The 104831-nt window shown below is 45.2% G+C and overlaps 1 protein-coding gene, 1 long non-coding RNA gene and 1 pseudogene across 2 annotated transcripts; 1 reads left to right on the plus strand and 2 right to left on the minus strand.

Annotated features, from left to right (window-relative positions):
• Positions 1-300: 300 nt before the first annotated feature.
• On the minus strand, positions 301-53384 carry Vdr (vitamin D receptor). Its single transcript, XM_020171740.2, has 10 exons — positions 53305-53384; positions 33701-33781; positions 30769-30916; positions 19975-20105; positions 13698-13882; positions 13325-13433; positions 11665-11839; positions 5218-5369; positions 4902-5018; positions 301-3600 (listed from the first exon to the last, which is right to left on the minus strand). The coding sequence occupies exons 3-10, from the start codon at positions 30912-30914 to the stop codon at positions 3341-3343; spliced, it is 1275 nt and encodes a 424-aa protein (XP_020027329.1). The 5' UTR covers positions 30915-30916; positions 33701-33781; positions 53305-53384; the 3' UTR covers positions 301-3340.
• An 8845-nt stretch (positions 53385-62229) lies between these two features.
• LOC141425502 (uncharacterized) lies at positions 62230-88892 on the minus strand. Its single transcript, XR_012450507.1, has 3 exons — positions 88755-88892; positions 88072-88205; positions 62230-62564 (listed from the first exon to the last, which is right to left on the minus strand). It is a non-coding gene; the product is annotated as an uncharacterized lncRNA (long non-coding RNA).
• Positions 70849-71279, plus strand: LOC109691623 (ATP synthase F(0) complex subunit g, mitochondrial pseudogene; annotated as a pseudogene).
• Positions 88893-104831: the final 15939 nt, after the last annotated feature.

Genomic DNA, 104831 nt, shown 5'->3' on the forward strand with positions numbered 1-104831 from the left:
CACCTAGAGCACTCTTTGATTCAGCACCTCCAATGTCCCCATCTTGGAGGCCATTTAGGAATGGGAACCTCCCTTATATCCTCTTTAGAGAGTACTAGCAAGACTGTTATTTGTCAGATCCCTCAGCTCAGTAGGAAGCAGTATAATGTTGCATTTAATGAATGGCCTCTGGAGCTGGCTGCCAAGGTTCCAAATCCCACCTCTCTCAATGCCAGTGTCACTTGGGGCAAGTCATTTCCTCTGCCAAATGGGGGCAGTAACAGCCCATCTCCCATAGGGTCCTTACAAGGATAAAGCAAGTTACTTTTCATAAAGCGTTTATTTACAGCAGTGTTTGCCACAAAGTAAGTGCTATGTAAAGATGAGCCATTTTTATTACCATAAGCAAAGCTTTTTTTTTTTCATTGGTTTATTTGACAAGCTCCTAGCAAACTTTTTTTCTCTCTGGAAATCACCCAGGAGGCACTCTTAAAGCCTTCTGCTGCTGCTTGATGTCTTGCTTTCACCAAAATTGTAGTACATCCCCCCCCACTTCTCTGTTGGCCTCACTTACACTACCCTACTTGCTTTCAGTTAGCCAACAGGAGGATTTTCCTATCTCTGAGAATTTTGTTTCCCATTTTGGTGCATACTTCCCTTCATTTCCAATAACATATTCTAAAAGTTTTAGATTTATAATATACCTGCCTTCACGCTCCCATTCTAAAATAGACTAAATGATATCATTTGCTCCCATTAAGCCCCCCTGTAACCTCATTTGTCCCACTTTTCTTTTCCTCTCTGCTCCTAGACTTCTTTTTGAGTGTGGCCTGGCTGGTTGTGGGTCCCTGGGCTGAGTAACTGATGTTTTTTGGGGTCCAGCCTAGTTCACTGGAGAGGGCAGAGCCAGAGGGAGGGCTGGGAAGGAGGAGACGTTACAAAGACCAATGCACTTTACTGATAAAGCAACAGCATGGCAGGTGTGTGTGTGTGTGTGTGTGTGTGTGTGTGTGTGTGAGAGAGAGAGAGAGAGATTCACATTGAGACAGAAGCAATGTCTCCTTCCTTCTTCTGAGGGTTACAACTCAGGGAAGGAAAGAAAGGGTCCCTGTCTAACATCCAGGGCTTCCCCAGTGGACTGGGTCAGCTGCCAGGGGAATGGGAAATTGGGTCTGAGCTCAAGCAAGGTTTAATAAAAGGGACACTGGATGTGAGTCCAAATTCTACTTAGGTCCTGGTACTGCCTCTAACTAGTTACATGAGTTTGGGCAAGCCACACCCTCCTCTAAGTGTTAGTTTTCTTTAATAAGGCAGTTGAATTAGTTTAGCAATTTTCAAGTTTTCCTCCCACTGAATAGCAAGCCAGATCAATGTTATCTGCAGCCAAAATCAAAGATCTTTCTCTTGACCTTTCTATAATAACAGTAATCATTAACGTACAGTATTTTCACAATAACTTTTTCCCCCATAAATAGCTCTGAATTAGCAGTACCTGCTCCTCTCAACATTAGAACACAGTACAAATGGGTCTGATTCTGAAAACAACTCATAGCTAATATATTTGAAATGAAGTCATGTGTGTGCTATTCTGTAACATGGGATGTGGTGTCCAGATGGTTTTCCACCTGAAGAATTCTGGGAAGCATGGGGCCAAGTGGATACTGACAGCTCTTGCAGTGTTGAGTCTGGTTTCTCCTGTGGTTTTCAGGAAACAAAAGATGTAGATAGAGGGGCACATCTTCTGGGGGTTTGGGAGACCATGTTCCTGCTTGTTGTATGCACCCTATTGATGCTTTTAATGTGGCTGTGTTCCCCCAAATCAAGCAGTTATCTTGAGGACCCTCCCTAGGAGAACCTCTTCTGTGCATCCACACACACACCTGCAACCCACATTCAGCAAGAAGCTTAACTGGGATGAACAGCTGAGGGTCCCCTCTGAGCTGGGCTGCTACAGAGGAGGAAATGGAGTTTGAAGTTATGGATTCTCTTCCCTGCCAGCCTCATCAGCCCCTTTAGCTTTTGGGTAGTGTAGTGAGAATCAAAAGGGGACCAGCCCCACATCATTCCACCCCCCTCCCCACTCTGTCCAGCCCCCAGAGACCTCCACCCTCCTCCCCCACCCATTGAGGTACAGCCTGGTTCTATGTCTGAACAGAAGGCTTGGACCCACACCAAATTCTCCATCTTCCTTGCCAGATAGAGAAGATGTGGCCCCATAGGTAAGCAAGAGGGAGGCGCACTACTGCTCCGTATTGGAGAGGTAGGGACTGAGCTGACTTCTGGGCCACCCTTGGCGATCAGAGATGAAGTCTCCTGGGGGTGCCAAGGTAGGAGGGCCCACTCTCCTGGTGGGAGGAAAGGCACTGATAGGGCAAGAAGTGAGGACAGGGTGGGGATTTTCTGCAACCTGGGGGTATCTCAGCCCTGCCATGTGGACAGCTGGGAGGAGAACTTCCCTTCTACCCACCCCTTAGATTCAGGTGGAGAAGACTTGGGCTTCCTGGCAGGGATGGCCTGGGACCACCACCCACTGCCCTTCTGGGAGGCTGGCTTTATTTTTTCTCCATTGCCTGGACCCTGGGTTCCACCCTCCTGGGGCCTCTCATGCAGGCTGTGGGTCAGTGGCTCCAGCGATAGGGAGGAAGCCCATCGTACCAGAGCCACTACCCATGAGAGGATCACCGTGGCAAAGGGATGAAGATGGGACTAGGTCAGGGGGTGGGCAAGGAGGAAGTAATGACCCTAGTCATCTTGTGTTTGGTTATTCTTGGCAGTCAGTGTCCTAAGCAGACCAGGAGTGGGAAGGCAGAGGGAGAAGGCCCCATCATGGCACACTGCCCTGGGATAGAACAACACATTCTGGTGACACAAGAGATGGGGTAGAGCGGAGACTGGGGGCCAGTTATGTATCCTCGGTGGTCAGGGGAAGAGGAATCCCACCAGGCTCTGAACGGATGAGCCTGAAGTGGGGGGAGGTACAGGTATCTCTGTCCCTGAGAAATGGGCACATCTTTACTGTCCACCTTTCCTTGGCACCAGCAGATCCATTTAGGGAGTGATGGGGTATCCTGGGGTGAGGCCCTGTCTCCAGCCTCCAGCCTCTGTCCTCACTTGAGTTTGTCAAATAAACAACAACTTCTCATGACTGAGATCTCAAGGGGATATGGGCTAGCCCGTGGCCTGAAGGAAAGGGGGAACAGGTATTAGGCTGGACAGGAGAAAGGATGGACCAGGTAGAAAGGATGATGGCAGAGAACTCCAGAAGGGGTGGGAGGTACCTCTGGGCTACAGCCAGCTTAGGACCTGGGCACAGGGCTAGGGAAGAGCAGCCCCTCCCAGGTGTCACTGCAGGCTGCCTTAGTCAGGAGATCTCATTGCCAAACACCTCCAGCACAAGGGGTGTGAGCTTCATGCTGCTTTCAGGCTGGAAGGAGAGGCAGCGGTACTGCTTAGAGTGCTCCTCGTTGAGGCTCCGCAGGTCAGCCAGCTTCTGGATCATCTTAGCATAGAGCAGGTGGCTACCCGGGGGTGGGTGGCGGCAGCGGATGTAGGTCTGCAGTGTGTTAGACAGGCGGTCCTGGATGGCCTCAATCAGCTTTCGGTCCTGCACCCCAGGTCGGTCTGTGGCATAAAGGGCAGGAGGAGAAGACACAGGGGCTCTGAACTGTGTCCTTACTACTACTCTTACTACCACCCCAAACACACACCCCACCTCAATACCCGCAGGCCAGAGACCATTTGACTGCTGACCTAGGACATCACCATTCTGCCTACAACTCCTCAGCATCTTCCCACTGCACTTAGGACCAAGTCCTTTCATAGGCCCATCTGACCCTTTTCCCTCCTCACCTTGTTCCCTCTGTCTCTATATTCTTTCCTTGCCTCCATATCCTGATATGCCACTCTCTGGCCTCTGAGTTGTTTCCTCTGATTGGAACTCAGTAATTTGGCATTTGCATGACTGATTGGTCCTTTGGGTAAGAGCTCAAAAGCCTTTCCTGAAGGAAGCCATTCCTGCCATCCTCCACCTCCATGCCCCAGATTACCTCAGGCTCCCTCTGCTGCCATACCCTCCTACGGTATCACACACCCCCTTACTTTCAAAACTCTCATCGTGTTAGGAATTAGTTCCTAAATATCATTTGTTTAATGTCTCCCCTAAGCTTCATGGGGAAGAAGTCTGTGTCCTGCAGGCTGCTGAATCCCTATACCTAACACAGTACCTAGTACCTAGCAGGTGCCCAGTAAGTCATTGCTGATTGTATTAATGAGAGGATAAATGCCAGCCAAGCAGGGGGAGGGGAGCCCATGTCCATGCCTTAGGTCTTCATTGCAGGAAGGCAGTCCTGGGCAGAGACCATTAGCTTGTCCCCTGAACAAAGTCTGGGTTGAGGCAGGGCTGTCCTCCTTTGGGCTTCATCACCAATATGACATCCTCATGACCACAAGAACTTCCTCCTCAGCCTTTGCTCCTTCTTCCCATCCCAAACGAATAGAAGGGGTCAAGGGTCACAGTAGTCTGCCTCCAAAGTGGTCAGGTAAACCATCTGGGCAGAACCACCTGTCCTTCCCCAGGGCTTTGCACCCTGCCTTGAGGGACCTCAAGTGACAGGAAAGTTCAGACCAGTTCACACAAGAACATAGCCTGAGTACTGGGAATGCCCGAGGAACCCCCATTATCTGGTTCCTCAGAATCCCATGAACCACCTGCAATCTCTGTAAAGCAAAACCAAGGGCAGCGAGAGGCCCAGTGTCCATGCACCACATGGGCCGTGCAAACCCCACACAGCTGGCATTTCCTTATTTGTTTCTCTTTTGTTTACTTCTCCTGCCAGGTTGCCATGCTGGTTCTCAGCAAATCTGTGTTCTTCACACTCCCCCACCTCCCAGGCCCCTGAGTTCCTCACTGCCAGGCTCCATACCTGGGGAGACGATGCAGATAGCCATAAGCAGAACATGTTCCTCCTCATGTAAGTTCAACTTCTTCAGTCCCACCTGGAACTTGATGAGGGGCTCAATCAGCTCCGGGGTGTGCCCAGCTGTGGGAGAGAATAGCCAGGTGTTGTGGGTACAGCTGAGAAGCCACCCATCCTTCCCTTTCTAGCCCTGGCTGAGCCTGACCCTTGCTCTTCTTTCCCTGTTGCCCCCTTCTCTGTGTCTGATTGGGATTCAAGTCTCCAGGCTGGATGGAGTCTGAGTCTGGGAGCTGGAAGAGGTGGAGGTGGAGTCCAGACACACCTTTGGCCACATCGTTGATGTCATACTTGTAGTCCTGGGTGCCACAGTCCCAGGTCATATCATCCATGCTGAAGGACTGGTTGGAGCGTAACATGATAACCTCAATAGCGCTTGACTTCAGCAGCACAATCTGGTCGTCAGAGGTGAGATCCCTGTGGAGAGGGGATGGGAGTCAAGACTCTCAAATCACACAATCTGTTAGTGTTTTGACAGCTATACAGCTGCCAGGTGACCAGCATGTGGCTGGGTTCTCCATCAAGGAGTTCACAACCTGGTTGGAAAGGAAATGAATGTTCATCGAAGGAGAACAGCTCAACTCTGATTGTGTGCCAAGGTGAGAATTGAAGTAGCTCAGATTCTAAGACAAGGGAAACCCTGTGACTGAGCAGTCAGAGTTGTTAGGGACAGGAAGAGAGAACCCGAAGAAGCTCCCTGTGTTGCAGCATGAATAAGTGGTCTGCAAATGGTATGTCCAGAGTTGTCTTCAATACCTCCCATGATTCCTTATCCTCTCCCTCCTCCTGGCCACTGCTCTTCAGTAGTAAGCTCAGTCAACTCTGTCTCCAGGACTTTTCCCAAGCCCTTGGCCTCATTCCTGCTCTCACCAGAGCTGCTCCAGTTCAGAGCTCCCTCGTCCTGGAATGAAGTCTCTCAGGCCTCTCATTCATCTTTCCTATCGCTGCTACAGGTCAATGTCACTCTTGTGCCTAGAAATCCTCACAAACTCTTACACACCCCAGGTCAAACCCATATCCAACCTGTCTTTCCAGCCCTGCTTCTCATCACAAACTCTACCGATCCTCCATTCTAGCAGCACTGGACGATCTGCATCCAGATACTGGACGCTCTCACCATCATGTCTTTGACCATGGTTCACCTCCAGCCAGGAACACCCTTCCAATGCTCCAACTCATTTTTTCGATCCTGAATCCAATGTGTTCTCCCTCCAATAGTCTTCAGCAGAATAAAAGCCACTGCTTTATGACCCACTGTACATTCCTCGTGCTTTTGTTTTGCCTTTCTTCCTTTTCCCCTTCAGCTCTGTCCTTCATATGCTTGTCTCTGGCTCTTTGTATTTTTTTTTTTTTTTTGAGACAGGATCTCATGATGTAACTCAGGCTGGTCTAGAACTCAAGATTCTCCTGCCTCTGCATCTGGAGTATTGGGATTACAGGTGAGAGCCACTACTTCTGGTTCTTATTTGTGAGAAGGCCACTTCTTTTTGTCGTTTGTTGTTCATGCATAAAGCATATCTGTATTCATGCACATGAATCATTATGCCTTTTAAAAGACAAGACCAGAATCACCTCCCTTATAAATTTTTGCAGTTTACTTTTTTACCTGGCCCTTCTTCGTGCTGGATCTTTTTCCCTTGAGATTCTTTAGGGATGTACTCAGGGTCCTACTCAGCAGCTGGAGAGCTGTGGGCAAGCTGCTGTGCCTCAGTTACCTTGTTTGTACGGTGGGAATAATAACCACCCCCTCCCCAGGTTGGTGTCATGGTTGAACCAGACCCTGCCATGAAGTTCCCAGCACCACCCAGGCACAGTGCAAGTGCTTGTAATTGCTGTGGTTCCTTCAGGAAGTCACTCATTTCTTGTCAAGATCCTGTTTGGGCTGCTTTACCACTAACACGTGACCCAGATCACTGGCAGTGGGAGTCAGCTCCTTGCCTATGGCTGTTTCATGGTTTCTTTTGTCTGGGAGCTTAGACCACACCCTGCCTCAAACCCACTGCCTGCTGTGCCTCCAAGCCTAGGAGGTCTCTGGAGTCCAATGCATTTCTCAGAGATTACTTGTTCCAACACCAAGTAATCCAACACCACCTCTTAATTACCTTACTGTTGCCCATTCACTGATCATTAAGTTCTGAGTACAAGAGGATCAATAAACATGTGTGTTGATGTGTCTAGAAGCCAAGGACTATTCCACTATTCTGAGTCATGAGCTGGGCTTGTCTGAACAGTGGCAAGGGAAAAGTGGGGTTCATAGGTGAGTTTGCTTCCAACTTTTCTTCCTTGCTTGTTTAGTTCCTCCAGATATCCTGTGCATAGACCCTCATCCTCTCTGTGGGTGCACTTTGGTATAAAAACTAACTGATGGGAGACCTGTATCAGCTGGTGATAGATGATGGGGGATGACAAGGTTTGCACGGTTAGGATGGCAAGTAAAGGAGTTATATTAAAAACCCCCAAAGTGCTAGAGTTGGGAGGCCCCTCTTAGAGACTATATGGCCAATTTCTCCTCAACATGCTTGGCAGATGGCTCTTAAACAGCCTCTGCAGGATTCCGTTGGCTTCTGGACCCAGCTATGAGGTTGTTAGGCAGCTCATGCGTTCAAGGCTTCCTTTGAGCTACAATCCCTGTGATGATCTGTTCACTCATTACTTGTAGTTTTTGTACTCTAAGGCACACAGAGCCAGACTTCTCCGTTATCCACGAGCTCTCCCTTTACCCATGGCTAATGAGTTTTCTAAGACAGGCTGACAACATAGCATCTAAACATCTCATCATCCTCATCACTGTTCTCGAGATGCCTGAGCCACACCTAAAAAATAAAAACAAACATACCTCCATTTGGTTTTTAACTCATTATTTAAATAGAATATATTCATTATTAAATCTTGGGAAAATACAGAACAATATAAAAGCAAATAAAAATTGCTTAGACCCACAGTTAACATTTTGGTACATTTCCTTCCTAACTTTTTTCTATGCAAATATACATTGTAATATGCTATGATATATTATAATATGGCATATATTATATTATTATTTACTATACATATTGCAGTTATTATATATAACATAATATATTGTATATAATTTTTAAAAGCATATTGGAGTTCATACTAATTTTGTATCCCATTTCCTGTATCACTAAGAATTCTTTAGCCCAGTTCTTAGTGGGTTGCATGTTTCATCGTATCAGTATACTAAAAGTTGTTTAATCAGTCTCTCATTTACTTATTTTGGGACATTTTGGTTACTTCTTAATTTCTGCATTCTAGGTAATTTTGTGAGGAATACCTTTGTTCAATGCCTCACTCAGAATGGATGGCCATGGTGAGTAATCATCCCCTCGGTGCATGGTTAGAGAGACTTCAGAAACAGGATCACTGTTTACCGTGACCCAGACATGCCACTACTATGAAGCAAACCTACAATGACCCTACATTACAGCACAGCTGGGAAATGCAGGGACTTTCTAAGTGAGGTTCACAACCAGAACTGAGGCTGAACTGGGAATGGTGGTGGCTGGGAGTAGCTGTGGGCTAAGGGAGAAATCGGTAAGAGGGCAGTTCTGCTACCACCAGCACCAGCCTGGCCGTGTGCCTCCTCACATGTCACTTCACAGCTGTGGCCACTTCTGGGTACCCAAGCTATGCCCTGGAATTGTGCTGCTGTCTTGCCTTTCCCTCTCGAATGGGTAGAGGGCCACCCCTCCTCGCCTGTGTTCCCATGGTACTTGCAGCAGTTTCTAGCACACCTCTTATCTCTTTGCTACCATTGTTTACAGGTCTATCTCTTCCATCAGACTCTGAATCCCTAGAGGCCAGGCTGCATCCTAGTCAACTTCTCTCCCTCAGTTTATATAAAAAAGCTGCTTGCTGGCTGGATGAATAAATGAATGTGCAGGAAAGGCATAGGACAAAAGAAGCACCATGACCCCCAGGACTTTGACTCAGGAAGAGTCCCTGGAAATGGAAGTGGCAGTGAGACTGAAGGCATTTGGCCCTTAGAGCTGGGTTCCAGCTGGCATGGCTTGGTCCCTTGCACCTCACTTGGCAGTACGGCCTGGAGTGCTCAGGCCTCACATCTACCCATAGCTGTTCCTGATGATTTTAGAAGCCACTATGATGTTACTTCCTCCATTCATTTCTTTCACAGCACTAACAAGGAGGGAGGTTTGTGGGTAAGCCTGAGAGGATGAAGGATGGGAGGTAGGAGGAGGGAGCAGGGCCAAGGCTTCACTGCAAGTGCTGTTCACACCCAGAACAGCCCATCCCCACACCCCATGTTGGTTCCATGCCTGCTGGAGTGTCATCCCATCCCCCCTCCTGTCACCCACACTGATGTCTCATTCTGCCTTCCCCACACCTGCTGCTCTCGCCTACAGGCAGCAAGATCAAAACCACTAGGGACACAGCTACTGTTCTTCCACTTCTTGGGAAAACAGAACTCCTTAGTGTGGAAACTGGGAGAACCAGAGAGCTATTAGGCTGACTCCCATCCAGGTCAGCATCCCTTCCATCTGGTCACAGAGTGCCACATCAATGGATCCCCTCCACCATCCCCCAGAGCTCTTGCCAACGCCTGCTCCATTTTTATTAGAAAACAATCAAAGATGTCTCAGGTCATGCTGAAGAGAGAAAGAAGCCATTCCAAGAACATCCAGGATCAGTTTAATCCAGTTTGCATCAATGGACAGGCAGCTCTAGTACCTGCTTACATTACCTCATTTTGGCCTTGACTGCAGGGCTAGACAAGCAAGCCTGCAGTAATGAGGCTTGAAAGGAGGGGTTGGGGATTTAGCTCAGTGGAAGAGCGCTTGCCTGGCAAGTGTAAGGCCCTGAGTTCGGTCCCCAGCACCGAAAAAAAAAAAAAAAAAAAAAAAAAAAAAAAAAATGAGGCTTGAAAGGAAAGGATGGGGAAGATTTTAGTTCAGTGTTGGGAGAGAAACTGAGGGGCGGGTAAGGGATAGGGAACAAGGGCAGGGGAGAAAAAAATTGGAGGCTGGACTATGTGCAGTGTTGGGATGATTGGTTTAATGAGGAACTGTCTTTTTCGGACAGTTTTCCCATGTGTGCAACACTCACCACCATTTACATGTGAGAGAGGTTCAGGGACCACCTGTTCAACTCCCCACTAGAGCAAGGAAGGATGAATCTTGTGTAGATGAGGACTGGTCCTGAGAATTAGGATGGAAGCCATGTGCTATTATATAGACTTCGGCACCTTGGAGTGTTTTTTTCTCTAGCTATCTACATAAAACAAGATTTTGAAAGGCATGGAGTTTGCAAACAGTAACCCGAAGCTTGAAGGAGGGAGTTGGAACTTGTGCTCAATAGAATGTGTTGTCAGTTCCAAGGCAATGTGCTGGAGGGAAAAACCAGGCCAGCTGCACCCTGGGCTCACTGAAGACTTGGGTACTTGTTCCTGCCTGACTGAAAGTTTGATTCAGTAATAGGGTCTCAACACCGTGTGTTCACATTAATTCCAGGAAAAGAGCATTGGAGAGTTTCTGGTAGTTGGATTAGTGAGAGGCACAAAATAACAAGGAAGAAACAAACCGGAAAGTGCTGAATTCATCTTTGTGAATTACCATCATTTAGGGGGCAATGTGATAATTTAAACAATAACTAACTGATTACTTCCCTACACAGGGAAGAGAGGTCCACAAAAACAATAAGTGATACCTCTTCTTAGTTTCCAGCTAGAATTGGCCAAGCTCAAATCATTTTCCAGCTCTCAGGATCCCAACACTGAACTTGAACATTGGTATCTAGGAAGCATTCTGCTATTTCTGTTATAGCTACAACTATTGATACTACTCGAAATGAAAATGTTATTGCTTGATATGAAATTATTACTTTCTATTTCTCAACCACAATCTGTCCAATGAACTTTTGAAAAGAATTAGGATAGGAATATATATAAATATAGATGTAACCATTTCCCAACATATCTACTAGAAGCAAAACACTCTAGCATTTTAAGAATATTTAACATTGTAGGAATGTTCAAATATAAGAATTATGCATCCATTATTATGAAGACAATAAAACATTGAAATGAAGGGGTAAAATTTTTATAAATGAATGTACAGAAGGATGTCTATTCCAGTATGGCTCCTTGTATCTATTTTGGCAATAAAGGTACAGTATGATTAGAAAATGGTGTTTTAATACAAATTTGGGTGAAGGATCACCAGGTCATGTATGTCAACAAATGAGCCTTCCTCTCTCTAGGATTCCTGTTTTATTTCCCAAATCTACATGCCCTACCCTATCTTTTCTCTTCTTTATCTCTTCATCCTGGTCTCAGAATTGGGTGTGAAGGAACATTATAGATTGAATGGAAGGAATAGTACAAGGATTAGAAGAGTCAAGCCAGCTAGAGTGGACTAGACAGGGAACTGAGAGATCTAGGCCTTGCTCTGACATAAGAAAGGGATCCTGGCTGGCTATCAAAGCTCTCTGGGCTTTCATCTCATCATCCAGAAAGTATGGGATGGACAGCTCTCCTGGGCTGGCTCCCAGAGTGATGCTAGACAGGCCACATGTCCTAAAGTACAGAATCCCTGGGGCCTCCCCTAGGGATTCTGATTTAGGAGGTCTGGGTCTTTGTTTTGGGGAAGCAGAGGATTAGTGTGACCCTCAAGTCTTCTTCTAGCTCAATCAATGATTCTTTGACTGCTCCCCAGATGTTACAGAAGTTTCTTACTTGAATCCTGGGATCATCTTGGCAAAGCCAATGACCTTTTGGATGCTGTAACTGACCAGGTCAGCCAGGTGGGGCAGCATGGAGAGCTGGGATAGATCCAGAGTCAGAGAAGAAGGATCATCTGGATCTTCTTCGTTTAGATCCAGGTTGGAGAAGCTAGGTGATTCCATCATATCTAGGGAAGATGAAGAAAGGGAAGGAACTATTTAAGGATTCTCAGGCCAAAATACAAACAAAAGGGTTTGGGGCATGGTTCAAGTGATAGAGCTCTTGCCTAGCATGCTCACGGCCCTGGGTACAAACCCCAGGAACCCTCCCCCCAATCCCCACGCACACACACAAAGATGAGGAAGACACACATCACAGTATTAGTAATAGTTTTCTTTGAGTGGTAGGATTAAAGATTATATATGTAATGAAATTTATATTTATAGATATACATAAATTTTAGCTTCTATTTTCTAAATAACAATCATGAATATGTATTGCTTTTGTATAGTAATTTCTTAAATTACAAATTTTAACTTGCCTGAATTTTTAAACAAATATATGCTATATTAAGCATACCATTGGTGGGATGAGCACCACAGATCAGTTAACCTATGAAGGGTACAAAAACTCCTACAGGACATGGAGTGATTATTAAAAGCTGAAGTACTGACCAATGTATAGCTTAGACAGATTGGTCTTCACAGGTACAAATGAATGTGCCATCAAGTGAAAAGCAGAATTAACATGTGGGGGTGAGGTGAGGGCTAGTCAGTCCATGCAGTGATCCGTGCTTCTTTTTAGCACTTGACTACCTCCCTCTGTCACCTCTGGGTGGGAGACCCTATAGACAGCCATAAGTGCTATCTATATCCACTTGTTACTGGGACTTTTTCTACTTATTCTGGATCCATGCACAGATGCATCACAGAGTCTGGAAGTACCATATCTGAGGGCTATGGTTGTCCAGCGGGGAGAGAACATGTCCATCCTCACCATCCTACAGACCTTAAGTGGAGGACACCAGGTTTCAGTGAGACGTAGAGAGTGAGAGCAAGGGGAGGATGAGGCAGAATGATGAAGATGAAGGCATAAAAGGGCCATAAGAAGAAAAGCACAATGCCTTTCAGACCCTCAACTGAGCTGGAGGTGGCGGGTTGTCCAGGACCACAGTAGTCCTCAGGCTCAGGCAATGGAACCCAAATGTTTGCTCTGCTTTTCTTTTTTTTTTTTTGTTGGCACTGAGGTTTAAACTCAGGGCCTCATGTTTGCTAGTCAGGCACTATATCAGCTGAGCCACTCCGCCAGCCCTCCAAACATTTTCTCTGCCACTCCAATTCCACCTTTCAAAGAGCCCATGATCAAAACATCATGTAAAAGAATCAGGTCACCCTCAGAGAAGAAGGCACTAGCAGAGTCTGGCTTAGAGGATGAGCTTGGGCTCAGGGGGCACAGATGGAACCCCATTTTAGCCTCTTCCCATCATGGGCCCTGAGCAAGAAAAGCCTTCTTATGTGACTGGGGGGGCCTGTTGTGTGGACACTTGGGGCCCACACTATACAACTGCTGTTCACATTAGGGAGCTTTCTGATGCCTTCATTCCACAGTCCAAGAGCAGATTGGGTGGGATCCCTTCCCTGCTTACTTGGTGGTAGCAGGAAGCCCTGCTTACCTAGAGAGGTGGTGTAGAGATCTAAGCCGGAGGAGGAGGGGTCCCCGGAGACGCTGTGTGTGGGCCTTGGAGGATGGCTTCTTCTACTCTCATCCACACGAATGGGAATCTGGAAGGGAAAGATGGGGTCTCAGAGGCTCCTGTTTTGGAGTCACCTTTCTGCCTTGGTCCTCAGCTCTGATGACAAGTCTTCAAGGAAGATCTACAGATTGGGGAAGCCTTCCAATGCTAGGAGGAGCAGAGTAGCCTCTGTCCCTTCCCTGGTTCTGTGCCCGAAGTTACCTGGCCCGTCATGCCTGTTCCCAGAGCCCATGCTACATCTGTGATTCTCCACTGGCTCCGCTCATCCTCCCTGGCCAGCGAGCAGACATACCCGGAACTGGGTGAAATCAGCATAGGTGGGGTCATAGGTTTTGTGGTGGGCATCCAGCAGGATGGCTATGATGTGCTGCTGCTCCTCGGACAGCTTGGGCCGCAGACTGTCTTTTAAAGCCTCCTCCTCCTTCCGCTTCAGGATCATCTCTCGCTTACGCTGCACCTCCTCATCTGTCAGGATGACTGTGATGGGCAGAAAGGGGAGTCAGAAGGGTCAGCCCATAGTTCTTTCCAAAACCTTCCACCAGTATTGAAAGAACAGCATGGGAGGACTGGTTGTCTCTTCACATGCTGGGGGTCCCTGCTGCTGTGAGGGCTGCAGTGCCAAAATATGGAGGAAATCTGGGTTTTCTATGATGAAAAGCAGGTGTAAACAAGAGAAAGAAAGAATTTGAGTGGTGTCACGACCTGGCAGTAGAGAGTCTGGATTCTCAAGAACAAGTTGCAGGGTTTTGAGGAAACTGTTCACTCTTTGGGCTTTTATTTTCTCATTTATAAAAGGAGAGTTTGGATCATATAATCTCCTGTAAGATCTCTTTCTTTCATTTTTGTTTTTTTGTTTGTTTTTGGTGGGACAGAGGTTTGAACTCAGGGCTTCATGCTTGCAAAGCAGGCACTCTACCACTTGAGCCACACCTTTAGTCCATTTTGTTCTGGCTATTTTGGAGATGGGGGGGTCTTGAGAACTCTTTGCCTGGGATGTCCTTGAATCGAAATCCTCCTGATCTCAGTCTCTCAAGTAGCTAGGATTATATGCATGAGCCACTGGCACCTGGCTTAAGGTCTCTTGTTCCTTCCCCCATAAAGAATGCATGAGTGTGCATGCACGCATGTGTGTGTGTATATGTATGTGGGGGGGGGTACAACACTTATCTCAAAGGACCACCTCCTTTGAGAACTGGATGTACATCTCTCACAGCTAAATGTTAGTCCCTATCTCCATCCCCTACTATGGTCCATGATTCTGAAGGAGACATCAAGGTGAAGTGAGGGAGAGAGTAACTGCGTGAACACTCAGCATTGGAAGCTAGGAGATGCAGAGAAGACCCCTGTATGTGGCCAATCCCATGTCCAAATTTCTCAACATGAAGTGCATCCATCTGGTCTACTCTGAAAGAGTAGAAAGATTTGCCTCTTTTGTTCTCTCCAAAACAACCCTCTTCCAGCTTGTCTAGTCTTTAAATTTCTGCTCAAGGAAGGTTTTGAGTCCTCCTGGAGTTCCTGAAGTCTGGCGCCACATAGCTCTAAAGTGGGGTACTCTTTCCAAGTTGCTAGTGGGTGATGGAACACAGGAGACCATCTGCCACCTACAGGGGCTCCTGTGGTGGTATCTGCTGCACTGTGCTGGGCAGCTGCCCAGGAGGGCGGAGCTGGAGCAGGGATGCCTGGCATAGCAGCCGGGCAAACAGACCTCCTGGCCAGGGCTTGCAGAGCCTGATGACAGGAGTGGGCACTGGGGCCCTTGGCCTGTACCTACTTGCTGTGTGCTGGAGCTGCCAGGGCATCTGCCCACAGCACTGAGGAGTTTCACAAGAGCAGGGAAAGGAACCACAACCCGAATGGGTGGCTTCCAGGCTTCAAGAAAAGCCCATTGGCCCAGGCCCCTTGGGGAGGGGGGCACTAGAAAAGCTGGTGGGGGATGAAGAAGAGCATATGGTGGGTGAGTATAGACACTCTGCTACAGACATAGCAGGAAAAGGAAGCCTATGGCAAAAGATGAAGCATTCTCTACACAGCCAAAAAGTCATACCAAGAGGAGGGCTAAGATTAGGTCACGCCCATGACTGATTCACTGTCCTGAAGAGCTGCCAACTCTCCTCCCACAGAGGGTTTCTGCTCAGATCCTAAGAGGTCAAGCAGGGTTGGGGAGAAAGTTGTAGAGAATGTCCCAGGGAAAGTCAGGGGGAAAGGCCCTGGCCTGGGGAAGCCAAGATTAGCTGTCTGGTCTTTCCTGTTGTTCATTTGAGGGGTGGGCAGAGTTGATGATAAGATTGGAGCGAGGGAAGCCAGGCTCTGCTGTTATATTGTGGATGTCCACAGGCATGCTTCTGAGCTTTGCTGACATTGGTAGCTGTCCTATGATTCTCCTGCTATTCTCCTGCTTAGAAACATTTCCTGGCTCCTTACTGCTTACCATGTCCAGACCAAAGTCAAGGTTCTCCATGGTTTACCTTCTTCCTAACTTTCCAACCTCATTTCCCAACATCTTGGACACGGTTCTGCTCCAGGCATGTTGGCATCACTGACCTGTGAACACAACCTGCTCATACTTGCCACCACATTTCCATTTATGGTGAATTCCTGTAAAAGGTGACTTCCCTCTCCAACGGCTGTGCAAGTTCTAGTCCTTCTTCAGTGGCCCTTTTTGCTATGAAATCTTTCTTCATTGCCCTGATCTGTGCTAGGCTCTCATTCCTTATGCTTGGTGTATATTTAGACTTTTCCATACACACTGCCACCTAAGTCTTCCATTCTTTAAGACTCATGGTTAGTACAGGTTTTAATAAATGCCCCCAGAGAGAACCTAACAAGTTCAAGTTCTCCTTCACTACACCGTAGGTTACCTAAGGGCTGGGTCTAAGTCTTCTTGTGTTTCACCATAGAGACTAGCCCAGTGGGGGTTCCTGGCCCTGGAGCACATCAAACAGATTGTACCTACTCTATGCAAGTCATTTATAGTGAGGAGTGCACCAAGTTGCTTGTATCCTGCAATGTGGGGAATGGCACACATCACATGCTAGGCCACTGAGTAACTAAGCATAACTTACCTCTTTTCTTTAAATAATTGTGATTGAAATATTTTCAAGAGAGACTATCTTGTAACAGAAACCTAAAACATCCTACAGCCTCTTCTCCATGATTCAAAGTCAGCATTCTGAATAATCACTGAACTTTGCAGCAAGGTTGACCTCAGAGTTGTGTGCATTGGAATCCTTGTGCTACTTTTTATGGCTTCAGCCTCTGCCTTTGTTAAGCTATGTGTTGTCTCTTCTGATCAGTGCCTGCCTCTAGATGTGTGCCTGCCTCTAGATGAGAAATCTTAAGAGTTACTTCTGATATGTGGGGAGTTAGAAATCCTGGTGTTCATGTTTAGTGCAAAAAAAGATAATATTAATAATAATGGTTGGTATTTTAATGGGCCAGGCACTATCATAAATTATTTTTGTACATTGACTCACATATATTTATCCTTTGTAATAACCCTTTAAGGCAAGTGCTATTCTTATCCCCATTTTTCAGATGAGAGAACTGAGGCCAAGAGAAGCTATATGTCTTGCTCAGAGTTACATAGCTAACAAATGGTGGAGCTGTTATTCAGACCTAGGGAGTCAGGTTCTGGAGTCAATGACTATAACCACAACTCCATCAGCTTCAAATAATAACAGTTGTAGATGCTCATGGAACTCTGGCTTTCAGTCATGGAGTCCTGACACAATGAGTTGCAGTGCATCTAAAGAGTGTAAAGAATTAAATACAGTAGCAAAGTTTATCAATGATTGACTTGAAAAAGACAAAGAAGACTTAACTTTACAACACTGTTCTTCACAATCTCTTGCCTCAAATAGCAGCCATCTTCTGCTGGGGACTAGAGGAAGAAAGCTGAGAATTGCTAGTTTTACACAGAGTGCCCAGCCTAGGGGTCCTGGGCTAGGAAAGGCTGATTAGCCCTGAATAAGTCATATGTCTCTATGCAGATGCTGTTATGATTTTTGAAATAATTTGCTTAAAGGGTTTGTTAATTTCATAGGAAATCTTTTTAAAAATTATTTTCTCAGTGAATCAATACTAAGATGTCATTACTATTGTGTAGGAAGACACATGTTTTGAAGTGAAAAGCCACTGAATAAGGGTAACTAGGTTGAAAGAGTTTGATGGGCTCTCCAATGAATGAAGAGTGTGAGCTTTTGTACCTGCCTCTGAGAAACCACGTGGCTATGAAGTAGCCTTTTCACTTCCTTCCAAGTTCCTTGCTGGGGGTGAATTAGCTTTGCACATGTTATTCCCATGCAAGACATGTTCCTTGCATAACATAGCCTAGAGTTGAGTTGGGGTGTCAAGATCTGCAAACATGAATAATTTTAAAACAACAGAGAAGAACCCCTAACATTTTTCCAAATGAATGATGCAGACTGTCATGTTTGAGATAATCTTACTTATATCTTACTGAATGAATATATAGACATAAAAGAAGCATAGTGGAGAGCTAATATTCATTTGCTTGCACATTATTTATTGTAAACCTTCTATGTCCTGGGCGCTAACACTGGTTAGAAATGATACGCATCTGTAAAAGCATTAAAGGTAGCATAATAGGTGGGTGTACTATAAATAAGATGCAGGAACTTAATTATACACTTGGGAGACTGAGGCAGGAGGATCAAGAGTTTCAGGCCTCCTGGGCCATATAAAGAGCTCAAGGTCAGCCTGGGCTGTTAACATAGTAAGACCCTGCCTCAAAACATCAATAAAACTATTAAGAGTCTTGGTTTCCAAGGTCATTAAGGAAAGCAGGATTTGAAGAGAGACGAAAAGTCTTTGTGGAGACAAAGCTCTTTCTAACCTGTCCCTTACCACCCCAGGCGGAGCCTAGAACTGGAGCTGAACTCTGAACCAGTGCAGTGCCTGAGGGGCTGTCCTGGGGTGGAGCCAGCCACAGCCTGGCCTTTGGAAGTAGAGAGACCTAAGTCAGAATGAATGCTGACAGCATCTTCTTATTAGCTGGAGGCATCATACTTTTCTGAGCTTTCTTTGAACATTCTTAGCTACTAAAAAAAAATAATAATAGAGGACTGGAGGTGTGGCTCAAGAGGTAAAGTGCCTGTTTGGAGTTCAAACCCCAGTCCCACGGAAAAAGAAAAAGAAATACTTACATGTTTAGGTGCTGTTGTGAGAATTAAGAAAATGTTTGTGTCTCACAGTATGTGACATATAGCAGGTGGTCTAAGAAGAGTTTCCATTCCCTTCTCTTCTCCTTCCTCTGAGGCCCACCTTCCTGTCCTAGCAAGAGAGTCCGGATTTTTAGCTTCCTTCCTGTGGTTTTACAAATGATGAGGCACTCTATTGTCTCTGGGAGTCTGAGTTCTCAGCCAGGGGCTCTGGGTCCAAGCACACAAAGCTGGGCTAACCTGAGCAGAAACCACCATTCTTTGGGAACATCCTGCCCTTCAGGGCAGTGGAGAGGACTGGCCTCATGCTGGCCTGATGTTGATATTCTGACTGGAACTCCGAGTCCTGCTTCTGAGACACTGGAGACAGGAGAGTATGTGGGAAGTATGTGGGATTCCATGAGGACGGACCAGGCCAATGCACAAAGCTAATTTAGGGGTAGGCATCCACTTCTGGGTGGCTGTTCCTACCATGTGATGTGGGGTTCCTGGCCAAGGCCTCCAGTTCAGCACCTGGGGCCTGGTGCTATTCCTTACCACAGATGTTGCGGTCCTGTGGTGACCCAGAGCAGTTGCAGAGAGGACCTGAGTTAGTTCCAGCTCACCACCAACTTGCTCTCCGACTCCAATCCTGGTGTTTTCCCTTTCTGAGTCTCAGATGATCTCTGAGTGTTCATCCTGTTCTAGGTTATTAAGATACACCTTTCCTCATGAGACGCAGGCCAGGGGCTTCTGGGACATTAGCAACTTTAGCCCTAACTCCTATGACAGTATCTTACTGACCTCAACAGTGGAACCCCATGCCATTCTGGATGGCTGAAGCCCCAGAACCCCAAGCTCCCCGCCCTGAAGAGGTAACCTGCTTCCCAGAGACAGGGCAGGTGCTATATCATACCTGTCTGTGACCACCTGAGTGCATCACACAGAGAAGGCCCCACTAAGAATGTGTGTGAAACCCCATAAGGCACCAGGCCTGGGGCCTCCATGCACTCCTTCTCTCCAGCATAAACACTGGAGCCGGGGTGGGGCAGGGACTGGGTAGGCGCCATTGGCGTGTCCAGGCCTGCATGCTCCTGTGGGGGTGAAGAGGAATGACAGCTGGAAACTCCTTCCCAGGCTGCCAGTGTTGGCTGGAGAGCTGAGATAAAGAGTGAGGAGCCTTAATCAAGGCCCTTGAATGAGGCCCAACTCACAGGGGCTCCAGGGCTCCTTGGTGCACTCCACCCTACAGCCGACCAGCTCCCTTCGGGCCCCACTCCTGGTCCTGCTGCTGGTAACCACAGAGGAGGGACAGGCAGGCCTTTGTGGCAAAACTTACATGACAGTGACCAAAGACTTTCTAAGAGTCCAGTGTAGCCCCAACTCCCACCCAGACCCCTGGACACTCACATTCCTTCATCATGCCGATATCCACACAGCGCTTGAGCCTGCAGGACTGGCAGTGGCGTCGGTTGTCCTTGGTGATGCGGCAGTCCCCATTGAAGGGACAGGTGAACAGCGCCTTTCGCTTCATGCTCCGCCTGCCAAAAGAGCACATGCTCTGTGCTGAGTCACTGACCTTCTGGCTCCTTAGCCCTGGCTACGAGCAGCCTGCCAGGGCTGTGACCATGAAGACCTGCTGTCAAGGTCTCCAGATCTCCATCTTACTCAGAGGATGGGAGGCCCAGCCCAGCCCATGCTCAGTTAGCCCTGCGCCCTGCCTCAGGCTGGATGCATCAACTGACCCCTTCTTCCTTTATTACCTACTCAGCTCTGTGACTTTGCTTACTTTTACAGTCCTCTGTCCCTTTCCCCCTTTTTAAATTATACAGAAAATAGACAAATGAATTTTCCAAAATACTGAAATGTGCAGAGTAGCCTCATAATGCTTTTAACGAGAGGCAAGGATGTTAGTCTCAGTGTTCAGTGTTCTAGAATCTGACTAGGACATCCTGTGACCCAGGAGCAGATGTGTGCACAGGTACATGGAGAAAGGAGGAAAGGCCCAAGGCCAAACCATCTCAGACATTTTGGGGGTTTGAATTTCTTTCTTCTCGTCTCATCTCTTCTCTTCTCTCTCCTTCCCTTCTTCTTCCTTCTTCCTTCCCTCCCTCCCTCCCTTCCTTTTCTTTTTCTTTTTTTTGAGACAGGGTCTCACTATGTAATCCAGGCTAGCCTCAAACTCAAGGTCTTTCTGCCTCAGCCTCCAAGTCCTGGGATTATGGACATACACCATCATATCCAGCCTAGCCTTGATTTTGTGAAAGGTTGAGGGAGCAAGGGCTCTGTGAAAACAGAAAACTACCAAAGAGTTTTAGCTAGGAAAGGGGCATCCCACCCCACTATCCTATATAATACTCTGTGTGCGTATGTGTGTTGTAGCATGTGCAAGCTCGAGGACTCACTTGCCAAATTTCAATGTTTTTCCCCACTGCCAGCCACACCATGTGGACTTTGGGAGGCTGCATACAGGATACCTCCCTCCACATGCCTACCAGGCAAGCTTCTCACCATCCTTGTCATAGAAGCTCCTGGTACTCTTCCCAGGCCCATAGGGGTAAGATAGGCCCCAGAGCAGGTGACAAAACCTAGCTAGGGAAAGACAGTGGCAGAATCCCCTTTCCCACAAGCAGTAGCATCTTCCAAGGAGCTGCCAAGTGTGGAGATACTCAAAGCTCAGAGGCAAGGTCCTCCAGCTTTTTCCCTCCCAGAGATGAGCCAATGACCTCATTATCTCCGGATGCCAGACACTAGCTCTGATTCTTGGTAAATGACTCGCTGCTTACATTTACTGGAACACAAACAGGGTACAGACTCAGGTGACAGACACAAATGGAGACCAAACTGACTTGGTCTAGTGGATGAGGGAAAAGAGACCAAAATTAGGTTCTGCAGCAGCTGCAGTCAGTCACAGACTATTAATTCACACATGATCAAAGAGGCCATTGGTGTGACTCCCTTTAATAGATGGGACCACTGAGCTTAAGAAACTTATCAATATATCAATATGACTCTTTAGTAGAAGTTATAAGGTCAGGTGTGGAAGTCTTAGGGATCTGAGATTCAGTTTCTAGTGTCCTGAACTATTTTCAACTCTGAAACTCAAAGTGCTCATTGAAGTTGAGCCCACAGGCAAATAACCCCAGGTAGGCAGTCCTTAAGCACAGCTCAAGGTCAAGAGGGACCCAGCGGAGGAGGAAGTAGCTATTGTTAGTTTTGAACCTTGGCTCTTATACCCTCATGTGGTGACCCTCATTACCCCAAGGATTATAAGGGAAGGTAGAGAGCGCCATTAGGAGTGGTTTGGCTCCAAGTCTATTCTGGTTAAGGCTTGGTCTTGTCCTCATAGCAACTGTATGGGGTCCATTGTCTACCTTTATTGGAACAAGAGCTTTTCAACTTTCTCCTCTATCTCTACTGCAAGGGCAGTCCTTTCCTGAGGGACAGAAGAATATGGAAACACTTTGGGAACTGTCAGGGCTTCCCAGGAATGAGATCGTTGTTGCCACAAGGCACATCTATTTTTTCCAAGACGTGCTGGGTGCCGCTCCCTTCCTCCTTCCTCTCCTTCCCCTGTGGTTCTTGAGGCTTCACCTGTTACCACAAATGCCCACAATTCTCTAACCTATACTAACACTAGAAGTTTCTAATTCAGAGAAAATTCTCATTTCCTTTTTTTTTCCCCCCACAGTCAGGCATTTTGCTTGAGGTCTGAGAGACTACTCTCTCCACCCACCTATAGTCTTATCTGGCGCAGAGCTTTTCCTGTGAAGCCTCCAGGGCCATGGGTACCAAGAAGAGCTCACTTGGTCCTCTGAGCTCAGCAGCGTGGCCAGTGATGCCAGCCAAAGCCTCAATCCATCTCCAATGGGGACAAGAGCTTCCTGAGACCCCAGGAGAGGCCTTGGGCCCTTCAGAGACCTTCCTGTCTTTCCTAAGGCTCTAGGGGCCTGCCTCTGACCTCATCAGGGGCAGCCCCCCCAAACTGTAAGTATTCTAAGAAAGAGATTTGGGAGCCTCCACCATATTTTTAATTTATTTAAAAATTGTTCTCGTGTTAATTTAAACCTGAAGCCCAATTTCAGGCCTCACACACACCAGAGGTTGGAGATAGCCACTTGGCCCAACTTCACTTGACAACAGGAATTAACTGTAAGGTAGTTGGTATATGTGTGTGTGTGTGGCGGGGTGGGGGGTCAGAATACTAAAAATGCAGAGCTGTGTTAAAAGAAAAATACTTGTGGGAAAAACGCAATGCTTTTGCTTTCACTTTATCAGCTGTAGTGTGAAGCCCAAACATATTACAAAGGAAAGAAGGAGACAAAAAAGGAGGAAAGTAAAATGGAGAAAGAGGAGGAGGAGGAGGAGAATAAAAAGCCCTGAGCATTTTCTGGGGCCAGGCACACGACCTCATAGCAAGGCTGGAGTCAGCCAGAATGTAGTATATGCTTACGGTCTTTCACATGCCTTGTTCTACAGCCCTCTGGCCATGCAGCGTGTCATCACATTTTTGGGGAGAACAATACAAAAAACAGCCTGTAAACTTATGAAGCTTTCAAATTATTATTTTAAAATATGATAACCACCTCTTCCCAGGCTCCACAGAACCAGAAGAAAGGGATGGTGGCTGGGAAGATGGAGGCTTCATATCATACTCTGGAGGATGGGTCAGTGTTCAAGCCACAGAAAGTTCTCTGGTTCTAACAGTCAGGTCCCTAGGTCCTTCCTGGAACCTGGACCTAGATTCTGGGGCTGGCCTTTCAGGCATGTGTGCTCCAATATGGATGTTGTCTGGGCCACAGGTCCTGTTGGCTTAGAGGTCACTTTACTCCCTGTCCACACATATGGCTGTCATCTAGTCTCTACCCACAAGGATTCAGGGCAGCCAGACCACCCAGTCCTGGCTCTGTGCTTTGTCCTGAAAACCCACAACCGACCTCGCCTTCCTCCCAAAGCTAATTGCTTATGAGCAGAGTTGGTTTTGAGAGGCAAGAGCCTTGGAGCCCAATGCCTCCGCTGTTCTCTGAGCCCGAACCCTGTCATCCTCTGGATGGTTGGCAATTATACCCTAGCTCAGGAAATGGGCCAGGGGTGGTGCAACCATGCTAAATATAGAGTCAGTTTCTAGAAAGCCAGGGGTGAGAGAGGACACTGACTGACTCTCATGCCAGAAATCAATTCATCAAAACATGAAAGAGACAAGAAGTTCACAAAAGCATCAAGTACCGGGGCTAGGGCCTCAAGCCTGGAACAGAAGGCCCTGCTCAAAACACAGGGGACATCTGCCAGCAACATGGGGTCAGGTGCCCTCTGTGGGTTGTATGTGAAACTAAGTGTCATAGAAATCCCAGTGCCTGGTCAGGATCCAGGAGCTGGAAAGAACCCAGAATATAAAAGACCCATGGGGTGAGGTCACATAGATTGATGGTAGTGACCATCTCACAATGTATACATATAGCAAAACATTGCATTGACAATTCTATTTGCCAAATATAGTCCAATAAAGCTGGAGGGGAAAAAAAGACCATTGTCATCTGATAGGGTCTACAGAGAGATTTGTATGTGGCATCATGAAGGGTTCCCAGCAGGTGGGCTTAAAAAACTTTGACCTGCTTTGTGGAGGGCAATTTGGCAACATGAACCTAATATGTTAAATGCATGGACCCTTTAACATGACGATTTGCCTTTATGGATCTATCCTGGGCCTATGCAGTCTGGAGAAACCAAGACTGAACATAATGCCCATCGTAGAGGACTGGTTTCTTTTGTTACAGAGCAGATAGAGGGAGGATATTGGATGGGGAATAAGCATGAAGAACTGTTCCTTAGTAGATAAGTGCAGTAGTGCAGAATGGTAGCTAGTATCACCCATCTGCATGTGCATGGGTGTGCATGCACACACACACACATAAACACACATACATACACACATTTTATTCAAAGACTCCCAAAGTGAACACAATGAGCTGGTAATAGTGATAGCTCCTGGAAGGAGGACCCTCCCTCCTGAAATTGGGTTGCGTAGGAGACTTAAGTTTTGTTTATATAACTCTTTAGAACTAATTGCTTCTTTTTTTCTTTTACAAACTATATACAGACATTACTTTTTAAACAATTCTCTACCTTTGCTGGGTGTGGTGGTACATGCCTATAATTCCAGCTACTTTGGAGGTGGAGGTAGGAGGATCGTGGTCACCCCAATGAAAGCATGAGACCCTATCTGAGAAGCAAACTAAAAGCAAAAGGACTGGGGGTGTGGCTCAAGTAGTAGAGCACTTTTCTAGTAGGCACTAGGCCCTGAGTTCAATACCCAACACTGCCGAGAGAGAGAGAGAGAGAGAGAGAGAGAGAGAGAGAGAGAGAGAGAGAGAGAGAGAGAGAGAAGCTCTACCCGACAAGACTATTTAAAAAGTACAAGCTTTGGTTAGATTGATCTATTTGGGTTTAAATCCTAATGCTCAACCTTGGAGAAGTTGCTTAACCTCCTCCCCATGCCTTAGTTTCCACCTGTGCAAAACGAAAACAACTTTAAAGAGGGAGATGATGTAAGGATTAAAAGAAGTAAAGGAAAGGGAGAGAAGCCGACAGGGAGAGGTAATGGGAAAGAGTTCTGAAGGGGGCTGAAAAGAGCAGATTTTAACCATCAGAATGAGAATCTGAGACCCTGGAAACAGATCTCATGTCTTATACCACCACGCTTTGGGTGTCTAGTGCAGGACTCTGCAGGCAGTAGAAATTCAAAACATATCATTGCTTTGAATGCTGTTGCTCCTGATGTCTACAGCTACAGCCCTTGTGTTGGTTCAAGTGACCACTGTCCTGTTGAACATGAACAGCAGCCAGTTATACAGCACCTTTGACTGACAGGAAGGTCTCTCAGATCTCACTAGCCCAGTCTTTCCATCTTCATATCTGATATTTAACTCCTTCTGTTCAGGGACTTCTTTTCAGACATTCTTGCCACACCTTGCCATACATCATAGTCATACACATTCAAGCTCTCACAGTAGAGAAGGGGAGGAAAGAACTGTAAGATAGTGCAAAGGGATAATGACACAAGCTATTACTACCAAGAGCCTTCTATGTCAATACTTGACACATTATTCCCAAGGCTCCCAACAACCTTTAAGGTGTAGGTATTATTCCTATTTTACAAGTGATACAAAGAGGCACAAGAAAGCTAAATAACTTGCTTGATGTCCCACCACTAGTAAGCTGGGATTAGAATCAAGATTTGTTTAACTCTTAAGCTTCTGATCTTCTTACACACAGAGGTCCTCATCATGAACCTTCCATCTCTCAATTCAAGCTAGAGCAGCAAACAAAATGTCTTCCCAAAGTCTAGGGGCAGAAGCAGAAAGTGTTGAAGGACTCCTTTAGGATAAAGAAGCCATTGGGATATTGGCAGTCCCTAGATGGATGGTTTGGAAACATGGGCAACATCTGGCCACATGCTTGTCTGGCCCTATGGTGCCTAAGCACAGAGGATTCCCAGGATATGCTGACAGTGAATTCATACAAATGAACCCAGATTAGAATGCCACTTTTGTTTCCTAATGAAACAAAAGGAATGACCAAAAGGAAATGTAAGATCTTTTTCATATCATTGCAGCTATCTTTTTCAACAACTCCAGTAACCTTTCCTTTCCAAATACATGTTCTGGTTTCCGCTCCCCAAGCTTCTGCACATAGATAGCCACACTCATCCTCTTTTATCCACATCCTTCAGTATCTGTGGAGGGAGACCAGCTAACTTGGACAAAGTTCTGTCCAGTAGCAATGGCTTCCTGGTGAGTCATTTACTTGTGCCCATAGAATGCCCTGTGTGGCTGTTCCTCCCGTATTTTCTATTTACTCTGCTGCATTTAAGCACTTTGAGTTTTAGTTGGCTGGACATTTGCTCCATTTCTCTGCTTCCTTCACATCAAAATTCTTAGAAGAGATACAAATATCAGCTGAGTGATCTTCCTGAAAGCCAGAACATTCCCCATGTTCCTGGATCCTCACCAGCTTGCCTTTTACCCACTGTACTTCCCAAGACCCATAATTAACAAGGTCCCTGAGGACTGTGAGGCTACCAAACAAAAACACATTTCTCCATACTGTCTTTGTTATCTTGGAGCTTACAGCACATAGCCTCACAATGTCTTTTTTTGTTTTTTTTTTTCTAGTTCCAAGGATTGAACCTAGGCCTTGTACAAGTTAGGCAAGTGCTCTACCATTGAGCTACATCCCCAGCTCTACAATATCTTAATTAACTGGTCAACAGAGAGGAAGAAGACAAGAGACAGAAAAACAAGCTGTTTCTCAATCCACCTTCTAGGACCATCTCTTAGACTTCACCATTGACCTTGTTCTTTTCATCATAGGAGTCCCTCTGATACTCTACTTTGTCCTTTGTACTTTTCCTTTTATATTGAGCCATAGACAGATTCATCCACATCCATATATAGGATCATAAATTTGTAGTAGATTTACATATTTCCTCCCCTCTGACCCTTACTTATGCGCTGGTTGCTAACATATCACCAATAATTTCTGAGCATCTATAAACCCACCTGTACAGTACTTTTATTCATACTGAAAAGACAATCTTCCTTGGATGATATGCATATACTTCAGAAAAGCAGGAAGAACATGCAAGATGAAATAGCTTGTGGGAGGAATTAACCAGAAATGGCCTCTAATTCCTGGCCATAGAGTAACAAGACTGTGATCCATCTTCCAACCTCCATAATCACCCTTTGGTTTGATTGAGTCTTAGACTTGCTGGTATGACCATAACTAGCCCTTAGAGCAGTTTAGTTTGACTATCTCAGGAACCAAACCAAACACTAATGGTCAAACAGAGTGACCAGTGTCCAGGGCTTGGAAAAGAACCAGTGAGCTATCAGTGAAGCAAAGGTCTTCAGGGTTGAGTGAGTCCTTGAGAACTAGGACTTGGTCACATTCATCTCTTATCACCTGAGGAAGTAGCAGCTGGCACTGCTAAGGTACCAGCCACTTCCTGGGATCAGAATTACACAGATATAAGTGACAACATGATTCTCTTGGACTAAAATGGAAAAATTTCAAATAAAATTTGGATGAAGCAAAGAAGGAGAAGCAGAGGGATGGCAGGGGGGATAAACAGAGAGAAATGATATAAATACAGTCAATCCTCATTATTCACAGTAATTATGATTTATAAAACCTCACTGTGAATGCTGGATTTTCACTGAACCATTGCCCCTGGGGGAAATACAGGGTTAGGTTCCTATGAACCTGGGGTCACATTTTCACCAACTGATGAATTCATAACCTTGATTTATGTGTTTTCTGTATAAAGACATCTCATTTAATAGGAATTATTGGTTTACTGAACCAACATTCAAGAACACTATAGATCATGTCTGAATGAACCTTACCTAAAACATGGAGTTTCTCCAGAAGCACAGCTTTCTTCTGCTTAAGAATACCAGACAACACTTCAGCACCAGGCTTGGGAACCATTTTAAGTAGTGAAATCACCAACAAAAATCACAAAACTACAACCCCCTCAAAACAGAGCACTAAATAGATTTTTTTTTTTTTAAGGACAGTTGTTGGTAGTGTGGGAGGCGAAACAGAAGATGGTGCTGTCACCTGATTCAGGTGCACATCACTGTGACTCAGTGCACATCAGGTGACTCAGTTCATCACAGCTCTGCACATGTCCATAAATAACCACTAAAGTGCTACAAGGGGTGATTTAGTAAATTTTAGTAAGTGGGAAAATTTGCAAATACAGAACCCTTGAATAATGAGGATTAAATGTATGTATATGTGTTTATGTTTTTCATTTATAGATCAAACAAAATTCATGGCAAACCACAGAGATGTTTACTCTTTAGAAAGTACAGCCTGGCTCAGTCACCAAGACAGGGAGAGTGAAGAAAGAAGGCAGACTGAGGGCATTGTAACAAGACAAAAGCAGCACGCTACCTATAATGGCAGGCCAGGCCATGCAGACAGTGGAGGTGGCCATCAGCTAGCAGCAGACCCTAAGGGGTCTGTCAAGAGGGGGATGGGGTGGGGCATGGTAGTATCATGTGCCCACAACAGCACAGCTGGTCTGTGGTGACACATGTGCAAATATACCATCCCTGTCCATTCTGCCATCTCCCATACTCAGCCTTGGACATGATAGGACCTGTCCTGCCTCCACCCAGCTGTCTCACACAGTCCTGTTCGAGGATCCCAAGCCTAGTGAACAGATATCTGGGGACAGTAACCACAGGTGCAGAGGAGTTTGGGCTATTTTAGAGAGAAACTGAACTTCAGTGTGTCACAATCTGACCAGAAGCCACCTAAGGGACACATTCACAGAGCTGGATCCCACAGGAAACGATAGATGACAAGAATGAAGTGATTTGGGGGGGAAAACTTCCTGAGTTATCCAAATAGCCCCAAGAGCTATTGGGGACATTTTGGTTACAAATCGGAGGTATATGACCTTTGGTGAGAATCCATTTTGGCAGCTCCCTGGTCCCTTGTTCATTCAGATCTGGTGAAGGAGTGAGTGGAAGAAAGTACCTAGGAGGGACCTGGAGGATGGCCACGGAGACTTGTATTTATTTTATTAGGGCATGGTTCCACTGTAAGATCATCAGTGTTGGCCCATCAGGCTTAAAAGTAATATGCTACATCATACTTTATGTTTTCACTTGATCTTAGCCAAAAGGCCGAGAAGCGATTATACTTTATGTTTTCTAAGTCACTTTTATACATGTCATCTCATTAATGTTCAGACTAACTCCATAGCAGAGGTGGCCAGATATTAATATATACATGTGATCGGTTAACTGAAACACAGGAAGTCCAGGTACAAGAGCAAAACCTACAATGAATGAATGGCATGTCCAGCACTCTAGCCTACATACTTCTGGTTTTATGATGGGGAGCAAGTCCTGCTGTGTACCCAGATTTCTCCATTATCTCTTCATATGTGAATTTCCCATTCCCAGGTGCTAGCAGAAAAGGGTGGCACCTGGCACTAAGGGTTCTGGCTCTGGAAGGCCTACCCTATGGGAAGTAGGGGCTTCATTTAGCCCTGAGGACTTACAGATGTGGCATCAGGACTTAGAATCAACAATGCTGCTGGTCTGGTTCCCCAAGCTGGGGAGCAGCCTGCCAGGAAGCCAAGAGAGCAGTTTGCGCCACGCCAAACAGACAATTAGCACTCACAGAACCCCTGCTGCCCAGCAATTGCTCAAGGCCATCCAACCCCAGTCTGCCGGTTCCTAGGTAGAGGGCAGGTGAGGCAGGAGCCTCTAAGCTAGAGTAGGGTCCCACTGGAGGGCCCTGCACTCAGATTTACCCTGTCCCGCAGAAGCCAGGCTGACCTCAACATCCTTGTTCTAGACTTGATTTGCTCTCGCTTCTCTTGGTGGTTAGATTCTGACCTCTCTTTGCCAGTCCAGGCTGTTATAGCTCTTTTCTGGGTGCTTCTTCCAGGCTACTTTCTCTCCAATATTTGCCAAATGTTAATTTCTCATGGTTCCCACTTCCGCTTCACAATCATTCCATTCCCATTCTCCCTCCCTGGCTTTGGATGGGAGCATCCTTGGGCCTTTCCAGTGCTTTCCCCACACTGTTTGCACTTGTGATCCAGGGCTCACATGACAGGTGTGGAGGCTGCTAACCCTGACTGGCCAAACAGGAATGCTGGTACATTCCTGGCAATGCCTGGGCCTTCTGTGGTTGCCATTCAGACCTGGGATAAGCAAGCCATGGATGAAGAGCCAGGCACAGATCAGGTACAGTAGTCCAGCCAGGGGTGCAATCTCCTTTCTTCCAAGGAACAGTTTGGATTGGATGGGAAGGTAAGTGCTGAAGCCAAGTTCTGGTGCTCCCCCAAAGACCTGCCTGACTCCCAGATTAGAAAGCTGAGAGCACCCGTGGGAGAGGAGATTTGCTTGAAGGATAGACACATGGGTCAGCACAGAGGGCTATGGATCAAGAGCGAATGGAAATAAACACAGCCACCCAAGGCAAGTGGCTTCTCAGGGGATCAGAGGACACAGCTAGAGCTGGGAGGAGCTGGAGAAGAAACCCCTACCTAGATCCTATTTATCCCAGTGGCTGTGAGAGCTGCATGTTCCATATGGAACCTTAGGGGTCCTCTTCAAGGGAAAATCTTGCTCCTCCTTCTGCTCCTCCAGCAGAGCCTGGGAGAAAACTCACCTGAAGAAGCCTTTGCAGCCTTCACAGGTCATAGCATTGAAGTGGAAGCCTGTGGCTCGGTCTCCGCACACCCCACATATCCGGGGTACATTCCGGTCAAAGTCACCAGGGTCAGGCAGGGAAGTGCTGGCTGCTATTGCCTCCATACCTACAAGAACAACAGGTAAGACATGGCCAAGGCCAGAGTCAGTGCCAGGGCCAGCTGGCATCCTTTGCTTTGCCATCTGCCACCCTCCTGGGCATCTGCAAAGCTGGACATCTCCCTGGGGCCTGAGCTCTTTGGAGCCTTCCCTGGATGGTTCTCCCAGCTAGCTTAGAGCAAGGCTTGGAATCAAACTCTGAATTCAAATTCTGTATCTGCTGGCTCCATTGGGTGTGGGGTTTAGCCTCCATGGGCCCCACCGACTTCTACTTCATAGGGTGTGCACAGGGTGAGCTGACAACACATGCATACCACTGACTCTGTTCCACCTCATCAACAGAACCAAACGGGCCAGATCCTCCCTCTTGCCTCATGTGCTCTCCAGCAGGAAAATGTGGAGCCCTCTAAGGCCCGAACCCAAGCCCTAGTCATTCCAGGTCCTGCTCTCCATGGCCAGACAGCTCAGAACTAAAGTGTCCCTGGTGTCCTGAAACCAAGGTGATGAAATTCTTTTGCTTGTCTTTTTTTGCAATAGCATTTAACATTATTCTGAAGGTCCTTCTGGATAATATGAGCCATCTATAATGAATTAATTTTGTTTTCAGAGATAATTTCTATGAATAGGATTTCACACGAGGAAAAGGAGACAGAGAGAGAGAACAAAGTGTAACAGTACTGGGAAGCCCTTCTCAGGAAGTCACTGACTCTTCTCTGCCATTAGGCAAATTGGGCCCTTGACTTTATCTGCTGCCTCTGATCCAACCACTGTCAGGCTCAGAGCTGATTCCAGGGCAACTTAGCCCTTCTAGTTCTCTGGGTTTATACAAACCCTTACAAGGATCATCACAGGTTTCAGTGGTCTCTCTAACCCTCGGCAAGGTGATCACTCAGGTCAGGAGAAAACTAAAGAGAAAGCCAGGAATGGCTTTCTCTGTCCCAACCCAGGGTAGCATTTCCTCCCACCCCTAGGTGACACCCGTAGATTCTCAGGGTCCTGCACAGGAGCTGAGCTGAGCTACTGTCCATGGTCTCTGAGCTAGAGTTTGGGATATTAAACTTTTAGACTCTGATTTCATTGCATCCTCCTTACACTCCTCCAATGTAAGTGCTATTGGTGCCATCCCTCACAGGTGAGGCTCCATGAAGCCCAGACCTTGGGGCGTCCCTAGCAGCTACTACTGCCAAATGCACAACACAAATACTTAATTTGTGTTTTTAAATTTCACAAGGGTTTTGTGCCAAAGGAAGGAAATGGTACAGATAAACAAGGATATGGCATTGTCAGCCCCAAAGGGACAGAGGGAATCCAATCAGAGAGACACAGGTTTCCTAAACTTCTCTTTCAGTTTTTCTTTTCCTGAGAACTTTAACATAATAATGGTGACACCATTGTCCATCCCTTCACAGCTAGGTTTATACTTGCTAAGCTAAACTATGATACATGCATAGAGTATCTCTCTCGCTCTCAAAAGGGGAGAGAAATATTTTTAAAAAGAACAAATAAGGGATTAACAGAAACTTTTGAAGGCATGAAGTTAGGAAGGAGCATTCGGAAACTCTACATAGTAATAGTATTTTACTTCTTTGAGTGATAGGTATATGATATTTTTATTAAAATACAATGTCAGGGGGGTGGTAAAATTTCTCAAGTGGTAAGAGCACCTGCCTAGCAAACAAAACAAAACAAAAAGCCACTTTTTCGTAGTATTGGGGTTTGAATTCAGGACCTCATGCTTGCTAGGTAGGTGCTCTACCACTTTAGCAATGTCCTCAGCCAAATATCTATGCTTGATATGCTCTTCTATATATATACAAAACACTTCTTTTCAAAATAATTAAAAATAAAAGTGCTCTGGGTCTGTCAACATCATCCTCATCAACCATCCCACATCCAAACTGACTCCTTTGAGTTTCTAGAACATAGCAGGCATCCAAGATGTGGGCAGAAATCCCAAGGCCCAATATCATTATGGAGTAATAGGAGAAACTGTCTAGAATGCTTGTGGCTTAACCCTGGGTTGGCTCAGATGCTATAGCTATGAGTCATCATGATATTGCTACAGAGTCTGGATCATCCAGGCTCCCCAACGTCCGGTGGATTTTGTGGAAAGAAAGCGAACTCAAAGCAGAGGTGGGGAACAATATTAGTGAATTCAGTCCAACAAGTGTTCAGCATCCCTTGCCTCATTTGAAGACATCATGACCCAACACAATGCTACAGCATGGTAAAGTGCAGTCTTGACTTCAGGAAGTCTCCTGGTCTAGAGGGCAGGGCCCAGGCACTGGGGTAGATTGAATGGAAGGACTGGATCCATGGCTGGAGGCCAATAGAACAGGACCATGGAGGGGAGCTGAGAGAAGACCCAGTCCTGCTTGGGTTATTAGCTGCTATCAGGAAGCCAGCACTCAGGGCCAGAATCCAGATGTGGACAAGAGGTCTAGGACTCTAGTGCCTAAGAGCTGAAATCCCAGAACATAGGCAGAAACTAAGGAAGACAAGAGAAAGTGAAGATGGGAGCTAGATAGGAAACATTGAACACACAGGATGGCCTCCTGGGGTCCTAGCCCAGAACTGAAAGTCCCTCCCTCCAAGCCCCTCTCTGAGTTCTTACTCCACCTCATATGCCTGAGGATCTCAGCTGGAGATTCTGCTGACATGGGAACCACATGTGCAAAGCCCCAAGTAGGACTCCTTTCTTTCCCCTGCCCACTACTGTCCTACGACCTGTCCCTGCCCCTTGAAAACAGAAAGCAAGCCAGGAAGGTTGTGACTGGTAAGGATGCATCTACCTGAAAAAGCAGGGGGCAGGTGAATGGCGCGCAAGGGTTCTGTCTTGTGAGGTCTCACAGATGCGTCTGACTAAATAGACCCTGGAATGAAGAAAAGGAGACATTTTATCTAAAGCATCACGCCAACCTCCAGTCAGTCCCTTGTGGAGGCCAACAAACCAAATGAGAGTATTTCCAGGACATTAGGCCCCAGTCAAGGACTAAAAACTTGACAGAAGTGACTTGTTGGGGGCAGAAGTACCATGTTGTCGCTGGCAGGAGTGGCTGTGCGGGAGTCAAGCAGCAGCCAGAATGGCTGTCAGCTGAGAGAGAGAGCAGCATGCAGCAGCGGGAAGGGTTGAGGGTGGTAGCCAGAACTGGGCAAATGCAAACAGCCTCCTCCCCTAGGCCGTCCTCTTGCTCTCACAGCCAGGGTGTCAGGAGGAGAAAGGGCCTCTTTCTAAGGGAGACCTGCTGCTCCCACTGCCCCACCCCCAGATTTTGGGGATGCTCCAAGAAGCAGAGGCATAGGGTGACCTGGCACACTGATGAGAGTGGGAAGGAAACGGCTGCCCCAGGCAGAATTGCACAGGAGCTGGGAATGGTGCAGTGTGGGCTGGGCTGGCAGCCCAGGACTCTGGCCTCTTGGGTTGCCTTCAAAGGCAGGTGTCTGGGACCTCCTGTCTGAAGAGACTGGGAGTAGGTGGAGTGGGTGCTGCAGGGGTTAAATACAGCAACACATGACTTTCAAACAGGATGTTTCCTGCCATTTTAGCTCTTTCCCAGACATGCAGGATGCCTCTGGCCTCAGCAAAGGCTGGAATAGGGTTGATTCCAGGGCCCAGATTCTGGATCTTATGGCATGATAGGTCACGAGGTGGGGCTGGCAGAGTTTACCCTTCCCACTTCTACCCACGAGGCAGGTAGGCAGATAGACAGACACAGACAGACAGACAGACACACACACACATACACACACACACACACACACACACACACACACACACACACACACTCTTCCTTGACACCAATAGACCTTGAGCCAGGAAATACATAGATATGTAGGTACATGCCCCTGAACCTTGGCAAAGGCCTTCAAACTGGAGATCAGGTCCTCCAGCTGTCGTTTATCTTCAGAGACCTCTCTTTCCTAGTGGCCTGAGTAGGCAGGAAAAGGGAGAGCCCAAGGGGCTTCCAAGAACTGAACTCCGTCGTAGAACTGCCAGCCACTGAGCTCTTTTGCCACCCCTAGAATACTGCAGCTTCCGGGGGACAACCTAGGAAAAGACCAGTGGACCATGAGCTGAGATGATCTGAGCTAGGCTGGCCCACTACCAGAACTGTGGGCGGTGAGAGGTTTACTTGCTGGGAACAGACATGCCACTCAACCCCTGTGCTCCCTGTGCTCCCACCACCCATGTTCTCCAACTGACCAAGCTCTTCTGGATTCTACCTGATGGCTTTATGGGTTTCTTAAGATGATCTTTGAGGTGAGGGCAAAGTGGGTTCAGAAAAAAACCACTTCTTTACTATCCTCAACCCCTAAGATTTTTCAAAGGTCAGAGGTAAAATCCAGGTAGCCCACCACCCCTGAACTTAAAAAAGTAGTTTGGAGAGTATCTACTATATGCCATAGACCTGCACATAATCCTAATAATAATCTGTAAGGTGGGGAAGCAGTCTCATTTTATAGATGGCAAAACCAAAGCTCAGAGCACTTTGGGTGGCTTTCCAGGGTCCACAGCTAGACAAGTGGTGGTACCAGAAAAGGCCAAATGAGGACAAGCTGATTGCAATGCCCAAGTGCTTCCTTTGCCTCCTACTAACTCCTCCCATTCCCAGTGATAGTCATCAGAGAAGACACTATTGCTGTGTACTGGGCCCTGCTCGAAGGACTTCATGCTACTCACTCTTTTAACCCTCACCACACCCTTGTCAGATGGGCTGTGTTATTATCTCTGTCTTAGGGATGGGAAAACTGAGGCACTTGGAAGATGGTTGTCTTTGGAGCGAGAACTTAAAACTAGGAAGCAGAGCTTTGAGTCTCCACTCTGCTGCTTTTCCTAAGAGAACTATCTCAGCCATTTCTACCCTAGGCTCTGGATACCTTTCATGTGCACTAACTCATGGAGCAATGCATAGAACAATGCCCAGGTCATGAGGGAAGAATGTGGTCCTTTTCCTTCCAAGGATTCCTAGGCCTGGGGATGGCAGGCCTCAGCCATGATCCACTTTCTGCTAGCCAGGTCCTCATGTGGGAAACCCCATTTAACAGGAAGTCTTCTCTTCCCCACTCAAATTTCACTTCTGGAACATCCTTTTAGGAGGCATTAGCCTCGAGTTAGCCTCTGAGTTCAAGTGTAATCGATAGGAAAGTAGGGCAAAGATACAGGGTGAAAAAGAGGACAAGTGGAAAAAACACTTCATACCCCTTACTATGTCACACTCCCCACACACACTACCAGAAACCGTGTTCTGATTACAGAGAACTTCCTACTGCTTTTGTTGGGGCTGTCCCCAGAGCACCTCCTTCCTTATTCTGACCCCAGTCTTGACCTTGCTTTAGCAAGAAATGAGATCACACAGTTCCTGCCAGTCACTGAAGCCACAACTACAATCTTCCCTACACCTCTGCCTGACAGTTTACACAGCAAACACCCAACCTCCAGCAATTCCTATTAAACAGGCACTCCGGGGCAGAGCCCTGGGAAGACAAGGACCAAAGTCTTCATTTTCCCCTGGGTTTGATTTAACTTCACCACATTGGCTGAACCCTCCTCAGAGTCCTGAAGGTGGGGAGGCTGAAGTTCTGAGGCGGACCCAGAGGCGGACAAGAGGCTGACCACTAAAGTCTTTTCCAGCTCCCAAAGTATGCAACTCTAAGACCAGAATTCCTGTCATGATGAGACCTTCAAAGAAATTCATTGCCTGACCCCTTAGATGAACCCCAACAAACATGCATGAGCATGAGACCAACTCATCCTCAGATGCATCCTCAGAACAGGAAGGGCATGAAAGATGTGGCTGTAATGGATCCCAATGGAGAATGGGTGCCAAGAAGAGGGGTCCTCATCCAGCTTGGGACTAGAGTGATCGAAACTGGGCTTTTTAATTGTTGACATTGGCTCAAAGCTCTCTTTCTAGAAAGAGATGGAAAGCTAAGGCAAGTTCTCTGCAGAGAAGGAGAAGAATCTTCTTTCTAAAATTGGACCTCTGAGAGTGAAGCACATATTGGGCCCTCTCTCGAGTAAATGGGCCCATGTGTCTCCCAGCCTCAACCGCACATGGGCTTGTGCACACGCATCTTATTCTTGCTGTTTTTCATTTCATCATCCTTTTGACTCTGCGTGCAGAGTGTTGAGCACCGTGTTTCTCTCCTAACTTTTCGTTTGTTATCTCTTTATTGTAACATATAACGTAGCCATAGCCATATCAGGGCTCACTAAGGTGAATCTCTTCCTTCTCTACCGTTGCCACCACATACCCACTTCTTTGTTCAGACCAACCTCAACACTGCCTCCCAAAAGAAGCTGGGAAGAAGGAGGTGTGCAGAACAGAGAAAAAGTGAGAGAAAGAGGAGGTGTACTGTATAAACAGACCTTATCCAAGCTACTTCTTGCCCCACTGCCTCTCCAGCTCCTCCAGACACACATATTTTAAACATGGGTGATGATAGTTGAAATTATTTTCTATAGACTACAATGTACAAAGTAAAATCTAGTAGATATCAGTCTCCTCAGAAAGTCTCAAGAGTGGAAGGTAAGTTAGTGCCATATAGTCCAACCATCTTAAATCCCTTCTAGAATATTCTGGCCAAATAGTTTTCTAGTCCATACTTGAATATTTTTCCTGATGAAGAACTATCTTCCCTGACAATTCACACTCTTTGGATGGCTCTATGTCTAGCAAGTTCCATGCACAGATGAAATAGCCCCTATAGCTTTCAGTTGTCAGACCTAGCCTAGCTCTTTGCAGCTCTATAAGATGAAACTACTAGAACACTCACACAGGGTATTTAGAGGAGGGCTTGGGCCATTGCATGGCATCATTGTGGAAATTAGAAAAAGAGGCTCATTTCTCAAGACATTTTACTGCCATCACTAGTGAATTGTCATGAAAATATACAATCTGCAATGAGCATGTTATAAATTTGGTAGCAGGGGAGAAGTAGAGGAATGAAGATAGCCTGGGCTACATTTAATTTTGATTGTGACCCCATAAACTTCCCAAGTATGACTATGATTCTCATAAGAGCAGGAAGAAAGAGAGCAAGTGCAGACCATGTCTGCCTTGGTGGCTTCCACTGGGGAAGACAGTTCCACAGGGAAGTGCTCGGGGAAGCATGTGGGGGCTTCCTGTGCTACCACCAAGGCTGTCCACTGCTTTTGTCTGCAGTCAGTGGTGTCGAGGAGACTAGCTCCTAGAGCCACAGCTTTCAGCACTTTCATTAGGCTTACTAAACATATTTAGCCACAAACTAAATGACGGGAAATTCAGTGGCTGATCGCCTGGCAGTGGCAGGAAATTTATCCCTGGAGGTGGTTTTAATCAACCATTTTAGGAATGTACATCTTTGATAAATCTTTCTTTTTTCTTTTTTTTTGGTGGTACTGGGATTTGAACTCATGGCTTCATGCTTGCTAGGTAGGCTCTCTACCACTTGAGCCTCCACCAGCAGGAAATGTCCATCTTTGAGAACCTGATAAAAGTCATGGGCTGCTAACCATACAGTATTGTAGGGTAGAGGGTCACTTCATAGAAACTGGACTACAAACTCCCATTCACTAAGATTCTTTCTTGGCCAACTATTACTCTTGAATGCACTTGCAGTGTCTTGGAGCTGAGCAGAACACAGAGGCGGGAGGCCCTGGGCAGTGGGGCAGGAGACGTGGGTTACTTAGACTTGCACTTCTTATCAGCAACAATTATTCCTGCAAGCTGCTTTTTCTCCAGTGGAAACTCTGCCTTCAGCTTTGTCAACAAGATTTCTGGGCTGATTTCTGCTCTCCAGGTAACAGGCAGGCAGGCCCCGTCACAGCTGGAAAGTGTGGGCAGCCAGAGTAGTCAGTGCAGCATAGGGAAGTGACCAATCTCTATGGTTTTACTGTTGAGGAAACTGAGGTCATCAGAAGGAAACTGACTTCTCCAAGGCCACATAACGAGGGAGAGGGTTACACCACCTCCACTCTGGCCAAGTCCGGAGAAATCTAACTGCTGGCCTGAGCGGCTTCCAGGGAGAGTGTCGTGGTGGGGGGAAGGGGGTGTATTTCATTATTCAGAGGAGAATGGTTGTGAGAAGACCCTGTAAAGAGGCCCTGACACAGATTGCAGTGGAACCACTCAACACTGACAACATCCTTACAACTAGCACAGAGAATCAGAAAGGTATGCAAGGATCACTCACTTGCTCCTGCATAACCAAGTCCAGCTCTTGACTCCAGCCTTCATGACCAAAGACATGGCCAAGACATATTTAGAGGGAAGTGAAATACACCTGGCCAATGTTCCTTCCCTACCCTGGGTAGTCTTCCTGGGATACTAGGATGGGGGTACTTCCCAAGGATATCTACTACAGCCAAAAGTTGGTGGGACAAGGAGGTAATTTGCCCAGTGACCTGGACATCAAGAAATAGAGACTGGGGCAGCCCCAAAGGGAAATCACCAAGAATACAGGAAAGTAGGCCCAGCCTCTTTCTGCTGGGCCTGCTATTACCAGTATAACTGATGGCTAAATGGGATTTTTTTCTGACTTTTCTTTTCTTTTCCTCTTTCTCTCCCTCCTCCTATCTCTCCCTCCCTTCCTCTTATCCTTCCTTCCTTCCTTTCTTCCTCTCTCCCTTCGTCCCTCCCTCCCTCCCTCCTTTCTTTCTTTCTTTCTTTTTTCCTTTGTTTCTTTCCTTGTTTCCTTTCTTTCCCTCCCTCCCTCCCTCCCTCCCTTCCTTCCTTCCTTTCTTAAGGCTTCAGGACAACAGACCTGTTTCTTTCTTCCAAGACATCCCTAAGCCCAGCTTTGCATACCAAGTGTGTCTGTCTTAACACTGAGACACTTAGCCTAAGTCCCCATAGGCCCAAGTTCACTCTTGCTCAGGCAGACCACTTAGAGGCCCACCTCTCCATGCCCCAAGCCACCATGGTCAGACTTCTTTTATTCTGAGATTGATGTGATTTCTGAATCACTCATACTTTCTCTTCATTTCTGACATATTGGTGGTTCAGGCATCAGATCTTTTGCTTACATCCCAGCCACCTTAACCAGTCAGGCACTCTTGGCTATCCTTCCACCGTCCAGCTTCCCCAGGTCTATTGCTGGTTCCACATCTATTAATAAGAACATAGCAGTACCTAAGTCTTAGGGCTGATGTGGGAACCAAATGAACTGAGCTCTAAGGAACATTCAGAAGGGGCCTGGCACACTGCAAGCTAGTAACAGCATTCATTGCTAGCACTGTACTTGCTAGAACAATCCCTGGAGAATCCAGAACAATGAGGAGAAGATCTACAGGCTACAGAGAGGTGCTGTGGAAGACAAGCAGCCTGCTCTCAGTCCTAAAAGCTCCACCCAAACAAATATTACATTTTTTGCGGAGCTGGAAAAAACTCTGACCACCTCATCCACTGTCTGTTCAGAATATAGGGAAATGGATCGTTTTAATCTCTGACCCACTATGCAGGGAAGCAGAGCCACAAATCTGGACTTTTCCTCCATAAGGAAGATTAGGTCTATGGCCCCCATCTGCCCATTGCCCCCATCCCGACTTCCCCCACTATCTACTGCTTGTGCCCTATCATGGATCTATCTCAGCCTAGAATAACATCCTCTGAGACATCCCCCATCTATATTTAGGGCAGCAGCAACCCTCACTTTCCACCCTCCCCACCACCATGTGTAAAAGAAGGCAGAGCACGGGCAGAGGCTGAAGCAGTGTCAAGGGGCTGGAGCACTCAGGGCTGCAGTATTCTGGCAGTAGGGCAGCCCCACCTTGGCCCTCACCTAGACACTGGTCTGGTTCGGGCTTAGTGGGCCTGGACTCCTAACTGTCCTTGCTCTTAGAGGCCTGGGAAGGTTGTTCACTTATCCTAGGGTAGATTCTGAAGCCTGTGTCAAGATCAGTGATGGGCAGTGCTGGGAGCTCCAGTTCCATAAAAGACTGACTACCTGAAGGCATCTTCTCCATCCCTTGGGTTCTCAGTGTGGAGGTGGATGCTTCCCATGTATTTATGAAGCTTGTCAGGGCCTAGGCCAAGTGGGAAGATCCCATTTGTTTTAGAGGACACGAGCAGTCAGTCCAAGGCAAGATCAGCTGCAACCCTGTTTCTGATTGGAATGACTCCTCCCTAAAAAACTTTTCTAGAGCTTCTGTTTCCTCAGGTTCTGGTCACCCTTCTGTGCATATGTCCTCTTGGGGAACTTCTTGGAGAGTTGGGGAGGCTGTAGCATGTCTTCTAGCCTCATACAGTTGTGGGCATTGGTTCTGACCTCTGCCACTTGGTCTTTGATAATGAACTCTACCTAGTTTTAAGCATTGCCTACATGGCAAGGCCTGTACTAAAAGCTGAAGACGCACAGTGAACAAGACATAGACCCTGTCCTCTTGAAGCTTACAGTCAGTCTACAGGGGACAAACAGGACGCTCCAATTCTGTATGCTGACACATGCTAGGGTCCAGGTATGCACAGGAAGGATGGAAACATGTGGACATGTCTTGATCTCATTCTGGTGAGAAGAGACAAGAGTGGGCTTTTTGGAGCAGGTCTGTTCTCAAACTGTCAACTGAGACAGGGAAGAACAGAAGTCAACATGGTAGTTATAAGAGGGTAACTAGGTTTCAGGTAAGGGATACTACATGTACAAAGAGCGTGTCTGAGGTAGAGAGACTTGTCCATTATGGCAGGAGCTAGTGGGACAGCACCAGGAAAAGATGAGCCAACCAGCCACACACATCTTAAAGATTTGTGGAAAGTATATTCCATTCTTTCCTCTACCAAGTATTTCTAGTAAACCCATTGAGTCTTTTTTTTATTGTTTTATTACCCATTGAGTCTTGAATACCAGATATTTAAGATTTTTGTAATGAAATTTTGGAAGACTTTCAGACCCCATTCAGATTCTCATTTCAACCTGAGTGTTGTGAAGAAAACAAAAATAGAGCCTTCCTTTCATTGGCTCATTGAGAAAGGACCCCAGAGGTCAGTCAAGCTGTAGGTTTGTTCTGTAGCATAGGTGAAGGCCCTGTGGTACAGACCCAAAACCCCTTGGAGAATTCCTAGCCCTGGAAACAGGGCCATCAGTAATTGAGCTGCAAAGGAGAGACAAGAGAGAGTTCTGGAAAATTCAGTACAGCTCAACAGGAAAAAAATACGTTTCATGAGAGAAAATCGAAGGAACAAATAGTTCAACAAGGGCAGATGGAAATTGCCTTCATCTGCTGTATCACCTGTTGATCATTCATTCATTCATCAAGCTGTCCAGGGTGGCCAGATATGGTTGCTGGGCACAGAAAGAGTTGATACCACACAGCCTTTGTATCCCCAAATCTGCCTTCACCAGGCCACTCACCCTACTCTGCTCTCCTAGCCAATAAGGTCACTTCCCTGTTGCCAGGAATCAGTTTAAGGAGGGATTCTTACATCAGGCACAAATACACAATGCTCACAAACAACTTGCCCCATGGACACTGGTGGAAAGTCCCATGTACATGTAAGCACATGCCAACTCATATCCTGAGTTCAGATGTCCAAACTCACTGCTGGCCAACACACATGCCTCACCTTACTGTCAAAGACATAGTTGAAGATAATCCTCCGATTTCATCATACCAGGCCAAATATCATAATTCTCCCCCAGGGCCACAGAGTGGTAGGAAAGAGCTGCCTCGGTCCTAATGCATGAACCCTCTCCAGAGGGCAACCCACCTTCTCAGCCCTGTCCACTGGCCACCTTCCTCTTCCTTGTTTATCTTTGGTACCCAGGGGCAAAGATGAAGCAGATTTAATTCACAGAGCAGCTTTCAATGAATGCTGCCTCAGGACAGAGGAGGAGCTAACCCCAGAGTCTCCAGAGGAATGAAGTTTCTATCTCCTGGTGGTCAGCTGCCTGCAGCCCCTCAAGTGCCCTGAGCTAGGCCCGCTGTCAATCTGGACCTCTGTACCAGGCAGCAGAATTTCTTCTTTCTTCACTCAAACTCTTCCCTGCAGAAGCAGTAATGCCTGGAGAAGGAATTTGATGGAGCAGCACAGAGCCTGTCTCAGGTAAAGGACTTGTGAGTAACAGCCAGCTTCAGCTGCTAGATTGGGCTGCACCATGTCAGCTGGAGTTGCTGCCAGTTGGGCAGCTGACGGGCAACATTCTAGGGGAAAAGGCCAGTGGCCATGGCCCTTCCCTGCCCCAGGGAGGAGAGGTGGTGGCCCCTCCACCCACTGTTTCCCCTTCTTTTCCCAGAACTCCTTCTGACCTGAAAAACAACTGCAGTTAGGATCTTCAGGAGCTCTGGATTGAAGTTTAACAGAGACAAAAATAATTCCCTTGAGTGAGCTATTTTTTACCCAGCTTCCAGAATAATAGCTCAGGATGATACTCAGTGGGGGTGGGCTTGGGGAGGAAGCAGGCTATGGGTCACCATCTGCTTAGGGCCCTTCCCATACCCACTCCCTATTCCCCTTGGAACCAGGCTTTTTAGAGCACTGGGGACTATAACCAAGAGGGTTCATGCAGGATTGTCTGCTCCACTTGTTATCACACGTGGACTCAAGGTGTACAGTGAGGGCCACAGGTTACAGAAAGCCTGTGTGTGTGTGGGGGGGGTCAGGGTTTTAGGACTCTACAGCTCTTGCTCTGTGGATGAAAGGAAAAGAAAGAAAACATTGCCACTCACCAGTCCTCAAAAAGGGAATACTATACCCATCTGTCTGTCTCACAAGATTGCTGTATCAACTGATATAAAATATTTTAAATGTGTTATCAGAATTGCCACAATGTCAGCTAATTATTTTATTGTTATTCTCCTAGGTATTTGAGAGTAGGGGGAGAAATAAATTCAGGTATAAAGTGGAAGCTGGGAAAAAATACCTTGAAGGATTTTGTGGAAACTAATGTCTCTCTGCTGGCACAGGGGTCTCACAGCTTGGGAAACCAAAAGTGTAGAGCCGGGGTGGGGTGTTGGTCAGTGGTAGAGCTCCTGCCTAGTATGTGTGAGGCCCTGGATCCCACCCCCAGCATCACAATAAAGCACAGAAGGCTTCTGTAGAAAGCTTGCTGACCACCACACTCATTCCAAACCCTTCCCCGGTTGTTTTGTTTTGTTTTGCCTAGAGACCCTTTCCTTAATGAATAGTTTCTTTTAGACTTCTCTTCTGTCTAATATCTATGGGAAAATCTCTGTCCAGAAAGACAGAGTAGAGCAGGTGAAAGAGAGGGAGGAAGGGAAGGAGAAGGGGATATCATTCTGAAAGATTTCTTGATAACTCACCACAAGGTCATTTATTCCTCTAGTAAGGAATTCTTACTAAAGGGGGTTTCCCCTTTATGTGCCAAAATCACTTGTTAAATGAGAGAAACCGGCACAGGACACCACATGGGTCTACAGGCCAAACCTGACTGAGATGTGTTCTGTTTCCTAACCCTATCACTCACAGTGATTACAAATTTTTAAAATTCATTGCCAATGTTTTAAAAACTGAAAGACTTCCCTTTTGAAAAAAAATCTAGATGTCTAGTAAAAAAATTGGGTTATGTGGCCATCCGGAGCTGTGTCCCAGGAGCCATTCTGCTGGTCTGAAGCGGGCCACCCTTCCAGACCAGGCAGGTGTCCTCTGGTCCATCTCATCAGGGTTTTTACTCCTGTAGCTTCACTCACTACCTCTGGCCCAGGCCCCTGCGCCAGCCCACCACAGCAGAGCTTTGCAGTCAGGGGACACAGTTAGAAGAACAGGCTGCATGGCTGGGTCAAAACCTTGCTTTTTCCCTGCTACCAGCTGTGTGACCAGAACCAATTACTTGTTCTAAGTTTCTGTTTTCTCCCCTGTAAAATGAGAAAACAATAGTACATACCTCCTGCAAGGACTCAATGGGACGGTGCATGGCAAGTACTTAGCATAGCGCCCAGCACATACCACCTGCTCAGTTAATGTTGATGCTCATTACTGGGCATCATTGGTACAATCACTGAGAATTCATCTGAGCCGCAGCCCAGCCTTTTAAGATGACTTCACCACATAATGCAAATGCCCTTCAACTCTTCCTTTTAGCTCAGGGGACCCAGTTTACAATACAGACATATTTCCATCCAGGAAACATCTTCTGAGCAAAGAAGTGATGCTTTAGGTATTGTGTTGAGCTGTGACAAGATTCAGATCAGCTCTTGGGGCTCACAGCATTGTGAGGGCAGAGGACAACTGAACAGTCTTAGCACAGCCAGGTGGAGCTAAGCACCAAATGTTCCCCACCCCTCCCTGCCCAAAACCATTCAGGTACTTAGCACTCCAGGAGGACCTGGAGTAGGTGGTCTGACTTTTCTCCTCCTTCCAGACTCCTAGACTTTGGGAGACCTTTCTAAGAGACACTCAACTTGGAATTAACTCCACTTCCCCTCCAGTTTCCCAGGTGGCACACAGGATTTCAACAAAGCCAGTCAGATCTCAAATGGAGTTCATTACAATGGAATTTTACCTAAGGCATCCCATCCCCCACTTCTTAACATCATGGCACCCAAGATGTGGGTGTGCTTGAATAGGCTGGGCAGAGGTAACTTCCCACCCCTGGCAGAAGTCCGGAAATTCAGAGCCTTTTGGCACAAAGAACTCTGCCCTGAAGGTGTTTTCCAGCACCTCCCGGGCCAGCTTGGAACTGCCCCATTCACCTGGGCAGGCACCACCTGCTCCCTCTTTTCCAGTCCTCCTTGGAGAAGAAGAGGAGAGAAAGACTGAGCTGAATGACCAGGTGACCAGGTCACTGCAAGAGGCGATGGGCAAGTGAGGAGGGGGCATCCATTCTAGACTTGAATTTTGGACCTCAATTGATGTTCTGGTTCTTAGGACCTGGATTATTCTGGGCAAGAAATTCAGCCTCTTAATCTCTTTGAACCTCAGTTTCCTCTTCCTAAAATAGGGATATTACCTACTTCCTAGGATTATTGAAAGACAGAAGTGAGAAAGTACATTGAACACAATCCCTGAAACATACCACTGGTTAGTATGATTTTCAGCTATTACATAATATGGTAAGCTCTTAAGGGTCAAAGGTTGGTGTAGGGAGAGACACTGGGCGGAGTTGGAGGTGTGTACAGGGGGTGCTCCTGAGCCCAGCTTGGGTCTGGCAGCCAAGGTGAGGCCCAGGACAGAGGGACTTGCCTGCCCCTGGAGCTGACAGGCACAGACTGGCTGGGTAATTACAGAGTTGAGGGTTGGGGTGGCCCATGCTAGTGCCCAGCCAGACACATTCTTTAGTTCCGTGGGTGGCTGGGTAGGTGGGTAACTGACTGTTTATGTGGCTACCAGGACACTGGCTACATCTAACACCTCCTTTCCCCAGCACAACCAAGCAGACTGCTCAACCTTGGGAGGGAAAGGATTCTTTGTAGGCATTCTGCTTCTTCCTCTTCTTTCTCTTCTGTCCCTTCACCTCAACACTCCAGCTGCTCCCTGCTTCTCAGATAGGACAAATCAGAAAGCCAAAGATCAAGACCAGACTCTGAACAACTGACCAACAGAAACTATTAGACTTCACTCTACCTTACCTGAAGCACTTAAATGATCAAGAAGCCCAGGGCATATCTGAGTCTCAGTTCCATGTCCTTTGACTAGCTAGCACATACATGGCTCTGATACTTTGTCATTTTTTCAAAATCAATGCCCTCCCAATCCACTTGACAAAAGTGCAACTCTGTAGTTACTAACTGAGCATCTATTATGTGCCCACTGTTAACCTCACACTCTTGGCTGAAATGATGAGAGCACCAAGTTTTGAGGAAAATGTAGAACTGTGGGATCCGTTGCCCACTGCTCTTGGAAGAGGAAGGTTTCAACTGCACCTGGATGTACAGCACAGGGCTCCCAGAGCCAGGCTGCAGCATTCCTGGGGTCACTTGTGCACAATGCATCACACAGGCACACACATCAGTCAGAAATCAGGTCTCTTGGCTATGGACAAAACCATTGTAGCTAAAAGGGGCTGTAGAAACTCATCTAATATAACTTTTCCATTTTAGAAAAGAAGTCTATCTCAAGAATTGAAAAGGATCGGGGCCAGTATAGTGGCTAACATCTGTAATCCCAGTTATCTGGGAGGCAGAGCTCAGGAAGATCATGGTTTGAGGCCAGCCTAGGCAAAAATTTAGCAAGACCCTATCCAAAAAATAACTAAAGCAAAAAGGGCTGGGGGTGTGGCTCAAGTGGTAGAGAACATGCTTAGCAAGTACAAGGTCCTGCGTTCAAACCCCATACCACCTAAAAAAACAAAATGAGAAATAGTAAGACCTCTCATTTATCCTGCTGAAAGAAATGATTTTTGGTATAACCACTAGGGAAAAGAATTTGGGATTGTATAGTAATTCCAAACATGGAATTCCATATGAACCAACAATTCATTCTGTTCTTAGGTACGTGCCTTAGAGAAGCTCTTATACATGCACCAGGAGACAAGCACACATGTTCCTATTGATATTATCATATCATAATAACCCCCCATGGAAATAACCCAAATGTCCATCAACAAGAGGGAAGACATAAAATTTGGGGTATTTTTTCAATAGAATACTACATAGCTGAGCAACCTATGCACTAAAACTGTGACACAGATGAATCTGAGAAGTACTCTGCTGAGTGAAAGAAGTACATTACAGAGTACATGTGAGAAAAAACTTCAAGGCCATGTAAAACACAACAATATATTGTTTTGTAAAAACACACATAGATGATAACTTACAAAGGAAAAATTCATCTTGGAGAGGCGAGTAAGGAAGGGGGATGCAAATGGGGAGAGGCAAAAGGGATTTAAAGATACTGTAAATGTTCCATTCCTAACTTAGGTGGTAGAGAGTTATATAATATGACTCTGTGTAGGTTACAGAGTCACATTATATACTCTTATTTCACACTTCAAAAAATAATAAAAAGGACTGAAGAACCTGAGTCTCAGAGAAGCTATAATACTCCAAGCTTCATTGTTTAACACGTGGCAGAAAGAGAAATTAATTTACCAAATCTGAGTTTAGCCAGGTGCCAGGACAGCCATTCCTGAGTTCCCATGGGGCCTCTTGCAATGCATAGATTTCTGGGCTATCAATTTGAAAACAATTGTAAGAGTCTTTTTTTTTTTTTCATTGTTAAATACCCAGTATTTTTCATTGTTAAATACTCAGCCTATGTTTGCTGAATGACTGTCTGCACATGACTTGCAAGGGTCCAGTTTGTGTAAGGCACTTGACTAACCTCATCTAATCCTCACACAATTCTACAAGGGAGCTAATTTTATCCCCAATTTACAGATGAGGAAACAGACTTGGAGAGATTAAGAAACTTGTCCAAGGTACGAGTTTCCTCACTAGAAAGTGAGGAGGCCAGGGTTTGAACCCAGTGTGAAAACTCAGGTTCTGTTTCGCTTCTGCCAGGCTACTAGCATAGCTTCTAACAGCACTTCCTAACATTTCTCCCATTTACACGCTAGAGAGAGTCATAGTACTTACCCTAAAGCAGAGCTGTCCAAATTAAAGAGACAAGAGACCAGCACAGGGCCTTCAGGAGGCTGTCAGAGGAGGCTAGAGTTCATTTCTCCTTCCAGGTAGGCTAGGTCCCCTTAAGGGATGGCCAGGAAGGGGAAAGAGTAGACATGGTGAGAATAGCTCCATTGGCCAAAGGGACAATGGTCTTTTTAACCTTACTGAATTAGCACATAGTACATCATCAATGAAGTGGCTTTTTGAAATCAAAAGAGTATTTCTTGTTTGCCTACCAGGTCATCCAAGTCTTGCTCAATTCCATGCAACCTCTCTGCACAGTGCTACATACCTGAATATGTGCCTATGATAACCAGAGAGGCTCTGAGGTCTAGCAGAGAGGCTAAAGGTGCTGGCAGAGGTGCCATTGTCCCGAGTACCCTTTAGGCAAATCGAGCTTGCTCTCAGGTCAACTTGTTCAAACTAGTAAGTAAATCTAACCCTGCTGCTTGCAAACATTTATTGCAGGCCTCTAACATGCAAGGCATGGCACTAAGTGCTGTCCTGTGAATGCAGAGGTGGGAGAGTTCCTGGATGTTATAAGCGTGGGTTTTAGCCTCCTGCAGACCTGAGTGTAAGTCCTGACTTTCTTCCTTCACTAGCTGGCTCATCTCAGCACATTGCTTAATCTCACTGAGCCTCAGTATCCCTATTTGTAAGGTGAACGCAGCAATGGTTCCTGTCTCATAAGGCAATGCTAGGTCTGGGAGGTCATGTGTGTCCTGTACATAGCATGGCACCTGGTACCAAGTGAGTGCTCAGTAAGCAAATGTTCCTGGAGCTACAACTCCAGTGCCAGCAGGTGGCACACACTGGATATGTCACCAGCAAAGTCTTGAGCCTCCTGGGTGTGCCACAGTGCCTGGAATGTCACACCTTGCAAAACACCTCAAAACTTGTCATCAAAAGGCCAGTGAGAGGTAGCAGCTTCCCAGGAACTGACCACTGGGTCCTGCCCAAACTCCACTTTCCCACTGGTGCAGCTGCCCACACCCTGCACAGGACCAGGACTCTCCCCTGTGCAGAATGAGGACTTTGTGTGACATCTGGTTCTGGGAACACTGCTTAGTTTATTCCTTGGCACGGGACCTGCAGGGCAAGTTTGCAAAAGCATGACACATGCTCACACTCATACGCACAGAGCGCCTACTGCTTCTGCCATTTATTCACCAGCCACCCTAGCCCAACCCCAGCTGGCTTAGGGGGGCTGGCCACTTCCCCCTCCCCACAGGTGTTTCAAAGACAGGATTCCCCAAGGGGCTTTCATTTGTTGTGATGAGAATAACTTTCTTCCTGCTGGAGTAGACGAGTCATTACACAGTCATGAAGGAGCGTGCTCTTTATACCCAGATCACTCATATGCTGGGGACTCTCCAGGGAGTCTGCCCTGAGTATCTGGACCATGAGGCCGAAGGACCCAAAAGGGAGGGCAGTTTCTCTTCCACATGTCACTACCACAGGATGCTGTTATTGCCACCAACGCCTGTAGCCTGAGTTGTGCAAGAACTGTCTGTCCCCACCCTGGACCATTTCCCCAATAGTCAGACCAGACTGGAGGGTCAAACTCTAGTGTTCAAGGGTGCTAATTCCATCTCCATCTGAGCAACCACTCTCCAGCTCTCATCTCCACCTTGGTTGTCATTTTCCTGGATCTTGATTACAAGTGTACTGTATCCTTTATCTACATGGACAAAGTTTGACTACCCTTCCTTTCCTTGTTGTTTACACACTTCAGAGCTGGTCTTTCCTTTGGGATGGAATGGTCCCCAGAGGTCTGAGAAGCTAGAAGGACAAAATGAAGAGGCTTGCAGATGGGGGTGGTGGGGGAGAGGAAAGAGGAAGCATGAGTCTGAGTCTTGGCTCTACTATAAATCTCAATTCCCCCAGGGGAAGCTGAAGAGAAGTTGGCAGGCCTTTCTGTCCCTGTCTGAGGTAGGGGTGGGGCAGGAAAATGAAAGGTGAGGCCAGTCACAAGTCAAGGGTGAAATGAAGTCATATGGTGGTGGACTGGCTCCTGGGACAGGGTGGCTGACAGCAGGGCTACTCTTGGGGGAAAAGACTGGAATTGGTTGATAAACCCAGGGAGCAGGCTAGGATGCTGGGGCTGCCCTCAGAATTAAGCTATCCCCATCTTCCCTTCAATATTAAGCCTTCCCCGGCCCCATTGTCCCCTCATCAGTGTGCATGACCTCTGCTGGCTTTGGAGTGGTGTTCTCTAGGATGACTGAATGTTTCAGTTTGCCCTGGACCATTTCGGTTTATGTCAATTGTCTTGGCATATCCATGCAGACCATCCTTTTCAATCTCAGTTTGGATGACAAATTATATAGTCACTCTTTCCAGCAGGGCATGACAAGGGTAAAGGTTAAGGAGAAATCAGAGAGAAGCATAATTAGAAGTGAGGCCCTGGTGGTCCAGAGCAACAGTTAGGCTGGCCTCAGCCCTCTTGGATCTTCATGGCACTAGACTGTAGTGGGGAGAGAGCCCAAAAACTGCTGTCTCTCCATGTGGCTTTGATTATTTTGGAAGCAGAGGCCTGGCCTGCTGAGATCTGCTTCCTGTCATCCCTCAGTAGGCCTGGCACCATGCTAGGGCACACAGGATGCTCTTCATCAAATATAGTCATTTCCTTACTTCCCTTTACCTGCATCCCAAACCAACTGGCAGCAGTGACAAATGGAAACTGGAGTCCCATAATTCTCTATCCAGCCACAAACTTAAATGTCATCCAGGCACTCCTGGCCCTGGCTATCTGGCCACTAGAAACCCATTGATACATAGGCAGCAGCAGATTTCTAGAAGAGGTCCCAGAGACTGATTTCAGTCAGGATAGTCTCTGCTTCCTTAGGATGTGGGAACAACCAGAACTTCCTCTCCTGTCATGGATAGCTGCTTGAAAGGTCCCAGGCCTTTCCCCATTAAAGATCTAGGCTTTGGACACCTGCTTTCCTGCTACAGGGAGAAGGTACAGAGTCTAGGAAGTCTGTTGAAACTTCCTCTGTGTCTCAGTCCCAAAAGATCAATTCTGAGGCAGAACAGGTGAAGAATGAGAAAACATAAGCACACTAATTAGCGCACCCTCAAAGAGTACCCATATCTCCCAGAATATACAATGTCTGATGGCTGTGGTTGAAGAGGAGTGAGGGGTCAAGAAAAATTCCTAACTCTATCCTTTCTTACTCCAAGTTTTAGTCTCTCCTTTGTCATCATCAGCTAAAATTGAAGCCATGGGACTCAAACAGAACACAGACTGTAAATTCCCCAGCTTTTTACAGTTAGAGTTGGCCCCACTGCTTGGTTTGCCTCATCAGATTCTTCTCAAACAGATCTAGAGCGGCTACTGAGTGGGGATCATGGGCTCTGGGGCATCTATTTTATACTCAAGTGTCTCTAGAACCCAAAACAAAAGCCAGAGAGAAATTTTCACTCTTACTGCCACCTGGTCTGGCTGCATGTCAGTCCCAAAACTATTGCAGAGAGACCCAAAATTTCCTCCAACCCTTAGATGGGGAAGGAATGGAGAAGGTCCCCTAATACACAACCCTCTCAGCTCATAGAGTTGGGGCTCCTGTGTCCAGACAACATATCTCTACCTCAGTAACCTACCACCCCCCTGCCCAGTACTTAGCTTGGGTTAAAGCATTCTTTGCATTTCCTGGTCCTAGAAACTTCTCAGTTTCTTCTGCATGCCAACCTCACTAGTGGGGATGGCCTGCTAACAAGATCACAGTGCAAAATTGGAATGAGGGGCCGGAAGTTTCCAGTACTGGGATGCCCTTCCCAGTCCTAGAGGAAAAGGGATGTGGATTTACCACAAAGCCACAATCCCTTCACAGTCATCTTCTGGAATCATCTCATAGCCATCAAACAACCATTGCTGTGTTGGGTGTCTGAGCTCCTGTCTATCCCCCCTCCCTTCCTGCCCAGAAATGAAGAAGACAGCCTTCCACAGGGAGCTGCAGCAGAGCTGAACTCTGCCCAGGGGAACTTCTGCAATGCTCAGAAAATGCCTGCCCAACTGCTTGCCTGGGCTCTGGCCCCTCTGGCTGCAACTGAGCCCAGACAGGAGGCTGACTCACTCACCACAAGGAGGAGGAGGAGGAGAAGCAAGAAGGGCCTATGCACAGAGTTCTAAGGCTCCCCCAATCCCAAGCAGACTGGATCTCAGCCTCTGGTCCATGGGAGGGGGTCAGATGTCCGCTAACCCTGGAGACTACTCACAATTCTTTCCTACATATTCCTGGTGAATCTTCATTCCACTGCCCACAAACCCAGGGCCCCACAGTCTCCAAACAGAAACTACTCAATAAGCCCCCTCCTTGATTACATGCTTGCCCCTGAGGTCCTCTGGACATCTACAAACAGCTCTTCTGAAAAAATTAATCCAGTGCTCTAGAACCGATTAGGTCTCAAATCATTAATTTTTTTTAAGTCAAGAAGAGAAAACTACTTAAAAGACCCAATTCCGCCATCACAAGTGACCACCCAAGGGCCCAGAAGATGATAAAGAAGGCTACACACACGTCACCCCCAGAAGACCTTAGCACCATCGACAGTCAATAGCTCCCTTTCCTATTTCTCCTCTCTATGTCAAGGCGCCCCACGGAGGAAGGAAACAAATTCTTTTTCCCCAAGTGCTGAGCACTGTCCTAGGGAAGTATTCTACGTTGAGCAGTCTGAGGACCGAGTTGGTGGCGGGACCCCCTCGCCAGTCTGGCACAAACTTCATCTTTCTCAGATCTCAGTGCCCCCTCTGTGTCCCAACCTCATGGCACGACAGCCCAGATCTCAGTTGCCAAGTTTGCCCCTGAGACTTAGATTCTAGTGCTTTCACCTGGCACTTAGACCTCGGGATGTCCAACCCCGGGCTTAATCCCTAACCTAGAACCCCCTTCCCCGCTGCTCCCCGGTCCGCACCTGGTCCGGCCGGTGGACACGCTGGTCTGCGCTCCCGGTGCTCCGGACTCGGCTGCTGCCTTTTGACAAGGAGAGACAACCAGCACCTGGCCCCGCCCCCGACAAGCCTCCGCCCTCTGACACGCCCCCTCCCTAGGCCCCGCCCACAGACCCGGTCTGGTCCTCTCCTGCCCGGCGCTGCAACCGTGTTGACTTGGAATCAACCATTGCACTATCGCCTTGGACACTGACTCTTGAAACGTGCCACGACTGCTGTCCACAGGGCAAGGCATATTTCTGCCTCAGGTGGGGCAGAATTTTCGATGATTTCATGCGTACAGATCCACGTTTCTGCCTGCGATAATCGGTGGTGCATCCCGCCACCCCCGCTAAGGTGGTTCTACCCAGCCTGCTACGAAAGACTCAGCCAGGTGCGTCACCTCCACAGAGCTGACCCGCCGGGACCTTGTCGCCCGCTGGGGGAGCGCCTGCTCACCTAGAGCTGCTCTCTCCGCCCAGGTTGGAAGTCCCGGGCGCCGCTTGCCATTGTGTTACTTCTGCAGAACACCAGGGAGTTCAACCCAATTCCAGGAGTTAGGATTAAAGAGTTAGGCTAAAAGAAGTAAAGCCTGGAGTTGCATCATCGCTTCCACCCGATGTCCCCTCAGTAGCGACCGCCGTTGAGCACATGAATCTCATCTTAGCGGGCTTAGTCTTAGCTTTCCCGGTCCTTGGTCCACAGTTCCCCACTCCCCACCGTGACGTTGGTGTGAGTGTGGGACCTGGAATTGTGGCTGGCTGCAGAAAATTCGCCATAGAAAATTTTGTCCAAAAGTTATCCTCTGATCTGCTTTCTTATGTGCCAGGCACCACACTAGATGTTAGAAGAGGGATGGAGAAGGTAGAGAGTTCCCTCCTTGAAGATCACTGTCCAGTGGGAGAATGTGTAAATAAATAGTAATTACAACAGAGTGTTCTCACATACAAATGCCCCAAAGCCACTCAGAAGTTAGTGACCTCCTTTAGGCAGGGGACATATTGCTACTTACCTCTTAAGAAGGGAGAAGCCACGGTTTGGATGTAGGAAACAGAGGCACAGAGAGGTTCTGTGATTTGCCCAACATGAGCCAGTCAATGAAGGATAGAGCCCAGCCAGTCTGCTGGTGCAATTAACCATTTCTGAAACAGCTATGCTAGACTGCATGATACCCAAACCCTCTTACCTCTCAGTAACTGGATCCCAAGAAATGGACTGAGGTGAAACAGAAGGAATAGAACTTCAAACAATGACATTAGAACTTCAAACAATGACATTCTAAGGTCAAGCACTGAAGCAGATCCTTAAGAGACTATCATGGCAACTTTTTCTCTGGGAAAGCTTTAAAAAACAGAAAACAGAAGAGACCTGATTACATCTGAGAGTGGACCATCTACCCCTTGCAACAGATAAATAGAAATGCCTGTTTAGAGGTCCTACCAGTGTGATGGAGGGATCTTTATTGTACTGAAAGGAAGAGAAAGAATCCCTTAGGAGAGGGCCAGCAGTGATTCTTAATGGAAGAAAAATCTAAGAGGAAATCTCTAATAATCAATACTTTGGGGCATTCTCAGGTCCCTCTGGAAGAGGTTGATCACTCCAAAGTCACTTTTTGTGGTGACTTAATTGGCTTGGCATCTTGCAAATGCACCTTATCAAAAGATGAGGAAAGATGAGTACTGAATATTCCATAGTCGTGGGCTGTGCATCTTTTTTCACTGCTCTTGGTTGTAGTAGTAAGCTGTTACTTAACATGTGTAAAATGTTTTAAAGTACAGAAAGAAGTCTTTGGAATATCTTATTCAGTCTTTGTCACAACATTTTGGGACAGGCACAGAAGAAAATACTTTTCCCATCATGCAGAATTGTTGACATTTTTACAGCTGGGGAATGGCAGACCCCCTGGAACCCAGGGCTTCTTTCTGAATATCTCCGCTGTTCCATGCTGCCTTTCAAAAAATACTGTCATGCACTTTTCACTTATTGGATTGCAGTCTAGCTAAACCAGCCTTGGAGAAGATAGAGGCTCTGGGTTTGGTAAATATGCTAGATTACTGATGTCACTGTATTCAGCATATGCTGTCATAGCCCCATCACTGTGTCCCTAACCATGTTCTTATCTCCCCCCCCCCATACCTGAAGTACCATTTCTCATCTGTGTCTCTGGACTCTGCTCTCCTTCAGACCCTTGTCTATGCCATCAAAGCTTTCATATCTTCAGGCCAAACCAATCCATCATTTCTCTGGTCTTCATAGTATGTATTGCTGCATTGCATGGTTTGTCACCTGATAACAAGCCATCTTGCATACATGTTAAACATATATGTGATTTTTTTCACCTTAGTTTTATTCTCAGGAAGGTTATTTTGTAAAAGCGAAAAATACAAGATGTCATGAGATTCACCTCTGCCCTTGTTCTATTACAATTACTCATCTTCTCCTGACTTCTCCCTGGCCAGTACCGAAAGGGAGCTTACCTTCTCATACCTTACTCTCTCAAATCCTTGATGACAGGCAGAATGCCTGTACTACAGGTTAACGCTTTAAATTTCTCTAACTAAAGTGCTGTGTGGCTAGGTGCCTGTGGCTCACACCTGTAATCCTAGCTACTCAGGAGTCAGCGATCAGGAGGATCACCGTTCGAAAGCCAGCACAGGCAAATACTTCGTGAGATCCTATCTTGAAAATCCCCAACACAAAAAAGGGCTGACAGAATGGCTCAAGGTGTAGGCCCTGAGTTCAAGCCTCAGTACCACAAAAAATAATCATGATAAATAAAGTGCTGCATGAACCAAACATCAGGTCTACTGTAGGTTTCAAATGGTAATATTTTTTTGTATTCTCACCACCATTAGGAATGGTGGTGGTGGTGAGATTGCTTTTGCTTGTACTCATTTCTGATGAATCATATTAGGGAATATCTACTAAGTGCTTGCTACATGCAAGTTACCAACACACTATAGTGCTATAGACTCAACCATCTGAATAGAAAATGAGCCCTGCTAGGTGCATACAAACTGGGAGGAAGGATTCCAGATGCTAGGCTGAGTCCACCCCTATGTGCTTCATTCCACAAAGCAGAGCCTGGCTGCTGGGTGCCTGCACGTGGGCTGGTCAGGTGGTGGCTGCAGTCAGGCCATGGGGCTATATCCTATTCTCAGCCTGGGAGCTCCCATTTTCTGCAGCTGGGACAATGTCCTCAACGATAGCCTGATACTCTCTGAATCTCCTGCCATGGAGCTAGAGTTTGAGTGGATCACCTTGTCCCTTTGAGGTTCTCACAGACTCTGTCCCCATGGACAGAGGGTTTAAGCTTTTCCAGGTAAAAGTGTGCCCTTTGAGCTCTGTGGAACACTCCCATTTCACTGTTTGCTTTCCCCCTTTTTAGGGCCCTTTTTTCCCTTAAATATTTTATGGTTATGGGGCTGGGAGGACTGAAAAGAAGCCTCTCAGCAAACTCCTAAAGAATATTCTGAGAGACTGGGAGTTACCAGAGGCAGAAGGGACAAGGCCATCCTCTACTTAGTTTCCTTGTTTTTTTTGGATATTAAAAAAAATAAGTCCCGAAAGGTTAGCTCATTTGTCTTTTAGAACAAAAAGGATCTAGACTGTTCTCCTTGTTTATGTTCCAGATGGTGAAAATGGAATGAATAAATGGAAGAAGCTGTAAGCAATGAAAGCAAATCAAATAAAAGGGTTTTCTCAGGACAGTGTTTTTCAGTTTTTTAACTGCAACCCCTACTAAAAAATGAATTTATATCATGACCTAGTATATTCATACATATAGATGAGTTTTATGAAATAAGTGGTGCCCTGCAATGTTTTCTATTAGTTTCTCTATTTTTCCCTCCCTCCTTCCTTCTCTCCCTCCCTTGCTTTCTCCCTTTCTTTTATTTTGGGGTCCACCAAATTGATTTTATTACTCTCTAATTGTGACCCAAAAGTTTTAATTCTGCTCTAGGTCATGGGCTATGCTGACTTGATTGCTTGAGTGATCTACAATGGATAGAAGGCTCAATTCAAGGATTTTTGATTAAATGTTTCCTTTCCGAATGACATGAACAATTTCATCTCACCGGGGTGGGGGTCCCCTTAATTAGAACCTACATCATGAGGTTCACAGAAAGACATTGAATAGGCCAATATGGTATACAAGAAACACCCTCAGAACCCTATAGTGTCTCTCTGGTGACCCCAGAACTTTGGATGAGTCTACCTCCAAAGTCACATGATCAGGGTGAGATCACTGAGGCAGCCTGCATCCATCCAATGTTTGCTTTTATAGCCTTAACTCAGCTGTAATCTTACCACTCTTGCATTTTCCAGCATGAGGAGTCTCTTTCAGCCTCTACAAGCTTGATGGCATCTCAGAAATTCTGACTCGTCCAGAACAGGAAACTCTGGGGGGTCATGTGTAATGCCATGAGAAGCAAGAGCTTGCAGACTCAGTCTGCTCTAGAAAGAATTGGGCACCACCAGATATTCATCCAAATCTCTCTGGCTCCAGGGCTCCATTCCCAGTAGCCCAGATCATGTCTCCATCCTTGGGGCTTTTGGCACTTGTCTTTCTCACCTGCTCCCACATCCGCAAGTGCAGATTGCCAACATGCTGCCCACACACAACTTCTGCCGGCATGGTAATGCACAGCCTGGGGGCTGGACGTAGAAAGGTGCAGACTCCCATCTGCACCTATTTCCAAGCAGAGGCAGCTCTGAACTCTTTCAGGTTCCCAGGCATTTGCTGGGCTCCTGTCCAAACACAGCAGACAGTGATGACTTCTCCAAGTCCCAATTCCAACTAAGGAGATCAATAGAATAAGCTAGAGGCTCAGGGTCCTTTCTCATTAGTAACTATCAATGGCTAAGGGTTTTGCAATGACTGTAAGTCTTGCAGGAGTTGAAGGAAACCTCATCCTCAATGCCTTTGAGGGATTTTTAGTTTGCTTTTGTAGGGAAGAATGCCTGCAGAAGAGCCCAGAGAGGAGATAGTGAAGAGGCTCTATGGCATGGGAATAAGCATCTTGGGAGCAGATGAGAGTAGAATTACTGTCACATTACTGCCGAACAGGTTAGTAGGGAAAATCTGACTGCTTTCAAAAGTCCCCTTTCTGCAGAGGAAAGTCTCCAGGGAGGATGGTTGGGCAATCCTCCCCTTTCCCTCATACCAGTGAACAAAAGCCCCAGTAGATTCATCCTGGGCACATCTGCTTGTTCTGCTGAAGAATAGGAAGGACATTCCGTAAGCAACCTAGGAATGTGTTAAACATCCCTCCCCTGGGACCTAAACTCCAGAAAGATGTGACTGTTGACAGCTCTTTCTCTTTTGCCTTTGGTCTTTAGTTTGGGACAAACACACTACAAAACATGGCTCCCCCTTTCTGTTGCACTTGCCTCATTGTTGTACATAATGGAAGACATCACCATTGATAAAACTTGTGTTTCTGGTGTCCACCTCCACTTCCAACAGGAGTTACTTTGAACTCAATGACAGTAATGTTGTGTAGCTCTGTATCATCCACATGTGATCCTGAAATGCTTTTGATTGCAAACATTGGCAAAAAAAGAAAAGCCTGCCATTCGCACATGTGAATATTATTTTAAAAGTACTATCATTAGTCATCATCTTACACCACACACTTCAGGTGAGGTTCATCATCAATAATAATGAATATAAATTCATATTTCAAATGATATTCTTTTTTTGGTACTAACAGGGATTTGCACTTAGGGCCTCATGCTTGCTAGGCAGGCACTCTGCCACTTGAGCCATTCCACTAGACCTTTGAATGGTATTCTTCATACTTTTTGAAACTTTTTACTGACTCCCCTGGCATTCCTTCTTTGTACTCAGATACTTCATGAGACAGATCAGATTCATAACCATCTGAGAAGAGGACCAAGTGAGGATGCTGTTGTCTCTTTGTATAGTTAATATATTAAAGCTTAATTTTTCAATGATAAAAAATGATTCAAAAAATGAAATACTGCCTCCCTATGCTCAAAGGATCATGGGGGCACAGCCTCTCTTGGAGGCTATTACCTTAGAGAACACAGAGGAAGGATTCAGACCCAGAAGGTTCAACAGGTTTAGGTGTCCCATCCAAATTTATAGTCAATGAGCCACCAAGCAGGGTGGGGCTTAGAGGCTGAGGCTACTGATTTGAAATAGGGATCTTGAGCTTTCCACCACTTGATATTTCCATCACTTTGTCCATCCTCTTCCCTTTTCTTTTTGGAGAAATGGAGGTGCTCATTTTAGAATAGGGAGTTAGACAGACTGCCTCAAAGCCATTCCATCCCGTCCTCTTCCTCTTCCTCTGTGGAAGTTCTCCCAGTAGAGATTGTAGCTTCTATTTGTAGGATGATCTGCCTGAGGGGCTTGTCTTTAGTTTGGGCTTTTGTACACTTGTGTTTGAAATGGGCCCACCTTCGAAAAATAAAGGAATTTGGATGAGTGAGCTCTGTGTGCCTGGTGAGGTTCCTGACACATTTCTGCAAAGTTCTAGGGATTGAGACTGTAGGAAGAATGTGGAGGCAAAGAGCTTAGATTTGGACTCCTTCTTATTGACTAAGTAACTTGGAGGTATTAGTTAATTTCCAAGCATCAGTTTTGCCAGCTGTAGAATGAGAATAATAGTTACAGCGTTGCTGACTTCATAGGGTTGTTGAGATAAAACTTCACTACATGCCTGGTGCATAGTATTCAATGAATATTAACTTAATATCTAACATGCGTTCATTGGCAAAGCCCCTTAAAATTGTCATGGCCCTTGGGGTCTCAACAGGATAACAGGATCCTTCTCTTTTCCATATTTCACTGATTAGGAGTGAAAGGAAGGAAGAAAGAAAGGAAAATCAGGAAGGAAAAAGAAAAGAATTACTTGGCCTTACTGTATATATATATATATATATTTTTTTAATATGTAGGTCTAGGGCTGGCGGTGGTTCAAGTGGTTTCAGTGCCTGCCTAGCAAGTGCAAGGCCCTGAGTTCAAACCTGGGTAGTTACAAAAACAAAACAAAATCTGTAGGTCTATCAGTAATACCACCACCAAATCTTAAAATGGTGGAATATTCCTCCATTTAAGAATGTATTACACCACCCAGATACACAATTCTAGTTTATTTTTGCCTTTTTCCCCAATATATTTTAGACTTAGGCTAATTTGTTGGAGATCCTTGACTTGAAGTGGGCAACTTTGATCAGCTGAGAGAACCATGGACTCCACACTGTGGGGTTTTGTGGGACATATGACATTTGGAAGCCTTTCTTGATTGCCTCCAACAGGTCACTTCCTTTTGTGAGAAATGGGCAAAGGAAATTAAATCTATCTCTCAAAATCAAGAAGAGAATCAACTGAAAAGAATTGCCCAGGGTGAAGCTGATGTGTCTCAAGAGGTTTGCAAGCCAACCCTTCAAGACCTGGGCTGCCCGTGGCTGCCCCAGGGATGAGTCAAATCCAACAAAGGGAGCTGTTTGTACCTGTGCTACCTAGTCAGGAACATATGAGATTTTTAGAGTAAAGCATTCAAATAAAGATAGTTTTTGCTTTGTGTTAACTGTACTCTTTGTCTGAGAAGGACTCAACACTTTGGAGAACTTACCTCTTGGTTTCAAAAGGTTTATGATATTTGTATTCTCCTTTTTTTGCAGGTGAAGTTTAACTGACGACCTTAGGATATGTGAAATGCGATTTGTGCTGAAGAAAAATGTTTTTGTCCAACTCACTGAAGAGTGCATTCAGATTGCTTTTTGAAAGCAGCTTCCAAACATCATTAGGACTTTAAAAGCCACATGCCAAGGCTTCCAGGCTGTCAGCAGTTATCATGCAAGATTCAGGCTCTTTTTTTGTCAAGATGGCGCCCTCTCAAACAGCTGGAGTCCTTCTATCTGGTACCAGAGCCAGTTTGCTGAAACCTCAACCTATCATAGTAAAGAGTCTGACATTTCTATTTCCCAGTCCTGCCAAAAGGCACATTGAATCTTTAAACAACTCCAGGCAGCGAGCAAATGGACCCAACAGGGACATCGCATGATGGCGATGTACTGCTGGTGCTGAACAGAGTCAGGTGGCATTTGTGAAGTCTATGGAAGGCAGGGTACTGACATTCATGATACCATGGACCTGCACTAGCTCTCCACCCTGTGGTGGTTTTTCTTATCCTGGTTCTTGGGATAAATATTTGGAATATTTGGAAGGATACCTCACAAATTCCCAAAGTATCTCCAAAAACATCTGCATTGGATTCATAGCTCCAGAAAGGGGATCTCACCAAATTAGAATTGTGGCGTCCTTTGACTCAGTGCCCTGTGCCAACTCAAATTAACCTGCAGGTTCAGTTTTAAACCTAGTCCATGCTTCTGTGAGGTTAGAAATCAGAACAGGAGATATCTTCTGGAAGAAGGCTGGAGATCATGACTAGGAGAGGACATTTTTGGTGTTCTATTTGTTGACCTGGGCAGTGGTTTACTGTGTGTGTGTTCACATGATAATTTACCATGTTCTTTTTTTTCCCCAGTGGCTGAGATGGTGCATATGTGTATAGTGAGGGCTCTGTACATGATTGCCAGTCAAATGTCTTCAGGACAGCTGAAGGTACTGACATTTGAGATGCTAAATCCTTTGGCCTGCTTGGCTTATTTAAGTAGAACCAAAGGAAGGATCCAGGTTGAATTCAAACTGTGGTTTATGTCTGGAACTACAGTTGTCAACGGTTTGATGCCACTGGCCACCAACCAGATAAAACTAGAGGTAATAGGACAGGCTCTCCCAGAAGAGGGTTGATGGACACTGGAGAGCAGTCTTTTAATTCTTAGCTTGGCTATCACCAAGGACCTTTCTTCCACCCACATTTTCAAGGAGGGTTGGCTGACTTCTGGGTGACAGCTACTAAGTTCAGAAAGAATGCAGTGTAGAGGCCAAAACCATCAGGGGTTTGTAACACTTCTTCATGGTCCTCACTTCAATTGAACTTACCCTGAGACTCTTCTGCTCACTGCCTTTCTGCTGTACCCAATCACTCTAAGAACTCCTTTGAACTTTCTTGCCTGCCTTCCCTTTGCTCCTAGTTTACTTCATGTACCTCTGTCCCTTACTCATCATTTATCAAGTGGTAGGGAACTTAAGGGTCATGTAGAGCTGATGATCAGTAAATCTATGACTTACCTCTGCCCAGGTAGGAGAATAATATCCCAGATGCTAACACTGTCCATGATATTGTTCTTCCTTTCCCCAAAGTGAAACCTAAAACATGGGTAAAGAGAGGTGACAGGGAACATCTAAGCAAGCTCTTCAGTTTCCCAGAAATGAAAACACAGGCTGTCCGTTCCTTACAGGGCTGGGATGGAGGTTCTAAGCAGGATGCTAGCCCAAGAACAAAGAGTTCCCACAAATGAATCTTTTTTCTGTATTCTTGACAAAATCTTGGTATGCTAGTTTTTCTTCCCAGGAAACTTATGCTTCATCGGAATTAGAAGGGAATCTCAGAAGCAAATCAAATCTCTACTTTTGCTTTCTAGAGACAATCAAAGTGAGTCAATCATTTCTGCCATGTCGGGAGCCGAGATGCTGTAGAATCAAGTATCTCTATATCTCCATTTTCTCCCCAATTCCTGGAGTCTGAAACTTTGGACTGTTATAATATACCCTGTGGGTTATGGCAGAGCACTCTGGCCCAACAGAAAGGTTCTTTTGGTGCCCACTGCTGGTTTGCTTCCTTTTCAAAGCTCTGAATGGGGGGAAACACACCTGCTGTGTGGTTAGTAATAGTCTCTCCTCTAATCACTTCTTTAGATGATCAATTGACATTTGATTACTAGCAATTAATAACGTATTGCTGTGTTTCTTTCTCCCAAATAGCATATACTCTTTAAGGAGAGGGCATTTGGGGGGAAGTGGTGTTGGACCTGAGCAACTGCCAAAGAATTACATGTATCAAAGTTGAGCATATAAAAAGGCATTCATTTCTAACAGTACAGAGTGGATACTCCTAAGTGAACCTGAAGTGAAAGTAGGAATGGGAATTGGTAAGCTGGGACCAAAGCTCACCTTCGCCCTGAGAGTTCCTGTAGAACTCTGAGAGCCTTGAGTTTTCAGTTTGATGATTTCTGAAGGCATGGAGACAGGAGATAAAACCAAGGAGTCATCTTTCCCAGAGCTGGACTCTCAAAGCATACATGCCAGGACCTTCTATGTAAGGAAAATAAGTAAACCTCTACATAGATGGGTAAAACTGGCCTAGGTCATTCTAGATGGGAGGAAAAATGACATCTCCTTAGAATTCGCAAACAAAGGCCAGTGCTTCTCTGGGTTTGCAGTCCAAATTCATGAACTATGTGATTCAAAAAAAAAATCTCAAGCATAAAATTTGTTTAAAGTGATCCCAGATTGTTACTCCTCAGAAAACTGGCAGAATCTAACAGAACTCCTCTCTGTAGGAATTGTCAACTTCATCTCAGTTATTACTCAGAGACCAGACTCTGATGAAATTTCAATAATAATCACAGCTCACATTCAAGGTCACAAAACATACATAAAAATAAAACACATTGCATGAGAACGAGCAGAAACAGATCCACAAAAGCCTCAGATGTTAAATTTTTCAGACACAATGTAAAATAATTTTAATAGATTTAAAGAAATAAGAGAGAAGCTCAAAAAACAAGCAGACAACAAGAGAGTATAAATAATTAAGTAGACTTGGGAAAGAACCAAAAAGAATTTCTAGAAATAAAAGATAATGTGTTGAATCCTAAAACTCTGTGGAGAAAGAGCAGGTTGAACATAGCTGAGGAAAAAATTAATAAACTGGAAGCTAGAGATGAAAAAATTATCTAAATATAGATCAGAAAGACTAAGACACAAAACTATGGAAGGTCAAGGGATAGGAAGGGGAGAGACAAGAAAATTGAATTGTGCCTAATTAAGGTTCTAGAAGGAAATGGAAGAAGAAGGAAGAGGTTATATTGAAAGAGACAGTGGCTGAGATACTTCCAGAACCATGGAAAACATAATCTTTAGTTTTAGGAAACTCAGTGACTGTCAAGAAGATACATGTTTAAGAATTCACATCTAGGAACGTCATGAGGAACTGACCACCAACCACAAAGAGAAGACTGAAAGCTGGCTACAATGAAGTGATGGCTAGACTCATGACTGACTTAAGCAGCAATCAGATACAGATGCAGAATCTGGATGAAACACTTACTAAGATGGTAGTCATAAATAAAAATATGTTAATAGCCACAAAAAGTTATCATTAAATAAATGTTCTAGTAAAGGATAAAGATAGATTAAATTTTTTAAATTCCAGATACATGTTAAGAGTCAACCAGGAAGCTAAAATTATCCTAAACTTGTATGCATTCAATAACATAGCCTCAAAAATACAGAGCAAAATGATAGGATGATAAGAAAGATGCAAATCTCACTAACACAGTGAGAATTTTTAAGATACAACTTTAGGGAAGTGACATCAAGTGAACAAAAAAGAAGTGAGGCCAGGCACTAGTGGCTTATGCGTATAATCCTAGCTAGCTACTTGGGAGACAGAGATGAGGAAGGTTGTGGCTGAGGCCAACACAGGCAAATAGTTTGAAAATACCTAACACAAAAAAGGGCTAGAGAGTGGCTCAAGCAGTAAAGCACCTACTTAGCAAGTGCGAGACCCCGAGTTCAAACCCCAGTACCACCAAAAAAATGAAGTAAATGAAACAAAGAGACAATTAACAAGCGTGATTTAATACTCATATACAGAAAATTACACACAATGATTAGAGAATAAATATTCTCTCTGAGCACAGCATAACATGTTTATGAAAACTGGCCACATATTAGGCCAAAGGACTAGTCACAAGAGACTTTAAAAACTGCTTTCATGTTAATTGCATTTTTTGGCCACAATTCAACTGAAAAGAAGTCATATCAAACAGGATAGATTAAGTTATGCTGTGGGACCAACACCACAGCATAACAAAAGTTCGTTGTTGTGGTTTTGCTCAAGATGTAGACAATCCCCCAAAGCTGTTGCTCTCTGCGTGGCCCACAGTTCTAGATCTGGTGTATCCCAGCCCAGTTTCCTACAAAAAGGAAAAAACATGAAGAATTGTATGCTGCTTTCTTAAATGCTTCCACTGCATTTCATTGGCCGAAGCTGGTCACATGGCCACAACTAACTTCAGGAGTCAGTGAACCCCATGGGTTCAGAAAGGAGGAAAACTAGGAATAATGATGAACACCACCATAGTCAACAATGTGAGAATAGGAAAATCCCTTTACAATGAGAAATTTTAAAACACGCTTCTAGAAAATAAATCATTACATAAAAGGAAAAAATGCATAGCCCTTAGTAATAACAATACTATGTATTGAAACTTATCTATGCAGTTAAAACAGCACTTACCCTGAAATGTATAATACTAACCTTGCTTGGCATATACTATGTAGCAGGCATTGTTTTATATATTATACATAATTACTCATTTAAATCTTGTAACAATCCTTAAGGTAGGGATAAACGAGCAAGCTGAAGCACAAAGAGGTTAACTGAAATCACACAGCTGGTAATAGCTCAGCCAGGAATTGGACTCAGACATCTGACTTTAGCATCCATGTATTATAGTTGCAAATGGTTGCTTTATAATATTCCTAAAAGATGCTATGGAAAGTGAATGGTTGAGAAAATATTATAAATAACTTCGTGCCAATAAATTTAAAGTTTTAGAAGTGGATAAATTCCTAGAAAAGTGCAACTTGTCAAAACTAACTAAAGAAGAAGTAGAAACCAGAATAGTCATGTAAGCATTAGAGAAGAAGAATTGAATTGGTGATTTAAAAAATACAGACCAGAAAACACCAAACCAAACAGTTTAGTAACAGGTAAAAATCCTAGCCTGATACTCCCAGAAAGCAGAAACTGAGTCAAGGGTTTGGGGGTTGATGATTTATTTTGAGAAGTAAATGTTTTATTTGGGGAGTGGGGAACCAGGAAAAATGAAACAGAACAGACAGCAAAAATAGGGCTCAATAATATGGGTAGAACATTTCTCAGAATCATGTGCCTGAGAGATGATACAGGAAAGCATTTATCCATGTTCCCAACATTTCTGAATGTTAACTGTCTTGAACTTCAAAAGATTTGCAAACCCTCAAGTGCTATGGGTTTCTCCAGGCCTCCCTCAGGGCAATAGCAGAGACTCAATAGGAGAGAAAGCGAGATGGATGGGGGAGATGGGGCAAGACGCTGGCTGGTCACACCTGTGTGAAGCTGGTTGTAGATGCAATAAAATGGATGTCAACAGAACAAGAGGTGGTGCACAAGAGGTGTTGCTTGTGTAAAGTTCTAGCACACATCTGAAGGTACCATCATTTTAATCTTATATCAATGCAGAAAATAGATCAAGAAAGATAAAGAACAGACATTTCTCAACTCATTGTATAAGACTTGATACAAAACCAAACAGGAACAAATGTTGATACAAAAATCTTGATACAAAAACCAGACAAGAACAGTTTTATAAAGGAAAATAATGAACTAATTTTACACATAATATAGATAGAAAAAATCTTTAAAGAATGTTAGCAAATCAAATTCAGCAATGTGTAAAACATTAACAGACTCAAGAAGGGAGAGAACAACATGATTACCTAAAAAGATGCGTTTAAAAGTATTCTATAAAGTGCAATGTTTTGTTTGTTTTGGAGATAGGGCCTCACTATCTAGTCCAGGCTGACCTCAAACTCACATTCACCTGCCTCCACTTTCCAAGTGCCAAGAATATAGGTGTGTACCACCATTCCTGGCTTAACTTTCATTATTTGTAGGTGATGTGATTGTCTACATAGAAAACCCCAAATCATTTACAAATAAACTACTGGAATTAATAATTTAGCAAGAATGCTAGATACAAAATTAATATATAAAATCAATTTCACCTATGCACTATAAACTATCTAATGGAAAAAAATTAAAAAGTGAGAAGAAGCAAGTTGCAATAACAGCAAAATCAAAATTTCCTAGAAATAAAATATAACAAAAGGTGTTCGACTTCTTTACGGAGACAGTGGTAAAACTCTATAGAAATATATTAGAGAAGATCAAATAAATAGATAATCCATGTTCTTGGCTAACGAGACTCAACATAACAAAAATGCCAAGATTTTACAAAATTTAATTGTGAATTCAATGCTTATGATAAAAATACTAAGAGGTTTTCTTGGAAGTGGGTAAGCTAGTTCTAATTTTTTTTTAATCAAGACTCAAATGCAAAGTAATCCTGATTTTAAAAAAGAAAAAGAAGGTGGTTTACTCCTCTGAACAATATCAACTCATAGTATAAAACTGTAACAGTTCTACCACGAGTTATCTGAGCAGGGAAAGGCAACAGACCAATAAATCAGAATTGAGACCAGATCCACGTATTTATGAATACTTATTCGTAACATAAGGAGGGATTGTCAAATCTTTGAGGCTGAACAGCCAGTTATCCATATGGAAAAAGATGAAATTGGGTCTTTATGTCAAACAGTATACATAAGTGTACTTATGTTGATGACAGGCTTAAATGGGGGAAATACAAAACTAGAAAACTCTTAGAAGATAATGTAGGAGAATACTGATAGGCCTTTAGCATTAAAAATGCATCTCTCAAGCCAGTTGCCATCATTCACATCTGTAATCCTAGATTCTCAGGAGGCAGAGATCAGGAGAGTCAGGGTTCAAAGCCAGCACCAGCAAAATTTCTTGAGACCCCCATCTTAACCAATAAGATTGGGCACAGAGGCATGCACTTGTCATCCTAGCTACATGGAGAAGCACAAATAGAAGGATCACAGTCCAGGATGGTCCAGGCATAAAGAGAGGCCCTATTTCAAAAATAACCAACTTAAAAAGGGGTGGTGGAGTGGCTCAAGTGGTAGAACACCTGCCTTATGAGGATAAGCCCCTGAGTTCAAATCCTAATGTTGCAGGAAAAAAAAAGCATCTCTCCTATATTTTGGGTTATAAACCAATACTCCATCACTTATTTTGTGGCTCAGGTTGTTCCAACTTTGGTCTACTTCAGTAGACTCCTGTGTCCCTTTGACACCCCCCCATAATTTTTTGCTTTTTGGTTTTTTTCCTTCTGAGCATCTGTTTATTTGTGGGTACTACAAGATTCTCTAGGCCCACCTTGTATATTTCTTGCCATAGAATCAGTCATTTCTCCATAGAGTTCTGTTTCCTTTTATTGGAGAATGGTGTTAGGAATCAAGATTTGGGTTCCGGGTATGCTTGCTGGTATTGTAGACCCTCTTAGCAGACAAAGTTAGGATACATGTCTGTAAATACTATAACTGTGTACATAAACATGTCTGCAATTATTTCTGTATCTATCCATGCGTACATATTTTAAACTAAACTGAAGTTTGTATTGAAGGCTCCCACTCTTATTCAGAGCTACAAAGATCATCCCAGCCTTGTTCTCTTGCTTATCTGTAACTTCCCTCTGTGACAGTCAGAAGCTTGGCTTATACACAAAACATTTCATAAATAAATGTCCATAATAGGCAAATAAGAATTAATGACAGGATAAATAAATAGAGGAAATAGACAAATCTATGCAGGAAAAATTTCTAATAATTTATGTAAATACCACCAACTCCGGACGGGTGTAAAGACATATTCATTGTGTGCATTGTGACTTCCTCTAAAGAGATCAGTATGGAAGACTGGAGGTGTGACTCAAGCAGTAGAGCACCTGTTTTGCAAGTGCAAAAGGGATAGTAAATAGAACTTTACAGTGATAAATCTGACAAACACTACCTCAGCCAAGTGATAAAGGTTAACAAATCAGTGACAGGTAATTATTAATAGCATATACTCTTGATATGGTAAGATGAAAATGGCACTTTACCTCTGTAGTGTTCTCTATAATTCCTGTCTAACCATGAAAAAGAAACAGACAAACCCAAACTTCAAGATAGCCTACAACCTGGCCAGTCCTCCTCAAAACCAGCAGGATCATCAAAAATGAGGAAGCATGAGAAAATATCAGAGCTGAGGAGACATGAGGACAAAATACAATGTGATATTCTGGGTTGAACCTAGGAACAGATTCAAATGAGGTATGGACTTTAAACAGTAACAACATATCAATGCTTTTATTCATTAGTTGTGACAAATGTACCATAATAATGTAAGATGTTGAGGAGGAAAACTGAATATAGGTTATAAGTAACACTTTTGCAACTTTTGAGTAAACTTAAAACTACTCTAAATAAAAATGCTTATTGAATGTTTTGAAAAGGGGGTACATTCAAAGGGAAAGATAAACAAATTTGGCTGTATTACAATGAAGAACTTCCTGTAAAAAGACACCAACAAAATAGTAGAAAGACAAGTCAAAGAGTGGAACAAGATAGTTGCCACATGGATAATCAACAAAGGATTAGTATAAAATATATATAAAGAACAACTCTGAATCAATAAGAAAAAAGATAACTATTACATAAAAAGCTGATCAGAAGATTTGAATAGCCATTTCACAGTATGAGATACACAAATGGTTCATAAACATCAGTAATCAGAGAAATGCAAATTAAAACTGCAAAAATACCACTTCACATGCCCAGATTAAAAAATCAACTCAAGTTTCTCTTGGTTTTTGGCAGTACTGGGTTTTGAACTCAGGGCCTATGCACTTGCTAGGCAGGTGCCCTACCACTTGAGCCACTCTGTCAGCCCTTCTTGGTGTTGGGTATTTTTGAAATAGGGTTTCACTTTTTGCCCCAGGCTGTCTTGGGCCAAGAACCTCCTGATCTCTGTCTCCCAAGTACCTAGGAATGTAGACATAAGCCACTGGCGCCCAGCTGTCAACTCAAGTTTTAGCAAAGATGTGGGCCAATTGGAGCCATTACCCACTGCTGAAGATGGGATAACCCAGTAACCCTACTCCTGGACATGTATTCTAGAGAAATTTGTTCATATGTACCAGGAGATAGGCACAAAACACTCATGAAAAAATGATTTACAGAAGCCAAAACCTCTCTGGAAGAAAGAGGTATCCATCAATGGGGAAATGAATAGACAAACTGTAGTATGTTAAAAAAAAAAAAAGCGGGAGTCGGGGAGGATACTGTGTGGCAGTGAAAACATAAAGAAACTATGAGGACATATATCCATGTGGTAAATCTCAAAAACACAAAATTGACAAAAAGAGGCAAGTGGCAGAGAATTTAAACAGAATGGTTTCTCTTATTTAATGTTCAAAACATGAAAAATTGGATAGTCTAGTATTTAGAGATACACATGCAGGTGGGAAAGTGTAAAGAGATTGATTTAATACAAAGTTTAGGGTATTGGTGAATTGTGGGGAGATAATGTTTTCTTTCTTAATCTAAATGGATGGGTATTCATTGCAGTGTTAGTGTTAGTATATGTGTGCATAACCACAGCACACCCTTTATGTATCACGTGTGCCACAATAGTCAATAAAACTAACTTGCTAATTAAAAATACTGATAAGTAAGGTGTCTAGACAGATAGCTGATGGTAGATGTGAACTGGGACTATTCAGTAGGTAGAATCCCTTTACCATTCCTCCTCACTAAGGTTGACTCCAGTATCCAGTCCATCCACTTTCTCATGTTTAAAGGACTACCCCTGAAGGCCTAGTTGGTCTGTAACCTTGTGGAGAAGGTCTCTGCGCTGGTGAACACTGCTGCGACTTACTGGAAGCCTTCTTTGGCCACATTTTGGTACTATGGTGGGGTTGAACAGGATTCTTCAACCTCTGCTGAGATTCCTACAGCTATTCAGAGCCTCTCCAAAACAATCCGAAGTGTTCAAACTGGTAGCTTCAAACAGCTCATGCTGAAGGAAGCTATGTTGAATAGCTTGGAGGCCACTGAATTGTGAATGTGGTTTTATATCAGGGAGAGACCATAGGTAAGTGTGGCATTATTGCTTATAATGTTTGAAAGCCAATTTTTAATGTCTGATTATATTTGACTTATTATTTAAATATTCTTGGACCACATGTGATCAGACTGCTAGCTGAATAAAATAAGATGTGTCAAATATTAAATGTAAAAAAGGACTTTTCATTTTTCTTCTGGTCATTCCAAGTAATTGTCAGTGTAATCCTCCTGGTATGCCATCCTCTGACTTTTCCAGCCATCCTGAGCACATGCTTCCTCCAGAGCCTGCCCATCATATCTGCTCCTCTCTGTTCCTATGGGGACTAGATTTGTTAACACTTGGAACTTGGATCTCTGTCCAAGTTCCCAGGCCTTGGGCTGTACTTTCCAAACTGTTCTGTTATCCAAGGCTGAAGCTCTCTGTGGATTCTTGCTCACTTACAGGCATCTGGCCTTCATATTGTTCTGCTATTTGTGTTATTTTCATCTCAAAACAGGAAAAAAAATCAGTTCACAAGTCCGTATACAGATGTAGGATAAAAATGACATTATCTTCAAATTCAACAAGTAAGAGTCATGTTTTGCCTCCACATTTTGGCATTGTAGAGTACTGACCTGAGCTATGGTTCTGGACTCAAACTGACCTAAATTTGAACGTCAAGCCTGTCATTTTATAACTGCACAATCTTGAGCAAGTTACTTAACCACTTGGACCTATAGTTCCTTCATGTATATGATGGAGATCATTTTTTCTATCTCACAAGGGTGTCATGAAGATTAAACAAAACACACTTGGGAGGCTGAGGCAGGAGGAGTGTGAGTTCAAGGCCAGCCTGGGCTACATAGCAAGATCCTGTCTCAAACAAACAAACAATGTAAATAAAAATAAAGCAAATAACACAGAGAAAGCACTTAGCAGGTTGTCTGAAATGTAAGAAACAATAAATATCAGTTGTTATTCCTTTGTTTTTATCTTAATTATTACTGGTTTGCTTTGGAAGCTGAGTTCACTGTCATAGTGAAATTATTTTTTGTTAAATTTCCTAGACTCTGAAATAGTCCTTTCTCCAAAATTTCTCACCCTCCTGCTTTCATTGCCTTGTCTTAAATCAAAGTGAGATTGCAGGAAGTGAACCTAAAATCTCCCTAGGCAGATGAGAAGTTGTCCAGGTTCTCAAAGTTTTCCAAGTGGCCAGAACAGTTCTATACCATTCTTAGTAATTTCCCACAGTCTTCTGCTAGTCTTGAGTTCCTCTTGATTTCAGTTCCTTTTACCAGGCTTATTGTCCATTCACTTACAACCCTTAGTGCAGAAAAGGAATAACTGGCCTTTATTTTTTAATTTATTTTTTATTTTTGGTGGTACTTGGGCTCTTGAATTTAAGGCTGTGTGCTTGCTAGGCAAACTCTACCACTTGAGCAATACCTCCAACCCTTTTTGCTGTAGTTATTACAGCAAAAAGTCTCATTTTTTGCCCAGGCCAGCTGGACCACAGTCCTGCTATTTATGATTCCCACCCTTGCTGGGATGGTACACATGAATTACCACGCCCAGCTTTTTCTCTGGCTGAGATGGGGTCCTGTTAACTTTTTGCCCCGGCTATCCTTGAATAGTGATCCTCCTGATCTCAGCCTTAGAATAATAACACCTGGCACCCAGTAGGAACTCAAAAGTGTTTGAATAAAAGAACCAAAATTAAATAGATTTCTTCAATGCAGGACTTCTCAGGAACTTTCATGTATGAATCTGTATTATAACTCTTCAAGTAGCTAGGATTATAGGTGCGAGCCACTGGTGCCCAGCTTGACATTTATTTTTAATTCTGTGATAGTGGCTGAAAATTCTCAGTGCCCTTCTTCTTTTATCCATACAAAAGAATCTTAATTTGTTTGCCCTTCCCTCCTTCCTGTCATTCAATCCTACTGATTTCGTAACTTTTTAGGATATAATAATAAAGCCAACAGTCAAGAAGCAGATTGGCAATAAAATATTTAAAACTTACAAAAACAATAATCTACATGAATAACCTTTATAACCTTTGAAAATAGCTCTTGACTGCCAGGGCATGTTTTATGATTCAAAATAAAAATCAAAAGAGTAAAGAAAAGAACTCCCATATGGTAGCTGAAATCTGCAACTCTACACTAGAGTTTTATTCTGCTTAACCACTGTTAGAATACAAATTCCTCCCAAAGGATGCAAACTATCTGAGAGGGACAACACTTCAGATCAAAGCTTTGCAAACTGTTCCACTGCAAACTACTTCTATGGGATACTCATTCTGGAAAAAAAAATTCTATGACAAATTAAGGTTGGAAAATGATGGATAAAGTAAATATCTGGTCCCTTCTTGCTTTTTTTTTTCAGTAGTGGGGTTTGAATTCAGGGCCTTGTGCATGCTAGGAAAGCACTCTACCACTTGAGCCAGGCCCCTACCTCTTTTTGCTTTAGTGGTTTTTTTTTTTTTTTTTTCAAATTAGATCTTACACTTTTTGCCCAGGCCAGCCTTTGACTATGATCTTCCTACCTATGCCTCCTGAATGACTAGAATTACAGCTGTGAACCCCCAGGTCCAGCACCCCTTCCAACCATTGAGATCTCACCAAACATGCAAAAACTCACTCCAACCTCAGAACCTTGGTATTTGCTAGTCCTTCAATGTGGGATGTTCTTCCCAGATCCTCAGGGTTGGCTTCTTGTCATTCAGATCCAGCTCAAATGTCTCGTCCCCAGAGAGGAGACCCCATTTAAAGTGTCTACCCCATCTAAAGTAGGTACCCCCACCACATCACTGCTTATGCCAATCTTTATTGCTACCTGAAATTATAAGTTTTACTTGTGTATTATCTGCTCTTTTGATTAAAATCAAAAGCCATATATCTATCCTATTCATCACCATAACTCTGATACTTAGAATAACACCTGGCACCCAGTAGGAACTCAAAAGTGTTTGAATAAAAGAACCAAAATTAAATAGATTTCTTCAATACAGGACTTCTCAGGACCTTTCATGTATGAATCTGTATTATAACTCTTCAAGTAAGCGACACAGTAGGCAGAGTTTTCCAAAACTAATGAAAGTATTTCCTGAAGCTTCTGGGAGAAATTTTTACATTGCTCAAACTTCTGGAGACACTGTTTTAGGTTTTACAAATGACTTTATATCTAGATAAATTTTTTATTCTGTCTGGAAGTCAGTATAACAAATTAGAGAGTCAGGAGGATCTATGAGGCTATAAACAGAGTGAGATGTATGGATAATGAAAGCGAAGATGGAAATGACCCTACAAGTAAGCAGTAATAAGTAAGTGGAGATATTTGCCCAGGGTCTCGAAGTCTAGATGATAGATTTCTCTTAGGATACCTCTGTGAATTAAGGCCTCTCTCAGTCCCCTTGTTCCTAGCATTGGGTTCATTTACTTCTGCTGAGGTTTTTTTTTTATGAACAGAAAAATTATCACCCTTAATAAACACACACCGACACACACACACACACACACACACACACACACACCATATACAACTTTAAAAAATGCTCCAAATTATCTCCTAACAGGTAAATTAGAATGTAACTAGCCAAGATGTTATTTTGTAACTAGCAAGGATTCTGTGCCTGCCACATTCACATTCTGGTTGTTTGTCATTTGAATGACTCCATAATTGCCTTCTCGCTGCATCTATTAAGGGCTGATGCCAGGACAGACTGAGGAAGTGCTAAGGAGACTGTCTTGTCCACTCACTACCTTTCTGGGGGAATATTGATCCTCTTTACAAATGTGTTCCAGAACTTCTTAATTGCTTTTGCCTGGGCAGGAGAAGGATGAATGGCGAAATGAGAAGGGCATAGTGGTGGGGAGGAAGAGAAGTAGCTGCTATCTGGGGGAATTAAAATAACATCTCATCTTTGTCTTGGGTGAACTACAAACAAGTTCAATACTTTAATTTACTTGAAATACTGTTTTGCTAAATAGTTAGTTAATAGTGGCTTAATAGTTCACAGGAAATAAAAATGATCTTTACAGAAATAAGGCCCCAATTAAACCGTGTACTAGCTACAGAAGTATTATGATTGCACTGAAAATTCAAGTACCATAAAAATTGTTTTCTGGAAAGTGATGTGAAAAACTGTCAACAGGAAAAAAAGTGAGAAGAACTTGGGTTGGGTGAGGGATGTGTGGAGGAAGATTTTTACTTTTCATCTTCCTGTTTAGCTTGGGTTCTTACCATATGTATATAATACTTTTTTTAAAAGTTAGTGCACCAAAAAAATGAAGTTCCTTAGTTGAATCACCTGTCTTCAATTTGGTACCCAAATTTTCATTTGGGCAGGAATAGAAGAAACTAGAAACATGGGAGATGAATCAGAGAGGGCCAACTCAAAACTCCTACAAGAGGGGCTGTGGATGGGGCCTGGCTAAGCCACTGGGCTTGGAGTCACTTGCTTTCCCTGAGGTGTACAACTAGCCATCACTAAAAAGAAAAACTAGTAATGGCCCCAGTCCTCAGCTAGTTGAATAAAGGCAAGAAATCTAACAACTTACTGAAATGTGTGATTTTCCAAATAGAAAGGGATTAGACTTTTTTTTGTCCCCTTCAATTCATTGGCACTATACACAGAGGCCTTGTCTGGTTCATGACTGTATAAAACTGGAAGCACTCCTAACTTTCCAGAATTTGATCTTTCTAGTCTGCTCTGTTGGCTTCTGTCCTGAGAGATGGAATGACCACTGGGCTACACTATTAAGGAAAGACCCCCCCAGAATTGGCTATTTGGTGACTAGATCATGCACTTTGCTAGGAAACAAAGGTATAAAGCATTAGCTCTTACCCTCTGGGGGTAGAAAATTCTCCAAATAAACTTTGAAGAAAAATAATGAGAAGGAAGAAGAGAAGAAAAAAGAGGAGAAATAAGCTTTAAAAAATTAAGTAACCTTAGTACCCTCAATATTTTTAAAGAAATGTGATCTTTCAAACCAGGTAACTTTCAGGTACTTATCCATATAAGTCTTTGTAGCCTTGACTCCCTCCTTCCCTTTCCTTCCTTCCTTCCCCCTTTCCTTCCTTCCTTCGTTCTTTCCTTCCTCCTTCCCTGTCTTTCAACAAACATTTTTTGAGTAACTACTGAGTGAAAGGCATTGGTGCAACAGAAGATACACAAGTGAGCAAGACAGTTCCTATCTTCAAAGAGCTCATTAATACAACATCATAAGAAGTCTAATGAAGTTTCAGTGAAGTGCTAGGAGAGCTGTTCATTCTGAGTGAAGAGACAGAAGGTTATACAGTGGTAGTAACATCTGAACTAATGAGAGAGGCATGGTAAGCAGGATTTTAACAAACCTCCCTGCTCCCCTGTGTCACCCCTCCAAATATATAGTAAAGGGAGATTATCCCAGAAGGCCTAATCTAATCACATGAGCCCTTCAAATGCAGGGCATTTTACATAGATGGTGACAGAAGAGTAGTCAGAGAAGGGTTCTACGTGCCAACTCTGCCTTGCAGGTGGAAGGGGCCATATGAAAATGAATGCACATTATCTTAAGGACCCATGAGAGATCCAGCAAGAAAGGAGTGATCTTGGAAGCAGATTCCATCCAAGAACCTTCAGATAAGAGCTCCCCTGGCCTACATATTGATTTTAGTCTTGTGAGACACTGAATAGAGCCTGCCTGGACTTCTGACCTGCAGAACTGTGAGATAACACTTGGTTGCTGTTTTAAGCCATTCTGTGTTTAGTACTTATTACACACAATAGAAACCAAAACAAAATGGTTTCTATTCAGAGGGAAGAGTGTGAGCCTGATGATACAGAGTACTCAGAGATCTTAGGGAGAGTGTGTAGCTTGGTACCAAGGGAGTGATATGTAAAGTCTACAAAGTTGAGTTTGAGTCAGATTGGAAAAGTCACTGATTTTCATACATGTCAATGAGTTTGGACTTTATACTTGAGTACTGTGCTCTATGTCCTTTCCACTCCTAGAAACTACATTATCTCCTGTCCAGTGTGGGAATATTTCTCTTATTTGATTAATGTATGGGATGCCCATGTCATTTTTGTGTGTATATATCTTTCCTTTCTCTTCTATGCTGTTTAATCTCATTCTTGCCCTTCACTCTTAGAACTGTTTCCCTTTGGGGTGGGGATGTCCAGAAGTCCTGATGATGTGACAAGTTAGAACTGTGGTAGCAAGACATAGCTGTGTGATCATGGCCTTGACAATGTCCTCCTACCCAAGTCCACCAACATCCATCTCCAGGTCCTTAAGAAGTGGCTGCCTGTTGATGAGAGAGAGTGGAATCAGCTTATCTAAATGGGAGAACAGAATGGACCAGAGTCTGGGTGCCTCCTTTAGGCAGTAATAATAATAATGAAGATTTAAGCACCAGACCAAGGATCTTATTGGTTGAGAAGTACTATCTGGGAAATGAAGACAGTGAGATGTGTCCTTCGGGGACATAGAAAAACCATAATCCATCTCAGAGTCTTCAAATGAAAAGACTTTGAAGAATAAAGTTATGTGTGATCTTTCTCTCCTTCTACACTTAGATCCCATGAAAAGTGCCTCCTCTGATGGACCCAATCAGAAGCCAACCAGCAAGGGAACCCAGGAAGATGTAGTCCAGAGGGGAGAGACTTTTGGGGTGCAAAAAGGTAGAGAGTGTATTTGGAGGTGATTGAGAAGTGAGGAGCAGAGAATAACAAGTGTATAATGGAACCAAGAGACCTTGTCATGTTGTGGACTTTACCATGATCTGGGCCATGTGTGGACACAATCAGGACCATGCTTAACCCTGAGACCTCTTCCATGGCTATTTTCTTGACAGTGAGAACCAAAGAAGGGACCGTCTGAAGATGGGGACAACAACAAAGCTCTAATCCTGAACCTCCAACTTGGGACCCTCTATGACTGTACTTAGGAGAGGATTTGGGGGATAAACTTGGAGATATCATATGCCATTGTGGGAGAATCTAGCCCAGGGACATTTAGGGGCTTCCCAGAGATTAGACCCTGGACTATTTAGGATCTACATACTCAGAGCAGTGGGAAACTATGTCTGGAATCGTGGGCTTGACTGACCACTTCTGCCAGGACTATGAGCCTGGATATGGAGGGAGAGGAGCAGGAAAGAGATTGCACAGGGGAAGGATGTGGTTGAGCCCTTCTTTAAGAGCACAGCTTGTTATCTTTTGGGTCAAGAAAATTACAGGGAATTGATAAATTTACTAGAACAGCAAGAATCACACTGTTTTTTTTCAGTTTTAAATAAGGACATTCTTTCTCCAAAATATCTTCCTTAGCCTTAGGAGGATCCTAGGAAAGTTTTGGAACAACCAGATAGTTAGCGGCTAATTCTGGGCGAGGACTATAGACCTTGCTATTACTACAGATGGAGTGACCAATCCTACCACATGCCCCATGAGGCTTCTTGTCCAGTGTGGACAACCCTCTACCTCCTATCATCCTTTGGCTCAACAGGTTATGTATTATCTCTCACCTCTGGCCCAGCTCCATAGCTCTCCAAGCCCCAGAATCACTGTGCCTGTGGTACTTTAAGCACCAGGTCAGCAACTGCAAGCAAAGACTGAAAGCCCAGAGGATGGGCCAGGGGACACATCCCTTGGCTGAGGAGCAGTCTCTCCTTCCTCCAGATGATTCTGTGTGACCTGGTGCAGGACCCTGGGCCCTCTCTTTCAACCTCGAGCAGCTGGTCAGGTACCTTTCAGAGACAACTTGTTTACTCTGCTCCTGGCCCAAACTCTCTCTTGGACTCAGAGAAAGCCCCCGCAGCAGAGATTTGGCCTGAAAATTGCACAATCAGACACTCTGTTCATGTTCCCAGACACAGGGAGACCAGGCCAAGATGGGGTGGGAGACCCAGGTCAATGTGGCCAGTGGAGGGTAAGGGAACTGAACCCATGACCCGGCTGCCCTGTGGTCGCCGCAGCCTGTGTGAACCCACAGGCAAGACACATGTAACAGCGTCATGGCCCAGGCTGTCCAGTCCCCCTGAGGCTTTCCAGAGAATCCTGGGGCCCGTGAGCCTATCATAAAGCCCTCAGCAAGACCTTTGTACACACTTGGGCAGGCAAGAGTAGGTGGGGGTCTGATGTCTAAGTGGGATGGACAGCCAGCAACAAGTCCTCCCGGGTTGATATCCAAAGATGAACTGAGGTCTTGACAGAGTTTATTAGCATCACTGCCAGCAAACCCCTGTAAGCAAATGACCAAAAGTTGGGAATCTCTGCCCCATGTTAGTACTTCTTTCCTTGCCCTAACCCTCAACCCCAGGACCCAAAATGCCCCTGGAACAGATTCTGCCTTCCAGAGGCACCAGGTGCAGGAAAGTTCCCCGTCAACAAAGCCCTCTTTCAGTTTCCCAAACTCGATCCAGTAGGTTGAGGCCAGCCCCCCACTCACCCCACCCCAAGCACAATTACACAGCTCACCTGCCATGGTGGTTATCAGCAATCAGGCCAATTACTCTAACTGCCGGCAGCCTGGAGGAAGGGACCCACCCACACGGTGCTGCTGAGAGACTTTCTTCCAGCAAACAGCCTACCCTGAGTGGCACTGCTACCCGGGTGCCCTCTGAGAACTTAGTGTACCCGCTGCTCCTGATGACTCCCCTCACCACCACCGCTCCCCAATATGAGGAGATAGGGCCAAGTCCAGCCAAGGAGGGCAGAGAGCACCTCTGCATCAACAGGAGGCTACAGCAGCCTCAAGTCTATTCTCAGACAAGCAAAGAGTGATGCAGTGATACCAATGGTGAGCCCATGGAAAGATCTGGTTTGTGTCCTGAGAAAGCTGAGATCTGCATGTCACCCTATGCTGTGAACTACTGCCCTCAACCTAGTGTTCTTGCTGCCCTGATCCCGGGACTGAGAGTGCTGTTGAATCCAGTTCTGTCCATCCAAGCCATTCTTGACCCATTAATGCTACTTGGCTTGCTTTTATCTGGGCATGCGTAGGGATGAGCTAACATAAAGGAGGAAGTCACCAAGAGAATGGATGCATCAGTTCCTGTTTCACATGAGAGGTCTTAAAAACCCACACTCTGGGCATCTGCACAGGTGGACCTCTTAGTTTTGATCTCTTGGCTTAAGCTATGAAAAGTGTTGTATAGATGTACTAACCCACATGGTTTCTGTCCTTTACCCTGTCCTTGAGTACTAAAAACTAGGTTGATTAGCCATAGGACATTGTGCAGAAATTGCCTTGATGTGTCATGCTTGGCCATTTATTTGCATGGACACGTATTTTTAATGGGGTTGTTTGGTTCCTGAGCATAGGTTATAGTTTCTGAGAACCCTCTTGTTACCAAGAAAATCTGGTCCTTTCTGTCATTTTTCGTCAGCAGAAAGGCTTTCAAGCAATGGAAGCCATCCCTGCCCCTGAGGGAAGGTCTTTGATGAGCTGGTGTTTTGAGGCTGCCAGTTTAGTGAAGGTGGGGTGGTAGTGATGGCCCCAGTGACACAAAGTCCCCTTCATCACACCCCTCGAATCACTCCCACCCCAGGCTGTCACTCATGTCTCCCTGGGTTCTTGACTTTCACCTGGCATCTGACCAGGCCCTAAGAGAGTCCTCTCTTGCTGGGTTGGAAGGTAGAGTAGCCCTGAAGAGAGGTTGTGTGCTCCTTTGCACTTAAGGCCTTATGGGGCTTACCTGAGCATACCCACATTGCATTCCCTGCAGACTCAGATGTGCATGACAAGGCCTGACCTCCTATCTTCGTTCTCAGCTTTCTCCAAACCATGGACACTTAGCCTCCACAGTTGCCAACCCCCAACCCACTGGGAATTTCAGAAATGAAACCACCTCACCAGTCAAGCCTAATTTGCCATTTTGAGGTCTAGCCTTTGGTTGAATGAGTAGAGAGAATGGAGACTCCAAAGCCAACAATGATGGTAGGAAACACAGAACATACAACCAAGTGACTATAGGTGCTTCTTAGATCTCCCCCAGGAACACAACTGGTCATCTAATCTGTATATCTACCTATACTTCCCTTTTCCCTCCTACCCCAAAATAAAAAATATCCACTTTTCTGGCTTCAAAGAAAAGCAGAGCCATTCCTGCCAACAAGACTCTTCAGAGCAAATTCCTCCCTAGCCAGTATATTCTGGAGCCAGCACAGGAACCTGTAGACGACATGTGTGTGACTTCCTGAGCATGCAAGGAGGGAGGGCTGCAAAGGGAACTACAAGATAGGAGAAATTACAGCCAGGGGTCAGAGGAAGATGCAGGTGGACAAAGCCTGAGAGGATAAAGGGGCTGGCTCAGACTCACAGATGCTGGTGGAACTCGCTGTGTCGATGACTGAGCTGAGTCAACTTGTGTGTTCCTGTTAACTGTTGAAGGAAATGCACACCCAAGTAAACCAGCAGTGAGGAACAGGGGTTTGTAGGACAGACCCAGGGCTAATAAATGTAGGTGGCAGATGGATCACTGCACTTTAAAGTTCCGGGGCCAGGACTTGGGAGAATTATTAGAGAATAATTCATGCTCATTTTCCTGGGCACGGCAATGACATCTTCAATTCCTCTGGATGCCTCCTGCTTAAAACTCAGGGATACTAACAAAGTAAATATGTGCAATGCTAATGGATATAGCATATCTACTAAAGGACAGAGATTCCCAGATTGGAATTTTTTAAAAATCATCTATATTTTATTCATAACTCATAATGTTGAAAGTAAAATGATGTAAAAAAAACCAGTTGGACTGGGCAGGGTGGTACATGCCTGTAATCGTAGCTACATGGGAGGTGGAGATGGGATCAAAGTCTGAGCAAATGTGTGAGACCCTATATGAAAAATAAACTAGAGCAAAAAGGGCTGGGAGCGTGGCTCAAGTGGTAGGGCTCCTGCCTAGCAAGTGTGAAGCTGAATTCAAAACCCCAGTACTGCCACAAAAAAAAAAATTCAGTATATTATTAATATCAGGCCAGATTTGTAATTTGTTCTTAAGCAAAAACAAAATGACAATAACAATTCCTCCCCCAAGCATTATAAACATAAAAATGATCATTACTAATGATATTACACTAGGAATAATCAGTATGCATTTAGCAGTATAGTCTTGAAATATATGAAGCAAAAATTGACAGTTACAAAGTGAAATTAATGAATACCCAATTACAGTGGAAGATTTCCACTTATCTCTCGTAGAAACAAGAAATTCCATCAAACACAAAATTCCATCAAAAAACCCACAAATTTAAGAAGTCAAAAACTAATTAAGAATGTAAATCCTTTTAAATAGCATTTATTAAGCATTGATTTAATATATATATATATCAAACTTGTGCCCAAACTACAGAAGACATATTCTTTTTAAGAACATATGGCAAAATATTTATAAAAGTAATTATAAGCCAGGCATGATGGTACATACCTGTAAATCATGCACTTGGATGGTTGAGGGAGGAGAATTGAAAGGGTTTTTTGTTGTTGTAATTGCTTAGGTTTTGTTTTGTTTTTCTTTTATTTTGGTGGCACTGGGGCTTGAACTCAGGGCCTCATGCTTGCTGAGGAGGCACTCTACCACTTGAGTCATTCCCTCAGCTCAAGGATTGCTTGAGGCCATCCTGAGCTATATAGCAAGACCCAGTCTCAAAAAGAAAATACCCAAAAGGCCAAAAGAAAATGTTTATATGTTCTGTGACCATTCTAATGAAGTAGAATAAAAATTTCAACTTTAAGAAGATAAATAAATAAAATGTGTGTATGGAAAACTTCAAGTGTTCACCTAATAATTTATAGGTGAAAGAAAAATAGGTATGGTTAAGAAATAGTTACAACAAATAGCAATAAAAACCATATACATCAAAGTATATGGAGATAGTGACAACAATATTGGGAATGCATAGTTTTAAATATATTGATTAGAAAATAAGAGAACATTAATGAACTACATATTCAATTTTTAAAAAGAAACAAGAGGAAACTCAAAGAAAGTAAAAATAAAACCTAGCTACTCAGGAGGCAGAGATCTGTAGGATCACATTATGAAGCCAGCCTGGGCAAGTAGTTTGCAAGACCCTATCTTGAAAAAAAACCCATCACAAAACAGGGCTGGTGGAGTGGCTCATGGTGTAGGCCCTGAGTTCAAATCCCCAGTAATGTAAAAATAAATACATAAAAATTTTAAAAATAAAAACAAAAAATTAATGAATCATGAAACATAATAGTTGATAAACTCAGATCTAGATTCTCAGATTTCTAAACCTGACAAACTTAAAAAAAAAAAAAGCGAGATTCATCTAGGAAGAAAAAGGAAAGAGGAAGCAGAAAGAAACTCAGAGCCAACTAGAGGTACCATACAAGCCTTACTGAGAGTGTCCTGTGTTCAGGGAAGATCAATCTCCCTCCCCTCTTCAGCTGGCTGCATGGAGCCCATGTTTTATCTATCACCTTCCATAGCTGGCAGTCTGGCACATAATAGATATTCAGTGGATTGGTTGTACAAAACCAAATCCTCTCCTTGATCAGTCTGTGACCCCAATATTAGAGCAGAGTTTATGAACAGAAATCTTCAACCAAGTTTATATATTGCCAGTTGTTACTGATGTGAAGCAAAGGACTAAAGTTAGGTACACTTAAAAAAAAAAAGAAAACAAATCAAGATCAGCCTGATAATAATAATAATCCTCTTGTTTACTTCACTAAGATTTGCTTGAATAAGAGAGAAAAGGGTAGAATTATAGCTGCAGGGGTAGGGAAGGTGTTCATTGCCCAGAGCACAACGAAGACACCGTATCCCACCTGCCATAGTTCTTGAGGGAGGGAAGCAGTTTGAGAACCACCGGTGGTTACGCACAAGATTCTACAAAGTCAAACTAAAGCCAGACCTGTTTGATTTTCACCTCAGCCTTCAAAATCAAAGGAGTTGGTCCTAGCTTTCACAAACTGATCCAAGCAGGTCAGGAGCAAGATCAGGAACATGCCTGAGGTTTGCACACAGCCAGCTGAACTTTAAGACACTGAAGTGTAGGACTTCCAAAAGTTCTGCCCTTTCAAGGCACCTAGGTCCTTGTGGTTCTGACTCGCATCTTGGCTTTCTTTGTTCTCTAGGAGAGGTCACCCCTAGGCCTTTTCAGTCATTGCTAACTCAGGATGAATTTGTATATCGATGTGTTCCTGATGTAAAGACGTGATGGGGGCAGGTTGAGTGGGCTGAGGGCACTGGGCATGAGGACATGAGGGTGCTGGCTGCCCAAGAGGAAAAGCAGAAAGGGAAAACTGCCCAGTGACGAGTTCCACCCAAGGGCCAGCCCTGAGCCTGTGGTGAGCTAAAGGGAGAGCCCACAAACTGGGAAAGGAAGGAATATGCCCCATGTCCCGGTACAGCTGGGAGCCATGTGGCCTGTCTGGGTCAGGGCCAGGAGCACAGGCAGACTAGCAATCAGAGGGTAGAGACGGAGGCATAGAGCATCTGGCTCTACAAATAACAACTTCCAGGGAAACTGCTTCACGCTAGTGCTCTGCAGAACAAATGCAAAAGATGAGAGCAGTTATCAGTCCATCAACCCCACCTGCCAGGTCAGCAGCACTTACCTGGGAGCCTTTGAAGGCAAAGCCCAGCAACCCCAAAACAATGTGAACAAGCATGTGTAAGGCACTTTACAGTGTCAAGAAGACTTTAAAATACATTATCTCCTATGAGTCGCATGATGTACTCTGGGAAGTGTGTATTTAAGATTGTTTTTATTTTGCAAAAGAAGAAAGGCTCAGCAAAGACAAGAAACTAAGGACAGATCTGGGACTTTTAATCCCAGGCTCAGTATATTTTATATCTTTGCTTCTCAAAGTGTGGTTCATGAGCCAGCAACATCAGCCTGCCTGGAAGCATCTTGGAAATACAGAATTTTGAAGCTAGACCTAGTGAACTAGGACCTGCATTTTAATAGGATCCCTGACAATTCATATTTATGGGTGCATGAAAGTTTGTGAAACACTATTATCTCATATCAGACTACCACTCATTGGCAACTGATAATCTACTGGAGTGATGCTCGGGGGCATTTCAGTATTTTATTTTATTTTATCTTTATTTCTTTCTTTTTGCAGTACAGGGGATTAAATGCAGGGCCTCCCGCTTCCTAGGCAAGTGCTCTACTATTGAGCCACACACCAGTCCTTATACTTTTAGTTTGTTTTTCAGATAAGGTCTTGTGCTAACTTTGCCCTAGCTGGCCTTTGACCATGATCCTGAGTAGCTGGAGTTAAGAAGTATGTGCCACCATGCCCAGCCTGGCATTTAAGTGTTTTAGAGCTAAGAGGGATCTCTCAGAAACACCCAGGCCTACACCATATGGCACAAATGATGACACAGCCAAAGGTTCAAAGCAAATCCCCAGCAGAACTGGGACAAAACCCAAACTCTTCCTTTTTTTTTTTTTTGTGGTACTGGAATTTGAACTCAGAGCCTGTACCTTGAGCCATTCCACCAGCCCTTTTTCAATGCAGGGTTTTTTTTGAGATAGGGTCTCACAAATCATTTGCCCAGGCTGACTTCAAACCGTGATCCTCCTGATCTCTGCCTCCTGAATAGCTAGGATTACAGGTGTGAGCCACCAGCGCCCAGCAAAGTCTTTCAACTCAAAAGTCTCCCATTATACCTTTCCTCTTCTAATTTCTTTGTTTTTATTTTCATATTTGGTGCTTTCTATTTGGGGCTCTGTTTAAAAGCAGACTTTCCTTAGTATTGCAATTTAGCAAACATCACCACATTCTTCTGAGCATATATTAACAGAGAATAAAGCAACAGATGCAATTACTGCCTTTTCTAGCATGGCTGCTGTACAGTCTTTTATATTCCTGGTGCAGTCACGTGATAGGAAACTGCAGAAAACTAGCCTGGCATGAAAGATTAATCCTGGATAATCTAGAACAATCACTAAGTTGGTTACAAATATATATTAGATGTAGTAATATGAGGGCAGATATACTTAATAATAAGGTGTGGATCTATACAGGTATCTATGTATCTGCGAGGAAGCAGGCCAACCTAAAGTGTGCCTATCCAGCAATTTTTGTCTGGTTACTTTATTAAGTATAGGTGGCCAAACTGGATAATTCAGGCTACTGATTGATTTTTGTACCTAAGTATCCTGGTTTTGCTGTTTTATTTATTTATTTAAAGTTAATCTGATACTTGACAAGTCTCTGCTTTCCTCATGCTCTATGAAGGAAAAATACATGCTCGTGTGAGTGTGAACATATGTTTTAATAGGTGCACTTACATGTAACTCAGTGTTGTTGAGATGACGTAGTGTGAACTCAAACATTCATCCCACAAGTGGTAGGAAATCCATTTCCTCTTAATATCTCTAGGAATGTCTTGGGTAAAGATGGGGCTGCACTTATGTTTTTTCCAGTCAATTCTGCTTCTTTGGAAACTTCTCTCCTGTGTCTTGTCTCTTGTGGGCATTTTCACTCCCCTCTTGCATTGATTCAAATGTGACTCAGTCCATGTTCCTTAATAATTTCTCTAAAATATCACTCAACAAAGTAAGCAAAACTCTATGACATGTAGATTACTGTTCGATTTGGAAGCATCTGGAGTGCCGTTCTTGGCTGCATAGTAGAATAGCTCATAACACTAACTACTAGAATCTTCATTCTTTTAAGTCTTGAAGCCATCTCCTCTGTTCATATCCCCCACATTCTTCTTCTTGTGTTCAAGCCCTCTACCATGTTGTGACTTCCTCCTCATCCAATCTCCTTTGAAGCTAACCAGCCTTCACCTGTCAGGTCTCATTTGGATCATGTCTTCATCTCAGCCAAACCCCTCCCATTCAAGGGTGCCTTCCACAACCCAAATGACCCATCATGGTATCTGTTCAACAAGTGCCTGAAAATGAATTGACACTGTCTGTGACAGAGGGTCCTTTTCCAACATCCCAAGGCCTTCTGTTGCAGGATAGATAGCTGATGGACAGTATAGCATGTGCTGGCAGATGTGTGTGAATGTATGCATGAGCATGGGTAAAAGTATATGTACATGTGAGTGTGTGTATGGGTGGTCGTGTGTGTGACTGCATAGGTAGCACAACACTAGGAATTACACCACATGTGATCAGGAAAATGTATAGAGTGCATGTTTAGATTAATTCACCAGGTGTTATATCCAAAAGCTCACACATGCCAGTCCCATGAGGGACTCCAGAGATTCCTCACCCTCAAACTACATCTGCTTGAAAATTAATAATAAGTTAATTGGTAAATAACATGAAGACACAAAGGAAAACAAAGGGATAGAGCCATGGGGAATTAGAAAGACATTTAAAAAATTGAACAGCATGTTCCAAGGCCATTCTGGTTCTCAGACTTGGGCTACAGCAACTTTCCACAAATGTCACTGGGAGGAACAGACCTAGGTAGGAGTTTCTACTTTTGAGGAAAGGAAGACCTGGGGTGGGGGTTGGGGGGAAGAAGAATGGTGGTGCAGCCTCTCCTCCAGAGATCTTGAAGGCCCAAGATAACCCAAAACAGGGGAAGGACCTGGCCTTTCTGAAAGAAGAAGGAGGGCAAGGATGACCTCTGAATGTCCAACCTAATTCAAGGGATTTCCAAGCAAAATAGAATGAGTTCACCTGCAGCACTGGAGTTAGAAGGGACAAGGCCCTTGGGGTACAAGGGTGCCAAGGTGGGGTTGGTATTTCATCAGTTCCTCCCACACTGTATTCTCTAGGGCTCAGAGGCCTCCAAGGGACCAAAGTCACGACAATATGTTTAATGTCAGGTGCATGCTGATGGCCTGCCCTATGGCATGTCCAGGAAGCTCTGCCGTGCAAGTCTGGGAGACTTCCTCCACTCACCAGCTCCAGTCCCATCAGACTCTAACCTGGCTCTGACAGCTGTGATCCTCTGGGACGAACGACTTCTCCAGGGAACCAGAAAACAGGTTGCATCCCAGCTCCATTGCTTACTTCCTGTGTGGCCTTTGGTAAGTTCCAGATTCACCTGGGCATCCGTTTCCTTGTTTAGGAAAAGGCAGCTGTAATACTTCAGCATTGTTGGGGGTTAATTTAGTTAAGTCATAGAATTATTAGCATTGCATTGTGTCTAGGGGACAGTGGGTACTGGTGATGGTTTCCCTCCATGATGTTCAGTGCTCAAGCACCACACAGACAAAGCACTTGATGGCAGAGACAAGTGTCACTCATCTTTGTACCCTCAGTACCTGGCACTGTGCCCAGCATGCCCTAGGGTATCCAATAAGCTTACAAGGAAATGAGCTACATTTGACAGGTCAGAAGGTCATGGAGAAGGAAGCATTTGATAGAGTCTGTCTGTGACCTGAGAAGGGCAGGGACCCAAGTTCCCACCCCAGAACCCAGCTCCTCTCCACACACACCTAGGTCTGTGTCTCTCAGAGTTCACATATTTTCTCTCTGGCCAGGTTCATTCTGAGTGTGCTGCACACTGAAGCGTGGCTTTGACATGCTCTGCTCCATCTGATCTGAAAGGCCCCCCGACACTGTCCCTCATGCTGTGACTCCTCTTCCACTCTGCCCCCTCACTCACCTGGCAGACGATTGTAAGACGCCCAATGAAAATTTAACTTCAGACACTTTTATACTAAAAACGATTTTTGGTTTATCTTCAATTGGAGTTGAATTGGGCATCCAGGAACCCCTGGCCCCTCCCCAGACTGGATGAAGGGGAAGAGCAGGCCTTCAGATGGGAGGACCTGCCTTTGCTCTGGAAATAGAAAACTGACACTGGTAACTGAGTAACTCTGGAGAGGGGTTAAGGCACTGGCAGGGTCTGAAGGAACAAAAATAATCTGTCCTGCTTGGGCAGCGATGTGAATCAGATGTGGGGGTGTGGAGGCCTGGCCTGCAGGGCTCAGTGGGGTTCTTCTCAGTCTTTCTTGTTCTCTGACAGGAGCAATGGTTCCTGGCAGGTAGAGCATTGCCAAGGAAAAGACACGGGCTCATTGCCCAGGCCAGCAAGTTCCATTTCCTCTGCCTCATAACCACTGCCTGCTCTAGATTGCAGTCAAGCCCACAACACAGACAGACAGATGGACAGAGCAGAGCCCCCACAAAGCCCCAGCCATGCAGAGCAGGCCTGTACACAGGAATCCAGCGGCTGTGCTACTCTTCATCACCACCTCTCTCTTCCTCTTTGACTACAACCGCAGGCCAGTCTCAGCTCACCTCCACCTCCAGGAAGCAGGCGTTGGACTGCCAGCCTCTCAGGTCTCCCTCTCCTGAGGTTGGAAGGCTTGAACCCACAGCTGTCCCCATACACACATACCCCTGCACACACCAGTTGGCAAGTTCTACCTAGGGCAGTCTGGTTTTCTAACGGCACTTATGATCATGAGTGTTGCTGAGTGTAAAAGCTTCTGTACGATGACCTGGGCTATCTCACTGCTTCAGAACCATCGCTCCTTTACTTGGGGCTGGAGCTCCTGAAGCCCTCTCTGGCTTCCCCCTCTTGCTCCCAGCCTCACCTATAAGGTCACAAGGAACGGAGGCACACTTCCCTCTCCAGGGGAGGATACCAGGAGGCAGCTTGGAGACCCTGCTCTTGGTTCAGCCCCAGGCCTGCCCTTCTCCCCCACAGCTCCAGGACAGCAGGGCTGGGAGGGAAGGAAGGTGCCAGGCCAGGGAAGGGGGGTTGGGGCCCTGCTTTCCTGAGCAGGAAAGGAAGGTGAGAGTCACTGACCTGAGAAGTTTCCATAAACTGTGGCCATGAGGGAAAATGGGGGAAGGGGGAACAAGGAGGCCTACCTGTGCAGGGGGGAGGGAGCACAGTCACCAAACTTCCCGCCTGTAAACTTCCAATTGGAGTGGAAAACAGATGCTAGACCAGTCCAGAGAAAGGACCATGCCACTATGGACATTAGAGGAATTGGAGGTGTCTGGAACAGGGGGAATCATGGCCCTGGTTATGAGGGGGTCAATTCGAGGCAAGAGGAGACAGCTGACCCAGGAAGGACAGCCAGAGCTGGGCCCATCCCTGCTTCCAGGGCCTCCAGCATAGAAATAGAAATGCAGGCAAACTCTCTGTGTGTATGTGTGTGTGTGTGTGTGTGTGTGTGAGAGAGAGAGAGAGAGAGAGAGAGAGAGGGGTGGGGGGGAGAAAGAGAGAGAGAGAGAAAGAGAGAGAGAAGAGGTCATGTTGGTCTAAGGAAGTATCAAGTTCTTACCCCCAGCAGCTGACTCAGCCACCTTTCCACCCCCCCATCCCCACCCAACACCTCCCTCTCAAGTCGATGGGAACAAAGACACCGAAAGGTTCCAGTTATAAAAACTGGGGAGGAACAATCAAGAACAAAGATCAAGGCTTCAGATTTTCCATGACATTGGTGCAGGGATTGGGGTGCAAAGCCTACCTGGCACAGTCCCCACCTCCAATGCCCTCTGGGAAGAAGGAAACTGCCATCCGGGCATGGCAGTGCCCGCCTCATCATTAGCATGGTGCCTCCCCTGGTTGGCCTGGCAGGAGGGGTACTTACTGCCAGGCAGGCTGGCTGGGTAGAGCCTCCTGACTCAGGGTCCCTCAAGCCCCAATTCCTCCTAGTTCTTTGAGATCACACAGCTTCAGAGGCCAGAACACTCACCCAGCAGACCCCCAAATGAGCAGCATGATGCAGAGGTCAAGGATTAGGAGGGACAAGGGCAGGGGACAGAATATATAGCACTGGTGAAAGTGTGGACTTTGGGTGGGTGGAGTTGAAGGTGGTGGGGACAGAGAGCTGGAATCCCTTTGCAAGAGGTCAACGGGCAGCTGGGACTGGGCTGTCTTGCGGGGTGGGACTGACATTCTGGAGCCAGTCTTGGTGTCCTCCCCTACTCCTCTTGCCCATTTCTTGCTCAGCTTCTGGGAGACTTAGGAGAGCTGTGACACAGGGAGATGTGCCTCGCCAGCTAAACACGTGGGGGCACATCCATTTAATGGAGTGCTTTTCAGATGTTAAAAGTGAAATAAGTTGGGCTAGTGGAGTGGCTCAAGTGGTAGAACTCTTATAAGCATTAGGCCCTGAGTTCAAATCCCAGTGCTGCAAAAAAAAGTAGTGAAATAACTATTCATACTAATGGGGAACCAATGTATGTTAAATGGAAAAAAAATGAAAAATCATATGCTGATTCTGATATCTTTATGTTAAAATAAATAAACTTAATACATCTGGAGATGTGTGCCTGAATAACGTACACAGTTACATGTTTGGATGTGCTTAAGAAGTATAGAAAGCTAAATGCTAAATTATTAAAAGGAACTATAACTGAGATGTAAATTTGAATTAGAGAGGTTTTTATACTTCATTTTTAAAAATAAACATGTATATTAAAAGGAACCTCTAAATTAAAAGGAATAAGAGATGGGAATGAGCCAAGTCTGTAGGTGGAGCAGGGCATTTGTACATGCACACACCAAGCACATGTGGCCTGCCAATGAGAGCACACCTGGTAAACCTGGCAAAACTTGGACAACACTACCTGGCCTAGGTGCATCTGCATAGTCCTGGGTTGCCTTGGCTTGTGCCAGCACAGACCCAAAGCTCTCTGGGTACCAACCCTATCCCAGATCAGCCCCATCCTCTCTTGCTTCCCAACCTCCAATCTATCCCCAGTGGCCTTCCAGTGTTTCCTGGCTGGTACTCATAAAGCAGGACACTTGGGAATTAGGAGAGTCAATAATTTCTGCTGGGAAGCACCCACCTGACCATGAACATGTCTTCCTCCTTCTCTGGGGCACTGGGGTTACCTGTCTTCAGTGCTGGGGTTGTTTCAGTGTTTCCTGTGAGTTCTGGTTTGACCAAGTAACCACCTTAGGATGTCAGCTATGATTCTGCTTCTGCCATTTACTGCTTCACTGGCCTTGGACTCAGTATTTTAACCTTTCCAAGCCTCAGTTTCCTCATCTGTAAGATGGGAATAATAAGGCTATTGTGAAATCCAAAGATGATAATATCTAAGGAACTCTAAATGCTTTGGAAGATAAACAAGGAAATGACGATCATAAAAGCCAGAATACCAGTTCCCTTGAGGGCAGGGGAGGAACACAGGGCCTTCTGGGATGTTGATAATATTCTATGTTGACTTGGGTGGTAGAAACATAGGTATTTAATTTGTAATTATTGAATTGTACACATATATATTTAGCATATATGTTTTATATTTTTCAGAAGAGAATATTTTGGAAATCTCATGCTCACATAAATGTAAAATAGTATCAGGAAGTGCAGAGTCCCATTTGTGTACCCTCTGAGGAGCCTCTGGGACTCTCTGCTGCCCAGGGAAATGGAAGGGAGTGGAGAGTAGAGTGGCTGGGCTGTGGCCCCAGTTAGATGGACAGCAAGGATCCACTAAGTACAGATTTCAGTTATAAATTCAAACTGTGTTGTTTTCCTTGCTAGAGGTTGTCTAGCATGGCAGCGGTGTCAATGGGGTGTGGATCATTTGGGGAAGGCCTTGAGGAAGGCTGTCCATCCATTCAAAACAGTTGCCTTCCTCAGGGCTCCTCCCCACCTCAGGCCCACCTTCCACCTTGACTTCCTGGTTAGGGTCATCCTCACCAAGCTGCTGGGACACCAGAACCTCCCCCCATGTTCTCCAGTGGCATGGCCCCTTCCATGTCCTCAGGCCCAACACCTTCCTGCTCCACTGGCATCCCCTTTGCTTGTCAGAGGTACCCATACCTCAGGTTCCCCACCTCTACCACCACTGCTGCAGGCTCCTCTAGAGTCTAAGAAACTCTCTGCCACCCGCTGCTCCTCAAACTTCCAGAGCTACACAAGAACCTCATCCTTCTTCCCTGCTCTGGTTCATAGTCTCCCCACAGCAAATGGAGGGAGTCCCTAAGAGAAGTCAGGATGTGGAGGGCAGGACCTCCTGGCTGCTCAGGCCCAAGACCCCATGCTGGGCCCCCACACTGGCACCAGACAGCCCTCAGGGCTGAGCCCACCCTGCCATCAGAGGCCACAGGAATGTCCATGTGGGCCTGGCCAGGGCCCTGCCTGGTGATTGTCCACTCCCTTCCACCAAGGCTGAGTTTCTCCTTGTCTCTCTCTGACTTGGCTTCTGTTCGACTCTGTGATTTAGTTCCTTTTCTGTCCTGAATTTTCTGTCTCTGTCTCTAGTCTGCCCTATAGTGCAAGGTAGCACCAACCTTCCTTTTGCCCTTTTGTGTTGGGGGCAGCATGGGGCCTCTGGTCCTGGCCTGTGTTGCTGCCTGCTCTCCCATGGAGGTGGCTGATGAGAAGGTTTCCTCAGAGGGCTGCAGTGGAGGGCAGAGTAGAGAGGAAGAGGAAGGGGATAAACTTGGGTGCAGGAGGATGAGGGGGGCGTGGAATGGGCAAAAGGGAAGTTAGATGTTAGGTGAATGAAGAACCACCCAACTGGAACTGGGGCTCTGAGACCTTACATCATCAGAAAGGAGAAGGAAGCTGAATTTCAGGGAAAGACAGAACTTGTAAAATAAAGATGATTGCAGGGCTAGGTTCTGACATTGAGAAGCTCTTTCCAAAGTCTAATCTCAGTCCTCTCTGCTGCAAACCTAGCTCTCTCCCATGTCTTCCTTCCTTTCTTCTTCCTTCCCTCCTTCCTTCCTTTCTTCCTTTCTATTGGTGGTACTAGAGTTCGAACTCAGGACTTCATGCTTCCTAGGCAGGCACTCTGTCACTTGAGCCACCCCACCATTCCCTTTTTCTGTTGGTATTTTTGAGATAGGGTCTCAAGAACTATTTGCCTGGGCTGACTTCAAACCATAGTCCTCTTGATCTCTGCCTCCTGAGTAGCTAGGATTATAGGCATGAGCTACCAGCATCTGGCTTTGTGTACTTATTTCTTGTATCCTCAGAGTTCAAGCAGGGCATAGTGTGAATGCAAGCACAAAAGGTACTTGCGAAGGGCACAGCATTTTTGTCCTAGGCCTGTGAAGACAACAGAGTATTCTGTCCCCACCACCTGATAACTCTCCAGTCCTTAGCCTGGCCTAGAGAGCAAGCTGTGGGCAGTGACAGCTCCAAGCCATGCAGACAATCTTCCTTTCACACACTTATTTATTATTCTTTCCCACCTCTCCACCCCTTCCCCACCAGCTGCTTAAAATATTTTTCAAACAGAAAAATCCAACCACAGCTGGAAACCAACCCTAAAGTTAGTCCAGAACGTGGGAGCTGCCAGGGAAAATTGCTGGGGCTCAGGCAGCGCTGTGGGAGGAAGGGCCTCAGCCATGGAGACTGGCCATTCTGCAGGGGCCAGAGCAGAGAGATGACATGCAGATCCTATCCTCATTCCACCAACAGTCAGCTCCCACACCAGAATGGTGGGGGACACAGATTGGCTTAATAAAAGAGTTATGGGCTTAATGAGAAGGTAAGACACAGGCACAAGCTCCTGAATTCCAACAGCGTGTGTTAGGAAGGGTTTATGCAAAGGCAGTCCTTGCCTAAGCACTTTCATATGCAGTGACTTACCTAAATCCCTTGTGAACTCTGCAAAGAAGATACCATTATTATCCCCATCTTACAGAGGAGGAAACTGAGGCTCACAGAAGGTAAAGAACTCCCACACTAACACACAACTAGTAAGCTGAGAAGTCAGGGGCTGGTCCCAGGTCATCTGTGCAGAATCCATTAAGGCTGCTGAGCTGCAAGGCCTCTGTGTGATCAAGCAAGGGGAGGCAAGGCCTCCTGAGAGAAGTACAGGTGGCCCTCCATCTCCATGGATGATTGGTTTTAACGATCCTCCCCCCAAAAGAATACTAAAACCCAAGGATGCTCAAATCTCCTGTTTAAAATGGCCTAGGATTTGCATATAACGTACACACATCTAACCATATACTTTAAATCATCTCTAGATTACTTATAATACACAATGCAAGGTAAATTCTATGTAAATAGGTGTTGTGCTATTGTTTAGGAAGTAATTAGAAGAAAAAAGTCTGTATGTGTTCAGTACAGACACGATTTAAAAACATTTTTGATCTGCAATGGTTGAATCCTCAGAACCCACAGAAATTGAAGGCCAACTGTATTTGAAACAAAGAATTGTGTATTTGAAAAGAAATCATATCTCTACTGAGCATGTATGGACTATTTTTCTAATCATTGCTCCCCAAGCAATGTAGTATAACTGTTTCTTTTAGCTGTACTGGGGTTTGAACTCAGGACCTCACACTTGCTAGTATAACAATTATCTACGTAGCATTTACATTGTTCTAGGTATTGTAAGTAATCTAGAGATGTTTGAAAGCATACATGAGGATATTCATGGGTTATATGTGATTACTATGCCTTTTAATATAATGGACCTGAGCATCGTCAGGATTTGGTATCTGTGGGTGTCCTGAACCAATCCTCCTGACCCTACTGAGGGCAATTGTGTAACCAACATGAGAACTCAGAGAGAGAGATGGTCCATGGCAGAGGGTCATCGCCTTCATGGAGGAATGTGCCCAGCATGGAGTTGCTCCTGGAAGGACAGTAGGGCGCTGAGTCTCTACTCTAGGGCAAAGACAAAAGTTATCTAAGAGGGACAGATGAAGCAGAGGCAGAGACAGAATGCAAGAGGCCAGTTCCCAGTGTACAGCACTCAACACTCCAATGTACAGCACTCACTGTCCACAGGGGACAGTGGCCTGAGGAAGATTTCTACCCAGGTGGGGCCCAGTCATGGCAGAACAGCAACTCAGATTCATGCCCCCACTCTCTGGCACCCTGGCCTACTTCTCATCTTCCAAATCCTCAAGCTGTCTTGTTTGGGATGGCCAGGTAGGGCAGGGTAGCCATACAGCTGTGGACCCCAAGGGAGAGTGTGGTATAGGCTAGGAGACTGGACTCTTCCCCTCCCTGCCGGCCTCTCCTTGTCTCTGTGGGCTTTCCCAGGGCATTTGGCACCTGTGGATCTGCTCTTGATCTCTCTTTCTCTCTCTGTACCTTTTTGCTGTGTCCCCTTCAGGTCTGAAAGCCCCACGAGCTCAGGGTGCTCAGTACTCTTCCATGTACCTGGGGACTTGCCACAAATAACCCACTGAACGGATATCCAAAGCTAATCCCAAATAGTGGCAGAAGTTCCAGGATTCTGGCCTGACTGGTTTCATAGGGTCCTTCAAATACAAGCTTCTAAGGGCCTGCTGGTGGAGAATCAATGTGGTGTCGACGGTTGACACTTAGTGAATGTCTACTTTTTGACAGACACTGCTTAAAAGGCTTCTACAGATTAACTTACTTCATGGTTTCAACAATCCTACCTATGAGGAAACTGAGGCTTAGGAAGGGTCACACAGCTAGTGAGGAGCTATGCAGCATTCCAGGTCTCCTAGCTCCAGAGTTTGCACTCTTTACTGCTGGCAAAGTTGGACTGTTTCCATTAGACAGAAGTGCCTGGAGGGATCATCGCTGTGTCCCAGGGCCTAACACAAGCCTGTCACAGGTGCTTGGATTGAAGGCCAAGGCTCCTGACTCCCTGGCAGATGAGGTTGGTCTTGACTGGCTCCAGGGTAGAGGGGGAAGAGAGGGTATGAATTCTAAAGAGTGGCTAGAGTCCAGGAATTTGTACAAATAACCTCCCCGATGCTCATGATGTAATGAGGGAAGGAATTTGAACCTGGATTGACTAGACTCCAGCCATAGCCTCCAGCTGCAAGAATCTACCTTCTCCAAAGGATGGCCTTGCCTGGGGGCATCCAGCTCCTGTCCAGTCCAACCAGGCAAGAACAGACCAAGCCAACCCAGGCCTGCTACTGCAGGAAAGTATGCTTTGGGTGGGCCCCTTCCCACCCTTGATCTGGCTGCCTCCTGAACCTTTTTGCAGAGAAGAACAACGCCAAACCTCTTTGGAGGTCTTAAAGGGAGAAGAGAGTTACCAGAGTCTGGAGGTCTGGCTGCCATGTCTCTTGCGCCCCCTGGTGGAAGAAACAGAGGCATGTCCTTGCCTGCCCTGCAATGTGAGCCCAACCCTCCCCCTCCCCATTCCTCCTGGAAGTCTGTCTTCTCTCACCTTTATTTATTCACCCTTGATGGAATTCTTGTCTGCTGGGCTCCAGACACATGCCATGTGATGGGGACACAGAAGTAACATCACACTGGCTCTCAGGTGCTCTCGATCACTCTGCCAGGCTCTTTTCAAAGCCATAGGGACATCATCCTGCAGTCACACCATTCCCAGTCTAACAGGACAGAAAAGCCTGGCTGGCAAATGGTCTGATATAAGGAGAGGCACAGGCACCCAGCAGAGGACACTGAACAGATACAGTCACACTGAACTGAGCAGTGGGTGGTGAGAGCACAGATAAAGCAAGCGTGTATGGTTCTATGTGTATGTGTATATTTGGGGTGGAGCAGAGATGGGTTTGCAGAGATGTCAGAGCAACATCTGAGCCGTGCTTGGACAGCAGCAAAGGAGCTGTCTGGGCATAGGAAATGGGATGTGGAGTGGTGTGGGGCAGTAAGCAGAGAATATTCCACCCAGAAAGGGAAGGATCAAGCACATGAAGTATAAACCTGTTTAAGAAGCTGCAAATACTGTTCTGTGTCAGAGTGTGTGCACAGTGGGAAAAGGGCACAGGACAGGGGCCTCAGCAGATGTGTAAGGGTTAGATCTTACCCTGGAGCTATGAGGAGCCACTGAGGCTTTAAGAAGTAGAAAGAGATGACTACAGTTGCATTTTAGAGGATACTAGATAGGACCACTAGACCCATGGAGAGTGGAGGGAGAACTGAGGAGACAAGCATCAGAGATGCTGTAGCACAGCTTGTCTTCTAGCTGTGTGATGCTGGGAAAGATATGTCACTTCTCTGAGCTGTGGATGCCTCATCTATCAGGTAGGGATGATGATATCCAAACTGTAGAGTTGGAAAGATGAAGTTAGATAATGTGCAGGAAGCTACTATGGCAACACCCATCATGATGCTCAGTAAATGATCTTATTTCATTAAGTCGGAGAGCCAACCCAAAAGCAATTGCAACCTCCTAAGTAACAGATGCAGAGGGCCTGGTGGCAGCCATGGACCAAGGAAAGGAGAAGAGGAAGTTGCTTTGGGGACAGGGCTGGGCAGGGATTTTGCCTTTCTAAACACCTCTTCAATTCTGCTCTGCCTTTCCTCCTCAGGTATTGCCCAGACTCCCTCCTTCCTCAGCACCCTCTGGGCTTTTCACTGCCTGCTCTGTGCAGGGTGCACAGCTGCTTGGAGTTTGACCATCTGCCACTTATCTGGCTGGTTTCAGGCATAGGCTGCCTGGGGGTCCAGCAAAGGCTCTGCTGGCTGAGCCTCTAGGTTCAGCATTCAATGCAGCAACAGGTTTCAGATGACAGCCAAAAGTGGTTATGTCCAGCCACCAGGTTTATCCCTGAAGCTGGCAAAGGTGATAAGAAAGGAAGTGCTGGGGGAGGTTGACCATGAAAATTGGCTGAGTAGCACCTGGATTTCATCACTCACTCACTGGAGAGATAAAATCCAGCAAGCCCACCTCTGACCACCCCTCAGGCACAGCTCCTTAAATTCCCCAGTGCAAGCAACCTTCCTCCCACTCCTGACCCCAGGCGCCAGCTCTTAACACAGTTCCATTCAAGGGTGTGTCAGCACCCCTGGGACGGGGGGAGGAGGGAGATGGGAACAACTGTATATGTGTAGAGTTACACACTGTTTCTCCCCAGAGTGTGCAGTCCTCAGGTTGCCAGGAGTGTGTACTTATGGCAATTATTAGAGCTACATCCTCCAAAGCCATCACATGGTGTTGACACCCTCTCAGTGCCTTACCCACCCTGGGGACAGCTAAAAGTGCTCAGGGCCAGTTATTAATCTCCTTGGTCTGCAGTTCCCTTATAAGAAAGTCTAGTTCAGGTGTTAGTTTTAAGATGTTAGCTTGTGTTTGGAGTTTGCCTGCTTTTGTGTTGCCTGTTCCAAGGAATTTTTTTAAATCTCTTGAAGACAGTTCCTTGAAATGTCTTCTGTAAAAGCCTGAGCTTATGAAGAGATGGTATCCAGTGCTTGTGAGATGCTGTTGAGGAGCAAAAGGAGGGAGCAGGGGGACATGGAGTGTCATGGAGCAGGGGCTTCAGCAGGCGAGCCTGTGGTGGGCTCCTGAGGACTGGAGATCTCAGCCTTGGCATCGCCATGGAAGGGACAGGGCCTCCCAGGACAGTGGCTGCACTGTGCATTGGACTTACCAGGCACTGGCACCAGCTCTGCCTACTCGGGCAAAGATGCTCAGGCCCTAAGGAAGCAGAGGCCTGTGGAGTGCTGGACAAGGAGAAGCTCACCATCACATGGGTCAAACAGGACAGGTCCTTTCTTAGCCTACTTTCTAGGCTGTAAGAAGTGAGTCCCCCTGACCAGGCACAGTGGCTCAAGCCTGTAATCCTAGCTACTTGGGAGGCAGAAATAGGGAGAATTGTGGTTTGAGGCCAGCCTGGGCAAAAAGTCCATGAGATCCCATCTCAACCAAAGGCTGGGCACAGTGGCCAGCTATGCAGGGAAGCATAAACAGGAGGGTCACTGTCCAGACCGACCCAATGATTAAACAAGACCCTTTCTCAAAAATAACCAAAGCAAAAAGGGCTGGCAGCATTACTTCAACTGGTAGAGCACCTGCAAGTGCAAGGCCCTATGTTTAAACCCCAGTACTGCCCAAAAAAAAAAATCAAGTCTCAGGACTTGTGAGTGGCCTTGGATAAGGAGAGGAGGCCTCAAAAATCAAGATTAAACCCCCTAGCAGTCAAGAGGGAGGGGCTCTGGGTTTGAATTAGTTTGGTCTCTATATATTTTTAAATAGGACCTTCTCTGCTTCCCTGGGTTCATGGAGGAATTCACACCTCCTGCTGCAGCCAGGATATGCTAATATGACAGGTGCATCCCTGAGCCAGGTCAGTGTGGAGAGCACAATGCAGGTGGGATGCTTTCCATAGTGGAGTCAGCTCTGCTGATGCTCCTCAAGGAAGGAACTAAGGAGAGATTGGCTGTCCGGACTTACTTGGTTGACTGAAGCTTTGGAGGGGGGTCCCCTTTTCTTTTTATTTATTTTTTATTAGGATATAGTCATTATACGGGGGGAGCTCATAGTGACAGTTCCAATTAGGCTTATATTGTACATTGGTTAGATCACCCCCATCCTCTCTCTTCCTCAACCTCCTCTCTACCCTATTTAAAGCAATTGCAAGAGGTTTCTTTGTTCTATTTCATATAAGTCCATCAACCATATACCCTCACCTTAACCTCCTTCATTAACCTTCCCCCCTTCCACTAGTATCCCCCAGACTCACACTGTACCTATTTTATAGTCATGTCTTTCATTATTAATATTTAAGTTGATGTTCAAAGGGGTTTCTCTACATATCCCCACTGTGGGTATACTTTATTTTGGTCCGCTCAGACTCTTCCATTACTCTCCCTTACCCCTTTACCTCCCACCCCCCACTTTTCAACATCTTTCAATACACATCCTATATCCTCTACCTTCACATCTTATGTTATGCGATATTACTGATGCTCTGTCATTCTCTTTTCCTTTCCCTTTTTCCTGAGTTCCACAGAGTAGTTCCACTGTTACAAACATGTTCTACAACTGAGTTTGTATTTGATCATGCTTGTTTTTGTGTATATGTTTATCTTTTGGATCTATCTTCCATGTATGAGAGAAAACATGCAGCCTTTGTCTCTCTGAGTCTGGCTAACTTCACTTAACATGTTGTCCTCCAATTGCATCCATTTACCCTCAAACCCCATGTCATTATCCCTTGTGGCAGAGTAACACTCCATTGTGTATATACACCACAATTTATTGATCCATTCATCAGTTGTAGGGCATCTGGGTTGTTTCCAGAACTTGGCTACTGTGAATAGTGCTGTGATGAACATTGCACAGCTGTCTCTATTGTGTCCTGACTTCCATTCATTTGGGTGGATATTGGGGGTCCCCTTTTCAAGGTGTGGTGAACTGTCTGTTCCTTGAGCCCTCATTCCCTTCACCCCACTTATGTTTAACCTCTGAGCAGAGCTCCCTGCCTACAGCTGCTATGGTTGCCACCCACAGGTGTAGCCCCCTGCCTGGGAGCTTTCTGTCTTTAAGTACCCTCTGCTCCCTCTCTTCCTAGAAAAGGTCTGGGAGCGCTCTGCCTGAGGCCTTTCTTCATGGGAACTAAACAGAGTCAAGTAAAAAGAGTCAGAACTTGAAAGCAGAACATCCATGACCCAGTTTGGCCCCTCATCCCATCACTGGGGCCAAACAGCTTCCCTGTATCTCAGTTTCTCCACCAATAAAATGGGAATAACAGCTGCTTGCCATCAAGGGAAGTGCCTCAAAAGTGGGAGAATGCTCCATGGCTGTGCAGAGTTCTTAAATGTCAGTGATCCTCTTTTCTCTCTTCTTTCTTCCCTTACAGAACTGAACCTGGCCTTAAGAGGGTGGAACCATGACCTGACTGAAGAAACACACGGCCCAAAATTTTGAGTTCTGAGAATAAACTCTGGCTCCATTAACTAACAGGCTGTGCATGCTCCATAAATCTACCTGGGTACCCCAGTGGCTGCAGCAGAGGGGCTAAGACCCAGCTCTCCAAGCAAGGAGACCACAGGCTTGGCTGTGGTGCCTGTGTTTTGTTTTGTTTTTTCCACCCTTGCCATCTATGGAATAAACAAAAAGGGAAGAATGAAGTTCAGGAAGAGTGTTCGATTTCCATCAGGGCAAAGGGAGTTTGACAGCCCCCAGCATCCACCTACATTGTCCTGTCCCTAGGTGTGAGTGGGAGGAAGGACACGAGATCGATCGTACCTGAGGGCCTCTCAGAGTCAGCAGCTCTTTTGGGCCTCCACTGCTCTTATCCTGTAGAACCAGGGGTACGTAATGGCCATGGAGACTGCGGGAATGCCTCAAAGGGCCCACTCTGCCCTGGCCCACCTGGAGAGCCCCAGTGAGCTCACGTCTGCAGAAACCTCACTGCTCATAACCGGGATGGTGAGACAAACCTGGAAGCTAGGCACAGGTGAGAAGTGATGGCTGTCTCCTTAGGAATGTGCTGCCCAATTAAAACTGCCTCCCAGATGGCTCTAGCGGATGCTGGCTCTGCTCCCCTGGAGCTGTGCTGGCTGGCCTCCAGGCTGGGTGGTTCTGCAAGCATTTGTGGACCTACTATGCATAGGCGTCAAGTTGGGTGCTGGGGGACAGTATGCAATAAAAGCCTCACTAGGAGTATAGTCCAGTCTGACTGCCCCATACACTTTTGGTAGCTGTCAGCCTCAGGGTTTTGCTGGTGAGTCCCATAAGGGACTGGAAACCCTGCCTCTTCCTGACCATAAGCTCCATACTAAATATATTACTATATATATATATACATATATAGATACTATATATGTACATATATAGATACATATATATACATATATATATATATATATATATATATATATGTATATATATGTATATATATAAACAGGGTCTCACTATGCAGTTCAGGCTAGCCGGGAACTCACTATGTAGCCCACACTAGTCTCGAACTTGCAATCCTCCTACCTCAGCTTTCCAAATGCTGGGATTACCTCCCCACCCTTTTTCTCTTCAAAATGTTTTCTTTTTTTTTTTTTTACAGCAGAAAACTTACACTCATAGGATGACAAATGTATTTTGGTGAAATAACTTGACAGTATTATACTTGTGTATATAAATGAACTACTGACAAAGACAAATTGCCTGCAGTCCAAATTCAAATTTTAAAGTGACGAGCCCAAAGTAGAATAATCAGGAAGGAAATAATTTTTCTGAATTTTATATTATGAATAATGCTGGTTGTGTATTTAAGGAAGACATATTTAACATATCTACTGGAAAGAACTCACAAATCTACAAAAGTGAACAATTTACAGTCAATGTCTGCTCATTGATGGCTGATTGTATTATTGATAGGAACTTATGCTGTAATTAGAAGGTCAATGTTTAATCTTTCAACTGAATGTGTTGAGATGGCAGATGGACAAGGGAGAGATTGTGAGGAGGCTGGTTCCAAAATCATGGGTTGGCAGAGGGCATCCCCCAACTTTACTCTTGGGATGGGTTTTTCCTCCACATTTCTTAAAGGCAAAAAGGTGAGAGAATGGCACACAGATGCCTACTCACAAGGAGTAGCAATTGCTGGAACTCACCATGCATCAGTGCAGAATTTCTGTACAAACTAAGGTGGCTATGACATCACGAGGCTATAATCTTTCAGGACCCCATCGTATGGGTCCATCATTCTTGACTGAAATGCTGGTGTGTGGCATATGAAGTTTTGAAGGTGTCTGTCCATCACAGTGGGGAGGGCTCTCCCGGCCTTCAGTCTTCTTCTTGGCTTCTCTTCCTCTTCAGCTGGTGGATCAGGCTACTGTCTCCTCATTTTCCCTGCTTCTCCTGCAGCCTGGGCAACCCACTGTAACACCCCTAATGCCCACGGTGCAGACATTAGGCTTACTGCATGCTGTCTTTGGTAGGCTGTTCAGCAGAGACCACAAAGTAAGGTGACACCCATGTAACTAGAGGATGGGCTCTTGTTTGTGACCAGCAGTAGGGCAGGTGGCTAGACAGCAGCAGGAGCATCAGCATTGCCCAAAGGAGCATGAGAAGAATACAGAGCTGGCAGAAATGCAGAGTTGCCAGCCTCACTCTCATTCATCTGGTTTCAGAGTATCTCCCCTCCCCCACCTCACTGCTTAAAGCCAACTCACTTCCTTCTACAGCCGGCTGAGCTCAACCTGGCAGCATGCACAATCCCATCCTTTAAAAGGCATTCTCAAACATTTTATGTCTAGTCTCACCTGTTTTGTGGAGGACTGGCGAGGGGACGTCCTGAAGTAAGGTCAGTCGTCCCTGCCAGAGGCCAGCAGGACCTCCCACTCCCAAGCTTTCCCACGCAGGACAAGAGGCCCCACCACTGCGGGCCTCCAGCAGCACTTTTATCTATAGCACTGGAGTGTCTGTCTGAGACAGGGAAAACAGAAAGGACGGGGAAAGGAGAAATACGTAAAAAGGTAGAAATATCCAAATAAATCTTTGTAATTATGCCATGTTTATTCCTGCATGCAGCACTCAGGCTCCACACAAAGAAGTCCCACAACAGAACTGAAAACAGCTTAATTAAAGCACTGGACGTTGAAAGAAAACACGTTAAAACATCCCTAGCAACTTCGAACGTATTCTTGTAAGGTAAAAAGCAAACGATTATGTACCTTTGGTTTAACTCCCTTACTGACTGAAGTCTCAAAGCACAATAATAAAATCTTCCGGATAAAGTGCTATGAGAACAGTCAAAATAGAGGACTAATTGGGACATAGGGTCAGTGCAAAGAATTCCACAATAGAATTTCAATAACCAGCCCCCAAACGTATATATGCTCTGCTAAAAGATAGGATAGTGCGTCTTTCACCCCCACGCTGTCCTGCGTGCGTCTTGTCCTATGCTGGCTAATAAACTGCTATGGCTCGCACATCTGACTGTCCCTCAATTCTTTCTAGCGACTGGGTCAAGGATCCGATGTTGGAGGGCGAGTCGAGGTCCCTACCCCTCCAAAGGACCTCCTCTGTCTTCGCTCCCATTAGCGGTGACTCTAAAGTGCTTGGCTTATTTACACCCTCAGGGTCTACACAGCCCCTGTGTAGTACGTATGTGTGAGAAGGG

The sequence above is a fragment of the Castor canadensis genome, chromosome 8 (assembly GCF_047511655.1).
Source record: "Castor canadensis chromosome 8, mCasCan1.hap1v2, whole genome shotgun sequence".
NCBI classification, from domain to species: Eukaryota; Metazoa; Chordata; class Mammalia; order Rodentia; family Castoridae; genus Castor; species Castor canadensis.

What these genes read in the sequence shown, in the direction of transcription:
- Vdr (XM_020171740.2), bottom strand. Translation starts at nt 30,914, where the DNA reads ATGGAGGCAATAGCAGCCAGCACTTCCCTGCCTGACCCTGGTGACTTT. An exon ending in CTGATTTCACCCAGTTCCGG is followed by an intron (nt 13,434 to 13,697) that starts GTATGTCTGCTC and finishes TTTCCCTTCCAG; the next exon opens with ATTCCCATTCGTGTGGATGA. An exon ending in CATCAACGATGTGGCCAAAG is followed by an intron (nt 5,019 to 5,217) that starts GTGTGTCTGGAC and finishes TCTCTCCCACAG; the next exon opens with CTGGGCACACCCCGGAGCTG.